General features: G+C 39.9%; 6 protein-coding genes across 11 annotated transcripts in view; 1 reads left to right on the forward strand and 5 right to left on the reverse strand.

The window, feature by feature from the left end:
* Positions 1–1,958: 1,958 nt before the first annotated feature.
* On the reverse strand, positions 1,959–18,414 carry stum (stum, mechanosensory transduction mediator homolog). The gene is made up of 3 exons (XM_084953954.1): positions 17,471–18,414; positions 3,861–7,065; positions 1,959–2,087 (listed from the first exon to the last, which is right to left on the reverse strand). The coding sequence occupies exons 1-2, from the start codon at positions 17,679–17,681 to the stop codon at positions 6,875–6,877; spliced, it is 402 nt and encodes a 133-aa protein (XP_084810080.1). The 5' UTR covers positions 17,682–18,414; the 3' UTR covers positions 1,959–2,087; positions 3,861–6,874.
* A 5,786-nt stretch (positions 18,415–24,200) lies between these two features.
* LOC146371521 (monocyte chemotactic protein 1B-like) lies at positions 24,201–25,306 on the reverse strand. The gene is made up of 3 exons (XM_084953569.1): positions 25,071–25,306; positions 24,609–24,720; positions 24,201–24,491 (listed from the first exon to the last, which is right to left on the reverse strand). The coding sequence occupies exons 1-3, from the start codon at positions 25,141–25,143 to the stop codon at positions 24,380–24,382; spliced, it is 297 nt and encodes a 98-aa protein (XP_084809695.1). The 5' UTR covers positions 25,144–25,306; the 3' UTR covers positions 24,201–24,379.
* Positions 25,307–36,434: 11,128 nt separating this feature from the next.
* On the reverse strand, positions 36,435–56,401 carry ehd3 (EH-domain containing 3). The gene is made up of 8 exons (XM_084953137.1): positions 55,115–56,401; positions 49,776–49,952; positions 49,156–49,253; positions 43,041–43,182; positions 42,806–42,905; positions 41,956–42,126; positions 40,055–40,219; positions 36,435–38,842 (listed from the first exon to the last, which is right to left on the reverse strand). Exons 1-8 carry the CDS (start codon positions 55,339–55,341, stop codon positions 38,315–38,317), a joined length of 1,608 nt encoding a protein of 535 aa, XP_084809263.1. The 5' UTR covers positions 55,342–56,401; the 3' UTR covers positions 36,435–38,314.
* Positions 56,402–60,028: 3,627 nt separating this feature from the next.
* On the reverse strand, positions 60,029–66,577 carry il20ra (interleukin 20 receptor, alpha). Of its 2 annotated transcripts, XM_084954071.1 has the most exons (8): positions 65,643–66,577; positions 64,849–64,975; positions 64,375–64,598; positions 64,119–64,294; positions 63,608–63,752; positions 63,201–63,337; positions 62,451–62,921; positions 60,029–62,285 (listed from the first exon to the last, which is right to left on the reverse strand). In XM_084954071.1, the coding sequence occupies exons 1-8, from the start codon at positions 65,689–65,691 to the stop codon at positions 62,085–62,087; spliced, it is 1,530 nt and encodes a 509-aa protein (XP_084810197.1). In that variant the 5' UTR covers positions 65,692–66,577; the 3' UTR covers positions 60,029–62,084. The 2 variants fall into 2 exon arrangements, with proteins under 2 accessions (XP_084810197.1, XP_084810195.1); XM_084954069.1 differs by having other exon boundaries at positions 60,030–62,921.
* A 220-nt stretch (positions 66,578–66,797) lies between these two features.
* On the forward strand, positions 66,798–86,397 carry med23 (mediator complex subunit 23). Of its 2 annotated transcripts, XM_084953174.1 has the most exons (31): positions 66,798–67,000; positions 67,253–67,284; positions 68,263–68,350; positions 68,433–68,557; positions 68,775–68,886; positions 69,135–69,233; positions 69,330–69,431; positions 69,522–69,591; positions 69,792–69,904; positions 69,987–70,082; positions 70,965–70,982; positions 75,012–75,218; positions 75,599–75,742; positions 75,911–76,056; positions 76,224–76,469; positions 76,550–76,692; positions 77,459–77,633; positions 78,071–78,234; positions 78,398–78,522; positions 78,645–78,850; positions 79,209–79,389; positions 79,504–79,674; positions 79,802–80,018; positions 80,235–80,344; positions 80,432–80,558; positions 80,918–81,083; positions 81,238–81,310; positions 81,397–81,611; positions 81,690–81,810; positions 81,913–82,044; positions 84,637–86,397. In XM_084953174.1, exons 1-31 carry the CDS (start codon positions 66,950–66,952, stop codon positions 84,862–84,864), a joined length of 4,203 nt encoding a protein of 1,400 aa, XP_084809300.1. In that variant the 5' UTR covers positions 66,798–66,949; the 3' UTR covers positions 84,865–86,397. The 2 variants fall into 2 exon arrangements, with proteins under 2 accessions (XP_084809300.1, XP_084809301.1); XM_084953175.1 differs by lacking the exon at positions 70,965–70,982.
* Positions 86,398–105,223: 18,826 nt separating this feature from the next.
* Positions 105,224–144,179, reverse strand: part of akap7 (A kinase (PRKA) anchor protein 7) — a 45,493-nt gene continuing 6,537 nt past the window's right edge. The window contains exons 7-12 of one of the 4 annotated variants that reach the window (XR_014802667.1): positions 142,502–142,614; positions 141,980–142,026; positions 141,406–141,506; positions 124,965–131,365; positions 113,703–113,738; positions 107,911–107,988 (exon numbers count right to left, since the gene is read on the reverse strand). Coding sequence is in view for 2 of the 4 variants with exons in the window: in XM_084952333.1 (XP_084808459.1) it covers positions 107,768–107,988; positions 113,703–113,738; positions 141,406–141,506; positions 141,980–142,026; positions 142,502–142,614 (518 nt within the window). In the remaining 2 variants the exon portion in view is untranslated. Of the gene's footprint in view, positions 107,989–113,702; positions 113,739–124,964; positions 131,366–141,405; positions 141,507–141,979; positions 142,027–142,501; positions 142,615–144,179 lie in introns of all 4 variants that reach the window. The other 3 variants (XM_084952333.1, XR_014802666.1, XM_084952334.1) reach the window with 3 other exon arrangements.

Consider the following 144,179-nt stretch of genomic DNA (forward strand, 5'->3'; position numbering starts at 1 on the left):
ACAGAGTTACTGCTATGTGAGGTAAACCTAATGAAATGGCCAGTGAGTGATTGAGCTTTACCGTGTAACACTGCAGCTGTTTATTTGCTATTGTAAGGTCGTTTTATCATTTCTATCGTAATCTCTATAAGCAGTCTATTAATGTAAAACACATCCTGAAGCAACACTGACCTTGCACCACTCAGTTAAGTGATTGTTGTTGCACTCAGTACTTTTAACAGCTACACTGAAGACAAATGTCGGGCTGATTCATCGCTTTAAGAGTCTTTATTGCGGTTGCCCGCTCCCAGCTAAACCCTACCACTGCTCTCAGTCACACATCAACGAGAAACCAAACTTCACATCCACAAGAATCAGGTCTAAGCATAAAATAGCTGATGGTGATTTAAACGTAAGCATTTGCAGTCCCTTAAGTCCTGGCTCTTGCCAAAGAAAAAACAGCACTCTATTATAACTTAAAAAATGTACAATAGCCGGCCATTAATGTTCTTCCCCGAAGGTATCTGCATTTAAAGTCTTAGTGATCAGGGAAAGTAATAGGGTATAAATGAACCTGATTTTATTAATTATTTCCTGCCTACACACTTAATAATTTTGCTCTAGTACACTGTTTTTCATTGTCATTTACTTTATTTTTATTTTTATTTGTTATAGCCTTTTTGACTTGTTATACTCTTGGGTATTTTTTAAGGGAAATAGGGCAATGATGTGGTGCATGAGAAAGCTGATGGGGTATCATGGGAAAGGCTTTATTTGGCTCAACAATTCCACCGCAACTTACAGAGTGATGCACATTTCTTCCCCTTTTAGCCTCAGGACCACTTACACAGCTGAACCACATTCTTCAGTCTCCCTCTTGAATATTGCACACTATCCACCACACAAACGCGGCACTTACGTTTGGCTGCATGTGACATGAAACAGTGAATTAATCAGCTTTAAATGTTTCTGATCTGATTGTTTCAAAATGGGAGCTCGGAGTTTCTAATGGGAGGAGCTTCCACCGACTCTCATCAACAAACAAACAATAGCTGTAATGTGACAGACAGTGTGTCTTCCAGAGTGATTAATAGTGGGAGCTGATATTTTGAGACTGTTAATTAGATACAGTGCAGGAATAATGTGCTATATCCCTTTGGCACTGATTTACACATTTAAGAGGTATGAAAACTCAAATCAAATATTCATCAGGAAGAATGAATCATTTTTAACTCGGTTTTTCTCAGGTTTTTTTAGGCTCACGCACATCATGTGACCAGCAAAAAAACACATTAGCTTTATTAGCAAGGATAAGATAATCGCCTGGTTGCAGATTTTCTATCCATTGTCATGAGTTTTTACTCAGAGTTGAGTGAATATCGCGTAGCATGGTGTTGTATTTTAACCATGACATGCTCCACAGGAAGACGTGTGTTTCACAGCCCGGGCTCATGTGCTGTGATGTTGAGTTTTGGAATTGTTTTGTATGAAGATCGATGGACATACAGTGCTGTGGCTGTTACTGTATATCCTGACATTACATGGAGAAGGCTGGTAATTTGATATTATAACAAAACTGTAAGGGAAAGGCCACAATACACTAGAAGCTAAGGCTAAAGGTAGTCTCTGATACAACATTTAAAACATGTGATAAAAAGTCCTGGGGCAGCTCAATCAAGCAGCTCACAAATTTTCCTTTATCCATATTTGGCGATTAAATCAAAGAACAATGAAAAAAAAATCCAACATCACTTTTAGAATTACTCAACAAAGTTAACACATGTAGTTTTTATTCATTATTAATATCATTATTATCCCTTATATTTCTTGTGGCTGTAAATGCTAAGTATAATTTTCGGCAAACGTAAATGTGACCAATCAGCAGCCAGCGATTAAAGATTTCCATGAAGGGCAGCCTCTCGCTTCACTGTTCATTAATGAATCCATTCATCACGTCTCGGCCTCTACACGGTGTCAGCTCAAGGTCATTACTAATGAAAAAGTCACCTTTGGAGAGGTCAAAGAGGTCAAGCTGTCCGTGCGACCCACCAGCTAGCATGAGAGCGGCTTCCCTCACACATCCTGAGGAATGCCCTGGTCTCTGCAGCCTGAGGAGGGAGGGAACACAAGGCTCTCTATCATTTGGTGTCCCTGCTATCATTTTTTAAAAGGTTTTTAAATGCCTGCATGCGATTACAAATCATTCATTTTGAACTGTTGACAGCAGTCATGATTTTACTCTTCATTTCATTCAATTTGGCAAAATTGAAAGCGGAACTTGGCAGGACCCTGGTGGGGACTACCACGAGGCACGAGGGGCAAAACTAGGCTGCTTTGAATCCTGTTGTTGTTGGAGATACTTTTGCACAGCTGTTTCTGCATCTTTTTGCCATCACAGGTGGAGGTGAGCTGAACATGCTGGGCTTGGAGATAATAAAGCGCAAATAAGAGTCAATAGAAACGAGAACAGAGCTTTGGCAACAAGATAATGGCATGTGCCTATACTGCACAAGCAAGTTTAATACAGTTAAGCAAATGTGCTGTGTTTATGCAGCACACTACTTCCAAATAGACCTATCACAGAGGTTGGCAAGGTGCATAGTGTAGTTTGCAGTGTTTTAGGTCTGCCGCACATTTAACCCAGAACTATAAACCAAGCATTATCTCTGCAGGGAGGGAGGAAAGGCAATGCTTATTTCCCCCATAGGAAAAAGCTCCAAATCTCCCCCAAAACCTACAGGATAATGCCATGGAGGAAGATGTTGAAACACTGTAAGCAGCAGCAGCAGCAGTGATGGCAGCAGCTTAACTCCTGGAAGAGTCTATGTATGCCCATACCCCCTGCATTAGAATAAGTACTGGCAGATTAGGTGCAGTACTGTGATTACGCGGTGTGTTGGATATATGTTAAAGTGGGAGGAGGGAGTCATGTGAGTGGAGCAGCAGACTTGGGTTTGTCTAACAGAACAAGCATACAGACTTTGTTTAATGTTGTTATCCATGACAAATAACTCAGAATCCACCAGTTGCCTGGAGTGTGCTTGTTCTAAATGTGTCTAACATTGCTTCATCCCACAGTCCAAAGACATGCATGTTAGCTTAAATCAGTGGTGTCCAAACCCAGGCCTCGAGGGGCGGTGTCCTGCAGGTTTTAGACGTGTCCTTGATCCATCACAGCTGATTTAAATGGCTAACTGACCTCCTCAGCATGTCTTGTAGTTCTCCAGAGGCCTGGTAATGAACTAATCATTTGATTCAGGTGTGTTTACCCAGGGTGAGATCTAAAACCTGCAGGACACTGCCCCTCGAGGCCTGGAGTTGGACAAGCCTGGCTTAAATGGTGTTTCTAAATGGGTAGGCATGGTTATCCAGGGATTTTCCTCGTCCTTCCAGCCTCCTTACCCTGAAGATGGAATGAGAACTGAGCATTCTTGCGGAGCTCTTTAATCACACACACCATGGGTAAACTCAGCTCAGTTAGTAAAGCCGTCACTAAGCTTTTAGTCATATTACATGGTGCGATACCATAGTTTCGAATCAGGTATGTCAGATTAAACATGGCTGGATTTGTATGAACATTTACTGAGCTTAGCAGACCAGGCTCCATGACAGCTCAGTCCACTGATGAGCAGGACGGTGTCACACAAATAGAAAGCAGTGAGTTGCCAAACTCTTGCTGCCAAGATTGTGAGAACGTTCCGATTTGTGTTGAAGTCCTTTAAGGGTAACTGTTTGTTTCTGGCTTACAATAACTGTGTTAAATTTAGAAAAAAAAAGCTCGCTGTTCGCTATTTCTTTGACTTGCTTCTACATCCTCCGCAGTTTTATTAACTCAGTGGGGGACTGTTGGTTGTAAAAGAAGGGAAAAAAGAGACACCTACCATCAGAAACTTTCGTGAAGGAGCAGCGTAGAGGGGGAGAAAAGAGACAAGAGACGGTTAGTGGGAACACATTTCACTGTTTTTAAGGTGATGTGTGAAGCTGACAGCACTGATGTAGTTCAAAGAAAACAGTTCAGTATGAACTATGAAACTCTTTTGAGCTACAAATAAACGCAGCAGTTTTGGAGGTAACGTAAACATCCTCACTGTTGAAACAAAATGAGTTTTTATCTTAGTTTAAAAGTTATTGTTTAACAGAATAATCAGTTATTTATCATCTCATATTTATTAAATATTATAATCAGTATTTTTTTGTATATTGTCAGCAACCATCACTCCTGTGTTCCAGAGGGTCATTGTGTTATCAAAGGGGTGGTGCTAATGGGGACTTTATAAAGGACTTTTAGTCCTTGTGCAGCAGAAGACCACATCGGCTGTCATTTCTGTCAGGTAAGAACAGAAAACTGAGACTATGGTTCACACTGGTTTGCCAAAATTGGACAACGGAAGATTTGAAAAACGTTGCCCGGTCTGATGAGTTTCAGTTTCAGATGGTCAGGTCAGAATTTGGCATGAAATTTCTCAGCTCTCAATACCATAAATCTGCATCAACCGTGTGATGCTATCATTTCAACATGGACCAAACTCTCCGAGGGTTGTTTCCAGCATGTTGTTGAATCTGCCATTATTAAGAATTAAAGCATTTCTGAAGGCAGAGCGAGATGTAGCTGGTCAGCGTTTGTTTGCAGTCGTTATCTGGAGCAGCTTTCATCTGTTGGGATGAGCAACAGTTTTCTGCTGTGCTAGTATCTTACAAGCAAACAAACCTCGGTCTTTTAACACGAAAAACTTGTTTTCGAGAGCACTCTGAGCCCGTGAAACACTGGAGCAGTGGTGGCTGACAATGATCATCTGTATGCTTAAGTAGATATTCCAGTAATAACCATAAATCATTTGTCACTTGCAACATTTCAAATTAATTCAAAGTTTGTCTGTTTTTTTTTTTTTACTTATTTTTCTTTAAAAGCAAGGACATTTGGAAGTGACCTCAAACATCTGAGTGGCAGGGTACATTACATGATCAAATGAACACATTTACAGTAACACGACCCTCATCCACTGGATCGATGGGATGAGAGATGGAGACGGGAACCAGTGAAAACCAAAAACTGAAGAAGAAACTGAGGCGGCGAGGAAGACTGGGGAGCGGGCAGCGAGTGGGAGGAATTATGTGAGAGTGAGCAGGAAGGAGAGGAAGAGAGGAAGCAAGGATATGAGAAGATCAAACAGGAACAATCACTGGATGGAGAAAAAAGGCAGATGGAAGGCGATCAGTGGGAGGGAGATAACACCACGATCATTAGATAGATGAGAAAAAAAAGAAGAGGGCGGCAGCCATGTATGTGGAGGTGGAGTTATGAAGAGAGAGAAAACTGATCATATACAGCACAGGCTCATTAGAGGGAGAGAGGGAGGAAGCTCACACAGAGACCACATTTTCAGAGGTATTAAATGCATAGAGGAAGAAAGCTGAATCAGCCCATATGAGCATGAACTCTCAAAGCTACCGCGTATTGTGGTAATGAATAACTGAATAACAACTGATCTTCTAAATAAACAGCCGGCATTATTTCAGTCCAACTGGGAAACAGTCATCTTATGCAAACCCGAATATTCAACATGCTACCAGAGAATGATTTTTACAGTAACAGTTGCAGAAGATGTGTGCCCAGAGGCCTGAAAAACAGCGGGGATCAGTGAACAAAAACACACCGGGGGGGCCGCTCACTCCCACACAAACACGCACGTTCTCGCAGGCGTGTGCGAATCAATACACTCTGGTGGCGCAGGCAGGCAGCAATTAGGCTACCTCACATAAGGACACTTACAGGGCTGTGGATAATTCAAAGGCTGCACTGAGACAATGGTGACTCTTGTGCGTGTGTGTGTGTGTGTGTGTGTGTGTGCACTTGTTCATGCATCAGTGCCTAAGGAGAGGCTGAGTTCCTGACAGAGAGGGTGGTAAAATTACCCAACCTTTTCATGTCTGTTCTCTGCATCTTTCTTTCTTTCATGTTTCTGCACGATTAATGTAAAATCCTTTGAACAACTTTGTAATCCAGAGCCACTGATTGCATCCCTTTGCAACACAGGCCTTGAAGGATAATGCTGCTATTATCCTGCTTTATTTTATTTTACTTATTTTTTTTTTCACCAATAAAAACCACAGAAAAGACCCAAACCAGCAACAAATCTCACCGAGCGCCCTGGTTTCCAGCTGATCATACAATTCTTTAAAAATGGGTCGTAATTATGTTGTTTCATTTTTCGGCTCTGCCACGTCTTGAGGATGCAATATTTAGCTTTGATATTTTCTAAGTGAAATCAAATAAGTTCTGCTTTAACAGCAGCAGGTCAGTGTTAAATAACTGAAGATAATTTACTGGAGGGCATTTAGTGCAAACAGAGTAATTTTTGGAGAACATGGGAGGGCTTTGGCTGCCGTCAGTAATGGCTGGTTTGGGCCAGACCGGTGAAACTCCCCTTTCTGTCAGTGTAAATAAATTTACTACACATTTAACCCATGAAATAACTCAATATAAGGAAAAGAAGTGTAATTTCAACAGTACGTCTGAGTTTTTTGACATGATAAAGAAATGTTTCGGTATTAAATGAAAGAAATCTGTGCTTAAATGGTAAGAACAAAATCTGTTAAATTACAGAAAAAAGTTCCAGTAGCTCATTGCCCAGATTGTCCTGTAATTTTAAACAAAAGTTTCTGTTAATCCACAGATTATCCACAGAAAAAAACACTTATGAAGATGCAGTTAAAACAGCTCAAAATTTATGCTAATTTATTTGAACCATTCAGAGGGCCAGATTGGACTCTTTACTGGTCCAATTCTGGTCCCCGGACCTTATGTTTTGCTTGCTGAAACTAACTTTAAAAGTGAATGTGACACAGGTGGACAAAAGAAAGCAACAGGGAAGATAAACGCAGACACTAGTAGCTGCTACTGACTTGCCAGGATGACCATGTCCATTCCCCAGAAGATGCTCATGATCCATCCGACCATGATAACAGCTGTGAGGATCTGAATCAGGGCTGCTGCTACGTTGAGCCAGAATACACAGCAAACACCTCGCTCTGAGATCAGCTCACTGCGAGCGCCGCACAGCACTGTGAACGCTGAGATGAAGGTGCCTGTGGGAAAAACACCACAAGTCATACTGTTACCAAAAACAATCCAAGAAGTTATTGTTTTAACAGTTCTGATGTACTTTGCTATCAAATATCTCTGTGATGTTTATAGTCCGGCATGATAAAAACCTTTGAGGAGTTTTCCATTCTGGTTAATCTCCAGCGAGACCAAAACAGACTCCGGATGAAATGAACCAGAAAGGGTTTTTTTATTGTTTCAAATAGAAACATCACACAGGTAAATTGCACTTACACAACTTAGTGCTTTGAGACAAATGCGGATATATTGAATACAATAAGCCTTCAACAAAATCATGTGGAGTAATTTGTAGACAGCTATTCAGGGCATGAGTACACTTAAAGGACCTTAAATGTACATGAATGTGCAAAAGTCTTGAGTCACCCCTAATTTTTTAACATTTTGGTTCTGAAGAGCCAGATTTTTTGTTACTTTTTAAGGGGTCTCAAGCAATAGTTCTCCAGACTTTCTGAAGGTCTTTCAAAGATTTTCTTTGGACATTGGCTGCTTTTCCACTCATTTTCAGGAAAGTCCTGAACAATCTATGCAAGAATGCCAAAACATGACACAATTGGACAGATATAAAATAGTTAATTCTGTACCAACAAGCTGATTCCCAAAGAATCAGAACTTTTCTCAGTGGAAGGCTAGCTCTCAAGAAGCTAACCTAAAGAAGGAAAACTGGAAGTATCAGTCATGGACTGACCTCCCCAGAACCCGGACCTCAACATTAGTGTGATCATCCAGGAAAACAGCTTTGAATGTCCTTCAAGAAGCCTGGAGAATTATTCCTGAAGACTTCTTAAAGAAATTACATGAAAGCTTGTCTAAGAGACTTCAGGTTGTGTTGAAGGTCGTTAGATCTGTACAAATGAGGGGTGATATAAGACTTTTGCGCAGTACTGTATTTACAAAATGTTATGCTAATAAATCAAAGAATTACAGTCTGCTACAGTAGTGAACCAGAACAACTCTCTTTATTGGTTTGAAACACACAGTCATGGTCACGGACAGTAAATGCTGCATTTCCTCTCAGCACTGCATCTGTACTTAATCCCTGAAGAGAGATAAGAAAGATTTTCTGTGACTGCAGCTGTCAGTCAGCTGTCAGTCATGACATTACTCCCCGCTGTACTGCATCAGGTCCAATATGAACAAAAGAAGAAACTTATAAGCCTTGAACTTAAATCAGTGTCATAAGAAACACTTAAAATGTGAAAAATCATCTTTTTGTTTTAGTTTCAGGACCCTTGTCCCATCCCAATTAAGAAAGCAAAATCACCGTAAACAATGATTTTGTAAAGCCGGTTTGGGTTTGTTTTTTTTCTTTGTTTTTTTTTAATTCAAGTACAACAATAGTTGTTATCTTAATATTTATTCAAACTTTCAGAAATGACAAGTGGCAGATTACTGTTAACAAAAGAAATTTGACTCACTGCTACTGTGTAGCAGTAGCAGTGAGTCAAATGATGGAGCTTAAATGTGCAGTCACCCCCTCAAAGGCCCATTCTGGGCTAAGAAAAACCAGCACTTCGTTTTATGCGTTCAGTTTTGTTTTTTTATTATTATTATAGGAGCAGTTGAGAGCTGCCCAATTTCTAAGATGTCAAAAGCACTAATAGTATTAATATAACGTAGTAAAAGTAGTAAAACACTTATTAAAACAGATTTATTTACTTGTTTACTCTCAGTACTTCGTCAGATCTCTGTATACAGTAAAGATGTGCATGGAAATAACAGCAGCTGTATAAGGTGATACAACCAGTCACACCTGGAGAGCAAAATATTTCTCTCTGCCATAACTGAAGCTAGACTAAAGAAGCTGTTCTCTATGTTTTGTTTTGGGGTGTTTTTTCTGTGTCTAAGAGAGAGAGTCAGTACTTAAGGTTTTCCCGGTGGCAGGTACCTGGCCATTGCAGCAATGTGTCTATGCCCTGGAGAAAAAGCACATATACTGGCTGTTTGTAATAGAGCTGAAACAGGATTATCTCAATGTTCAACTCTTATCTGTCTGCATTAAGTCCAGTCGCACTCCTTATCCTGCTATCTGAAAGCCTGGAGACCATCCCCTGCACAGTAAATGCTCTGTGTGAAACTGTATGCACGAGTTTGAGCATCCACGTATACAACTTCTGGGTCCACTTTTTCAATGAGTGCATAAAAACTAAAATCAAAAAATAAACCTATAAACAGAAGACAAATTCCATTCTTGTGACATTTGCAGAATATAAATGCTCAGATTAAATCATTATGCAGACTTGTGGATTTCAGACCCACAGTGTTTAAAGTAAAGATGCTGCAGATGTCATATTTTAATTAGGTCATATTTACTCACAAGTTCTTGTTGAGCTTAAAATAGCTCTTATGTGTCTGAATATGTGATAGTATAGTATTTTCTCAAAGTCACAACATCAAAGAGCCTTTTTAAGACCTAAAAAAGCCTAAATTGTTCAGACAATCAGCTGACGCTCGGGCTTGCTCTCCGCAGGCTTTTTGTAAAGACTAAATACTGTGAATATTGCATGCGACATAAGAAATGCCTGGTGGGCGTTGTGTGCATCATGGCCTTGGCCCTTCCCTTTCTGCCAGCTCCATTTCTTGTCACATTGGTGAAATTCAAATAACACAGCAAGCAGAACAGGTGGGGGGAGGGAGGAGCAGGCTCTGCCAGGCTCTGCCAGGCTGCCGGCTGTGTGTGCTTTTTTTTTCTAAGTGGAAAGGAAAGGCCAGCTCATGTATAAGTTAGTTTCTCACTTTTTTCTCTGTTTCATTTTCTTTTTTTTTTTCTCTCTCTCTCTCTCTGCTTCAAAATTTCCATCCAGTGTCAGTCTCTTTCATTAACTATGCGTTTGGAGACAGTTGTATCGTGGTGAATCTTTCAACAGAAGCACTGCAATAGTATGAGTCTGGATTGTCCGAGCACATCTGATGAATCTGAATGACATAAAATGTAATATTTACTCTCACAAGGCTTATACTTGACTGTCACAGAAAAGTAAGATAAGTAAGTATATACATTGGTGGAAAGGAAGAGATGAACCCTCATCTTTTCTTTGCTCATTTCAAAGCCTCGAGCAGAAAGAGCAACAGCGGGCTAAAATGAGAGTCCATCCAGGACCGACGTGGTCTGATCGGGAGCAGAAATTTTCAGGTCACAGAGGCCACACCCACCAGCAGATGCTCTGGCTGCCTTAGGAGCTGCCCACCTCCAGACATTAGCTGTGATTGACAGCCAGCTGGTAGCTGAATGGTTACGCATCACTTCCGTCAGAGTTTTGGCATGCACAGAAGGATTTTTATGGTCTGTTTAGTTTTACTTCTTCTGCATGACTTCCAACGTCAGCGGTCTCTGTTAGGTACTGTTCACATGTGTCACTTTCACCGGATGCATTATTAGGTACACCTTACTAGTACTAGTTTGGACCCTCTTTTACCTTCAAAACCCCTCAATTCTTCAATACTTAGGTAGGCTGTGGCATTTTCACAGGCTGTCAATCTGTCACCTGTCATCACAGCACAAATCAAGGCTGATCAGACCAAGCAGCCTTCTATTGTTCAGTTGTAGCCTTAGTTTCCTGTTCTTTTCTGACAGGAGTAGTGTGGTCTTCTGCTGCAGTCGCCATCTGTTTCCTGGTTCGACATGTTGTGCATTCAGATGTGCTCTTCTGCATACCTTGGTTGTAACAAGAGTTACTGAGTTACTGTTTACTTCCTAGCTTGAAGCAGTCTTCTCCTCTGACCTCTGGCATCAATAAGGCATTTTTGAGTCATCGCTCACATCCCAACAGAGTAGTACTGCTCACTGGATATTTTTTCTTTTTCGGGCCATTTTCTGTAAGCTCTAGAGATAGTCTCAGTAGATCAGCAGTTTCTTAAATACTCAGCCGAACTGGCACCAACAAACATGCCACATTCCGAATCATTTTAATAAACTTTATTCCCCATTCTGATGCTCACTTTGAACTTTAGCTGATTGTCTTGGTCATGTGATTGGCTGATTAAATATTTGTCTTAACAAGCAGATCCGCTTTTGAAAAAACAAAACAATTTGGAGTATTTGTTTGGCTCAGCACACCAAAACCTACAAGTTCATTCTTCGAAATTAAGAAATATTTGAATCTGAGAAAGCAGGATGATGAAGGATAACTGAATGTAAAACCAAAACAGTCAACTGAAAGATACTAAAATGCTATGAGAACTGCAGAGTTGGGCTCTTCAAATTTGTCAGTGTGTCACTTTGTCAAATATAACAACATTGATTAAATAAGTTTAAATTAAGTCAAATTATTAGGTCAAATTATCATTTTGGCATTAATGATCACTTGCCAAGTGAATATTACCATGAATCCATCTAATAAGAGGATTTTGCATAGGGAAAAAATTATATAACTTTAAATATATTTCCAAAATTATTATATGTTGGATTAATTCTTAGATCATATTAAAACCATCTAAACAGTAAATTGATCAGTGGAGAGCATTTTAGTCAGCATGTAATCAAAGAGCACAGAGCTAACTATAAGGAAAATACTTGCAGCTGGGTAAAACCTGAACAAATATATGTGCTTAACAATATATGTTGAGCTGATGCAATAAAAAAGTCAGAATAAATCTTTCAGTTTTCTGCTACAGAAATCCAACAATCCTCTAGGTGCGAAAAGCTCTTGGCTTCGTTGTATGTCGCATGTGGGATATTGTGAGTACGTACATGCGTGTTTGTGTCTATGTGTGTCAGTAGATATTACCCAGACTAATTACTATAATTACACAGAGAACTCTACAAAGCACCCACTGGTAGTGTGGGAGGTTAATGATGGAGTGTAAGAGTGTCAAGACAGCAAGAGAAGCAGACATAAAGGGAGAGAGAAAACAGGAAGGAAGAGAAAGGACCAGAAAACAACGGAGGATGTGAACTGCAAAGCTGTGTTGATTAGATGAAATGGTACTTGCATACCAACTCAAAGTAACCAGTAATCAGGTGTATCACTTAAGTATCGAGGTACTCCACCTTTAAGGCCAGTCCACCTTAAAGCTGACAGGTGGAAAGGGAAAGCTCTCCCTTTATATAGATGTGAAACTCCTCCTTCCATTGACTGTAGTTTGGAAGTCTTAGATAAAGTTTTGTTGTTGTTGTTGTTTTTTTAAATTAAATATTGAGGGAAAAGAGAGAAAGAAAGATCATCGGGTAGTTCAAATCTAAACAAAAAAAAATGCATTCAGCATTTTCTTGTGAAAAAATGTGCCTTAAAATTACAATTTGTAAAATCTCACCACTCGATCTCAGTAGATTGCAGTCAACTCTCCTGTACTGGGTTTCATGGGTAGCTGGCATACGTATTTGTTTACTCTGAAGGAGGCTGTAAAACTTTGTTGAAGGAGTTTGATACAAGTCAATAACTCACATCACAGTGATATTGAGGTGACCTGCTGAGGATATACTGAACCTCTCTGTCAGTAAGTGCTACAGTTTTTGCCACTATTAGCTGCTCTTATCCTCTTTTACCTGCTGTTAGCCTCTGTTTGCTGCTCTTATCCTCTTTTACCTCTGTTAGGTGCTCTTAGGCTCTTTTATCTTTTGTTAGCCTCCGTTAGCTGATCATAGCCTGTTTTACCTGTTGTTAGCCCCTGTTAGGTGCTCATTGCCTTTGTTTGCTGCTCTTATCCTCTTTTACGTGTTGTTAGCCTCTGTTAATTGTTATTAGCTTATGTTAGCTGCTCTTAGTCTCTTTTACTTGCTCATAGCCTCTGTTAGCTGCTCATAGCTTCTGTTAGCTGTTCTTAGCCTCTTTTATCTGTTGTTAGCTGCTTATTGCCTCTGCTGCTCTTATCCTCTTTTACCTGCAGTTCTTTTACCTGCGGTTCTCTAAAGTAGATAAAACATTGCTAGACCTGAAGAGTTAGCAAACTATCATTTAGTGTAATTAAACTGTTTATCAGAGAGTAAGTGTGCTTTTTATGACACTCAAGCTTAACATTAGCTCTTGGAATGTTAGTTTATAACCAGTGTTAGTGTAACATGACACAAAGAAACATGTTACAGTAATCGCATAATATTTTTCAGTAACACGGTAATGTAATGCATTATTGTGCTAAATTCAATAATCACATTACAGTTACAATTTATGTGGTTACTTATGTTATAAGGGTTCTTCAGTTATCTGCAGGCTGGGTGGATAGAAAGAAAACATATTAAAAAAACATTAATAAAAAAAGTCTAAACAATTAGACACAAATCAATGTATATTTCTGAGTACAATATTCTTTTTCTTTCTATCAAATAACCTCAAAAAATGGTGAACTAGGCTGACTTAATCCCTAACTAAAAGTACCATATATTTATTTATTTTGTAAATAAGAGCAGTTGTGCACTGAACACACTGTTATGTCACCCACGTGTTAGACCAGTGACAACTGATTCATTTTGTGCACTGACTTTTAGATACCACACGATTTTTAAAATAGTTGCTGCTGATTGGGTAACACTTCTAACAAAACCACCAAAGGAAAAACAAACATACCTCATAGACAGTTGCACAGTCTTTCAGTGAAATGTTTTTCAGCCTGCAGCCATTTGCAAAGCATTTTTAGGCTGAACCTGCCCCTGACTTTTAAGGAGTATCACCTCACTGGACATATTGCTTTTGTTACTCAGCGCACCTTTGCCAGTGTTGCTTTTAAACTCAAAAGTCACGGGTTATAACAAAACTATGGATAACATTCCCTCCCTGGCAGAGTAGCTAGCCACCTACTACTAAAGAACTTCAAGCAGCTTTACATGTTTTTGTGTTTGCAGCCAGTAAAGTGTTAGCAAAACAGCATGTCTTTGGCTCAATTGGCTTGCCCTGTGAACACATATTTAACATGAAACTAAGTCAAATATCCAGGTCAGCCTGTGCTTTGTCGCCCTGCTCTCTTCCTTGTCATACATCATTTGAATTTGTTGGAGGATGACACATTCTGTCTTAGCAAATATAAAATCCTCAGTTTAGAGAAAGCTAATGACAACAAGCAGCGTTCTCGGCTCTGGTGACGAGAGAGCATGTAGCTCAGTCCCTCTCCAATTGAATGACCCAAGCTGGCAAGCTAACAATCTCTAGTATCTAAATTAGACCAAGAATGAAAGCCAACCTGAGTGAAACAGCGATTATTAACATGTACCTGTTTTTAAAAAAAACATTCATCACAAACTCCAATTCTTTTGTATTCATCATTTCCTGCAAATATGATGCAACATTCTCTGTTTCTGTTGGTTTTACATGTCAAATTCAATGTATTGAATGTATTCTTTATGTGACAGAATTTAGTTTGAGTGACCACTGAATACAGAATAAAGAATGAGGAAAAGCTGCCAGATGCCAAAAATTGCTAATCGAGGGTTGTTTTTTTTTCTAGTATCAGAAAATGTAATGCAGTTGCAGAAATGGGACTGACAAAAAACCCATACACTACTGGATTATGTTTTAAATTAGTATTTTTAATGAAAACGTGTGCACTATGAGCATTAATCATGCAAATTGCTTTTGCCCAGTGCTGTAGACAAGTGAGACTGAGTGGAGTAAGAGAGGAACACTGCTAATTTTAGTGCAAGTAAACACATGAAAATTCAGACACGAGATATCAACAGAACTCAGTATCGACACACTGCAGTGTCTCTAATATTACATGCAGTCAATCTCACAGGAACACACACACTGAGAGGACTAAGTCATATATTCACTTAGGTGTTTTAAAGCTTCACACTTTCCTCTCCTCTTATGGCAAATATCGTAATGCAACCAGTGACCCGGAGTTTCTTCCACAGTAAGTGTGCGTAATTATTTACAGCTCTTGTATCAGTTTACACCGAAGCTGCTAACAGCTTGTGTGGTACTCGCCTGTAGTTTTTAACTCAGTCTCTGTTACATTGCTGGGATGATATAAGATTCTTGTTCTTAACATGTCAGCAGGCAGAGGCGGGGTTAATGCAAAGTTTAATCACGTAGGCTTGTGAGACAGAGGCTGTTTAAATCCTGAAAGTCGGCACAGAGGTGTAGTCGTTGATGTTAGAGGCTGAGGAAACAAGTCTGGCTAGATTTGAGCCTACTAGTCAATATCCACATGATATGTGAACTACCTACTATACATGAAATGGTTTGACTTTGACACCACTGTTACACAGCTCCGTGCAAAGTTTTTACACTTGATCTGTTTGTGGAGATTAAATAAATGGTATGTAACATGTTAAATATTCAGCTTAAGAAGTACTATTAGACATACTTTGTCACATTTGAAAGACTCAAGGCAGGCCGGCTGCTTTATCTCAATGCTTTTGACTCAAGGACAAGTGTGCCCCAACAATCAGACACAAAGGAGAATCTTTTGTCTTTAAACAAACCTGGAGCGGATCTTTAGGTTTCTGTAGTAATAGTGCCAGAGATGTCATACCAATAATAGTTACTACTGTGCCATGAACATGAATGTCTGGGGGGCTTTGGCTCATGTCCAAATTCAATTACACATTTCTAAATTTTATTTTGTCGTCAGGTTGAATAGATCGAGACGCTCTTTTCGGTCCCAGTCAGTTAGAGCCAAACTACACGCGCACACACACACTGCCATGCATGCATTGTGTTCATTTTAGTCAGGGTTGTCATGGCAACAGCTATTCAATGAAATGTCAATGCATTCAGGCAAACTGACACACATACACGCACACACACGCTGTAAACACACGCTCTTCGATGAAGTGCTGCCGTGCTGCTTTCCGCACATATTAGGGATCAATTTTGTGCTCCTGTCAAGAAAAGGGAAAACAGGTCAGCGGGGGTTTGCTGACCCTGTTGTAATGTTTGTGGCAGTCTCGAGGAGTCAACAATTCAACACTTAAAGAAAGGTGGCAGCAAACAGACTCCTGAATGTGAGTCAAAAGGGAGGAAAATAGGAATGAATGTGAGAAAATAGTTGGGATTTGAAGGCTATTTTTAGATGGAAGTATAACAAATAAACACGGCGAGAGTAGGGAGGAGTATGAATCCCATGAGATATGCCCACTAGATCAGAGGGGGAGGAAATGTGGGGAGGGGGAAGGCTCTCCCTTGGTTATTTGGTGAATTGAGCTCAGGTATGTTCCTTATAACTGGTGTTTTCCGCATGCCACCAAATCTTTTTCCTCATAGTGACTTTCACTTTATTGCTTTCTAAATATTCTACTTTTCCTTGAAATCAGCTCCATGTTATCATTTCTGACATTCTGCTGCGTTTGAATCAAACCACTGAACTGATGAGTAAACAGCTGTGTGTGAATGCCGGGGTGCGGACGCGTGTGACTAAATGTCTTTCAAAGCCTTGTGTAGCAGTATTAATTTGTTGACAGCAGATAAAGTAAGCCGCTCATTATATCTGTGTTTGTGCGTGCGTGTGTATCAGTCTGGCGGCGGTGGTGGGCTTTGTTATGTAGTGGCGATGAGCGTATCTGTGTGTCATTAGCTACCAGATGTTACATAATGTGACAAAGTGGAGGAATTAGATGGAGAAGGCAGAACAGAAGGCAGAAACACCCTTCCATTAGCTAATGAGCTGCAAACCCGGTCGATGTCTGCTTAGAAATACACACACAGCGAGACCACCGGCTTCATCACACACCTGAGAATGTGTGGGTGAACTGTGCACACTTTAAAGTGAGTCAGACTCAGCTCTGCTGCTTTGTTGTCATTTAAATTCATATTTTAGTTTTCTTGTTTTGGGATTTTTTGCTACAGATTTAACTAAATGTGAAATGCCTTTAAATGTATAAAATCCTTTTTTTTAAGTTTCAATATGGATAAATCTACAAGTACTATGCTGTCAGCTCCGGGAGCTTGATTCAGCTCTTTCATACACTTTTGTAGTAAGAAAAAAATAATAATTTCTAAATAACATATTAAAAGAAAAAAAAATGCAATTTGTGTCCATTTTACAAATATGATGATTATTTATGGATTTGTGTATCATGTGATTCCCATAACATGAGCTTTGTATGAAAATGACACATGTTGAGTGTGTCCTCAGTGATGATCTGTCTACCTGCTGTGATGATGTAGCTGCACGGACTTTATTAACACCTGGCAGACTGAGCCCGTGTGCTACTTACTGCAACACAATGTGTGAGTGGGGTCTTATTCTTAACACTTTTCTCACACATTTATAGAAGTAGCCAGGAAAATACAAGCAGGGAGACTATTTTTTTCACTCCTCTGAGTTTTCTGATCTAATTCATGTAGTATTTCTTTTTTCTTTTTGCCTTTACATTTGTACACCTCGTCTTGTGAGTTTGCTGACTGTTTGCACCTGAGCCCCAAACCAAATCAAAAACCAGGTGAAATTAGAGGGAATTAGAAAAGGAAAGAAGAAGAAAGTGTGATTTTATCTTACCAAGTCCAGGTATGAAGGTATTCAGAAAAAGACAGATGACCGCCAAGGGGAAAGGCATAGTGGGAATTGCAGCTCTCAAGGGGCCTTTCTTCTCCCTGACCTCCACCACCACTCCTCCACCTGCTGTAGGGCCCCCGGACATGGCTTTAGTCCCCAGATTATCATCTGTTTTGACACGCCCCTGCTCCGTTCCTCCGTCTTTCTGTGCCATCTCTCTTTTCTCTTTAGATTAAAAGCAGCTTCAGGTGAGTGGGTGAGATTTGTTTCCCCTGGATTAGGGTTTAGATGAGGGCAAAAATAAATGTAAAAAATAGTTGTATCCACAGAGGATTAGCTAAATATTCAGCAGTTCATGTCATCAGCTGGCTCTCCACTCACAGCTTATGACACATTCACTGGCAAATAAACAGGAGCAGCAACAAGCTAGAAATGTGAATTTGTGGCAAAAATGGTTAAACTGTTTATAGAAAAGCAACGCATATTTAATTTTATTTGAGATGAGATATATTTTTAAAGTCAGCTTAACAAATGTTTACACATATCCACGTCTCAGGAGAGCAACTGTCTTCAAGAACATATGAGGGAGATGTAGAGATTCGTCTGAAAAAGTAAATTTAAATCAGGGAAAAAAGTCACAAACAAAGCAGAAGTTTCAAAATCCTGCAACTGTGAGTCCTTAAAAAGCACTGTGTCCATCATCAGAAGTCAGTGACATCGTCTGTTTGTTTCCATACATGTCCAGCATGTCCTTAAGGAAGCCTCCTTAAAATATTTTCAACATCTTCAGTAAAAACCTCAAACTATGTGCTGCAATTTCTTATTTTCTTTCTTTCTCTTTTTTCTTTCTTTTTCTTTCTTTCTTCAGTAAAATCCTGCTAATCCTACACACCTCTCCAAGACAGAGAGCAGACGGCGCACACACCGACCCCCGTTTTTCTACTACGTCTCTCTCTCCCTCTCCCTGTTTTCTCTCCCTCTGCCCCCCTCCATTTAAAGGAACAGTGCCATCATTTGCTGCCTCTGAATGAAGTCGATCCATAAAGCTAATGCAAAAATTACACACTGTTGCTTAAATTAGCTTGCATGATGACCCTAAAGAAAACCTTTGCACGATTTTCCTGCAGCTTAATTCCAATCCAACTGATTACAACCCAGTCCTTTTTGTTTACATTTATTTCATGTGTTCACACATCTCCACGAGCGCTTTATGTGAGCGTCAGATAATGGTTGAGAGAAGACACACATTTACAAATGTCCCCAGTCTGTAATATAGATAATTACAACTGATGGATTGTGTAATGATTGTGTAATTGCAGCGCTCATTTTCAAAGCTACCTGCTGTTCTTTCCCGTGAATACACAGCTGGGTTTACAGCAGGTTTACAAAACCGAGGAAGAAAGGAGAAGGACGGGAAGCTGAGACAAAGCAGATGAGGGATGAAAAAAAGAAGAAAACTCAAGGGCAGTGGAGAGCGAGATCAGACGAAGAGACAATCACTGTCAGTATTTCAGCTATCATTCATGCAATAGCTGAAATACTGACATACCACCCCCCCACTCCTCCCTGACTTCCACTTAATCCCCCATATCTCACTTTTCAACTTCTCTTCCTCATCTTCTTCACCACTTCTCCAGTCTGCTCGCGCGAGCTTTATTTAAACACAGTTGCAAATCTGTGAAAGCCTGAAATTAATCTCGGTCTCAGTTTTCATCTCTCTCTCCCTCTACGTCTCTCTCTCTCATTTCTGTTTGGTTTCCTAGCAACCCAGGAAGCTGAAGGTAATTATACAAAAGATATTGATCTCTACTTTGTGGTCCCTCTCTATCCCCCTCCTATTTTTCCCATCTCTCCCACTAATTTCAGTTCAATCCCTACTTTTAATTTCCTCTCATCTCTGAATCACGGGCGGTGCTGTAACTGCCGACTCGGCTGTAGTCTTCTCTTTTGTTTTGGTTATGCAAAGCGGCATTATTATGTGTCTGACAGTCCAGGACTCTCAGAAATCTGGACCGATGAACTCAGTCATCGTTGGATTGTTGAGCCGAAGGCATGTGGTGTATGCCTATTACCATGACAACATGACAGGAAAAGTAATACAGTGTTTTAAAAAAACAAAACACATTTCACAATTTATTTACAGTGAGCCAATTGTAATCAAAAACAATTTCTCAGCGTAAGAAAAATGTAAATTTGAGCTACAACAGTTTAATATTACTGTTTGGATTCAGGTTATAATGATATTCTGGCAGTTATACTCCAGTCTCTATAAATAGCTTGATGCAGATTTGTTGGCGCATCCGTGATATGAATTTCTGGTTCCACCACATCCCAAAGGTGCTCTATTGGATTGAGATCCAATTACCAGGGAGGACATTTGAGTGCAGTAAACTCATGTTAAAGAAACCATTGTTGGATAATTTGAGATTTGCGACATGATGTGTTATCCTGCTGGAAGCAGCCATCAGAAGATGAGTACGCTGTGGTCATAAAAGGATGGATGTGGTCAGCAATACTAACCTAGTAGGCTTATTGCAGTGCAGTAGGGCCCAAAGGGTGCCAAGAAAATATCCTCAACCACCACCAGCCTGAACTTCGTGCTTTTATGTTGTTTAAACCAAATTCTGACACTTACCACCCAAATGTCACTGAAGGAATCATGAGTCATCAAACCAGACAATGCTTTTCCAGTTTTCTATTGTGACATCTGACAAAAACAAGTCATTTTCACCCAGAGAGCTGCTACTCATTGGATATTCTCTCTTTGTGAGGCCATGCTCTGCAAACCCTCCAGACGGTTGTGTTGGAAATCCCAGCAAATACTCACCAGTCCATCTGGCACCAACAACAATGCCACATCAAATAAATCACCGTTCTTCCCCATTCTTATGTTCAGTTTAAATTTTAGCAGGTCACCATGACCATGTCTGCATGCCTAAATGCATTGAATTGCTGGTATGTGATTGGCTGATTAGGTATTTACATTAACAAGGAGTTGTGGTATCTAATAAAGCAGTCAGTGACTTACACTCACACTACTGATGTAGTTTGGTTTGTTATCTTTCTTTAATTATAACAATAAATTAGCCTTCTTACAGTTATTTTGTTTCTTACATCCCTAAGCTGCATGACTCCTGTCATAGTTGAGATTGGGGAAAAACCAAACAGGGAGATGGTGAAAGCCGGTCACGGGTCATTAATCGCTACAGGAGTCGTGGTCACTTTGGCCTGTCGCTAGCTAAATCATAACACTGCATCAGCCACACAAACACTGTTTTTGAACATTTACTTTCCCATTAGTATATTGCATTCAAAATGTAAAGTAGTTTGCAATAAATAGCATTTTCCTCGCAACCAACAGGACATTATTTTACAAGTGCTCTTTATTTTTATAGCTAAAGTAGGTGTTCAGTAGCCATCTTAAAATGCCATTTTGCTTTTAAAAGTTACACCAGGAGCTCAGAAAGATGTAGCTTTCTCATTTATCACTTCTCAAATGTAGCTGTTTGAGAAGTGATAAATGACCAACCTCAGACGGGTGATTTACAGTCTAATTTCCCTGCTGAGCACGTTAATAACCTTCTAATTGAGGGTGTCTGCAAGTAATACTTAACAGTGTGTGTATAAAATCTGCTTTGGAGGATGTCAGTTGTTTGTTTGTTTGCTATCATTGGTCTCTCTTTTTTCATTTTCATGTACCTGCAGCACACCCTGGTGTGTGTGTGTGTGTGTGTGGGGGGGGGGGGGGGGGGGGGGGGGTGCATAGGCTTGCCACATGCAGTCACACCTTTGTCATGAACAAATGCTGCTTGCACATTCAGCTGTGTGGACCTTGACTTCTTTGTATGTCTGTTTTGCTGCACACACACACGCACACACACACACACACACAGAGAGAGAGTTTTGTTCTCTCAGGGCTTAATTTATGTTGATCCCATCTGTCAGGAAAAGCTGACATGACACACCAGCTATTTATACACGCCTCTGTCTTCATGTGTATTCCATGCATGTGTGCACATGCATGTGTGTGTGCTGCTGCCGCTGATGGCATCCCATTGTGTTCCTCACCTCAGACCGGATCACCACGGTGACTGTACCATTCACACATTCTTTTCTCCCACCTTTCATCTCCATCCTTCGGCTGACTCGCTGGCTTTTATGTCTCCATGTTTTCCTTCTGTTTGCACCTCTTAGTCACCCATAACGCTGCACGAATTCCTCATTCAAGTGTATCACAGTGGATTGAGTTTTCACTCAGCTTTTAATGAACAAACATTCTTTTATTGTTTGGGTGAAACAGCAGGAACGTGCTGCAAAGATAGGCACATGTGTTCAGCCCAAGGTTACCATTTTATTACTATCATACCTCAGTGCGAGTTAGACTGCACTATTTTGTGCACAGAAGGTCGGGAAACATTCTGATGAAGTCTTGGAGACAAAATAGTGAGTGACCTTTGACCTCAAACAACATTTCATTCAAAAACCCCACAGATTGCATATAAAAATCAGGTGGACCTGCAGTAAAACATACCCTTCTTGATTCATGGTTTATTTAAAATTACATGGAGCCATAATTTACAAAACGAACATGTGTTTTACTTAGGAACTTGAAACTAGCCCCTATGACCATAAACACATCTGGAAAGCATTTACTGGGGTAGCAAATCAAGTGAACAGTAGGCTCATTTTACCATGAACACTGAGGAGTTGCCTCCTGCTGGCCTTCAGAAATAATGCAGGTTTAAGACACTTCACGAGTGTCTCACTCAGCACAAACTCAAGCCTTCTTGAAGTTATAACTTTAAATACTTTATTCTAGTGTTCACAGATATGTTGTTGTAATGATTGATCGGTTGTTTGAGTTATTGTTGCTTTCCTTTCAGCTGGAGTCTGGCCACTTTCCTCTGCTGCTCACTGGATATTTTTGGATTATTATCCATAAATCATAGAAATGGTTGTGCGGGAAAATCCCATTGTTCTCAGTTGTGTCTCCCAGGCACACCTCCTCCTTTTAATGCATTTCCTTCTCATTAGTACGTGGGGATCCACCTGCCAGTCCCCTCTGAGGCCTTCCCCAGACCACAGCATCAGTTCACTGATGTTACAGGTTGTTGTGGAAAGAAGGGGATGCTGCACAGACATGACCCAGGCCCAACTTTTTGACATGTGTTGTTGCCATCAAGGTACAAAAAAAACCACTTTCTCAGTTTATAATAATATGATTATAATTATTATCCATCTATTCATTCATTCATTCTCTGCCGCTTATCCTCTTCAGGGTTTTGATTAAACCTTTAGAGAGCCTCCAAGGGTTTCTGCAATTGGAGGTTATAGATTTGCAGTTTGGGCTAGCGAGCAGGTAAATAATTAAAGTGCGCCATGCTGATAAATATCAGCCATTTTCCTGTGCTGTAACTTTGCATTTTCCTGATGTCTGGTACTTTAACTCTAATTTCACTTGTGTAAAATTCACCACTGGTGATTGCAGAACTTGAGGCTGTCTACCTCTTGCCCTACTTTCTACAGGTAGGTCAAGCTGACAGACCAGCTTCATGCAAATTTGACAGGGCATCTCCATAACTCCCTCCTTGGCCCCTTGAATGAGGATTTTATTACCATGACAAAAGCCATGTGAGGCGTGGTTTAAATATAGCACTGATTAACAAAGCTGTTCAGCCATTTATCCCCTAATACGCTGAGCTCTTGTGCTGCCGATTCATTAGTTTGGTGTTTTGAAAACCATCATCGCAATTGCAAAGAAGGAGCACTCGAGCTGGCTCGCGTCCCTTCTGTTTTTCCCTTATTAATATGTAAAATTATTCAGCAAGGTCCTTCAAAATCTAATCACGCCATCTCTCCTGACGGATCACCTGTGGCGTCAATAAGGCACGCGTTGTGAGCTTTTATGGAGCAATCAGATTGTACGCTCAGAAGGCTGCGCGCACTCATGTGAAGAAACATTAGGGCATGAAAATAAAAATCTGGGTCTGAAACTATTTAAGGAAAATCTGGCCGGTGATGTCACTGCGCTGATGTCATCTGAGGCGTCATTCTGGGGCAAAGGGAGAATTTCAGGTCATCTTGTTTTGAAAAATTACAGAGATTTGACAGAAAAGTAAGACCGTCTTGCTTTAGTTTGTAGCTGCCCAGTGTTGTTGTTGTTATTGTTTTTTAAATATCTTCTTATTGAATCGTCTTTCATTTCAGTGTTATTTAACGATAGAAACCTCTGCAGAAGCTTGTAGCTGATGCAATACTCATAACCCAGATGAGATTAAACAATTCGTTGTTCATTTAGAGAAGGAGAAATTCAGTAGCGGTTATGAAAGGTCTTTAGCCTTGCAAAAGAAATAATATAGAGAATAGAGCGACATCTGCTGGCCACAGAGATACATCACAGCCAGAAATAATATCTTATTTACAAGATTAAAAGAAAGGGTTAAAAGAAAGTTTGTAAAAATAGCAATGACAATAATAATTCTGAAATAATCTAATTGACTTTTTTTTTTACTGTGTGCATTTAGTTTTATTCTTTGTGGTTCTTTTTTCTTTTCTTTTCCTTTTTAAAATTTCCTGTGGCTTCATCAACCAGAAACCACATCACACTTTGATGCTTCACTTTTACTGGAGGCAATGCAGTGTGTATTAACCCAGCGAATGCAGGATTTCATTCTTTTAGATCAAAGTTCGGATTTCACAATAAAAGCAAACAAAAACAAGCTGTAGAATAAATTTCTTTTTATTTTTTTATTTTTTTATTTTGCATTTTCAGTATATGTTTTGCTCTACAATAGCTTATACACAGACAAAGACAAGAAAATCAATCTGAAGATTTGATGGTTTGAAAATAGATTCATACACCAAGAGATCTGCTTGGTTATACTGTTATTAAAATGTTCATTTCACACTCGGTTATGCTGATCTTGGCGTGGTGGCATTCTTCGACTGGATGGATTCAATGATTTTCTTTACCCACTGCATGGTTGGATCAGCACAGAGTTGTTTATCAGCCACCGTCTTTAAGCTAAAACAGAGACAAAAAATTAATGATACTGACAACTTGTATATATTTTTTTAAATATATCTGTAAGCATACTAGATATATACTAGTTTGCTTATTTTGAACTCTGGAGTCACTTACAGCACGCCTTCCATTGCACACCGTTTGTCTGTGTATTCAAAGCTCGTCACTCTGTTGGCCGGAAAACGTTTGTGGAGGAACTGAAAGCAGCATTTTTCTGGACCGAAGGTGCCTGAAAACATTATAGAGATATAAAGAACTATTAAAAGAAATCCAACTGGAAAATTATGTTACTATATCACCGTAAAATTGTTTTTACAGTTGGCTGTTTTGTGTGTCTGTAAACTTTTCAAAATCACAGGACTTTGATTGTTGCAATAATGTCGTGTTAAAAGGCCTCAGTTCAGTTTGTCTGTATTTTTAAGAATAACGATGTCTTTCATTTTAGCTTTTGTTCATCTCAGACTTCTTTTTTAAATCGGTTCCTTTTTTGGCCTTTCAGCAAACACGATCACGCTTAATTAAAAAGTTCAAATGACCAAATTTTGACTTTTGAAAGACAGAAAAGGAGGAGCTGCTTACTGTCAGACGTAACGAGAGACGACAAAAGAACGATGCAGGCCATCAGAATGACGGGGTTCTTCATCATCATCATCTTCTTCTTTGGTGTTGTTGTCCTGCTTGTTTGTTTGTCTCTTCAGTCTGCTTGCTCGCCTGCACAGCTCGGTGTCTGTCTTCTTTCACGCAGCCCCTCTCCCTTTTATTAAGCTGATGTCATATGCATGTGTGCGCGTGTGCACATATGTGCATGCGTCTCTGTGCAGAACATGTACAAGGTAGCAGAACAAGTTCCATTACAAAAATATATGAGTTGCAACTCCCCAACATGCAAACAAACTGCGGTTCTGTGGTCAGCAGGGGAAAGAAGAATCGGGGGAGGAGGGCAAATGATGCTGCGGTTGAAACCTGTTTCTCTGAAATTGAAAACACAACTTCTCCACCTGAGTCACCTAATGTTGCTGTATGTGTGAGCGTATCTGTACTTGAGCATATGCATAATTGTGCATTCTGCAGATGCATTGCGGTTTTAAGCTTGCCTCATTGTTACAAGATAACATAAGATGAGTTAAATAAAATAAGATAAAATTACACATATTTGGGTATAAATGTGTCAGGAAAAATGTCTTAAATAAGTTGTTTCTCGGCCTGATCAAATTTCTGGTGTATTTTTTAAGAGTGGCTCTTTCAAACTAAAAAAAAATCAGGTTTTGCAACCACAACCTGTCTGCCAGCGGCTTTGTAGCTTTTCTGACCGTAGCTACATCTATTAGAAAGCCCTTTTCTGGCTTATTCACAGCATTTATGACTAAACTGATGCTAATGCAAACTCTTGCTTTGAAATCCAAACACCGGCAGCACTTTATAATAATGCCACACTATTGAGCATTACTACAGTATTAGTAAGTGGTTAATTCATCATTTATAAAGCATTACTCCACTTAGCATGCGATTTATAAATATAGATATATTATTATGACTATGATTATGACTAAGACTGTGATTATTACTAGCAGTGATGTAGTAATAGTGATAGCTGTACATGGTGTAACCCTTACAAATGGATAAACATATCTGTATTCATAACTGGCACACTAAGGAGAAGTAATTAAGCACTTACTAACACCTTACTAATATCTTACTAATACTTAATATTGTGACATTATTATAAAGCGGCACCGGATATAAACACTGTTAGGGTGGAGATGAGTGCTGTGGGATTGAAAGGTATGCACAAGAATGGGTTTGTGATTCTAAAATGTTCCGGCTTTTGTACTCGTATCCTGTTCTTAGAAGTTGTTGATGTGTTTTAAAGGTTTTTCAGAGATAACAGGAAACGATGGGATACATATGTTGTAGTTCCTGGTCCCCACTTTACTAACCTGTAAACCACAGGAAGTCCACTGCTCTCTACTGAGATAGCAGCACAGTTTAGGCAATAAATAGCCACCGAAACTCCAAAGTAGGTCAATATCAAACAGCTGCTATGTCACATGAGATAAGATCATAATGGAGGTGGTTTTAATGTGTGAAGGAAATTTTAATATCAGTCCAGCATCAGCAAATCATATCTCTGCCAAGTCATATTACTAATTGTTTGATTTTTATCTCAATATTTGGTGATCACATGCTGATGTTATCGGTGTGTCTGAGTGTTTGTGTTTGCACAATAAAAATGTGGTTTGGGGTTTGTATTTGTACAATATGTTTAGATACTTTGTTTCTTTCAGTATGTATAGATAAAGATAAAATATTGAGAGGGAAAATCTGAATATATTTAGTATAATTTTAATGAGTTGGGTATGGAAACAAATTTTAAAAAAAGAAAAAAGAAAAAGAAAACCCCCCATGAGGCTGACTTCAGCAGAACTGCACCCTACGCTAGCTCGAACTGAAACCTGTGGTTTGAAACAGGCAGGAGTGCATTTTAATATAAATGCATACATGTGCATGTGTGAAAACCAGTAGAGTAACACATCTGCTTTGACAATAGAATTTCACTTATTTGTAACCACCACGGGGGAAATTTTACTGTCATATATCTAGTCACTGGATCAAAGTTAGAAGGCCTCAAGAGGGTTTATTGTAGATGTACATATAAAGCGTGTGACCAGTAAAAACATAAGACATAAATATAAAATGGCTTTAGATGATGTCCTGTTGTTGTAGACGAAATACAGTCATAAACATTTCAGACTTTTAATTTCAGTCTTTGATGACTCAGGAACGGTTCAAAGTCTAGTTTCTATTTTTTTGGTGACGGTGCAGAAAGGTTTTGTTCCTCAGGAAAGAACCGAAAACCTGCACAAGACATGACATGACATGATATTCGAGACCAGCGAGGTTTTAACGGAAAGTCTGAAGCGGAAAGCCCGCTTGCAGATTGGATTGAAGAGGCGGGACTTGCCAGCACCACAGGTAAGAAAATGAACACCACAGGTTGTGCTACCTTAACCTCGGAGTTTTCCCCTATGATTTGGTGACAGGAAAAGTCTCCCTGTTCAAAGTTCACCTGAGAACAGATTTAAGTGATTTAGCCGATTCAAAGTTAAAGTGTGTGACATGATGTAACGTAACGCCATTAACTTATTACCTTGTTAGGCATCTTTTAAGTTCTGTATGACAAATTTAAAGAAAACTCAGGTTGTGTCTTATTCTGATGTTTGTAAAAGTCACCTTTTTTCTGTATCTAGCATTGAAATTTCAGCTAGATTACCTAAAAACTATACCATATTTCATGAACATGATGGATGGTACACTATAAACAAATAGATTTTATGAATTTTGATAGAGTGCTAGATTGCTTTTATTTTAAAACTGAAAAAAATGTGTCAGTCTTGCAAGATGAATCCACTCTCTAGGGGATAAACAAAGAAAAGAAGAGGTTTAATGGAAGCGTCGCAAAGAATAATGCATGGATACTTATAGGAAAAGAAGAGGAATGACTGATCACAACCCAGACATGAAAAAAGATGGGTAAATGGGTAAAAGCAGAGTGAAGCAAAGCCAGTGGTTTTCTGCTGAGAAAGAAGAATATAGTAAATGACAAACACAGGGACAGATGCAGGAAATCACAACATGAGTAAGGTGCTGAGTCGCCATATTTCAGCATTTTGACAGCGATGTCAAACATCCTGCTCTGAATTATCTGTGGGTTCTCAGTTGGCCTGAGATACAAATCCACACACCAAATCCAGTCTTTACCACTACATTGCTGTATTATACACCGACACAGTCAAACACCAGCGACACACCAGGACTTAAAAACAATCCAGGACTCCTTTGGCTTCATTCAAACTGGAACATGAATTTATTTTTTTAACCAAACGAAAGCGATTGCTTAAAAAAAAATTATCTGTATTAAAAAATGTAATTAAAAAAAACAAAAACAGATGAATGTGTAGTTTCATTGTTGGTTGTGGGGGTTTTTACCTTACATTATAACTTGGCTTCAGGCAACTGCTGTTGTGATTTGACGTTATATAAATAAAACTGGATTGAATTAAATATATAAACGCCTATCTTAAAAATAAGATGTGTTGCTGACCATTAGGTGGCAGTGGGGATATGTAGAGAGGTGTTTTTTCTTTGCTCTTTTACATTTTTACGCAGCTCACAGTGCTGTCCAAAAGTCCGGATCCACCCCTCATTTCTTTTAGTGCAGTAAAAAAAAAAAAAGTTCTGTTATTTACATTATTGAAACTCATTTTAATATACTTGTCATAATTTGACGTAATGTTATTATTTTTAGTACAATATTTTTTTTTCTATGTGGATCTAGTATATTTGTAGAATTCATTTAGTTGTTTAGTAAAACAAACAATGACAATTTAAAAAATAGTGTTTTTTTAAACAGAAAATAAATGTATTCAGAAAAGTTGTACATTTATTCAAATTGTTATGTCTATAAACAGTTATAACCTGTTACTGTAATGCAATACAATAATATAATACAAATAAAAGTTTGAAAAATAAAATAATGAAAATTTAATGAAAATGAGAACTTATTTGACCCTGAAGAAGAGGTCAGAGGTGCAAAGTAATATATCTAGAAATTTTAAATCTTTATGCCGTACTTTCGATGTAAGTTATAAGCACTTTCAACCAATAAGTCATTAAGCTGGTTTTAATGACCTCAATGGATGTAATCCAGATTTAATGGATTGTTAACATGACCTCATTCTACACCTCTACAAAAGTTTTATAAGAATTAATTCAAGATTTTTTGTGAGCTATCGTGTTTACAAATAGAAAGAATGACACACATGAGCCCAGTCAAGAAGAGAAAATCTTAGATGGATTTAATGAGACGTGTGCACAGTATTGTACATTTTTGTTTCTGCATTTGTATTTTTATTGTATTTGGAAGAAGCAGATCTAACAGGTACGATGGAGCTTCTGTCAGTACTTTAGCAACTGGTCCGCTAAAAGTCCAGTCATTCAAAATAAATGGTAAATGGTAAATGGCCTGTATTTGTATAGCTTTACTAGTCCCTAAGGACCCCAAAGCGCTTTACACATCCAGTCATCCACCCATTCACACACACATTCACACACTGGTGATGGCAAGCTACATTGTAGCCACAGCCACCCTGGGGTGCACTGACAGAGGCGAGGCTGCCGGACACTGGCGCCACTGGGCCCTCTGACCACCACCATGCTGTAATTTTATTACAAACTACTGTATGATTGCCCAGTGCACATCCTGTTAAGGAAGAAAACATTTAACAATCAGCATACACCCTCTCCTCTCTGCACATCCTCTCCTCTCGTCACGGTGATCTTTGACCGCTTCAGATAACGGATGCTCATTCATCAAAGGATACGGCGTTCCCTCAGCGTAGTGGTCCTCCATGACACCGAGTCTGCCTACAGGAAGAAAAAGAAATCCCACTCTGCTTTACACTCAGACATCAAACCCACCATGAGACAATTAAAGGATAAATCAGAACTACAGTGGAGCGGCAGGGACGGCTGGTGGGAAGTGACTCTGAGGTAAATTTAGGCCTAAGCAGTGCCAGGAGACACCTCCGTGGGTCTAAAGATGGCAAGAATTTTATTTTTATCGCATTACTTAACATGTAAAAACAGTCGGCCAATACGACTTCTCACACAGTAAGTTATGATTAGAATAACTGCCTGTAAAATTAGCTGAATCAGAAACATCTGTAGGGAGCTGTGTATATCTGCCTTTAGATGATGTGTTTGAGTTTGTGGGAATACTGAAACATTACTGTGGCACAATGCATTAAATCTTGTCTGAACGTGAGAAGTGACTGCAATACTGATGATTAGCTGCGGTCCACGCCTGAATAAATAAGACCTGCTGTCAGCATGAGTCAGTCTGGTGCCTGCTGTCTCTGAAAAACATAACGTTCCCTGATATCATATCAGAGGATTCCTCATTCTGACATCTCTTATGTAACTCTGACCAAACCTTTGTTTCCACAGACAGTTTGGGTGGACACGCATCTGAAACAAGATCTCCATACAGAGAGACAGATTTAGCCACATCAATGAATTTATTACATACTTGCCATCATATTTAGCTCGTATTTGACCGCCAGAGGCATTATGATTATTAATGTCAAAGCTAAAAACGGTTTGTCCTGCTTCGCGTCAGATCAAGAAGACTCTAGTCGCACCTTGCCATTTCTATCTAAGATTCTCACAGAGAAACTTCCTGGAAGTGAATTGTTTGGGGCTGGAAATCCTGGGAAAGTTAAAAGAATGTGAAACTGATAACTAACTGATACCTGTGCCCAAGGACACTTCAACATACAGACCAGATGAGCCTGGCATTGAACCGCTGTTTGTCCACCGGAACACAAGGGCCAAAGGATTCTGAGGTCAAAGGTCAGACTTGTTCGTGAAGAGATTTTTTGGGGAAAAAAGGCATGCGTGTGGTTGTTTTCACAGGATGTCCACCCCGTCCTTGGCTTCAGTTTTAAGCCAGGGGGGAGTTCAAGGAATGGTCACCAGGATTTGGGATTATACTCTACACATACTCACACACATACAGTCATATATGCATACATGCATGCATATAACACTGAGGCTGCGTCCACACTACCCCGGATAAATTTGAAAACGGCGTTTTCGTCTGAAAACGCTCCGCGTCCACACTAGTGTTTTCAGTCATTTTCACAGCGTTGTGCGTCCACATTGAAACGGCTGAAATCGCTTACGTTCCAGTACTGCGCATGCGTGAAACGCAAGACGATTCGACCTGCCTCATTTCTGTCTGTCGTTTGTTTACTTTACGGCTCTTTGAAACCTCGCGGCAAAATGTCGAGGAAAAGCACCGAGTTTTTTAAACGGACTAACAATGAGGTGGAGTTGTTGCTGCGAGTAACACAAAAGTACAAAGTTGCAAAAGCGAGTGAGAATTAAAGAATTTGAAGAAAAGCTATCGGGAGCATGTACAGACTGATATTAATCTCTAATAGGGCTGTCACAATTGAGAGCAAACAAAACAACTGCTGTGTGATGCCCTCAGCTATCTTAGTTGACTGCATCACATGACTAAAATGTGTCATCGTTTTCAAAAAGGCTCCGTTTTCGCTATCCACACTGCAACGCGAAAACCGCGGTTTCAAATGTATCCGCTTTGGAGAGCGTTTTCAAAACGCTGCGTTTTACTTGACCGAAAACGCCGTCTCAGTGTGGACAGAAGGCCAACTGTCACGTGACGGACAAACATGACATCAAATCATTTAAAGTGTTGAGCATTGTCTGCATTTTTGATACTTTGCTTAAAGCCATTCAGAGACTTTGGTGCATCCTTATCTTTATGTTAGAGATAGGCACTGAATGCAGGCAGTACATGTGTCTAACTCTGTGATCACTACTTTAAATTCACTACCTGACAGACACGCGGCTTAAAAACAAGATTTCCTGTATTAATTAAATGAATTTAAATAAAATACTCTCAGCAATAACAAAAACGAAGTTGAACGGTTGTGTTCTGTTTTGCTGTCGTCCTTTGCTTTTCACACTTTGTGTCCATGGACACTGAACGCAATTAGCAGCCGGGTGTCACCACTCGGCCGACCCGGTGACTGCTACACCCTCTGCCACACTCACACTGCATGACTCACAAGTGGATGTGCCAACTAAAAAGGGTTGGAGAGATACAGTGGGAGATCCCTGGTGCGGTCCTTTTTATAGAAAGGTGACCTATCAAAGAATTGAAGGAAAAACCCGAAGCCCTGAACCCTAAGGGATCTGGTGATTTGTTGGTTTGGTTCACTTACAGGGAAAGGTGATGAAAGATTTCTGTTTTGGTACAAGTCTCTTCCAAGGCCTCCATCTGACCATATGGGAAACAATGACCGACGTGTTAGAGAGCGCTTCCCTCCAACAGAGTCTCAGAGACTCATTGTTAAGCAGCACCGACGCTTCCTGAGACACTTCAGTTTGTAAATTAGCATTGTTTGCCAGTGGAAACAGTGACACATCGTATCCCTGTCACAGCACTATAGTGACTCCTATTGGCTGGTCAAAGAGATGATGAATATAGCAGTGTGAACTTTCCACAAGTTGCGTCCTCTTGGTGAATCTCATGCTTGGCAGATGAAAAGAAGCAGCTACCATGAGTATGTGTCATACAGGCAGGACATGCCTGTTTCCAGACCAGCTCAGATCAGGAGTGAGAGGATATGCAAACCTTCAGAAACGAGGAGCACTTGGCCTCTGACCTCAAGAGTCGTAGGTAGCGTTTTAAAATAAGATCATTCAGAGATGAACATGGAGAACACAGGCCATTTTATTAGGTACACCTTACCAGCACTAGTTTGGACCTCCTTTTGCATTCAGAGCTGTCTTAATTATTCACATACTGACATGATAGCATCACACAGTTGCTGCAGATTTGCTGCACATCCATGATGTAAATCTCCCGTTCCACCTCATCCCAAAGGTGTCATGTTCAAGAAACCAGCTTGAGATGATGTGATCTTTGTGACATGGTGTGTTATCCTGCTGGAAGCAGCCATCAGAAGACAGGTACTCTGCAGCGCAGTTAGGCCCAAATTGAGCCATGAAAATATCATTACATAAAACCATTACACCGCTACCAGTGGCCTGAACCATTGATAGACAGCAGTGTATATTTTCCTGACTTATGTTGTCCTTGTTTTAGTGAGCCTATACGCACTGTAGCCTCAGTTTCCTGTTCTTAGCTGACAGGAGTGGCACCTGGTGTAGTCTTTATGTTATGTTATGTTATGTTATGTTATGTTATGTTATGTTATGTTATGTTATGTTATGTTATGTTATGTTATCCTTTTGCATTATTTAATACTGTATCATCTTTATATTTATTTGATATACTTTGGTTGTATTCAGACTGTATGTGCATACTGTACATGATGCATTTAGCCCTCAGTATTTATTAATAACTTTTTATTCTTGTCTTCATGAGTCAAATTCTTTTAAAGACCATTAGATGTTGGTTAGTAGAGATCTCATTAAGGCTGCAATTCTCATGTCACCATCCTCTGTAACATATGAGATAAAGAGCATCACCCCCACCCAACGCTCTTCCGGTTCGCTCGAGTGGATGAAATGAATCCTGATGTACGGCTTCCTCATGCGTGCTTCTCCACCAGATAAACATAGGCATCAATCACGCGCATCCACTGTACTCAAACACAGGCACATGTTCATACATCACCGCTGACGGATGCGCCATGTTTAGTAGAACAGGGGGATCAGCTCAGAATATGCTGTTCTTTCCTGCTAAAAAGACAAACAATGAACCAAAAACAGAGACAAACACATTTCGGCATGTTTTTGCCATTCTTGGAATACTGGATTACTTCTTCCTGCCTGTTTATGTCTATTTCTGGTTCACATCCATCAGCCAGTCGTAGTAGTCCACAATTTGCAGGAAAGAGAAAAATAGTGGACTTGAAATAGGCTACACAGATTTATTTATGTTTCTGATCACAAATTTTTGCCTGTCATATGTTATGTGTTTTTCATGATCTAGGGGTGCTTCTCACACACTAAAAATATTCACTAAAAAGAGCATATGCAGTTTGATTTGCATTATTAAACACGAAACATCCCTCTGGGTTCTTAAAGGTGATAAAATGTAAAAAATTAACGCTTACAAGACTAAGCTACACACATAATGTTAATATGAAAACATATTACGGTGAAGGATCCACGTGTGTGTGCGCGTGTGTGTGTGTGTATGTGAGCGCATGAGAAAGAAAGGGAGAGAGTGATGGAGGTCAAGGTGCAACAGACAGGAAATGGGGGACAAAAACAGAACTTCCTGTGTGCGAGAAAAGAGAGCTGCATCTTCACTTTATGTGGTATATGCATATGTGCGTGCATGTGTGCGCACGTGTGCATGTGTGTGTGTGTGTGTGTGTGTGGTATCTTTTAGGAGAAATTTAAGTCATAATACAGAGGGATGTTTTGGCTTCCTGTCAAACATAAACCGCATACATACATACACATGGAAGTCTCTAGATAATCATGTCTGTGGTCCCGTGCTTGGTTTCCTGTCACTTGGAGCTCGTCTCACGCTGTGGTCCACGTCAGATACACTTGCAAAGCAATCTGGAAATGTGCCCTCATGTGCCGCACAAAATCTTTTTAAGAATTCAGTCAGAGAAGACATTATCACCAGTTAAGCATGTGTTTGGTGTTACATAGAAGGGAAAACCTCCCTGAACTGAATCTGAGATAAGAACAAGCCCCTGGAGAAAAGAAAGACAGTTTCCATACTGTACAGTTTCTTCCACCCTATTTTTTATTGGCTGGGGGCTTAAAAAACATGCTTTTTGTACATTCATAGAATTCCTTGAATGCATTTCATAGATCAGCCTTTCAAGTTTCTGGAAAAACATATGTGAAAAAGAAACCATCTTAAAGGTTATACTTATCAGGCCATATTATTTATTCAACAAATACTGACCCTATTAATGCTTTAGAAAAGGATAAAAATGCATCATCAGCAAGTGTGAGCACGTCGATTAAAGCAGAAGTTTTGACAGTTTGATGAACTGAAGCATTCAGGCGTGTGTTAAGTCAATGCCAAGGAGGATAGACATCAGCAATGATCTTACAAGAGCAAGTGTTCATCAATCTGGGAAGGGTTATAAGGCCATTTCCAAAGAATTTCAAACCTATCATTCAACAGTGAGGAAGATTATTTACAAGTCGAGAATATTCAAGACAGATGCTAATAGTCCTAGGAGTGGATGCCCCACCCATTTCACCCCAAGACTGATTGTGCAAGACTCAAAGAAACTGCAAAAAACCCAAGAGCTTCTTCCCAGACTCTACAGGCCTCGGTTAGCATGTTACCTGTTAAAGTTCATGACAGTACAATTAGAAACACACCAAATAAGTAGGACTTATTTGGAAGAGTTAGCAGGAGAACGCTTCTTCTCTCTAAAAACATCGTGGCAACACGGCGTAGCTTTGCAAAGCTGCGTCTGAACAAACCACACGACTTCCAGACCAAAGTGACGTTGTTTTGCTATAATGAACAGCGCCACGTTTGGAGATAACCAAACACAGCATGTCAGCGCAAACACCTCACACCACCTGTCAACCACGGTGGTGGAAGTGTGATGATTTGGGGCCTTTTTTGCAGCAACTAGGATTTGGGTGCCTTGCATTTACCGAGTCAGCCATGAACTCCTCTGTAGACCAAAGTATGTCATCTGTTGGCCAGTAAACAGATCACATGTTACTGGTCCAAACTGGATCTTAACTACAGAATAGTGATCCCAAGCACAGCATCAAATTTACAACAGAATAACCGAAGGAGAAACGAATCAAGATGTTGCAATGATCCAGTCATCAACTATAAGAAACCTGTGCACAAACAAATGCCTGCAAACTGTATAAAAAGGTCTAAAATTCCCTGACAGCAACGTGAGAGACTGAGAAAGTCATATAGAAAACAATGACTTTAAGTTGTCGCTGTTAAAGGTGGTTCTACGAGCTAATGAATCATTGTTTTTCACACCCTCCTTCTGCACTTCTGCTAATGCGTTGTTGTTCCTCTGAGTTGTATTTAAATCATTTCCATACCTGATAAGGACCAGATGATTTTTTATTTCTTTATGTTCTGATACACAGAACCTTAGACCTGAATAAGGATCTACTTTTTCCCTGAAATGAAAATTCCTCTAAAAATCTACACGTGTTTGGTTACAGTTCAGTTTACTAGAATTAATCTGAGGACTTGCAAATCAGAGAAATGATGTCAGAGTCTTCTGGCTTCCAGTGTTGCAGCTATAATTGCACTAAAATAATTTATAGCCATTTTTCCAAATCTTTTCCTCAGTTTCTTGGGTGGGCGGGTGCAAAATATATACTGCACATGATTTCCTTTTTGAAAACAGAGTCAACACTTAGTTAGTTGTTACACATGAGTTTTATTACACTGTCGGCCTGTTTACATTGACAGAAAAGCAGTGAAGGACAGACTTAAGTACTGCATCACCAGCATAAAAACAGCCAAAATACCGTAACGCTAGTGTTTCCACTTAATGTGTTTACACAGGGTCTGAAAACAACTTGTGAATTTGATGAGAATCCACATCCAAGTCTCTTTTTTTTTCCCACAGTCCAATCTTGCACACCTCTGAAACTTGAGCCGTAACGGGATAACGCCTGTGCGATTTCCCAACTCGAGTTAATGGAATGCAGTAAGTCTTCTTATGTGCATTTGATTCACAGTAAAGCACGAGGGTCAGAAAACGGCCATGAGCTGGAAACATTTCGATGAAGACATGCTTAAGATTTTTGTTGCCATGTGGGAATCCAGTTTTACTTATTTGAGTTGGGTTATCTAATGATACACCCAATAAAACCTCTGTTAACAAACATGAACATGGTCCTAACATGCTATATTTATGGAGACACACTCACACACACAGGTACTGGTGTGTCAATAGAGTGATGGATCGGAAACATGGCAAAGAAGAATTACATTTATTACATGTATACAATTTCAATGTGTGACATGGAAAGTTTCCAGCAAAAACACATAGAACAATGTTAAATGTGTCAATTAGTGTCATCACAATAAAAACAAACGGTGCTTTCAGACTATTACTTTTGGTTATACTACATTATTTAGGAAGGTGAAGAATAACTGATCAGTTTTCAGTTGATAACCCACTAACATACTCCACCCTCAGTAGTTTTAATAATGTTTCTCTTATGAATATATACTGTATATACTACAAATAATAACACTGATAACATGTGGTCAGATACCATTGTACATACATACAATAACCAGGATGTGTCCACACAGAACAATAGATGCGTGTCCATTCAAAATTCAAAGTCCGACCAAAGCGGTTATTCAGAGCATGCTGGCGCGCTAGTTTCCAAACAACACCCATAATATGGTCTGTTATTATAATCTCAGTATCAGCACGTGTTAATGAGAATCATACAGGTTCCTTCGTCCAAAGCAAAAGGTCGAGCAGCACGTCACATTTAATATGAAAAGCAGGCCTGTTCCTCTTTAGGATGTCGTTTTCATTCTGTTGTCTGTATGTGTGCATTATCTCAAAGTACAAGGAATGTAAAATCTTCCGGTTTACATTTAAAAACACATAATTTAATTTGGGTTTACTTCTTAGAGTAAACTGAAATACTAATAATCATCATAATAATAAATCGGTTTGACCAAAGGTAAAGTTTTAACAGAAAAAGACTTTATTTTTGTCTTCACATTGTTGCAATATTTTTCCTTTTTCCAGTAGTTTAGTTGAACGTACATATATGTCTTTATATTCCAGTGTTTCTTCTTTTGCACATGTCTAACACCTGTCCTACTCCAACAAGTATTCTGCTTTAATTTTGTAAAGCTGAGAGCCATGGTTAGCATTCTTGAAACGCTAATAAAAGCTATTTAATTTTATAAAATTAATCTTATCTGGTTTAATCCTAATGAAGAGGTAAACTCACTTTGTTTTTTATTTTTTTGTTACTCAAAGCTTGCAGCCAGTATGCTAACAGTCTCAGTTGCGTGAAGATACATTTGAATGCATTGGCAGCTTAAATTAGGAAATTAAGACTACAGATCAGACGATGACAGCAACAGAACAGGAAGAAGATTTGAAATGAGCTCTACTTGTGTTAAATTGTTTTGTCTTTGTTCTTGTTGTTCTACAGGATGACTCCTTTTCTATTAAAGAACATTTTCTCTGGGGAAGGGGGAGGGGGCTACCTATGGGTTCTAGGGCTGAGTAGGTCATTACGGGTAATCTGAATTACATTTATTCTGCTATTTTCCTCTTGGAAGGAGGCACCAGGTGTCCAGGCAGCTCTGATGGTAGTTCATGTCCCTCAAGTTTCACCTTTATCAGATGATTGGCTAAAGCAAACTCCTCATCGTCGAGCATGCCGTCCTTATCGATATCTGCCAGCTTCCAGATCTTGCCCAGCACTGTATTGGGCAGTTTTGACTTCACCATCTCCTTCTTGGCGTTGGCTCCGGTCACCTTCCCATTGACAGGAGATAACGTGTAGAAAATCTCATCGTAAGCAGGTTTGTCGCGAGCGACGACCCACTCCGCTTCGTCGATGCCTTCGCCGGCTCCTTCGCCGTACCCGTGACCGAATGGGCCGTCCAACGTGCCGTCAAACGCACCGCCCTTCACTACTGCGTTGGGCCGCTGGGTTTCCTCTTGTCGGACCAGGACCATTAAGCTGGCGATGTCATTGGCTAACATGTCATCGACCGCCTCCAAGAGTTTAGGTTTTAGAGGCTGGAATTTGTTGAGATCCTGAGCTTGAAGTTGGTCCTGGAAAAAACACAAGTTTGTCTCAAGTTAGGTTATAATCTATATATAAACGATACCCTCAGCACAGATAAAGATCATTTTAAAATACACATCTGTAAAGAATGCTGATGTAGTCAATCAAATGTTCCAGAAGTATTCTATAAAATTACTTAAGTCACTGAAGTAACAATAAAATATGCTACAATAAAAGTTTCACTTTAGTAATATTTACAAGTACAATTAGGTAAGCATTACACAGTTCAAGTAAATAGCCTGGTACTTATATCACTACAGCACTCAAAGTGCTTTCTACTACAAGCCTCACTCACACAGATTAATCTATACCTTTTTATTTTCTACACTTTTAACATAATGGGAAGAATTTAATAAGCCCTTACTTCCTCCTTCTCCTTCTCAAACATAAAATGGTCAACATTTTATGTTTTTTCCATGTGAATTTGATGGATTTCAATGATTTTGTGTTTATTTATTTTTAGTGCATTGATACTTGTTATTTATGTGTTCAAAACAAAGATTGGATTGACAAACTGATTGATTGCATTCAAAACTACTCTGATGGATGTAATATCTTGCCCAAGGATACTTCAGGAGGAGCTGGTGATCAATCTACCGACATACTGCTTGATAGCTGCACAAGTGATGTACATGAGTTAAAGTACTCAGTTAGCACTCTACTTTCAATGGAACTCTGTTTCATCCCATTTGTAGCCACAAAATATCTTAAAGTACATAAAGGAAAATCGAGTATTGTTCCAAAGATCAAAAAAAGAAAATAGAGAAACACAAAATACAGAGTGGTATACAACGTTATGAGAAGCTTATTGAAATGTACAATATGGCCCACAACATCAGAGGCTGACAGTTCTCTGTGCAGTCAGGATTAAGATCAATCTTATATGACAATAATAATAACAACAATAAGTTAATAAAGACCAATTATCATCAGTTAAAGTCTCTGCTGAGTGTGTTGTACTTCAGTGGTTAGCTCAGGAAACGGTAAAACTCTTTTTCTCTTTGGAATTTAATTAGACTGACTGTTACTACTCTCTCTATTTCACTCCCTTGTTAGATTTTTAAAAAAACAAGACATCAGCTAAAATTGCAATTAACTAACGCTACTCATGTAACTTAAAATCAGTGAAGCCCTTGCATTCATTCCAATCATGTCAAAACCTCATTTACTAAACCTTAATCCTTTGCTTCACTGCTTACCTGCATCTTTTTCAGATTAGGAAAATCTCCAGGTGATATCTGATGTTCTCTTTCGATGCGTTTGTAGATATCTCCAAGGCTGGCGATGAGCTCTTTCTTCTTGTTCTCCTTCCCAAACACAGCGGGCATCTCTTTTTTAAGTGAGCTGATGATATAAGCGTGGACCTGCAGATTAAGAGAGTTATCGATGACTTCACATGGAAAGTATAAGCAACTGTGTTTGAATTCATTAAGCTTTTATTTGTTATTCTTGTTATAGGTGCTAATTGATGTTTATTAATTGATGGGAGCAGAAAATGCTCTTTGAGCAGGTACTAGGAGACTAAATTCTTTATAAACTTCTGTTGAAGTTATTCAAATGGTTCCACTTCAAAATCGTGTCTGTTATAACAGCGGTCCCCAACCCCCGGACCTCGGACCAGTACCGGTCCGTGAGTCATTTGGTACCGGGCCGCGAGAGTTGAGACTCAGGTATGAAATGTATGGTTTTCAGGGTTTTTCTCGGTTTTCAGCGTTATTTTGTTATCGTTTTTATTGTTAACTCGGTTTTCCTGGGTCTTTTCATGTGTGTTATGAATAACTCTTCTATTTTTCAGTAGCGGTACTAGTTTTATTTTGTTGTATTTTTCCACGACACCTTAAAGGCCGGTCCGTGAAAATATTGTCGGGCATAAACCGGTCCGTGGCGCAAAAAAGGTTGGGGACCGCTGTGTTATAATATTCCACATTATGCTATAAAGCAACATCCCAAGTATGCAGAAGTAAAGAGCTATATAAAAAAAAAGAAACTGTGGAAAAACTGAGGTTGGAGTAGGTAAAAACAGGATCAAGTGCAGCAGAGGAAGTTAATTGTTAACTTTTTATGAGTGGGAAAAAAGTCACCTATTAAATGTCATGAGATTGACTTGTTCTTTTTGTTTGTTCTTCCAAGGCCCACAAGAGACACAAAGAAAAACAGATGCAAAAATGCGTGCAAGGAAAAGAAAAACATCTCTATCTGTGATATTTAACCAGACACACAACTGAAGCACTCTAATAAATCTATGAGCTCACACAAAGTAGATAATCAGATTACTTTAAAATAAAGATTATGTGTTTTATTGTCTCGGGTTCTCCTTGTAATGATTGAATTATATTTGAGCTTCTGACAAGTGGGTAAAATGTAACACAAGCTACTGTGACAACATTAAGCTTGAGGACACTTGATATTCCATAAACCAGATTAGTCATCCACTTTACTGTTACCTTTGTCGGCATTTCTTTTAATAATTAACAAATTCTAATTCACATTTGGAGTCCACTTTTCATTACAAAAAGGTTTTTCCTGGAAAAAGTGTTTAAACAATATTCAGCAGAAACTAAACGTGCAAAAAAAAAAAAAAAAAAGAAAAAAAAAAAAAAAAGAAATCCACAAATTTGTTCAGTCACTGTGGCGATACACACATCCAGGTCTACCTCATGTCCTTGAAACTCATCACAAAACACACCAACACCCATCAGCTGTCTAACAGGAAGACTGTGCTCGACTCTCAGTGTGATAAACCTGTGTGTGTTTGACTGTGTGCACTTGTGCGTTTCCTCTGCTGTGTTTCCTCGAACTACAACAGGCAGCAGACTGTCGCCTACCTAACTTCCTGTCCATTGAGGAAATGGGAAACAATTCATTGTCATTTATCTAACTCTATTAGTTCTGCGAAACATCTCTTTCTGTCAAGGTTAACAGCTGAACAACACAGCTGAGCACAATAAATAGGAAGCACACAGATAAATCGGTGATACTGACAACTTAAACATGTCAGCATTGTGTAACAGCTCAGCACTAAATGTAGGAAATGTTGCGTAACATCGACGTTATTTGACGTCAACTGTTTCGAGCATCCTGTGTCGCAGGTGCTCCTCACCTTGGCTAGTCTTGCCCTCTTTATCAGATCATTGAGTTTTCTAAGTGCTGCATTTCTCGGTAAGGACTGAATGTCCTTAAATAAGTCCTGTTCCTCGGCCTCGAACAGCTTCCTGTTGTCAGGAATCAACAGAGGGTGGGACCAAAATGAACCGATATAGACGCGAATCACCTGTCAGTAAGGGAGACAGAACAAAAAATAAATTAATAAGTAAATAAAGTCAGAGGCAAACTGGACCATTCTTTACATAATATGCCATTAACAGTCCTTCAAATGGCCACCATTATGGATCGTAGCTCCTCAGATATTACATAAAAAACATTAAATATAAAGTCTTTAAATACTCCTACAACCAGTTAACAATTCTGCAACCTGTGAGCCCACAGGCTAGTCTGCAAACTTTGTCTGTGGGAGCCAGCTTACGTGGATATCAAATGACAAATATCTGGTTCAAAGCTCCCAGTTGCATCTGATGGTCTTTATTTTAAGAATCCAGATCAATAAAAAAATACATGTACAATTGCCAGTGGTTTTAAAATTTTATGTTAATTTTGGCTAATGCAGCCCCTCTTTTAGTCTCCGCATTGATCTGCACCAACTCAACTCAGACTAGAAAAGGAAGTCTATAATCTTGTACCTCAACCACAGATTTCACACATTTATGTGCAGATATCTATGTGGTTGCAAATATTAACAATCAAGTGCCTAATTTCATTATTTCACTCTAAAATTATTTCTTCAAAGCAATCTTTAAAAAAAAAGAATTATAATATTTTGACATAGGTGAAAGGATCAATTATAGGCTTAAAAACGTATGAACGCCATCACAGAAACCCTCAGTTTAGCGTACCTCAGGCGTGTTGACTATTTTCCCCAGTGACCACATCAGAGCACCGTACACTCTCATCAGCTGCTGAGTCTCTATCTGGTCGGCCTTGTTAAGCACAACTCTGGAGAAAAAGACAGAAGAGAGCGGTGATGATTCTTATTACAAGCTACTCACATTAATATTGCATGGATGCCCAGGTACCAATGATATGGTATTTAAAAAAAAGAAGGGTGTGAATTTAAGAATCCCACAGTACCTGATCTTGTCCTCGTGGTTCTTTAGGGCCTTTATCACCTCTGAGAACTCATCAGAGATGTCCAGTTTGTGAGCATCAAACAGTAAAATGATCCTGTCCACTCGCTCTGCAAACCACTCCAGGACAGCTGCAAAGTCATAGCCTAGAAGGGAGGAGGGGATATCAGAAGGATATCAGATAATTTGATGGGGCACTGAGTGAAGCAGATAATTGAACACATATTTTTACCTCTCAATCCTTTACCCACATCCAGTACCCACATCAAAACCACTTTAGTTATTGGTTATACTGGTGGTCAACACAACTGAAGTTACAGACTGAGAACATGCATGCAACTTTAGAGGTAAAAGTCAGCAGAGCAAGTTATGATAGGAACATCATTATGGCCTAAAAATAGTCCCAAGACAAATCCAATGGCTGCAGGTCAAAGAGGAGGCATTAAAACTTATGCCCATATTGTAGCATGTTGAGAGAAAAGAATGTCTGTTTCCTGATGAAAACAGTGCTGCCAATGTTCAAACAAAGTGGCTTTTTAAAGTTGAACAATAGGGGGAGAGCCCTCAAACTACAGACTGTTACTTCCATCTGTCATAAGATTAATAATGAATAGTTTACACTAAACAAGTGCATTGTACTCGTGGCATTCTGCAAGAAAGCTATGAATAATGCTTCCTCTGTAAAACATGTAAACATGAATTAATGAATGAGTCCAACAGCAGGTGTACACCACTGACTTCTTTGACTTTCTACCTCAGTCAAGGACGAAACACTAGCTTACCTGAAGGAATTCCACAGGATATGAGAGGAAAACAAAGAACAAAGGGTAGATCGAAGGATTAGTAAGCTCTAGTGTTCAAACAACACTGAAGGACACACAACAGACGCAGAGTCAGTCCAGTGCTGCAGTATTTAATTATGAGTGATAACACCCAGGAGAAATCCTACGAGTAAGCAATAGTTTTAGGTTAATTCAGGGATTATCAGATGGATTTTCTTTGTAAAGCTATGCACGTAAAATATGCCTTTACATATTTAAAACTACATTCAGAGGCTGTTTGCTCTGAACATAACAACATTTGATCTTCTGTACATAGCTGTGATAAGAAGCCCCCATTTCACATACTTGCTGCCCAGTAGTGGAACAGTTTACACTCCACGGTGGCTCTGAGTGTTTAACAAAACGTCCAAATATCTGAGTTCTTGTGTTAATGTTCACATAATGCTTCAATTGTTAACAAAAATGGGTATTTTAAGGAATAAATTAATCTCACTTGGCTAAAATGCATTCCCCAGTAGGACGTGAGAAAAACTTTAGCAGCAGCAAGTATGTAAAGCATTTGTTTCGGACTGCATCTGTATGAATAGAGCCGAGACGAGAAAGAGGTGTTAAGAGAGATATGGATACCTTGATATTTTTAAATTCTACTGGAATATTCTTCACCCAGTGCACTTCTCACGTGTTATGGGATTAAAGCAACACTTCAATTTTAAGCTCCGTTATCCAACTGTGAAGGGCACGGTGCTCCTAAGCGAAAAGTCAAAGTGAAATAACCTGCCTACAGTGGAGGTAAGATGCTCATGAGGTCTGACAGTGATGCTAGTGTTATGCTCTTGGACTATTAAAATGTGGAGACCAAAGGTGCCCAGGAGATTATCAAAATTACAGGAATTCATAAGAAGGACACAGACTGTACATAAAGGATGGGTGTAGCCAGTGTGGCTTGAGCCTTGGCTATTGTCATAGGGAAGCAGTAATGTTTTTATTTGTTTGCGCGCGCGCGCGCGCGTGCGTGTGCGTGTGTGTGTGTGTGTGTGTGTGTGTGTGTGTGTGTGTGTGTGAGAAATCATAAAAAGCCCAGTTTTGAAGCTTCACACGTTAGCTGTGGATTTGAGAAACCCATCACCACTTTTACTGTCTGACCAGAATTTAAACAAATAAAAATCAACATATAAAATATGTCTGTGTAGGTTCTCAGTCATCCAGGTCATGGTAGTATAAGGAGTTTGAGAAGAAAGCAACTGGACTTCTTTAAATGAACTTAAAGTTAGTCAAAGAAGTCCAGTCGCTTTCTTTTTAAGCTCCTTTGACAATTTTGTATTAACAAAAGACTTAAAAGTGTTCTATTTGTAAACAGAGAAGTCGCCCCCTGCTGACCATTACAGAGAAAGCAGATTCAACTCAACATTTTCTTTATTTTCAGACCTGCTGGCTATGTCTATCTTTTATATACAGTTTATGAGTGGCCAAAATAATTGCCATTATAATTTTTAAGTCAGCTAACTGCACAGATAATATTAATAATAATTTTATGAAACAAGGTGAACTTTTCCCAAAGCCACGTGACAAGACTGGTGAAGAATATGTAAAAGCCCACAAATTCTTCAGAGTCAAGGTATCATTTGAAGCCTTCTGCAGCTGGTTGTTGCCAAGATTTATTATCTACAATACCTCCATAAAGACATCTTCGCAGGCTGCTATAGCCTGACAACTCCTCGTCTGGAGACAGACACGCACACACAGTTGAGCACACACAGTTGAGCACACACAGTTGAGCACACACAAACACAAACACTCTTAAAAACACTGAAACACAGTAAAAGAAAAGTGACTAAGAGAAAGAATGCGACACAGAACATGTAAATGAAACATGATGATGATGATGATGATGATGATGATGGGGAACTAAATGAAAAGTTAATGAACACACAATAACAAAATAATTGCACACAGAGTCCCCAGAGAAAACACAGCTGTGCTCACTCAGCAGAGGTTAAGTTTAACTTGTATTTGTTCTTTTGTGTTGGCCACAGAGTATCCGTGTTTCACCTCACTGTGCTGTTTATTTGGTTTAACACCACGTTTTTTGGACACTTGGGCCAAAAAGGAAAAACAAGGTGAAACAGAGCCGGTGCTTGTCTGGTTCCTTTTAACAACTTCCAAACATAAATTTCATATTTGGTTAATGTTGATGAAACACTGATTTACTTCATTTCTCAACAGTAAAGCTGGAGACAACAAAAACTCTCATGACAAGCATTAAAGTTATGAATAATATCCATGCAGACCCAACCCTGATATGAAGTAATGTCCTGAACTCTGTGACCAGAACTTTTTTGCTTTTAATCAAAAGCTGAATAAGCTTCCTGATACGTCATCTTATAACAGGACTCCAAATGTCACAGTACTGGTCGTGCACAAGAACACAATAAATACTCTCTGGAGCGGGAACGTAGAAAATTACTATATTAAAACACCATTACAGACAATACTGGATATGCCAAAAGTCAATTAGTTCAGGCTTTACTTGGGATAGCAAACCAAAACAGTGCCTGTTCTCCTCGAACGGGGGGGGGGAGAAACAGGAAAATAGACAAAAGATGGAAGAAAAGAAAGCATTCGCCTTTGAAAGAAACTCAAAGAGGGTGAGTGCAGGACAGAATAAATTAAGACTTACTTTAACAAAAGAACTGGAATGGTTAATGTTAGCGGTTGGTATAGCGATGCCACCATTTAGCTTTGGGAATGCCAGCCATGCCAGACACACATCCTCCTGTGAGACAGCTCGGGAACATTCTTGAAAACTTTCCACGCAAAGTTTCTCTTCACGTCATCAGCTTTTTGCATTTTAGCACACACCATAATGGAGCTCTGACAACTACCAGTTCGCTCTTTGTTGTAAGGGCAACATTATGGGCGTGAACGAGGTAGTAATTTGAGGCGTTTAATGTTTACTTTGAACTGTTCCTTTTTCCACAGTGGAATGAATGTGCAGCATATATGTTTAATGACTTTAAAAAACAAGAGCTGAGCACAAAACTTTGTATTTATTTTGGATTTTCTCTCATTTATGGACTACACTGTTACAGCAGCGCTTGAATCCAGGGCTATAGTGCACTGTGATTCCTCCGTTATCTCTTCCTATGCTTCATCCTTCATGGCGCAATCCTGATAAAAGCTGGAGGACAGCTGTTGAAACCTCGTATTCATCTTCACATATTTTTGTTTTCTGTTTATGTTTTTCTTTCCACTCCCACACATACACACACAAACGCCAGTGTTGTACTGACCGGCGCATCTTTTCATTGCGAGGTTAGCAGACACAAGTCGCGGAAGCGAACACACTCTGAGATGGTAATCACACACTTCTGACATGTCACAATTTTGTTCCGTCTATCTTTGGTGGGACAGTTATGAAGCTTTCAATATTGCAAGTATGAAATGTAGGACCATGGTTTTAAAGCCATGAATATTTACTGAAGTCTTTAACACTCGTCGTCCTTTATCAGGAATAACTCAAAATTACACACACCTGCTTTACTGTATATGATATTAGATTAGAATAATAATGTCTTTGTCTAGATCTGACACAGAGGTCAGAAGGTTGGGGTTTTGTTTATGTCAATCTTGTCCCCAGAGAAAAGGTATCAAAGCACATTATACTCTCACCACTGCAAGACTCATACAGTGGTACCTTAAATAGTTTTACACTTCTTTGGCTGCATGCCCTTCCTACTTGGCAAACAGTTCAAGATTGAAATTCCCAATCTAGCATGTCTTGTATAATACCTACAGATGATAAATATTCATAATAGGGCTGCCACGATTAGTCGACTAGTCACGATTACGTCGACTATCAAAATCGTCGACGACTAATTTAATAGTCGACGCGTCGTTTGAAGCTTTGTAAGATCACAAAAGACGCAGGAATAAGTAGTAGGATTTAAGAGTGTAATAACGGACTGAAACAGAAGATGGCAGTACTGCATGTACAAGGATGCCAGCTGCCGTTAAACCCCGAAGAAGAAGAAGTAGCTCTGTCCCAGAATTCATAGCGCAGCCCAGCTCAGTTTACAACAATGGCGGCAGCTAGTTAGTTTTAATATTACTCTTATTATTCTTTCTGTGTCACAAAATAAACGTTTAACATATTTTCAGGCGAGAATGTAGCTGTGTAAACCTCAAATATCTGCTCAGTTTATCAAGACACCACATATTTTCAAAAGCGCTCCGACGTTTTCGGAGACATCTGTTACCCACTAGCTCGATAGCTAGCCGGGGTTCAAGGCTCACTAGAGCCCGTGAAAACACCGGACTCCCGGCAAATCGTTTTCAAACCCACCGCCGTCTTTCGCTACTCAGGTTAAACATATATAAGTCACTTAGATAACTTAAAAATGTTATTTTTTGGCTTTTTTTTTAGTATTTTATTTGTTCCTGAGTAAATCGGTTTGGCTGAGATTAAAGTTATAGTTTTTACACAGCTGAATAAACTTCAAGCAGACAACTGATTATCAGAAGTGTGAGATGCTCGAGAATATACTCCGGTGTCCCGTTATATTTTAGATAGCAAGGAGTTTATTAAACTTCACCGAAACAATCTGCAAATTTCATTAAAATTTAATAAACTATCATCTTGTCTTTATTTTTAGTTAGCACATAACTTAAACACTTAAAGCTGTAAGCTAATGATAGTTATATGAGAGCAGATGCTGCTGGTGCAATAAGCTGTACGTTTTACGTCCAATGGATGCATGATCTGATTAGTCGACTAATCGCAAAAATAATCGGTGACTAGTCGACTATCAAAATAATCGTTTGTGGCAGCCCTAATTCATAAGCATCCTCAAAATCCAATCAAATGTTTAGAAAGTTTAACCTAAAATGTATTTTATGGCATACTGTGCACCATTTGGTTACCCATGAGTCCTCTTAAATCTGCAACTTTTTGTTTACACTATATTAAAGTTGAACCTCATATAATTTTGTTTTTCTTTTTTTCATTTCCATGCGAGACTTAAGAAAACCAAAAAGTAGAAAGTGTTAAAATTCAGGCAGTGTGCACTTATGTGTGCATGTTGGAGAACAAATTCAAAGCTCATCTTTTTGTAACAGCTTCCTGTTCTTTGAAATGAATGAAGCATAATCCTCCTGATAGCAAAAGCTAAAACAAACACACGGGTCCAAAGGAAATGCTGACATTGTAGTTCAGAGTTCAGTGGGACTGGGGGGGGCTGCAGCTCAATGGATGCAGAGGATAAACACACATGCGCGCGCACATACACACACACACCATAAACAGAAGAGAATAGAAGTTTGAGCAAATGTGTTTCTTACCTCGACTGATTCTCTGCTTTTCTCCAGACAAAATCCCTGGCGTGTCGATCACGCTGATGCTTTCCAGTACAGGGTTAGGAAGCTGAGCACACACAAACCTACACACACACACAAAAAAAACCAGACATGAGATAGAGAGAAAGTTCCAGGACACAAGTTTAAAATCATCCATCAGCATGGCCTTATCTCAGTTACCCTCTCTCCTAGGTCTCTGCTGCTCTCCCTAGTTTTATCCAGCTGAATAAATATGAACAGGTAAGCGGTCGTCTTCAATGCGAACCCTCTATATCCCCACTGACAGAGATCATTTTTTCCTGTCTCCTTTCAACATTACTTGATCCTCACACTGAGGACACTACCATAAGAGCTTCTGCCAGTGTACTTTTAAGCAGAAGGATGGCTCTACAGAGACTGCTGGCTGTCTCTCACACAGCCATTAACAAAGAAAACCCTGACCAGTGAGCGGGGGGAAATTCAATCACAAAGGAATGTAGAGCTGCGGTGTGGATTCTCACTTGTGCTCCCTCAGTCTTTCCCTCTGTGCTTGAATACTTAACTCACTGTACACACCAATAAAGACCATCATCTGAAAGTGTGAGCGTGGCCATCTAATCATCTACCTGTTGAGAAATGCATTTCCAAATGCATTCAGCTTTCTGAAGGGCTTCTTGGGGTCAACCACCAAAGCATTGCCGGGGATGACTCCTTCTGTGTCGCCGTGCATCACTGCGATGAAGGAATCTGTGGTGGGTTCGGGGCCAATCCGCATGCCAGGAAAATCCTGCTCCAACAGGTAGCTGCGGGTTAGATGACAGGAAATAGCAGTTAGCAAAACAAGATGAGAGAGGAGATGTTTTCAATCACCGTGTAAGAATAAGTCAACTGTATAAAAAGGCTTTCTAAGTATGCTGAAATAATTCCTCGAAGATGAACAAAGAACAATAGTGAAAAAGGATCAACAAGATATTACAAGATTATGATCAGCATTATAAAGTATTATGAAAAGGTTATATATACACATTTGTTTTAGAATGTTTGATCCAGCATCAATCTTTAGATAAAACCTAAAATACATATTGCACCTGTAGCCTCTAATTTCAAAGTTTTGCTTCATTTTGTATGATTTTTTTTTTTTTATTCTGATTCTGCTGATAAATGAAGTTGGTCAGGATGGTAAGACGCAATTGAGAAAAAAAAAAAAAACAGAAAACATGTCTGCCTTGAATTAGACGCTGCTGGAACCAAGATTGGGGGAATTTTAGATGGATGGCTGCCACTGACCAGATCCAAAACAAGCAAAATTTAGTTTACTGGTAAACACATGGACCAATAAAGGGCTTTTGGAAAAGAGTGTTCTGATTAGGTGAGGTAAGGATGGAGGAATTCTGTCAATAAAGTGGATTTAAAAGCCTTGAAAATGCAAACAAATATTAAAGCTTCTGTTACTTCCAAGCACAGATTTCTGCATCTTTTCTGTTTTTTTTTCCCCTCACTGGTTTTAAGCGACCACAAAGCAAAAAGTGGTGTGCCTGACTGTCAGTCTTGTTACCATACAATCATGGCTTAACCGCAGACACATAGTCCAAAAACAACAAGGCAAACTCAGGTTTTGAGGCTTTTCAAAGAGTTATCAAAAAAATTAAAGGAACACTTTTTAATTAGAGCAGAGCATCAAGTCAGTTAAACTTCTAGGATTTTGATATGCTTGCAGAGAGGGTTGCTAATCTGTTTCAGCTGCTTTGATGCACTAAAGAGGGGAATCAATAAGAACACCTCCGAAACAGGAATTGTTTTCAGATGAAGGCCACTGACATTTTTCCAGAACCATAGAAAGTCCTTAACCCATCAGCAGGAATGTTATCTGCTCCTTTGTGGAAGCAACATGATGCACACTGATGTAAATGCCTCTTACAAAACAGCCAGCAACAGACTTCATGAGGGCTCTGTGCTCACTGCCCAGCACTACGGAGCCTGATGCCATAGAATACCAGAATTGGCAGGTCGACCACTGGTGCCCTGTGCTTTTTCAGAGATGAGAGCAGTTTCACATTAACCACGTGTGAAAGACATGAAATGGTTTGGAGAAGCCATGGAGAATGTCATACTGCCTTTAATATTATTGAGCATGACTGGTTTGGTGGAAGGTCAGAGATGGTCTGGTGAAGCATATCCACAAAGGGACACACAGACCTCCACAGCCTAGGCAACAGCACCCTGACTGCCATTAGGTATCAGGATGAAATCCTTGGGCCTTCTGTGAGACTCTACACTGATGCAGTGGGCCCTGGATTCCTTGTGGTGCACTACAATGTCCAGCCTCATGTGCAAAGAGTATGCAGGCAGTTCCTGGAGGATGAAGGAATTGATACCACTTACTGACCCCCATGCTCACCTGACCTAAATGGGACCTTATGTTTCAGCCCAGCGCTGCCAAGTACCACCTCAAACTGCCCAGGAGCTGCGTGATCCCCTGCTCCAGATCTAGCAGGAGATCCCCCAGGACACCAGCCATCAACTCATCAAGAGCATACATTGTCAGGCATACATATAAGCACTTGGGGGCCAAGCAAACTACTGAGTGCCATTTTAAGTTGCTGCAATTAAATTTTGGCAAAATGAATGAGACTGACAAATCATTTTTACACTTTATCGGGATGTCTATGAATTCAGACATCCATAAGATGATCATTTTAATTTCCATCAAACATTGTGACATTGTTTTGTTTTTAAACACATTACCCAGTCTATATCATTATAGAAATCCAGCATGATTTTTCCCCCATTGAGATCTGATCTCTTTTCAAAGAGTTCCCTTTTTTCCATGTTTTTGAACAGTATATTCTCACACTGTTTAGATTAGTGGTACTGCAGTTAGAGGGCGTATATTTCTCAAAAGTGTCAACCGATTCCATTAAAAATTTAAGCCAAGCTTTCAATTTCAATCTGAATCTCTACTCCAGCGCTATTATTTTTTAGAACTGGTTCACTGGAAATGAAAAGAAGAAAGTGGACAAAACCAGAAATTAACATTGAATCAATCTTCTGCTGCACAATCAGCCACTCTTTTTAAACCACTGAATATAGTGTTATTGACATTCCCATGGTCTAATTCTTGCCAGTTAGTAAGAATTTGGTTTAGAGCTTCCTCTTTGTAGAGGTCAAACAGTTAATATACAGCCTTGCCACAGGCTTGTTTAATCAATGATTATCACAGACTGCTGAAGTGAAAACGGCTTGGGAACAGGAACATTAAATTTGATGCATGGAGTGGTGTGCACAAATTTGTGAATGTGTTCTGCTGCAAAAAAAGTATCACAACTAACTCACAGCACAACTAAACTGGCCTTGTTGGCATTGCAGCTGACTTCCATTTGATATGTTTCAGATGTGAAAGGTTAAATCCTCAGCTGTGGATTCAGTGACAACACACATGTTTCAAATGAAGGCTGGTGTGTTTCTGTTGAGTTTTACACTCCCAAAAATGCAATGTGAGACCACAAAAGGAGATTTAGGCAAAGAGATTTATAGCTATAAGGGTGTGGGATGCGCGCACATTTTAACTGCTACAAGGTGTAAGGATGGTGCCCTGATATCCACAGACATACATCCACCTTGTCAGAGCTTCTCAAAGGAGCCAGTAGTGCCTGGTGGAGCCATCTCTGTGCACACATGTCTGTACAGTGAGCTCTTCTGTCTATAAAGAGGTTGTGTAATGCATGTGCACAACTACATACATATGCACTAGTATATTTGTCGTATCACACATATAATCCATGTATGTGCACTCCAGATATATACATCTGCTCCCATCATATCAGTTTTCATTTGACTGTAAGATGGAGTTAAGAAAATCCTTAACCTCAATGATGCATCTCTTGAGTTTTAAAGATCAAAGTATATTGAAATTTACCTGTGAATGAACAGATTTAGGCACATGAGGATGGCCCAGATTTACAGTTTATTATATTCTATATGGAAGGAAATTGTATATCCTGGCATTGGCTTGCTCTATGAATAGTCCCCAAACAGAAAAGGTGAGACCTAGAAAGAAAAATCAATAAATTCATCCCCAAACGGAGGGAAAGTTGAGACTGCTGAACTCTGAATAACTTCAAAGGCAGTCAGACTGTATTACCCTCCATCAGTTTCTCCTGTCTTTAATCCATTTCCTGTCTCTGTCAGGCAGATATCCTTCTAAGACTTTTCTAATTCATGCCGAGACAAATATTATTTTAGTAAACATATTCACTGTAACGGCTCGTTTAAATCCACTGGCTATACAAGTCTGAAAATAAACTTCTAGCAAAGTAGGGAATAACACTGCTGGTAGTTTGTAGCTTGGCAGACAATGCAAGCACATCAAACCCCGAGGGAGACCATGGGGCATGAAATGAAAGAGAAGCAGCAGCTCCATCCAAGTGTTACTCAGCAGTTTGTACATTCTGCATCCTACTGCTACAATGTCAGTGGCGTGGGGGTCAGGCTGCTGACCGGGATGGTGTCGCGAGTGGTGACAGAGGAAGAAGAGAGGAGAGCAGGAATCAGACACAGAGGAGGAAGAAGAGAGAGAAGGCAGAGATTGGAGCAGAGATGGTCCCATCTTACAGAAGGAAGTCACTAACAGCATCCACTCTCTGGCTTTCAAAGGCTTAACCCACTAATTGCCTACTACTCTCCACAAGTGTGTGTGTACGCACAATTGTGTGTCTATGTCAAAGGGGTGAGATGTTAGCAGTAGGACTGCAGCTCAAAAGAGGCTCGACACCCAGCTGCTAACACTTCTCACCGTCACACACTAATTTCACTGATACTCCAGGTCATGTGCTCTGACAGAACAGCAACACATCATTATGAGGTGAAGCACAAAAGCAATGATCCAGTTCAGTAATACCAGTCAAATAGCAACATATGTGCTGGTTGCACTGACTAGGAAATTCTGGGCCGATACCAATGTTTAAATAACAATTTGGTCAATTGTTTCTCAGTTTTGTTTTTTGTGTTTGTTTCTCCACTTTGGTTCCAGGGAATCAAAGAATTCCTGATTTTTAAAGACTTTTATCTCTTTAAACATTAAACCAGCATAAAACTGATGGGAGAAACAGGTTAAAAACTGAACCAATACCAATACATGGTTGATAAATCGGTGTATCAATCTCCCTATTTGTAGTTGCAACAACAACAATGTCAAAACCATATTAGGACACTGTGTGTTACATAATATAATAACACAAAATGTCTACTAAGACATGAAAATGTGGTCAATTAGAGAGTTCAAAAGGTTTAATAAAAGGAAAAAAAACACTCAAAGCACATGTTTGTATACTTTTTTTTCTCCATGCTGTAAAAAGCAGAAGTTAGGAGCGAGTCAAGACTTCCTGCACCTCAGGGCAAAACAGCTCTGCATGAGTCCTAACAGTGGGTTCCTACATGGAAGCCTCGCTGCCCACCTCTATCAGTTCACAAACTATATCAGCAACAAATAGCTGCTTATTGTTATTCCACAATAATTAAAATCAGTAATAAACAATTTACACCTACATTTCCTGAACTTTGCCTCAAGTGAACACATTTATTTGACCAATACTCATGAAGTAATGCTCATCTTTCAGTCTGACTTCATCAGGGAGAGCTCCAGAACAATGCAGTAATGCCTCCAAATGCAACAAGTCTGCGTGTGTAGGAGTCATGCCAAATAAACCCTTTATGAATCCAATAAAGCTTGAGGAGGTGTGCCTCCTCACAATGTTTTTTCTCATTGTTCTGTGTGTTTTTTTTGGTTGCTTTGTGTGCATAATTATGACCACCTCTTCCTCACGCTTGCTGTCAAACTGCTGGAAAAATCAGCTTGGGTGTGTCATGCTCTCCCTCTCTCTATCGTTCCTTCTTTTTTGGTAGCCTCTCCCTCATTTGTTTGTGCTTGTTTCTAAGGTTTTCTTTGCATGTGTGTGAGCAAACATACCGTATGAAGCTGGTCTTGCCAGTAGAATACTGTCCCACCAGTAAGACCATGGGCTTGTTGTCAAAGTCAGCATCCTCCAGTGCCGGAGAGTGGAACTCATGAAACTTGTAGCTCTCCTCCAGTGGTAGGAGCTTGGTTTTATAGAGTTTCTTCAATCCTTCACTGACTGTCTGAAAGACTTCCGGCTCCTTCTTCCTCCTATCATCGGTTCCAAGCCAGCTGAACATTGCTGCTGGTTACTTATAGTTAGACTTAGTTATGCTCCAGATAGGTAATGATAATCAAAAATGCTAATTATTGATCAGCTAGAAATCTATGCCAGCTTACTCTGTTTGTCACTGAACTGAAAGGCTACTAAATGTGTCCTCAATGTAGCTTAAAGTGAAATATTCCAAAAATATTAAATGATCTATAACGAAAAAAAGATCTAACTTATCAAAACCAAATTTACACTAAAGAAAATGTTTTAATAAGACCTGCATAAATATAGAGATATTTTGTTTGTCCTGAAAATGTATTTTAACACTCACAATACAGGACTATTAGTGTCCAATGGTTGACGTTAGTCGCTATCCTACTGCACTAAATGGGTGGTGACACTTTTTTTGATGATATATTAAGTCAATTTTGATTATTTATAGGCTTTACACTGTGGTGATATGTACAACGTAAAAACAAACAAAACAAAAACAATCCTAAAAACAAATCGCTCCGTAAATCAATCAGAATTTAAACCTGATCATTCAGGTTCATCATCTCAAGTCCATCGGTCCTCCCAGTCCAGTCCAGGCCACCTCTGCTGCAGAGCCTGTTTATGTTTACCCCCAGTCTACCTCAGTAAACAAACGCTGCCGAGAAAAGCCTAAATCATTCTGCTCTGACTCAACATCACATTACCCCTATTCAATTTCGTCCGAGGGCTAGCAAAGGAATCCCAAAAATGATGCACCGACAGGCTGTCAGGAGAGCAAGCCCCGTTATTGTTCCGCCGCTCCCGCTCTTCTGCTCAAAAACAAAAAACAACACAACAACCAGAGCAAACAATCTTCAGGGACAAAGATTTTTTTTTTTGTCGTTTTCGAGTTAGAAATAAGAGCAGACTGTCTTGCTAGCACTACCGGTTATTTTCTATAACAGCACGAGCTGAAAGTAGCAGCAGCTGATGTCCTGCAGCTCCATTTAAATGCCGAGTCGGAGGAAACCCGAGCCCGCCGGAAGTGCCCAACGGCTGGCAGCCCGACCCATCGTGGACCCGCCCAGTGATGAGAGAGCTGGAGAAGCCGGCCCGGACGACGCCATGTTGGATGAGACGAGACAGGGGAGCTACAGTTCAAACACATCGCGCCACCTAAAGGTTAATAAAATAACTTGAAATATTTGAACCTTTTCTTTCTTTCTTTCTTTCTTTCTTTCTTTTTTTCTTTCTTTCAATTATTGTACCAGAGTAACTTGTATCAGAGTAATTATAGTTTTGTATTTTCTAATTAGTTGGTATTTTATTGTTATTATTATTTTGACATTTTGTTGTTAATTTAATTTAATTCAATTTCCGATAGTTTCCACATTGGATTTCCCAGTTTCAGTTTAGGTTCCATTGTTTGAAAATGTTTCGTTTTAGTTTAGTTATTTTATTCAGTGTAAGCTTAAGTTTTTTTTAGTTATTATTGCATGGAGGACATGTCAGAGGCAAGATATAGGAAAATCAGTATGCCAGTAAGGACACAAACTCTTGGAGGCATCCAAAGTCGAGGATATTTCCTCTATATTTTTATTTTATTTTATTTGGGTTTCTAAATTCACGAAAAGAAAACCTGTAGTTTTTTATGTGTGTGTGTGTTTGGGGGGGGGGGGGGGGAATCAACTTTTTTCCACATGTAGTTTTAGTGTTTAGTTCAATTTTAGTTAACTACAATAACCTTGACTCATACACTTACAAATATTTTAAATCCTCTGCTTTGTATTTAACCTGAATACATTCAAATGCGTGCCTTTATTCTTCCAATCCAGAATCAGACATTTAATCACGGCCCATTCTTAAAGTAATTAAACGTGTAAAAAATGAACTTTCACAGCCTATAAATTAGGCAGAGAAGAAGAATTGGCACGATAAAGGTTTTCAAATCACGGCGGGTAGCAAAGGTAAAGCGAATATTTCAACATTTTATTAACATATGGGCACATACCTGACTGGTAAATGAAAGGTAGATAAAAGTATCAGCTGAGATGAGGATATTTGATATCCCAAAGCAAAACTGGAAGTTTGGATCTTGAATGATAGCGTCTGTATGCATTATATAACATTTAAGAAAGACTTTTTACCCGCTTGTGTGGTTTAAAATAATCTATATAATTAAAATATAGTAATAATTACAGTATTAATAAAGTAAAACATCATTTATCTGTCTCACAAGGGTCCTTCTCTAAATAAGTACTTATCCCAGTTTTGTTTTCAACCTTATGTCATCTACAGTTTAACCAGCAGATGTCGCTATTGTCTCTACTTTCACTTCGGAGAGGCGCTAAGCATGTATTAGGAATAGAAACAAAAGTAAAACAAAAGTATTTGATGTCGTGTCAAAAAAATGCGATATTCATATGTTGTTGTGGTTGTTGTTGTTGTTGTTGTTGTTGTTGTTTTATATATAGGTTTAGAACGGGCCTGGGAGTTTGAGGGTCCTGCGCAGTATCTTTACTTTTCCTACGAATGCGCTCTTCTGGACAGAGAGATCTTGGATGTCAGAGATATTGGATGTTGTGGGATCCAATCAAGCTACTCGTCCCTTGCCTTGCCAGTTGTCTTCACCGTCTTATGTTCCTTCTTCCCGATGTTCCTATCACTTATACAGGAACAACAACAAAGTGCACAAGTGAATGAAAGAACTTAATTTTGTTTCACCAACTTCTCAAATCAGGAAATAGAATGATAAATGTTTTGAATGATCAGGGGTGGTAAGTGTAAAGACAAGGCACTAGGTACAATCGCCACTTGCTTACTTTATCCTTTACTCTTTTAACAATAATCTTTTTATCTTCTTCAAAGCTACGTATTTTGAACATTCATCACATATTCTGACACCTGGAACAAAATTCAAGTTATAAGCATCCTAAATCTAAACCACATTACCATAAAAAAAAATGTGACTTCAGGGTAAACTTGTAATTACATAAGTTCAGTCTAACTTTGAGTTATTGTTCCTCAGTATTCTTGTCATTTTCCATCAATTGAATATTTCTTTTCTTTCTTCAAATAAAGTACACACAGGTGTCAGCAAAACCTAAACACTGAGATACACAATAAGCCAGGTTGTATTTATGTCTTTTGTGAAGTATACAGAGCTTAAAACCTCTGCAATCTCAAAAAGATAAAATGAATTGTAAAAAACAAAACAAAAATTAAAACCACGTAAAAACTGTCACAGTGGGTGGAGGAAGATGACTTGAATACGAGGACTCCAAAGAACTTAACAAACAAACTTAGTAATCAAATGACTACCCTTTAATTTAGGCTGGGTGCCAAAGTCTGTTGAACAAAGCAAGTATCCAGTGACAGAACACACAAGGGAAGGTAAACAGATATTCAAAGATCTAAAGAAAAGCATATTGTCATGAAATTATACCTGGGTAATCAGAGTGAAGTGCAGAGAAAAAATCAGAATAAACGATTATATAATGACACTATACATCAAAATAATACATTACATATCGAATTTTGTGTTTTTTATTTCTATTTTATTTTATTCCTAAAAACAATGAAAGTCATGCTGTGTAATAACACAATGGCAGTGCTAAATTTAAAAAAAAGTAATTGCTGTACTTTATTCAAACTTTATAAATATAATTTTGCAAAAGCGCTTTACTGACACTTAAACTTATCCCAGGCTGTTTTTGCAAGGCCTGCAGTGCTTGTTCGCTTGGCTCATGTATTAAAACAGAGACATCCATGCTAATTTATGAATTCAATCTTTTTATCTACATTTTATATGATATAATAATTATATATAATCAGATGGTAAAAATGGCTTTCATAAACACCAAGAATAATAAGTAATGAACAATAAATACATACATGTCTCCTTCTTTGCAAGCCACATATTCATTGCATTGAACCAAGTAATTAATTACTGGTACTATTAGCGTTACTTTTTGGAGAACAGTTCTTCACATATTCCCGTGACCCCAAAGTGCCACTGCACTCAAAAATGTTTTTGCAAAATTTACTGACAACAATGTACATGTAAGTTACACGTAAATGGCAGTTTATTCTGAGAACAGCTACTACATAATGAATATAATCAGTAAGGATATGAGTGTTTAAAAATAGTTCCCAAATGCTCTATAGACATTTAGTAAGTTCCTTGCAGACTGTTTAACGTATCTAGGAGGATTTAGGGAACAGACATCCATACGTACACAAACTTTGAGTGGGCCAGATAGAAACATTTGTCTAACCATACTTCAAAATTGTGTTATATTATGTGCATTTAAGAACAGATACTTTGGTGCCAATTCTGTCTATTTGCATAGATGCAGGCTGAAATAAAAGCTCGCACAAACCTGTTTCCTGCGTATAAACAAGCTGTCAACAGGAGGATTACAAGCTAAGTACAACAGCTTAGAACAGAAGAACAGCATGCTTGATCTCAGCATCCTTTGATTTCTGGAAGTGTTCCTGAGTCTTTGACAGTATCATGCCTTTTTTTAAAATGTGGTGCTACTACAGGGCCCAGAGATCAAAGTCATCCAATATTGATTTTTGTTCTTCTCCCTTGTGCACAGAGACTTCTCCAGATTCTCAAAAAAAAATTGATAATATTGTACTTTATTATGTACTATAGATAAAGTCTTCATAATTACACACCGAGAAACATCATTCTAAAAGTATTCCACTATTTCTAGATGTCGTTTTTTGGGCAAACCCATGCTCACCTTTTGAGAATCTTTGCCTCTGTAAGATGCTCTTTTCACACTCTATCATGTTACTGACTTGTTGTTAATGAACATAAATAGTTACAAAATGCTCTTCCAAATATTTCTTTTTAGTACCACTTACCTTTCTAGCTTTTTGCTGCCCCCCATACCCCCATCCAAACGTTGTGATGTGTTGCTGCCATCTAATTTAAAACAACCTAATAGTTTTCATGAAACAGTAAAGTGCCTCAGTTTAAATATTTGATATGCTCGCTGTGTTCGATTGTGAGTAAAATATGGGTTTATGACATTTGCATTGTACACAGTGTCCTAATGCCTTCTTAAAATACAAGGGTTTAACTGGACAACAAACTATATAAAGCTATAAAACAACAAGAATATCATGATTTTAAATAAACGGTTGCACCAAACTGAGTTCTGTAACTGCATTAACCTGAAACAACCTGTTTTAGATGTTATCAGTGTGCAGAATGGATGTTAGAAGTGGGTGTCAGAAACTAAATGTACCTGTTTCCCCTCTGTGTTGTTTTAGTAACACAAAGGTTAAGTTTGTACAAGAAGAAATAATTTATTCTCAGAAAGTCCCATCGAGCTACAAAGAGATGGTATGAGTCAGACGTTACAAATTAACATATTTTGGGCAGTTACAACTTCATGCAGGAACAGCACGGGCACAGAAAGAGGAACGGCGTTAACACAGACCACACTGATTTCCTTCAAAAAAAGTCAAAACAAAGTATAATTTATGCACAAATGTTCAGAAGTGCCAGTGAAAGCCTTTTGTGTACTTTGTAATGATCACATATTTTAACTGCTATTTTAAGCATTTTGTTGGTGTTGGAATGCAGGACTCACTGCAGCAAACAAGTCTGACAAGTTCTAAATGACAAAATGTAAAATATGTTCTGTTCAGCTCAGAACAGAAACAGCAAAAATGGAGAAGAACAAGGTAAAACCATAATGTTGTTAATACTGCAGGTGGGAATACATTTGCAAGGTTCAGAGAAGCGACAAAAGACGATATGATGGCATAATCAGATTTCACAGATTTAACCAGTTTTTTTTTTAACCCAAAGGCACAAAGGTAGTGGACACATACTGCAGATCATACAACTCATTATTAATCAAAGATGTTGTACATTAAATAAAGCAATAAAGAGTAAAGTGCCTCTTGTCATGATCATGTACAGTTACACTTCTCATTCCACTTAACATCATCATTTCCAGTTACAGAACAGATACTGCTGTTACTGGCAGTGAAAACGAGGGATTCGTTTCACAAACACAACAGCAAAAGGTGTATAGTCCACAGTATTTAAATAAAAGCAGGTTGAATGCTTTACTCGGAACAGCATGATGGACAAGCTGATAAAAAAAACAAAACTACCCACTGTAATTCAACCTTTACAAGTAAACACGGACACGTACGGTCATGCAACATCTACAATACACTGCGATCATACCCTTAAAAGTAAACACACGGGTAAAGTTTCCTATATAGGATTTTGCTGTACTTTCTATTTAAAAAAAAAAAAACAACCAAACAAACAATACATCTGATTATCTTAGAGAGATATGTCAGACACCAGTCCAGAATGAAGTGTAGTTTCTTCGTTATGTTAAGTTATGATCATATGTTGTATTATCTTCTGTCACTATCAGACAGCTACATGAGGATAAATACAGATTCAAAACAAATTACATTAAAATATACAGTGTATCTTGTAATTAAGATAAATACATATTTCCTTCAAAGTTCACCATAGTATGATTTCTTCATGTGTATATCAGTAGATTTTCAGCTATAAAGGTAACATTAAGTGAGTACTAAGTACTAAACGCTGCTTTTATCACACACTGTATGCATTTGAATAGAGCTGAGAAACTGTATACTGGCCATGTTTCCTGGATTATCTTTCAATAACAGGGTTAGTGCTTTTTACTGATGAATATCATCTACTGATCCATGGGGATCAGTCCCATTTGTTGAAAACCTTCTGCACTTCACTCCCTGTTTCCACCTTTCGTGTTCTAACTCTTTCTATTCCTCTTCGTCACTTGCTTGGCTGACAGAAACATTTTCTAGCCTCAACCTAGCTCTCGTCACATACTCCTCTTCACTCCGTCTTCTACCTCTCTCTGAAAGTAGAGGTAAGTGCAGTCCTCTTTCATGATTGACACTAAAGTCATCTACCGTGATGTCAGATTGGTCCGAGTAGGAGGCAGACATGTTTGGAATGTTCTGTGGGGCATAAGCAGAGATTAAAGGCACATTTTCACAGTTGTTTCCTTCCTCCACACCTCTGTTTGCCACTCCCTCCCTATGTGTGCTCCAGATCACTTCTCCATGCAGCTCTTCTCCCCTTTTTACTTCCTCCATTGTTTGCAGATTTAACCGAATGCTTACCAGTAAACTTTCAATCTGTCCATCCTTCTTTTTATTGAGCCCACATGTAGCTGATCTTGGAAAAGACTGTAAACCTGCAGATGACTGGCCATGTGTTTGCATGGGGGTTTGTTTGCATGTCCAAGAAGTGTTAGCCTGAGGAGCGTAAGCTCCACCAGAGTTAACGCTCTCAACTCTCCGGTCTCCATCATCTTGATTCCCTCCTCTTGCTTCCTCTTCTCCTTCAACAATGATTTGAGGAGCCATGCTGATACCCCCGTACTCAACGGACAAATCATCCAAGGGAGCCTCATGCCTCTGGGGCGAGTAGCTGGGTGGAGGATCCACAACTTGTAGAGAGTAGATGGGGTGTTCAAGGCCTGACATTGTGAATAAGTTTCCTGGTGGCTCAGGACTGATAAAGCTGATTGGGATGAGGTTGGAACTCTCAGGAGGGAACAAAATAGGAGACTTGTGAAAAGAAGGTGGGTTCTGGAAATTGGAAGGGAAGGAAAAAGGTATGAAATGTTTGATAATTTACCTTTGAAACACTACTCAAAGATATATCATTTAGGTGAAATGCAAAGCAGTAGTTTCAGTTTGCAAGTGCAATTATGTCACTGGTTCCCTAAGGTGAATTGTTAAATTCGTATTTAAACAACAACAAAAAAAAAAAAACATGCATTGCCCAGTCTAGTGAACCTACTTTAATTAAAGTTAAGTGCTGTTTAGGTATTGAATTGCAAGTATGTTTATATGCATTTCTATTACCAGTATATTTGGACTGTGTTGGTCTTTCCCAGACAGGTAGCGATGGAAAAGGTAGGCAGCTGCAATGATCATACCAATGCACAAAGCTGGAACAACAATACCCACAATCACACTCTGCAGCTGCTCAATCACAGGGTCTAGAGAAGAAAAAAAAGAAAAAGAGGGTGAAGTCAGTGAAAATATTTATTCATCCAGGGCTTGTGATGTGAAAAAAAATAATAATCTAAAATCTGAACCATTTCCTTGACCGACATATTTGGCTCACACAAGGAAGTACAATACACCTGCCGCACAAACACTAATCGCTCTCCAGCTTTGATATCATGTTTATTGACATTTTTTTCTACATTTCAAACAGGGAGCCGAATATTCTCATTTACAGACACGGTCACGCAATGGAGTTGTACCTTGAGGTGTGGTTATGCAGAGCCATGCAGAGGACTGGCAGTGGATTGGCATCGAGGGGAATTTCGACTGTGCAGAAAAGCAGTATTCCATGTTGTACTTCATCAGGCGGTATTTGTACACGCTGCCAACAACTGGGAAATGGTGCTAAAAACCAACAAGTGCACAAATTAGGCAGTGCCAGAGAGTGGGAAAGAATTTTGTAAAGAATTGCTGCACAAAAAACAAAAAGTTTATGCTTTGTGGGCGTAGGTTAGTTTGTCGTCATAGCTAAGCAGTTAAAAAAAAACTACAAAAAAATGAAGGTGTAGTAGTTGACTCAGTGCTTTACAAGGAAGTTTTCAATGTAATGTCTAGCATGTGCCTGACAATCCTGTTTTTGAAATGAAAGCAATTCAGGGCAGCAACATCAGATAGAGATTGTTTCACCTCTTCCTAGAATTTTAAAACTTTTCTTAGTATGCGGAATCAAGCTACAGTAGTCATATATATTTCTACTTGATTTATACCTACCGTTTGGTTCAGATGGGTGTTGCGAACAGAGAGGTTGTAAGTCATCTCGGGGTAGAGTGTCACCATGGAAAGCGCTGGGGTGTGGTTGTTTGATGGATACCTCATCGGTCCCTTCATAGTGATGGTGGCACTGTTGTTTTCAATTTCCACAGAAAGCAGTGGGGGCCCCAAAGTAGCTACGAAGTTGGACAAACCTCTATTGTTTAAAGTGTAAACATGTTAAATATGATGTAATGCTTTTGTTTCTTTAACTTACTGTCTATCTTTGGCTCAAATCTCCTGGGTGTGAAAGCCCATTTGGAAGAAGCCCATTTGGAAGATGCTCCCCTCTCCACAGCACGAACTTTGGCATAGTAACCCTGGTTCTCATCCCACATCTCACTGGTTAGATCACACCATGTCCGGACTATTTCTGTACAGTGCTGCACTGCCTTCCAGTTCACCCGTTTCCCCTTCTTACCTTGAATTCTGTCTCCATAGCTGGAAAAGACAAAGACCCACACATTCAGAGGTGAACTTTTGCACAGGTTGAGCAGAGTTTGCTTAAAATCACAGTCAATAAAGAAAATTAACTTAAACAAAGCAGATTGATTTTGAGGTCTTGTTGCATTTTATTTCTTTTAGCCTTGCTGGAACTTTTTTTTGTTGCCAATAAATCCCTTTGGGACTGCATCTAGGCTAGTTCTTGGGAACTATAATTTTTTATTTAAATTCTAAAACATTTACTCACATGGCATATTGCACTGTGTAGAGCATTTCATCTGCGTAATTGCCTTCTCCTGGAAACCACTGCAGCACGTTCCTCAGATTTACAGAAGAGAAGGTGACATTGATGGGGCTGGGAACAGACTGGGAGACTGAGGGGAAAGAGACAAGAGGTGAGGTGCCTGTCATCAGAATATACACTAGCTTCTAGTTGTCCTGACTGACCTTTAAACTTCCCCTGTGTTTAATGGTACTATTCAACTAGTTGTCCACATATGACCATAAGGTGTGAGCTGTCACTATGATTCACTGCCTTTCAGACTTTGTTCCACCTCACACAGTACACTTAGCTCCTTATAAATCATTTCAAGTAGGCAAACACAATAAAAGTGTTTGATTAAAGATTCTCTATGGGAAGATTATCCAGAGTATATTTTCTGTTTGCACACAGATCAAATAATGTGTTTTGTGCTTTGATCTCAGGATGAAAAACCTGAGTCTGTATAGTGAGTTTACACTTAAAGTAGAGCTAGATGGACTAATACATTTTTTGTGTTTTTGTGTTAACAAAACCACACGTGTTTGTAGCTCTAACAGCCGCTTTCTGTACTTAATGTGGAAGAACTAAATTACAATGTGTTAATTTCTTTAATGATCTCATCGTTGGCTGCATTGTTGTAGTATAAAAGTCAGTCCGCTTAAACTGAATAAACGCCATAAAACTAACTGGACAAAATGGAAACAGTGGAAACAAAGAAACCCAGCAGCCACAAAGTAACAACAAAGAAAATAGATATTAGCATTTAAATGCAGACCTACCTGTGGAGTGCAGGCTATAAAAAATGAATAATGTGAATATAGCCAACATCTTTGTACGGAGTCGTCATGTTTTCACAAAAACAAGAAAGCAAATACTTCCAATCCCCTCGGCAGGTTCCCCCCAGTTCCTCCTCATAGTACACCTGCCCGCAGTTCTCTCGATTAAAGGAAATTAAAACCACCCACTCAAGGTTTAAAGTGAAAGAATGTAGCTGAAGTCGGAAGGGCTACATGAAACTGCCAACCAATGAAACCCCGTGGATTCAGTTAAAGGAATCCCTGCGACCTGACAGGTTTCCTTGTTCCTTATGGGGAAAGGAATGTGACCTTACTCGTTTGTGAACAGTTCACCTGTGAGCCGCGCGTGGGCGTGTCGACGTCTATTGAGATAATAGGCTACAAAAATCTAAGCTTAAGTACAAGTACTTAGTAAACAATTAGATCCACTCCAATATGTGGAAAGAAAAAATACATTATACGTGACCCATTTCCAAATAAATCCGTGAACTGTGTTTAGTTTTGCGGTGGTGTGGCGTGTGGAGGCTGTTATGTGGGAACAGGTACAGTTTCCTTAAGATGTTCCTGTGGTGTTTATCCGGATAGCAGCCTGAGTAATAAGGTGCTCCATGTTATTTCCTTAGTACGTTTCCCCCCAGCTAATATCCTCTCTCTCTCTAAATACACTGTCAAATGAGATTAGATATTAAAAATTAATATTGACCCTACTGAGCTAAACCTGGGTAACCCATTTGCAAAGAGAAAGCTGTTTTGTTTAAAGTGTAAACATTTACTCTTACTCTTCTTCATCACACCACAATTATTCCACCACGAACCTCACGAAAGCTATAAACAAAACATGGAAAAAATCAATTAGCAAATATCGAGAAGAACAGCAGGTGCTCAAACATCGTCCATTGTGACATCCTGTGGCCACAGACCTGTCTTAGTGAAGGGACAGAATTTTTGAATACAGATTTTAAACACTCAAAAATGCAAGCGTTGTGATAAATATTTGGAAAAAAAAATATTATTAATGTGTAACTTTATTATTTGCAAATTACTGAGGTATGAGAATTACAATTTCTAATAATAATAATTAAGCAAAGAAACAATGGAGCGGAACTGTCCCGCTTGTGTTTCCGTTGCACGCCCGGATTGTTTTTGCCATCGCGCTTCTCATGCGGCGGCTTTCATTCTGCTTCCTTTTAGCATTTAGCTAGATGGGGTTATCGTCTGCGCTCCCGTAGAGGAGTAACGGGTTTGAATTCTGGGATGGTTCGTTGAATCATTGTCTTTTGGTTGCAAACATGGCGCTTTCGATGGAAACACAGCTTCAGAGCATCTTTGAAGATGTTGTGGTAACTTGCACCTTTGTTTACTGAGTGGCAGCCGAGCTAACATTAGTTAGCATGTCAGATAACTGTAGTAGTATTTTCTATTTACTGAAGTTACTTTGGATTGCAAATGAGCAGTCCTAAATATAACCAGATGGTGTTTTTACTTTATGTCCCCAGCTCGCTAACATGAGAATTAACAGCTATGGGTGCACCGTTAATATCACAAATCTTCAATTACGTTAATGCATTTTTATTTTCTCCTTCTTTTCTTAGAAAACTGAGATGATAGAAGAGGCCTTTGCTGGGTAAGGCTGCTCTGAATTCATGTTAATAACGCCCGATATTTGCAATTGCATTGTTATTAGCTTTAAAAGGTGTAATGTTAAGTTACTGCACACTGGTAGTGCTGCTGGATGTTTCAGCAGCAAGACCATACATACACTCACAGGCCACTTTGTTAGGTGCTGGAAACATTTCTCAGAGATTCTGGTCCACATTGACATGACAGCATCACACAGTTGCTGCAGATTTGTTGGCTGCTCCATCCATGATGTGAATCTCCTGTTTCACCACACCCCAAAAGTGTTCTGCTGGATTGAGATCTGGTGACTGTGGAGATCATTTGAGTACATTGAACTCATTGTCATGTTCGAGAAACTAGTTTGATGTAATTTGAATTTTAAGACATGCTGTGTTATCCTGCTTTGCTTCAGTTCCCTGTTCTTAGCTTACATTACCGGCATCCATTATGTTCCTCAGCTGCTGTAGTCCATCTGCCTCGGGGTTTGACATGTTGTGTTCAGAGAGGCTCTTCTGAATAGGGGGGTTGTGTTTATTGGAGTTGCTTTTTTGCTCCCAGCACCTCAAAGCAATCTGGCCATTGTCCTATGACCTCAACAAGGCATTTTCCCCCAGAGAACTGCTGCTTGCTGCCTTTTCTCTCTTTTCTGGACCATTCTCTGAAAACCCTAGAGATGTATATGTGGGGAAATTCCCAGCAGATCATCAGTTTCTGAAATAATCAGACCAACCTGTTTAGCACCTACAACCATGCCATGTTCAAAGTCACTTAAATCACATTTCTTCCCCATTCTTATGCTCAGTTTGAACTTAACTAGGTTTTCTTGACCATGTCCACATTCCTAAAGGCAGTTAGGTGATGTCGTGTGATCGATTGATTAGATAACTGCATTGAAAAGATGTGGCTAACAGAGTGGCCGGTGTGTGTATATTAAAATGTATGGAGCAAAATGAAATGCTAAAATTAAGAAGTGTGTTTTTAGGATGTTTATGGACACTCCAGAGGATGAGAGGACTAAGCTGATCAGTTGTCTTGGAGCCTTCAGACAGTACTGGGGAACCCTGCCACAGGTTTTTACACACACACATACACTCCCACTTGCTCACACCTACATGGCTGAGATTTCTCAGTTGCTCCAATGTCTTTCTGCAGGAGTCTCATGAACAGTGTGTGCAATGGATTGTGCGCTTTATACACAGTCAGCACAGCCCCAAGAGGATCTCCTTCCTCTACGACTGTCTGGCAATGGCTGTGGAGACCAGTCTTTTACCACCCAGGTACACACATACATATAGTGTGAGATTATTTGACGCCTAAAGAAGTAAAATGGGTTCAAAGAATGATTTATAATATTTCCATATATTAATTTATTATATTTAATTTATCTGTTTTATGACATCCCAATAATGAGTTGTTTTTAACTGTATTTATTATGTTTAAAGTTGTAACATGTAATCTGTTATTTGTTTATCTCATTAATCTTCGTATCTTTAGGATGGTGTGCGTGGCCTTAATAAGCTCAGACAGTTTGGAGTGGGAGAGGACACAGTTGTGGGCATTAACTTTCAAGCTGATCCGCAAGATCATCGGGGGAGTGGACTACAAGGTCTCTGACACGAAACTTCTAGCACACAGACACATCTGGATCGATTCTTCCAATTCGTTTCTTCAATTCTTCGATTGTTTGTGCTTTTTTGTTTTGATTTTCAGTGGTTTTATTTTTGTTGACTGCTGCTAAACAGGGATCTCTGGCTTTTAGAAGAATATCCTACAATGTGTCATACATTTTAAAGTCGTTTTAAGCTTTCCACGTGAGACACTTGTTCATGAATTCTTTTATACTTGTTGTGTCAGGGTGTTCGGGACCTGTTGAAAGCTGTGCTGGATAAAATTCAAACTATTCCTACCACTGTCAGCTCAGCTATAGTCCAGCAGCTTTTGGCTGCCAGAGAGGTACCCATCTTCATACCTTTAAAATGAATCATATGTCATTTTTGATGGTTTATTTGAATACTTTTTTTGGTTTACTTATATTTATGCATGTTGCAGGTGGTAGAATATATCCTGGACAGAAACGCCTGTCTCCTTCCAGCCTACTTTGCTATCACAGAAATTAGAAAACTGTATCCAGAGGGGCAGCTCTCTCACTGGGTGAGTGTTTGTGTAACATTATATGTAACACTATATAGTCTGAATTTTTATTTGTGAATTCCTTATCATGCCTGTGCATCTCATTTTCAGCTTTTGGGCAGTTTGATATCAGACTTTGTGGACAGTTTTAGACCCACCGCCCGGATCAACTCTATCTGTGGTAAGAGGAACTGGTTGCTTCTCCTTTTATGGATTCCTGGAGATTTAAATAAGCCGCTTATCATTTGAAGTGTTATTATTATTATTAATAAGACAGTCACTAGAAAGTGAATGAAAACTAAAAAGACAGTTTGTAGTTATTTATCTCATGTAGTCTGTCTGGTATGTACAATCATTTGTTGCATCCGTGTGTCCTCACAGGACGATGCAGTCTGTTGCCAGTGGTGAATAACAGCGGTGCTATCTGTAATTCCTGGAAATTAGACCCCAGCACTCTTCGCTTCCCTCTGAGAGGCATGCTGCCGTTTGACAAGGTAACAAACGCGCTGGACTTATACACCACACACACCTTTAGACGTACAGAAGTTTGATCGTGATTTGTGTGTTATCATATAGGACCTTTTTGAGCCACAGACAGGGTTGCTACGCTATGTACTAGAACAGCCTTATTCAAGAGAGATGGTGTGCAACATGTTGGGGCTCAACAAGCAGGTAAAACAACCTCATCTTCTTTTGTATTTGTCCCTTTGCCTCCATATCAAGCCCTCCAAATGCCCCCACATTTCCTGCCCCCGTTATTTTCATCTTACCATCTTTTATCTGCTCCTGCTCTTGCTGTTTCCCTTATCCTCCATGATCTTTTCTTTGCGTTGTAATTCGGCACGGGTTCTTCACTTTTCTTTGCCACCCTCCTTATATCCTTCTCCCCTCACTCCTCTCTTTTACCTTGTTTCCCTTGTAGTCCTTATAACACACCTATATAAGAACAAATGTAAAGCAACGCTGTGAGCTTGGCCCATAATGCACTGGTGTCAGTTTGCCCTGTTGGGTTCATGCAGTTTCAGCTCAGCCCAGTTCACTTAGCACAAACATCCACACAGTGTGTCAAGCTGTCATTGAATCCAGACAGTTTGGCATTATCACAAATATTTCTGTGTAGTTTCTCAGTTATCCCGGTCATGGCAATATAAGGAGCTTAAAAAGAAAAGCAACTGGACTACTTTAAGTTTCTTGAAGATGAAGCTTCTTCAAGAAACTTAAAGAAGTCCAGTCGCTTTTCTTCCGGGCTCCTTGGATTGTTAACACAAAGCTATAATCAACGCTGTATATGGATTTTTCTTTATATTTTGACTTGGAGTAAATAACCCAGAATCTGGTTTATATATCTGAATTGGCTGAGTTGAAACTAACTGTGCTGAACAGACAGTAAACAACCTAGCTACCTTAGTCACCACTTTCTTTTCTGTCTCTCCTTCCCCCGCCCCCCCTCCTCTCTCCGTTTCATCCTCTTTCTTTGTTTCTCTTCCTTTTCTCTCTCTTTTGTCCTCTGGCTGTGTGTTGTATTTGTCTGTCTCTCTGCCATGCGCTCTCTAGACTCTGAACATTGCCCAGGTATGTCCTCTTCCTGGTTGCCTGACCGACCCAACTAACCAGCTCATTGGACGCTTAGCTTTTTTTTAGGCACACTGACGACCTGAAACTGGAGAAATGAAGAAAACTTGAAGTGGAACAAAAGGGAAACATGACAGAGCTTGAGATGGACACAGCAGGGCTCCATAAATGGTAGACTGGTGTGGTTAAATAAATATTTGACAGGTGCACTGTTAGGGAGATATTAAAGATTACCAGAAAAAGCAGTTCGTTTTATGGGAAGCCAGGGAGACTTTGAGTCATTAACTGCACATGACTTGTTCAATTAACAGGTCGCTGTGTACATTTTTTAATAATGCCTGTTTGCTTTGCATCACACCTGCACACCTTATCTCTACCTTACCTTATCTTTTTTGTATCCTCCTTGATATTTTCTGTTAATATTCAGTATATATGATCTTGGCAAAAAAAAGAAGCACCTTGATTATAATTATTTAGGCTTAGTTAAATTAATGCATATGATAAATAGATGAAAAATAGGTCTGTGATTAGCCATGATTACCACTAAGCCTCTTATATTGGGGGTTGTCAGTCAGCTGAAAGCTTTCAAGCGCCAAGTTCCTCAGTAATGCTTAGTACTTGGATTTGTGCTTAGCGTGTTTCTGCATAATTCTATTTACTTATTAATGAGTACTCCTCAACTTTGCCTCATTGTGGCCCAACAGACGCAGTTGATTAACATTTTTAGTTAGCAATCCTAATGTCAGCTGAGCTAACTGACACTGATCGTACGGATACAGTCCAGACTAAGAGAGCTGCAGCTCCTCTGAGCCGCAAAAGAGCAAATTTAGTCCCAGCTAACAAGTTGACCTTAATTATTTCTGACTTTAAACCCTGCTGTTGACATTTCAAGTCCTGCTGCACTGCATGTATGGATGTAGTCTGGTGCTTGCCTGTTGTTAGCAAGGTCCTCCCGTGTCGGACCTGCTGCTGCTTTCTGTTGTGCTGACCGGGGGCAACATTGAACTATTTTGACTAAGCGGTGCTCTTGTCTTTGGTGATTAATGCAATTTGTTATTGTTATATTTGTTAGCCAAGAGCAAGCGCAGAAACATTGTGCTGTACCTACAAGTAGACAAGCAAAATATTAGGCACCTCACAGGTTAATTTATCATTCCAACTTTATTACTTTTTACATAAATAAAAGGCAGGCTGGCTATGCTTTGTTTAATTATAGTCCAGTCTGCATTTTAAGTTGATAGCTCTTAAATAATGTTACTGCACTGTGATAGCAAACTGGATTTTAATGCAGCTTGTCCCTTCCACTCATTCAGTTGCATTAGTCAAAAATGATAAAGTGGCTCTAATTTGTATTGCTTACATTCACCTTAATCCTTTCCAGTAAAAGCTGTAAGGTGACTCTGAAAGGTCAAATAAACTGCAACTTTAGAAAACACCAGGTTTAGCACACAAAACACAAGCTAGGTTAAATAAAACACAGTGGAAATAGGGAAAAAAACAGGTTAGTGCGATGGCTAGCACAGTTGCCTCAAAGCAAGAAGGTCCTGGGTTTGAACCCCCATCATGCCGGCGCTGATCTACGTAGACCTTGCTTGTTCTCCCCGTGTTTGTGTGGGTTATGTCGGGGTTCCTCCCACAGACTTAGTGAGGTTAGGTCAATTACTGTATATAAACTGTCCATAGATGTGAATGGTTTGTGACCTGTCCTGGGTGTAGGGTCTCTCACCCCATGACCCTGAGTTGGATAAGTGGAAGAAAATGGACGGATGGATGAAAATAGAGAAAAATACTGTAAAAGCACACAAAAAACAACTGAAATAGAACAAAATCTCACAACACTTTGCAAAAAAAGAAGAAACACAATGAAAGTGTCTTTGGGGGACTCGATAATGTGACGGAAGAGCCGTGGAAATGACAGGCTAATAGCAAACATGTATCTACAGTATTATACAAACCACGTTATTAAAACACACATTACCTGCAACCTTTTCTCCTCAGCTTCTTGTAAGTAGGTCTCAGTGCAGTTGTTTGCATGTTTTGGTTTTTGTCTCCCCAAAAAACACTTCTGTTGTGTTGTATACATTTGTGTGTGTGATTTCTTTTATGTTTGTTTGTTTTGTTTTTTCTGTTTCCATTATGATTTGTGTGCTTCTGCGGCGTGTTTTCTTAAGTTGCAATACGTTTGACCTCTCTGAGCCACCGTAAAGCTGGCTCATAAACCAAAAAGTTCTTTTCAGGTTTGAGATGGACTGGATTTTTGTTACAGGTCAAAATAATTAAATAAGGGGGTGGCCCGTGAGGACCGCAGTGCTTTATTGCATTTGCATAGTTTGTGGTTATTGTCAGCAGGTCAGTGGAACATTTTAATTCCGGGCACCCAGGCGTTATGTTAATAAATAAGATGCTACCTGAGTTTATCTTCCTGAAAATGCAATTTCATTACATTGTGCTGGTGCATGATGGGTTAGAATTTAAAAAAGAAAAGGAAAAAAAAAGGTTCCCATTAGTCAGGCTGTTGATCAGTTACAGTATAAACTAGCTGCTGGTTATATTGCTGGTTTTTAAATATATCACTGGGTGATCTGTGTACATGATTTATTTGTAGACAACAGATATGCCTGTGGATCTCTCTCTTACTCTTTTTCTTCTATCTGTTTGTTGCCCTTTTCTCTCTCATTCTGTGAGCATGTGTGTGTTTGGCTGCGGTGGAAGAGAAGCTGTGCTGAAGGCCAAAGCAAAGAAAAATCGGATGGTCATTTTCACAGCTACTCTTCTTCCTCCCACTCACACCTTTGTCCCTTCCCAGACCTGTTAGTCTGCATGTGGGAATGTGTTGCAGTGGCTGGTTTGCTGTTTTATGCTGTGCCTTTTAGTGCTGTACCTGACTTGTTCGTGCTGTGCTGTTCAGTCCCTTGTGTCTAAGTGTAAGAAGGGCTCTGTTAAGAGGCCTGACATGAATGTCAAAGCCTGCGCTGCAGAGATCCTCACTCCTTCTGCTCTAATTTTGCCTTTTTACATGTAGAAGATGGAACAAATGTGAAGGCCATATGTCAGGAAAGTGTGCAGCATTTTTTATGAAATCATAGTTCTTTTTAAATTAAATAACAGACCCAGCGACATGAAATATCAGCTACCTCATACAGTAGAACAGGGGCTGTGTGGATTGTAAGTGAAGCCTGTAATATTATTGTTATTAGTATTATTATTATTATTATTAACCCTTATTAGATGGAAAAATAAAAAAAATTAAAAACCCTCTCATTACCACTAATCCTCCATTTCTTTTCCTTTTTTTTCTTTTTACCCCACCTGTCTTTTAAATAGATGCATTTTTTTTAATTCTTCATGATAGAGCATGGGTTATACTGGATATACTGGAGCCAGTACAGATTTTGAAGTGTTAAAAATTCTAGTATGGATGTCCTGGCCAATATTCTTTCTATATGTTTGCTCAGACTATAATATATTTATATTAAAAAGGAAAATTAAGGGTTTATTTGTCAAACTAGTTAGCTTTAGCTTCTATCCGTTTCTGAATCTTCTGATATAACAGCTACTTCTTAGCTTGTGAACCTTGTGACTGTTTCACATATGGAATGAAACCCCTTATTTTAAATCTTTTGTATGTATTAGAGTTATAAAAGATTTCACAGAAGACCAAAACACATCTTCTTTTCTGTATAGTAACACAAGCTGAGGATTACCAGAATATTAAGGGATATGGGTAAACACTGGAATATGGCTACAGTCCATTGTGACAACACAAGAAGGAGATGCTGTCCTGCACACAGTGATCTTTTTAACAGTATCTGGAATAACTGTCAACAAAAATGTTTGAATGTGAAGTATTTTATTAAAGATGTTATTTTTATTCTCTCCTATGTCTATCTTTCTGTCTTTCTTCCTTCAATCCGACCTTCCTTTCCTCTCTTCTTAACCCCTCTTCTTTTTGTCTCCTTTGGCTTTTTTCCTCCCTTCTTCTCACCGTTTTCTTTATCCTGTAACACACCTCCCCTCCTCCCCTCCCAGCATAAGCAGCGTTGCCCGGTGCTGGAAGAGCAGCTGGTGGACCTGGTGGTGTACGCCATGGAGCGCTCTGAGACTGAGGAACACTTTGACGCCGATATCGGAGGAACTAGTCAGCTGCTGTGGCAGCACCTCTCCTCCCAGCTCATCTTCTTTGTGTTGTTTCAGTTTGCAAGTTTCCCTCACATGGTGCTGTCGCTACACCAAAAGGTATGAGGAGTTGACTGCAGTCACGCTGATAGAAAAAGAAAAACATTTACAGCATGTTTACAGTCAGTTAGGGCATGAGTGTAATACATGTGTTTACAGTGAACTGGGGAAGCCTCTTGGATGAGAGGTGAAACATCTTCTCAAACTTTAAGAAGCTCAGTTGCCTTTTTCAAGCTTTTGAGACGTGTTTAAATGTATGCAGTGGATCCCAAATAAAGAATTATATATTTAGTTGTAGCACGTGTCATAACATTTATTAAATACAGAGCATGTTTAACAACATGTTACTAACAAGGAAAAAATTAAATGAAGCAGATTAAATTCTGTGTATATGTGTTTTAATGATTTATTTTCTCTTTTCCCTTATTTGTTCTCATCAGCTTGCAGGTAGAGGTCTCATTAAAGGGAGAGATCATCTAATGTGGGTCCTGCTTCAGTTCATATCAGGAAGCATTCAGAAGAACGCCTTAGCTGACTTCCTGCCTGTCATGAAGCTTTTTGACCTGCTTTACCCAGAAAAAGAGGTACAAGTTATTGCAACTTGTACTGTCCCATTTTTATCTTGTTTTTGTCTTGTTTTTTATTAGATCTATGTTTTAAATATTCATCATTCTAATATTTTACTGGGGTGGTACAATAGACTAATATTGCTTGTGGTATGAGTGTCACCATCGCTTTCTGTTCCTCTTCAGTGCATTCCAGTTCCTGACATTAACAAACCCCAGTCGACCCATTCGTTCGCTATGACCTGCATCTGGATCCATTTGAACCGCAAAGCTCAGAACGACAACTCCAAACTGCAGATACCCATACCGCACTCTCTGAAGCTGCACCATGAGTATGTCTTTCACAAAGATATGCATTTAGCAATATTAAATACCTCAAAAGTCATAATTTTCCCTAAACAGGGCATACCTGGTTAATTGCTAATGTCTTCCAGAATTCATAAAATGATAAACGTCCTCTGTGGCTCTCTGTCCACTGCTTTTCCCCTTCTTTCTTTAGATTTCTTCAGCAGTCGCTGCGTAACAAGACCCTGGGCATGTCCGACTATAAGATCGCCCTGCTGTGTAACGCCTACAGCACCAACTCGGAGTGCTTCACTCTGCCAATGGGCGTCCTGGTTGAGACCATCTATGGAAATGGATCCATGAGGATCAACCTTCCCGGCACCAACTGTATGGCTTCGGGATCGGTTACTCCGCTGCCCATGAATCTGCTGGATTCGCTCACTGTGCATGCAAAGATGAGGTAAATAAGTAAAACACAGAGAATGTTTTAATTAATTTCTTCTACTTCAAATCCCTGATCGCCTGCCCTCCGGTCTCCAGTCTGATCCACAGTATTGCCACGCGTGTCATCAAATTGGCCCATGCCAAGTCCAGCATTGCTCTTGCCCCTGCATTGGTAGAGACGTACAGCAGATTGTTGGTCTACATGGAAATTGAGTCCCTGGGCATCAAGGGATTCATCAGTGAGTCTATTTTTAAAACTCACTTAAAGTTTGCACTATGTTGAATTGTACTTACACTTAAAACACTTAAAACTAAGTGTTTTATCCTATTGTAAAGTGTCCTTGGGTGACTTGAAAGGCGCTCATAAATAAAATCTATTATTATTATTATGTATGAAATATTATCTTATTTGAGGAGGAGCTAATTGTGCTTCTTAACGACTAATAGTTGTTTGGGATTGTCACGTCATACTTCTGTAGAGATAGCTAGATGCTAGATTCTGAAGTACTGCAAACATAGCATATGGACACCTGCACTCCTTTAGGTCAACTTCCAACTCCCAAGTTGAACCGTTGTAAAAATGTAAAGAGAAGAATATACAGATATTTGTAAAAGTAAAAAGTTGCCTGAAAAATAAATGCTCAGGTAAAGTACAGATACATGAAAATTCTACTTAAGTAAAGGTTGAAGTATTTGTACTTCATTATTCAGCTCATTCCCAGCTCTGCAAATAGCCGACATAAAGCCGTCTGGATGTGTCAGGCTTCAGAATAGTGTTATTAATCTCTATATTTATAGTATCATGAACATTTTAATGACATTTACTGAGGAAGCAGGTTTATTTACATGATACTGTTTCATTATGGGGTTTTGCAGTACTATCGATATATTGAGCTAGTAAAATTTGCAAGTGTTACAGTTTACTGGGACACAGTTACATTGTTATTTATTCTCTTTGGGGCTGCAGAAACGTTTTAAATAATGAGAAACACTCTGTCTGTCCAGGTCAGTTGTTGCCCAACGTGTTCAAGTCTCACGCGTGGGGAATCCTTCACACGTTACTGGAGATGTTCAGTTACAGGATGCATCACATCCAGCCACACTACAGAGTCCAGCTGCTGAGTCACCTGCACAGCTTGGCTGCTGTGCCACAGACCAACCAGAACCAGCTACATCTGTGGTAATGTAGAAGCATGTGTCGCATATAGCTAGTTCCTGCTAATATTAGAAATTTAAAGCAAAATTACACATTTTGTTGCTTTTTGAAGTCGAAAGATTAAATCAAAACAAATATTAAAATGCAGCTTGAGTGTTGTGTGCTCTTTTAATGCACTTTATTGCCTTTGAACTTAAAATTCGTGATGTTCCTACCATGAAGTGAAAATGATCTGAAACTTGAAAGTTATTCTTTTAAGTCCTTCTGTTTGAAATAGTTATTTGCTTAATTCTAATTATTTACTCAGGTAAACTAACTGTGGAAGACAGAAAAGTCCCACACAACATGTTCTCATGTTGTCCAACTCAACTGAGAAACAAATTAAGCACAAAAAAATGTTCATCAGGATTATGATGTAGTGAAAAAGAGTCATCATTCCTCTTTCTGTCTTTGTCCTGAAGTGTTGAGAGCACAGCTCTGCGCCTGATCACAGCTTTGGGGAGCTCGGAGGTGCAGCCGCAGTTCACCCGCTTCCTCAATGACCCAAAGACAGTTTTGTCAGCCGAATCCGAGGAGCTGAATCGCGCCCTGATCCTCACTCTGGCCAGAGCCACACACGTCACCGGTACTCACTCAGTTTTTGAAGCCTCATTTGCAGTGTTGTTTTTTTTTTTTTTTTGCTGCCCGCTTCATTTTAGTCATTGTTTTGCTTTTTGCTTCACTTCTAATCATCGTGTTTGACTGAAATCCATCTCGTGTTATTTGTCACCTGCTTTCTGTATGTGCAGATTTCTTCACAGGGTCTGACTCCATCCAGGGCACTTGGTGTAAGGACATCCTGCAGACAATCATGAGTTTTACGCCTCATAACTGGGCCTCACACACGCTATCCTGCTTCCCTGCACCACTACAGGTGCAGATATTATGTTATGCAAAATATTCAAGTAATAATTGTGGCTTATTGTTGTTTTTCTCTGTCAAATAAAACGTCTGAATCTTGCTGTAGTGACTCCTGGACCTCTGTTTTTGCTTCAGGCGTTTTTCAAGCAGAACAACGTTCCTCAGGAGTCGCGCTTCAATCTGAAGAAGAACGTCGAGGAGGAGTACAGGAAGTGGAAGTCGATGGCCAATGAGAATGACATCATCACCCACTTCTCCATGCAGGGCTCACCTCCACTGTTCCTCTGTCTGCTGTGGAAGATGCTGCTGGAGATGGACCATATAAACCAAATAGGCTTTAGGTTTGTTATACATGTATATAAAAAGTAGACCGCAGCGGGGAAAAAAGAAATACTTAATTAAATAATCCAAAGCTGTGATCAACGAGAATATTACTTGTTTATGTTTCCAGGTTACACTCACTATTAAAGACACTGCTGAGTGTATTTTAATGAACCCTGTGTTAATGATGCATCTCATCACTGTTGTTGAGGCATTTTAAATTTAACATTTTACATCAATTAACCAGGAAGGCGGGGGTGGGTCCTACATAGCATCTGTGACTAATTGATCCCGAGGGAGAAAGCTGCCTTATTGTGGGATGATGAGCTAACTGCTGTTTTTTGTGGGGGGTTTTCCATTTCTTTTTTGGTCCCTCAGAGTCTTGGAACGTATTGGAGCACGTGCACTGGTGGCTCACGTGCGCACATTTGCCGACTTCCTCGTCTATGAGTTCTCAACGTCAGCTGGCGGGCAGCAGCTTAACAAGTGCATTGAAATACTCAATGACATGGTCTGGAAATACAACATAGTCACGCTGGATAGACTCATTCTGTGCCTGGTGAGGACAGACGGAGAACTACAGGATTATATACTGTAACAAAGACATCATTGATTCTACACTTTTTCTTTGCCCATGCTGCTATACGATAAGGGTCCATGTCTCTGCCTTCAGGCGATGCGTAGCCACGAGGGAAACGAGGCTCAGGTTTGCTACTTCATAATCCAGCTGCTGCTGCTGAAGCCCAATGACTTCAGAAACCGAGTCAACGATTTTGTCAAGGAGAATGCTCCCGAGCACTGGCTGCAGAACGACTGGCACAGCAAACACATGAACTACCACAAGGTATACGTGCGACAGAACATGTTCCGTTAAAAGTTAGATAGTTCCACAACTGTGAGACATCTCAAAAAGTCAAGTTAAATGTAGAAATTAAATTAAATCTGTTTTAAAATGACCGTTTTTCTTCCAGAAATACCCAGAGAAGTTGTACTTTGAGGGTCTCGCAGACCAAGTCAACCCTCCCATGCAGCTCCAGCCTCAGTACCTGCCAATCTACTTTGGGAATGTGTGTCTGCGCTTTCTGCCTGTTTTTGACATTGTCATCCACCGCTTCCTGGAGCTCCTTCCTGTCTCCAAGTCTCTGGAGACACTGCTGGATCATCTGGGAGGGCTGTACAAGTTCCACGGTGAGTAGGGCTACGAGGAGGACTGTGCGGGTCCAAGATGAGGGGGGTTGGATTCCAGGCAGCTCATTCAGTAGGAGAAATGTTTCATCACTCATCTAAGTAACTTCTCCAGTCATCCACTTATCAGAATCAGCTTTTTGGGATAAAAAAAAAAAAAAGGGAAGGTGAACTTTGCCATTATTTGGGGATTTGTATTTACCGCTGCGTTTTTTGCAGATCGCCCTGTGACCTACCTGTACAACACCCTTCACTACTATGAGAGACACCTGAGAGACAGAACCAACCTCAAGAGAAAACTGGTTCATGCCATCATGTCTTCACTGAAGGTAAACAGAGAAGACACATTCATTAATTCGTGTATCTGAATAGCTAATGCGCAATTATTGATATCAGTGTAACGTTTTATTTTGCAGGACAACCGTACTCCAGGCTGGTGTCTCAGCGAAACCTATCTGAGGTTTGGCATGAACGCCCGTGAAGAAAACGTGTGGATCCCTGATGACACCTACTACTGCAAGCTGATTGGACGCCTTGTGGACAATATCCTTCATTAATCTATCACTCTTAACAACAAAAGACCAATGTCTGGTCATGAAAAGTCATTGGTCTTTGGCTGCTGGAAAGTATATTTACCTTACCGCTGTGAGTTAGTCTCCCTTAATAGCTTTAAAGAGGGATTGTATTTATTAATCCATCTAAGCTCATTTTATTGCAGCCTCGGGGGTTGTTAAAGTAGAAAAGAGTTATTAAAAACAAGATAAAATCAGTTGGATGGGGTTCGTGTGCTCCACGAAAACAATATGCGGTTAATTAAAAGTGGAACAAGTAAAACATCCGTGCTTCCATGAAGGCTGTTTTCTCCTCTGGTGATTGTTTATCCTCCTTAGCTTTTACCTCACCCATGGCGGGAAAGTCACCGGGTCCTTTTCCCAACTGTGACTGGAGGTTCAACGAGTTCCCCAACCCTGCGGCCCACGCCCTGCACGTCACCTGTGTGGAGCTGATGGCTTTGGCCGTGCCAGGAAAAGATGTGGGAAACGCTTTGCTTAATGTTGTGTTGAAAAGGTGCGGTAAGCAAGCCATGTGCAATCACTGTAAAGTTGATGGGTCTCATTAGGCTTAAATGCCATCCTTTTGGAATTAATAGTGTTCTGTAGTGTATGCAGAATATTTTAATGATCACTAAAATTACCTATCATCTTCTCCTTTCACCTTTTAGTCAGCCTCTGGTTCCCAGAGAGAACATCACTGCCTGGATGAATGCCATTGGACTTGTGATCACTGCACTTCCAGTAAGAAAAATATTCTGACTTTCAGCTTTCACGATAAACTGATGTTCAGATTTTTCCGCCGTGACGACCTGTGATCTCCTCTTCAGGAACCATACTGGATCGTTCTCCACGACCGCATCGTTTCTGTGATCAGCTCTCCGGCATTGACATCGGAGACAGAGTGGACAGGCTATCCCTTTGCCTTGCTGGACTTCACCGCCTGCCACCAGAGCTACAGTGAAATGAACTGCAGCTACGTGCTAGCATTAGCACACGCCGTGTGGCATCACTCATCCATCGGACAGCTGTCTCTGATCCCCAAGTGAGGCGCTCTCCTTGTTTCTATCCTGTAAGGCTGTTTCTTTTTGCTCTCCTCATGTCTTTATGTGTCTGTGCGTAGATTCCTGTCAGAGACTCTGAAGCCAATCGTCAAGACAGAGTTCCAGCTGCTGTACGTGTATCACCTGGTGGGGCCGTTCCTTCAGCGCTTCCAGCAAGAGAGGACGCGTTGCATGTTGGAGGTACACTTCAGACGTTCTCTTTATCTTACATCAAAGATATCATTTAGTTTTGTCTTTCTCCTGGTGGATTTTTGTACATTTTGTTCTGTGTTGCTATTTCAGATTGGTGTTGCCTTCTATGAGATGCTGCAGGCAGTTGACAAACACTGTCAGCATCTCAGCTACATGGACCCGATCTGCGATTTCCTGTATCACATTAAATACATGTACACTGGAGACAGCGTGAAGGAGCAGGTGAGCTTTTGACGTCTCCTTGGAGCATAGCAGTGTCACAACAACAATCCAATCCAGTTTTATTTATAGGGCATTTTTTATACATGCAAATTTGACAAAGTGCTGTACAAAGCACCAAAACACCCACACACAATCAGTGAAACAATAAAAAAACAACAACAATAAAAATAATAATATATTGAAGGTAAGAACACACCACTGTCATTGTGAGTTAAAAGCCAGATGAGTTTTTTAAAAATGAGGAGATCATCCTAAAATATGGGCAGGGAGATCATTCCATAATTAAGAGATGATAACTGAAAAAATGGTCCATGTACCTCAGCGATCTTGAGCGAACATATGCGGTCAGCAGCTCAGACACGTACACGGGTGGTCATCCAGGAAAGGTTTTAAAAGCAAATAATAAAATCTTAAAACAAACGGGGAGCCAGCGGAAGGAGGCCAGGATGGGCGAGCACTGGTTAATACAAGCTGTGGCATTTTGGACCAACTGCATGCGACCAACGGAAGCTTTGATTTATTGTGAACTCACTAATAGTGGATACAGGAACAGGAAAGTTCCTGTCATTTAATTGTTTATCTGTTATTGCCAGTGTGGGGAAACAGTCTTTATCAATAGGAAACGCTGTGAAAATTATGAAAATACAGTTGAAAGTTAAAAATCTTTGCACTCCTTCACATTTTCTAAAGTTGTCCAGTGAGCCGGATTAGCGTCATCATCAGGGGATTCTGTCCCCGAGGCCTTATGTTTGACACCACTGCACTAGAACCATATTAATATTATTTATGAGCCCTAAATATTACCCTCTAAATACAGTGCAGTTATCAGCATTGCCGTGTTTAATTGCACTGCAGAGGCGTGCATACAGCGTTGTTTGTCTGTAAATATCATGCTTGCTAACGGAAATTTCCCTGCAGGTTTGAATAAGAGGCCTGACTGAGGCAAGGGTTACCCTGTTTTCTGCTTTTTTTTATCCACCGGATACTACTGCAGCTTAGATTGTGCACAAAATTGACCTATTATGTTGCAGATGAAAGCTTCCAGAAGACGGAACTACTGCAGAAATTCAAATAAATCCAAACAGAAAGTCTCTAAATATTAATTTTGTTTGGGGAAATGATGATATGCCAGTAGAACTGTGTAATTATGTGCACAGAGATTAAAAAGTGTGCTACCATTTGAATAATAGATACCCTAAAATCTACAGTAAGAAGATGATGAAACCATCATCATGTAAAACAGGGAAAACCAACTGACAAGAAATCTGTGGCTTTTACACACATTCTGAGTGCGTGCTGCTCCTCAAAACACAGTTGCTGTTTTTTTTATTTTTTTTATCTCCATTTATCCACTCATTCATTTTTTTGTTGCTTACTTGGATCTGAGTCACATGGGCAGCCATCTCAACACAGATGCCCAGACCTCTCTCTTTTTGCAATGTTTCCAAGCCACCTGTCAGATGTAATCTCTCCTTCATGTCCTGGGTCTTCTTTGGAGCCTCCCTCTGGTGGGACATGCCAGAAATATCTCACCTGATCAGATGCCCGAACCTCAATCTTCCTCCTCTTGATGTGGAGGAGTAGCGGCTCTACTTTGAGTCCCTCACAATCTCTAAGACTGAGCTCAGACACCGTTTGGATGGAGTTCATTTCTGGTGCTTATATCTGCAATCGTATTCTTTTGGTCAGTTCTCACAGACATAGGTCAGGGTAGGACCGTAGATGTACAGCTTCACAACAGCAGGTAGCCTCTGCATGGATGTCAACACTGCACAAGTCTGTTCCCCTCTCTTGTGAACAAGACCCATCCATCCAGGGGTTGCAAGGGACCTGGAGCCTATCCTGTGTCAGTGTGAAAGAGAGGATACACTCTGGACAGGTCATCAGTCTGTCACCAGACTAACAGACAGACAACCATTTGAACTCACATTCACCTGTGGGTAATTTAGAAACACCGTTTAAGCCAGGCTACCTCGAGAGAAACCTTGCAGATTCCATGCAGAAAGGCTGTCATGGATTCGAACCCAGTACCTTCTCTCTATAAACACCAAGATCCCAGAGATACTTAAACGCCTCCATTTGGAGCAACAGCTTACTCCTGATCAGGAGTGGCCACTCCACTCTTGACCAATTGAGAATCCCGGCCTAAGGCTCAGAGGTACGAATTTTCATTTTCAAGTGTTCACTCTCAGCTGCAAACCTCACCAGCGTGACCTGGAGGTTACCGCTTAAAGAAATTCATCATCTTCAAAAAGTAGAGAGGTGATCCTGAGACTTCATCTCTTGGCTGGTTTTCATCACTTTTTTGCAGTTTTAGTTTGAGCTTAGGTGCAATTCCAGAGGCGTGCCCGACTTTATAAGAGCAGATTTGTTCCAAGCCACCACAGGACACAATATGCTGTGTTTTTGGTGCAGTAATTCTAAAGAAGCAAATGTGATAAATACCGATGTGATGCTTAACTGGTACTTACAAAGCACCTCTCTGACACAACCTAATTGCCTTTCTTGTTTAGTTCCTGCTTTTAGCTCTGTCTACATCAGTGTATTCACTTCTCATCCTTTATCCTTCCACCTTTTTTGTGCTTTGTCTAGGTGGAGAAAATCATCATGACTCTGCGTCCTGCCATGAAGCTGCGTCTGCGCTTCATCACGCACAGCAGCAAGATAGAGACATCATCCTCAGCTGCCAGCGCTGCCTCCGCTTCCTCCACCTCTTCCTCCTCCGCCACCCCTCAGCCCCCTCCGTCCACACTCTCATCCTCCACCGCTGCCGCCTCGCCCTCCCCCTCCTCCTCACAGCACACACACCCACCTATGTAGGTGGCCTTGCCAAACACAAACGCACAGTAGCGATCATAACTATGAACTTACATTTTGTTCGTTTTCTTCTTATTTGGATATTTTGTATCTCGTGTGTTTATAAACAAGGCCTCCTGTAAGAATTTTGTGCAAATTATTTTCAAAATCTCAGCTTATGACAAAGTTAAAACAAAGAATTTTTTTTTCTTCTTATGTTTTTCTGTCCAGGAAACTCCATAGACTGAGTTTGACAAAATATTTAAGCCTTAACATAACAGACAAAATGGGTCACAAGAAAACAGAAGATTTTTTGTGGCGTAATTTTATCGTATTTTTTTTGTAGACATTTTTTATGTTGTACATTATTACTTCATTTAAAAACGGAGGCAAGTTTTTAAAATAATGGGTCTTTGTAACAAAAACTGTGTATTTCTTTATTTAGACTGTATCCTCATGGTCTCAAACCAGTGATCTTTCATGTGTTCATGTGTCAACCACTTCACCTACACATGGATCCACTATGTTACTGTAAATATAATAACCATGCATATTAAGGTTTTTCTAAGAATTATTCAGTCAAACTGTTTTTTGTTGCTCCTCTCATGTTTTTCATTTGTTCCGGGGCAGGCTAGAAATACCAGACTGATTCTGACAGGTCAGCTCACCCCTTACTCTTACTGTGGACAAACACCTGTTTAGTAGGTGAGTCACACCCACGTAGATGAGCACAACCCAAAGCACTCAATACAGGTTCTGTCTGATGCAATATAGTAACAACCAGCAGGGGGAGCCCAGCATTTACAGTTGACATCAGTCACTTTCCTCACAGATGGAATTAATGAAGGATGGAGGGAGTCATACATTAGGAACCTTACCTTGCCCCTTTTGATTGGTTCCCTTTCTCTATGCCAGAGGATATGAAAAAAGCACATAAACAGGTATCCATTAAGTTTGGTAGAAAGTCGCACTCTGAGCCAGTAACACTTTGTATTCTGGCAGAGAGCTGGATCTGGGAATTTTGCCATTTGACAGTTGGCAGTAAAGCTAATGGTTAGACATAGACTTCATTCCAAATCCTTGGGGTATATTGTTGGGTCAGTAAATCAAATTATAATTAAATTGGTGCCTTTGGATGTTGGGCAGTGGCGAGGGTAACTACATAGTTTTACCAACTATTTTTGCTTCCCACTGGAGAAGCTGAACTACAGCAAAGCTGATCAATGGAAACATGTAGTTTAGATTCCTAAAGCTGCTTAGAGGAAGTAGTTAAACATTAGTTTACATCATTTATTCAAAATATCACAGAAAACTACCAACAAATGATATTTCCTTTTATGTCACATTGTAGTTTTAGTATGTGTTTATGTAAATCATCATGGAAATGTATCCAACTGCAAAATTGAGTCAGAAGTAGTGAAGTCTTATTCTCTAATGTCAGTGTTCATCTCTGATTATTATCCCAAATTTGCTGTTATATGGCACGTGGATAAACTGTAAACATCGTTCCACTCAAGAACAAATGTAATATACTAAAATAAAAAAGGTCACACTGGTGCTGTAAAGTGTAACATATTACAAAAGCATCTTAAAGGAGTGTGTTACTGCACTTGTGTGTTGAAAGTCATAATGCTCTTTGACTCACAATCTGGAATGATGTTAATCGTGGTCATCAGCAGCAAAAAAAGCACACTTGGACCAAATGCAGTTCCTCAAATGGCCACTTGAGGTTGGCTTCAAAACAACCCAACAAATGACTGACGCCCTGTCTGCAAGGCTTCACTTTTGCAAACGAGACGACTCTAAAAGCTGATTCTTTGTAGTGAACAAGAAGAGCTGAATCTTCAGATGGTCCTGCTCAGCTGGCAGAGGCGGGACTTTATTTTGATGGTCCCCCATACAGCCAATCATATGCAAAGACAGACAAGGATCATACCATTGTATGTAAGAAGGAAGGGGAGAGACACTCTGAAAACAGCGAGTATAGTGCACAGGCAAAGGTACACAACAACATTGTGAGCCTGCAAAGATGTCTAAGAACCGCTCACCTGTCCGTGCAGCTGGAGGAAAGCTGGCCCTCTCTCTTCCATCTGCCACCCACTAACCCTGGAAAAGTGTCTTGTTTTGAGTACTTCTGCTGTAGCATCCACTGTCTTGCCAAAAACTGCAGGTATACCACCTTAAACTATAATGACCTCACTTATGAACAGGTAAGTGTCGATGACAAGCTGGGTAGAATGGTAGCCAGTCCTATTTTCCATTGTGGAGGACAATAGGGTTCAAACTATCGGCCAGGCTTTAAACTCCATGTAAATTCTCCACAGTGGTGGTAAATGTTTATGAAAACACTGATTTAAAAGTTGCTTATCAACATACAAACCATTAGGCTACAATAGAAGGCCTAGAACCGAAGAGCCATTTGGGCTGGCTCTTTGGAAAGAACCAGACCTCTCATCACTACATCCACTAAATCAAGTCACCAAACTGGATTTCTTGACTGTGTTTATGCCGTTGGTGCCTTTTGGAGCATTTTAATGCAGCTCTTTAATAATCACTATGGCAGTACAAATAAACAAACAGCTCATCCAAGAAGTGTAGTGTTGTTTTTGTATGAACTTAGCGCTAATTAGCAGGTTTCCAGAGACGTGGGAAGAGCCGAACAGGTCTGCACAGCTGAGAAAAATCATACCAAAATGAGCATAATATTTGAACAGCACAGCATTAATTAAACCTCTGCTCATGAAGTACACACACAGGTGAGCAAATTCATTATGAAACCATAAATAAGAAATATGTCAGTTTTGCGAAGAAATCCCTTTACACACAACTCCCAAGAATATGCATTAAGCCTAACATGTCCCAGTACACATAATATTTTAATATGTTCATGCATAATATGTTCATTCATGCAGCTGGAGTCAAATTTATTTCAATCATATTAATGTAAAACTGCTCCTTAACATTAATGCTAAACTCCTTGAAGGCAGCTCATAATAAGTCAGTCAATAAGTACGATCCAAATCCAAATGTATCTTCGAACTCGGAGTCTTAGGAGATATATTTCCTCATGAGGGGCACTAACGTTGCACGTGTTAAAAGTATCTGTGGATATACTGATCGGGAAGAGGTGTGTGAGTGTCCTTTGTGTCAGGGTGAACCGTGAGGAAGTTTTTAATTGACGCTAGCTGGAGAATGATCACTCGCATAAGGCCAGGGATACTGGTAAATTTTAGGATGGAGCTGATCGCCCTCTCATCACTTCTGTTTGAAATATGTATAGATTTTAAATGTTCAGCATCTGTTACATCACATTACCCCCACCATGAAATCCTTGACCTTGCTGTCACTGTAAAAGTGGTATTTATAGTCAGCACACACACACCAAAGGTGAACGCTGGTGTAAAGTTGCACTTTAACCTTGAACGCCATCAATCATAAAGATGTTGTCAGCAGGTAGGAGCCAGTAACTGCACAAAGGTCAGTCTGGTCCGTTTTCTCTCACACTTTGCTGATTCACTTCCTCACCAGTGCTTACCTTAGAAAGTCTTGACACAGGCTGCAGTCTCACCCTGAGCCCTTCGTGCTCACTTTGAAGGCTGTCCTTTTGCCCACACGTAGAGTATTTGAATCCTGATTTAAAAAAACAGTGTTTACACAGATCGATAATCAATCACTCCTGATTATCCACTCTCAATTATATTACATTGTCAGTAGGTCAGCTGTAACTAAATTACATGAAGATTGTGCAAGCTCTTTGTTAATTACATTAGAGACTTGAGCATCTCTTGTGATTTCCATTGTGGTGACAGCGCAGTCTTATTCATCTTCCTTGTGGCTTTAGAGAAGAATGTCTTTGTGTTGAGCAACACTGATTTGGCTTTTGGAGACATGCGGCTTGATGTCATTGTTCCTCTTTATGAAAGTTTCGTGTGTACCAGGTCAGCCGTGACCTAATCACATCACCATTGGTGCCATGCACTCCGGGTGTTTAATCCCATTCTCCTTTCTGTATGTATGAGTCATCCCATGCTCTCCCTATAAGGCCCTTGCTGAGATGTAGGTCAGCGTATGTGCTGCTGGGCCCGTGGCTTACCCATTAAACTCTGGCCCTAAACACAATGTGGCAACACACAGGCCTGTAGATGTACTTTGGGAGGGGTGATATCACAGTGTAGTCAAGTAAAGCTGTCATTACATATGTGTCTCAGCTCTTGCAGTGTTACGTGGGAAGCCAAGGTTTAAATATAGCATGGCAGCATATAACGCCTATGCGCTGGGCCAGTCTACAGCTTCATGTGTCATCCTGTATCAATTCTGGATCCACGTATTACCTCGGTTTGATTCCTTTAACCGTTACTGAATCTTCTCACGCTAGAAGTTTATTATTATTGTTATTAATAAATAAAATAACATGAAAATCAAAATAAGGACTCGTATTTGTCACCTATATCTCACCACTGGGTGAATTACGATGGAATCAGTGTTTCCCAAAAAATTAACCCAAATGATCTTAGCGGCCCTCTCAGTTTGCATCTCATGACACAGTAGTATTGATTGCCCTGATATTTAGTACACACATTCATGTTCCCTCATGGGATAATTGTAACAATGGGTGAATTTATTTTGTGTCATTATCAGGTAAAAATGTACATTTGTCTAGCTATTATACTATAGACTTTGCTGCAGCCTACTTATTTGTGTTTAGCACTGATCAGCATGCCAAAATAAAATAATGAACATAGTAAGAGAGTGTATATAATGCTGGATGTAGCCACCATCACATCACCCATTGGTTAGAGACATCCTGTGTTAAAGGATGTAACGTACACTCACAGCGTGGTCTGACACAAGCGCTTACCTCAAAAACATCTTTTATTTCTAAATGTTCCTTTTAAACTGGATCAGAACTGCTTTTAGTCTACCATTTCTCAATTATGGTTAGTTACTGTTTCACCTGGCCTTCACTGTTAAATTACCATTGAAACACTTTATTGTCTACTTTTAGCTACTCCTCCATTTAACACCAGTTATCTATTAATTTCACCCATTTCTCCACTGTGTTTAACTAACCTTTTTGTAGCTAATCATTCAACCACACATTTATCAAATTTACAAACATGTAATTCCTAATTTTATTTTGGCATTTTTTTAAATTTATTTATGAAATAAATTCCTTATTTCTTAGTGCTAGCAAGGTTCAAGGTTCTTTATTTGTCACATGCATAGTTATACAAGTATAACACACAGTGAAATGTAGCCTGACACGCTCCTCGACATGTGCAAAAATGGGGGGGGTAGAGGAAGAACATTATATATATATATATATATATATATATATATATATATATATATAGTATATACATTGGGTGAATGTGCAGTAGTAGCAGCACCATTTCTACAGTTTATCCATTTCTTTCAGTGAAATGTCAACCACAACATTCTGATTATTAAGTTCATGTTAGTTTATGTGAAATTGTGAATGGTCTAGGTGAACATCAAAATTTGCTGCCTACATTATTGTGCTGTATCTTTTTAAATATAATTCAATTTCAGCTCATTAAATGTTTATTTATATAGTGCAAAATCACAACAACAGTTGCCCGTATTAGAGAGAAATCCCAACAATCAAACAAATCCTATGAGGCCCATGCAAGCTTAACTCTTCAGTCTAATCAAAATAGAAGAGAAAGTCATGGATTTCCTAAAATGTTTATTCAAAAAACATACACAACACAGGCTATCGGCTATAAAATGCTAATGCTACCCAGTTATATGCAAAGTGTTAAGGCCAAAGTGTGACCCCGACCAGCTGCTGGGACACAAACTTCAAGACAAGAGCAGCAAAGGTAGGTCAGAGTGATGAGTATTATCACAAACTAACCAGCTGCTATTACCAGTTTTAATTCACTTAATTAAATGCATAATGGATTTAATAATTAAATGCATTTATATAAATATGTAACCGTACATGTAATTAATTTCAAGTTGAATTTCTGTTATTACTGCAGCCCACCTGCAATACTTTTGCCCATACTTTGGGAATCAGTTTGACTAAGTTGACTAAAAAGTTTTTACCGCTGAAAGTTGCTCCACACACTTCACAAAGTATCTTATTGTTCCTGAACCAAAGTGCAAAATGTGTCCACACTCCTCCCAAACGTTGATATATTTGTCACATTTATAATAAGCATGGGAGCTAGTTTTGTCTTGTAAGAAGTTCCTCCTTCCTTTTTAGCGCCATCATTTGCTAAAACGTTTCGGTTGTTGTTTCTCATTGAACTACTTGGTTTGACTCTTAAAGGGTTATGAAAGATTTCCCTGTACAAAGAAGTTTCATCACAGTCTTGTTTTTGTTTCCTTGCCCTTCAGTCAGAAATATGAAAACACAACCGTCCGCGCGGCCTTGTATTGTCAACGCTCAAGTCTTTGCGTTTCGATTACTCTTTAATGGGAAGCTCTGAGCTAAACACACACACGCAGACACAAACGCAGAGCACTCCAGTCGCTCACGTACAGTTGCCATGGTAACCGGATGTATCTGGGGACGCGAGTATGCTCGTCGCTTACTTGCCTCTCTGACCTGAACGGCGTACACGAGTGGGTGATGATCTCTTAACCCAATCGCCGTGAATCTCCTCTGAAAATTGTATTTTTCTGACAAGGAGCAAAGAGTTCGGGGAGAGGAGGAGACGGGAGCCGAGGGGTGAGAAGAACAGAGAGGAGTGGTAGACTGACAGAAGCAGCAGTGAAAGGTGTTGATTGTTGTTTTTTGGCACAATGTCAGAAATCACACCTGTTACACGAGAAGGACTCAGATCGGAGTAGAAATCAATGTGCTGTTTATCTTAAAATGAAAAAGAAAAGTGTGTGGTTAGAGTACCCACAGTAGGGAGAGTAACGAGGCCAGAGAGGAAGCAATTATTCCTGACCGCACAGTAATTAGGATTATCGTGGAGGACAATGACATATGGACGAGGAGAATGAGAGCAGCGTCCGGTTTAAATGAAAAATCACGTCATTTTTTGGGCGGGCGATTATGAAAAATAGCCGTGGAGCCTCAATTTCGACTTTAGCGAGATAACTTTTTAATTGCAGGGCTGTATTACTTATAGTAAATACTTATTAGGGGTCATTAATTTTTGTTTGCCTTTAAAAAAACCTCACCTGTTCGATTTTATTGGTCTTGAACAGATAAACAATGAATATAGAAAAAGCAGAGACATAAACCTTCCCAGCTATATGCAAGCTGAAACTGCTCGGCTGATTGCTGATTGCCACTCGTGTGTCACCAGATAATTAGAGGTACTGTTTTCCAACATTTGCACAGGCACAGATGGCCCCTGAAAAAAAACTGCCCTTTTAACTGTTAGAAATCTGAGGAATGAATATTGAAGACCAGACAATCACTAACATTGTTAAGGCTTATTTTTATACTGAACTGACGCAATGACCGGTGCCTTAATCATCACACTTCACATTTCTGGGCACTCACTGCTGACCAGAAAAAGAAAGTCTATTTCAAATGCTAAATACTTAGTGGGGGCTCACTTTGAAAAAAAAAAAGTACCAGTGACGAATTTCGGTGACTGTAAACCATTTAAATTCACTTTGATGGAGTCCCACTTGCACAGCAGCATGTGTATTTGCGGAGGACACCAGATGGTAATCGGTGTAAGCGTAAAGCGAGTGGACAGTATTCTCATCTTCATCATTCCCGATTAAAGAAACAGACAAACACTTTCATCCTCCTCAGTTTTCTACTGTTGCTAGGTGAAAGCTTCCCAAGGACAAACTGAACATTTTGGACAATAGGAAGCAGCAACATTGTGCTGAAGAAATGGTGATAATTGGAAAGACTGAATCTCCGGAAAATTTGTATTAAAATGCACCGTGGCATGCCATTTTAGCTCACTGGATAAAGAAGGGTACCCTTATGATATTAGGCTAATGCAAAGACCGAAGTTTGAATGGGCCCTGAAGGCATTTACTGCATGGTGTTTCTCCCAGCTTTCCTGTCTTCTCTTCTCACTGTGGTCTCACAATAAAGGCTAACAAACATTTGAGAAGTGTGGCTCTTTTGTCCACATGTCATTAAAAAAAAAAAAATCCTTTTAAAAGCCTTTTGAGGGTTATGGCCAAGTGGCAGCCTTTGAGCTAACATTGACCTGCACTTCCTCAGATGTCCACTTGAGGCACAATCCAAAAGCAAGTTAGCACCTTCAGACTCTCATGCTAAAATGCTGAACTTTACAGTGAACAGAAAACAGCCGCAGTCTCTGTTCTTACTTGTCTTTGAGCTGAAGATGTTTTAACTGGAGTGTTTACATTTTCCGGGCTTAAATTTAGTGGAGTGATTTCCTCGACAAACATTTTAGCCAGTACAAGCAGCTGTAGCCATTAGCAGTCTATTAGGCTTTACCTCCTCTTATTTGAGGATGCTTTTTTAACTGAATTGGATGTCTCGACTGTTTTTATGGTATTCCTGGAGCACTTTTAATGTCATTATCTGAAGTAAAAATCAATTGTTATTAGTGCTGTCACCATTAATCTCGTTAAAATAACGCCATGCGGTTAATGCCACAACCGCATTAACGTGCCAAATCTCCAATAGTGATTTAACGCGGATCGCCCCGTGCGTGGGGCTGCATGGCACCAATGCGTCAGCGCGGTTAGCTCGTTAACGCGTTAGCGCCATGCAGCCCCTGGTACGGGGCGATCCGCGTTAGCTTGCTAACGGAGATTTAATGCGGTTAATGCGGTTATGGCATTAACGTAATTTTAACAAGATTAACGCTGACAGCACTAATTGTTATAACAAAGACTACATTCATCTTTTATATGAAATTTAAGTTCAAGACTTAAGAATGTCAGTGAATGTCATTTGTAACAGCGTGGACACTGGGAAACATGGATGATCTGATATCGTCGTGTTGGTGTTGTTCCTGGAACAACATTGCAAGTGACCAATCACATTGTTGTGACGTTATTCGTTGGCGCGCCAAGCCATTTGTGCATTTATGAAATTCCAATGTTGCAAGGACAATATCAATTCTGCTTAGTGTTTATTAAAGGGTTAGGGTCAGGGTCCGTTGATCGGCGGACAGAGGCGGTTTCTCACAGCTTAAGTACAGTTTTTTGTTTTACTGCGGTTTTTCCCGAAGTCGCAAAAGTATGACGTCACAACATTCTGATTGGTCACTTGCAATGTTGATCCTGGAACAACATTTACTATGTTGATCTGGGAACAACACCAACACAACGATATCAGATCGTGCGGGAAACACTCTGGCCGTCTGTGGCTCCAGAAGTTTGTCAGCTGATTGGATTATTTTTGTGTTTGGGCACATTTGTCTGTCTTGATCTCATCTAAGCTTATAAAAGCTGCTTTTGTAAGTCAGCAACTTTTGAGGGAGAGTGGAAAGATTAATATTTCTGCTCTAATCTGTCATGCCTGCATGAAATAAACCGAATTAAATTCAAAATATAAGCAAAAACCACAAGTTATATCACATATATTGCTTTGTCTTGTAAGATCTGCTGCTGATTCTCACATCGCCTCACGCCAGGTCACTCACAGTCATGCCTGGTCAGTCACAAACAAGCACGCAGTGTTCACAAATTAATTTGCTGGTGACATTTCTCTGTGGTGTAAATTAGAGTCGTTATTAGCGCAGAGTCAAAACAATCTTTACTTGAGGCTGGAGGGACATAAACAAGGCTGCCAGATACTCTATGTGAAAGTGAACCGTCAATAAATCCTTTCTGTCACCTTCCTCTTTCTAATCACCTCACACAAAGATGCAATGACCAAACGCACACACACACATTTTTAACTCTGTAAGGTCCAAATGAGACAATAAAATACTGCTGCCTTCACTGGCTGCAGGAACTTTTCCACTGGATTCATGCAACATGATCTGTTTCACAACATTTTCTTGTGTTTTTTTTAGAAGCCCGGACTTTCATGGTTGTCATCACCTATACATTTTTTTCAAAACCTCATACAAGTGTCAGACCATGCCATCAGATGTTTACTCGATGGCAGCAAAAATTTATGAACGTCTATAAAACTTACTTACTTTGTAGACATGGTCACACACCAACTTAATTAAATGTATTATTTTATTTTTGTAGATTGTATCTGATTCAATGAGAAGTCTGTGTGTTTAGCTTCAACAAACTGCTGCCTTAAAAATAAAAAATCAAGTAAATTAAATTAAGTAGAAATTTTTATCATTGATTTTTAGTATGTTCCTATGTCGGATTTAATTACCCAGACTCTGACAGATATCTTTATGGGAACTTTATTTTGATTAATTTATTTAGAAAAGACTATAACTGATATAATTTGCCCAAACGTGCACTTCCAACAAGGCAGGGCTGAATCAGTGACTGATTAATGTTTTATCCTAGGTCTCTCTTTGCTCTGTGCTGTCTATGTCTGCCCTCACCCCACCACATATTAGTGGAAGATGTTACCCTTCCCTAAGCCTAGTTTCTTCCTGTTAAAACAGTTCTTTCTTGCCACTGTCATTAAGTGTTCAATCAGAGGGGGTCATCTAATTGTTGGAACTTTCTCAATATTATTGTAGAGTCTTTACTTTACAGTGAAAAGTATGTTGTTGTGAATTGATGCTGTATATAAATAAAATGTAATTTAATTTAATTTAACAGAGTGTCCCTGACATAACCAGAAATGTCAAACATATGCTTACAGTACGCTATATGAGATTATAAAAGAGTAAATACTGGGCTTAATTTCATCAGAGAGACAGAATCATTTCAGTAGATGCGCATAGATAAAATTTGTCTGTAATATTAATATAAATAACTGACTGGCCATATATGTAACGGCTTTAAAGGTGTCATGTGCATGTAATCAGAAACCAATTAAAATCACAGATTTTTTTCAAATGAATCCACAGAAAGCAAATAACCATCACTGGCATGTCTTGGTACACATAAAATGCAATTGTCTGAAGTGGCTCTTACCACCTTTAACATCTTTTAAAAAATTATTCTCAGGCTTATTAAAAATCACACAGCTATTTTGACCCTGTCAGTATGCACAGTCCTTTTTCTATGGAACTGCTAAATTCATATGACAGGCCTCAAAAAGCCTTTTCCCTGCTGCTGTATGAAAAAGTTCAGTTCATTAAAATGAATGTTGTTTGTTCACTCTGACCCAGTGGTGTGCTTTTTTATCCTCGTGTGTCTATGTATGATGTACTGCAGATAGCCATCGTGTGTTTGTGTTGATTCGTTCCATCTGTGGTGAATGATGAGCCCACTGCTCGGATGCTTTGATGAAAAAAAGAAAAGAAAAAAGAAAAACATCGCACCAGCTGTGATGTGTCATCACTAAACCTGAGTGAAACCTGGTCAGGGAAAAACAGAGGAAATGGCATGATTATCTGAGAAGATGACCTCAGGATTAAAGTTTACACGCACCCGTGTGATGAGTTATAGTCACATCTGTGCTGTGACGGGAAAACCAGAAAGTATAAATCAAACAGAGCTGAGAACACAGATATGAAATATGGCTACATATGAAAAACATGACTGAAGGTGAGTCACAACTGAGCTGAATATAAAAACCATCGCAGAGGCTAACGGGTGAATTACTGTTTGTTTTGTTGCTAAAATTTAAAGCACAACTGCAATCTGGGAAACGTGTTTGCATTTGACCCACCTGACAGCAGGTGTTTATCACGACAAATTAACAGAAAATGGCTTTTGAGGCAATGTAGAAAGAGTTTTTACAGTTTGACAAGCACAGTCCATTGTTTCCAAAGCTGTGCAGCATGTAGGTTGACAGAGTAGTTCATCACAGCTGCCATTTGCGGGTGAACAGTTTCACAGTGTTACAAATACCTGTTCCACAATGTTGTAGTATCACAATAATACTGTACTATTGCAAAATGAGAAATAAAAAAAATCAGCCTTTTAGTTTACATTATGAAAATGTAATAAAACAACTATCTGCAGAATGAATGATGCGTAACCTGAGCTGTCCTAACACAAATGAGTTTAACATTTACACATTTAGACAGCTTACCCTTAATATAAGGAAACACAGCTGTTGTAAATCAAAGAAACTTGTTGGAACAGCTCGTCAGATTCGCTGTTTTACTTTGTCGAAGTAGGCGGGGTGTTTTTGCTGAAATTGGGGTTCAGCATGTTAGCGCGGGGACAGTCTGCAGACGGCATGTCTACCTGCAGAGAGCATCTGTGGTTGATGGAGGCAGTGTACAAACCGGTCTGCAGGCTACTCCTTCTTGTGCTGTTCTTGGTTCTTCAGAAAAGGGTAAAGTTATACAATTTATTATTTATAATATAATGATGCTGAACTTTGGGTGGTGGGGCCCCCTGTGAATTTTTGCTTAAGTCCTCGACAGACTCTAGAACCATGAGTGTTTCTGCTTACCCTTGGCCACTTCTAGCTTAGCTTCTAGCATTGCCCAACATTGCTTATGTACTTTAGGAAATTCTATATATAGACAGAGAAAATGGGCTAGAGAATCAAAAGAAGGTAAAATCTTTTTCAGTTTACTTATATTTACATTTTTAATTAATATTTACTATTCATATATAGAGTGATGGGCTATTTCTAAAACCACTTATTACCCACAATATAATGAATTTGCATTTTGTTGCCTTGTAGCGATACATTTTATCTTTCAGTCTAGTTCAGTAGATGCAGCCACAATCATGTGGAAGACTGCTGGCTTGATAGTTGTCAATCAACACCCTCCAGATGGAGAGTAAGCCACAGAGAATCATTACTTAAAAGGCTGGCTGTGCACAGAGAGCTGTATCGAAGCAGATCAATGGAAAGTTGGCTGGAAAAAGAAAGTTTGGTATAAAAAGATGAAAATACAACAGGAATGACCAAAACCTTGAGAGGATTGACAAGAAAAGCAAATTCAAGAACTTTGAAAGCTTCACCAGGAGTAGTTTCTGGGGGCTACACCTGTCACATTCCTGTCACACATAATATCGAACCACTCCTGAACCACAGACAGTGTCAGAGGTGTCTTACCTGAGCTAAGGAGAAAGAGAACCAAGCTGTTGCTTAGTGGTTCAAAGTCCTATTTTCAGATCAAAGTATATTTTGTATCCAGTGTAAAGTTTCTGCAGTCTGTGATGATTTGGGGTGGCTTGTTTTATTAAATCCAAAGTCAATGCATCCGTCTACCAGGAGATTTTAGAGTGTTTCGTGCTTCCATCTGCTGAAAAGCTTTATAGAGATGCTGACTTCCTTTACCATGAGGACAGTGCCAAAATTACTACCAAATGATTTGTTGACCCACGGAGAATCTACAGAGTATTGTTACAAGGAAGAAAATACAGACGAGCTGAAGGCTATCAAAGCAATTCTGGCTTCAATAACACAGCAGGGCCACGAGCTGATTGCCTCCACACCACACTGTACGGAAGCAGTAATTCATTCAAAAGGACCACCAACAATGTGTTGAATATATAACTAAACATGTTTCTGTATTTTGAACTCATTTTTGATTGCTTTTAGGAAATCTTTAATAATTTGAGGTGCTTGAGGTAAGCGCTAATCATCAGCATTAAACCAAAAGAGGTTTGAAATATTTCATTTATGTGCAATCAGTTCAGACTTGTTTACCCTTTTAATTTTAATTATTTAAAAAAGACTTAAAGTGCCTCATAATGGCTCATAGAAAATAATAATCATCACTAAGAAAGCATTTTATAGTTTTATGCATTGTGTTGAAGATTAAATAGCAAAAGAATGAGAGTAGCACAGGATACCATGACGTATTTATATTTATTAATTTAAGAAAATCGGTTTGTTCTATTATATCTGTAACAAAAATGCATGCCAGTATTTCTTTAGCCAAAGCTGATCTTTCTCACTTAGTGTCTAACTGCTGGAGGGTTTGTTAAGTACATAATCCAGAACTTCCACCATCCGTCAGGCTCTAATCGTTGTATTACAAACATATCACACACAAATGTGCTGCTGTTCGAAGACAGGCCTGCAATTTGTACTTGTCCTGGTGTTTGACAGATACAGTGTCACTGTCTCTAACAGATCCTGTGGATCCATATGTGGGTAAGTGCAGGAGGGTTAGCTTGTTCATATTCCAGTCATGTTTGTGTCACCTTGCAGCTGAGGCTCTTCACCACAAATAATTGCTCTCTGTTCCTCCTCCTAATCCCTCTGAACCTCATTTTCTTAAAATTAATACTGCGATAATTGTCCGCTTTCCACCCACAGCCTCAGTGACACAGCTTTTTATGTTCAGATTTTATCATTGTTATTACAGTATTTCACAGAGTGTGTATATCTGGCACTTCCAGGCTGTTCATTGAAGTAGGAAGTGAAGGGAGAATTAAACAGGATCCACAAGATGATTATGGAAAGATGGCTTGAAAATGCACATGCACTTTGTTTTAAAAACACACTGTCTGAATGTGTTCAGGAAGGCAGATGGTGCCATGACCCGAGACTGAAATAGAAAGAAAAAAAAGAAGAAGGCTATTTTGTCTTTCAGAGCAAGCAGAGAACAACCCTGTGGGCTTCAGAGAGTGTGCACACAACATGTATACACAACACAGAAACAGCACATTACAGTTAATGGACACTGGCCACATTTCTTTTATTGAATTATTTTTTTAAAAGCTCAAAATAATAACATTTATAGGTCGGGACTGTGAACCCCAACCAAACCCAATCTGAAAATGGCTTAATTATCAAAGTGTCCAACAAAAAAAAAACTCCCAAAAAACTAAATGCTGGATCCTGCACTTCCCAGAGTGCTCACAGCACAACCATATTAGACCACATCTGCCTGGTGAAAGCCACAAATATTTCAAACTCTGTATCTCAAGTTTGTGACTCATACTTTCTCATAAGTCTCATGCCAAAGCTGTGATTTGTAATTCATGGCACTCCCTCAGATGCCAGAGAAAAGCTCAGTAATCCTCAGTGAACAGTAAAGTGATCTTCATGTTTAACTCTGCAGAAGATTTGATAAAATGATAGATCTACCTTAGAGTTGTTTTAATTCAATCCAATTCCAGTTCTATTCTATTCAATTTTATTTATATAGCGCCAAATAATAACAGCAGTCACCTCAAGGTGCTCTATATATTTTTTAAGATAAAGACGCTACAATAATACAGAGAAAACCTAAACAATCAGACAACCCCATTTGAACAAGCATTTGGCAACAGCAGGAAGGGAAAACTCCCTTTTAACAGGAAGAAACCAGAACTAGGCTCAGGGAGGGGTCGATATCTGCCATGGCCTGTTGGGGGTGATGAGAGAAAGAAAGGATTAAAACACACTTTAGAAGAGAAGAGCTAATGATTAAATGCATGGATGTGTATAAACCCATAGTGAATGAAAAAAGATGAGTGAAGAATAAACACTCAGTGCATCATCTGGTCGTTAAGTCTGACCACATTAGCCGTCCAAACGTCGCTTCAGGTCCCAATGTCAAATGAACTCTGCGGCATCACTGAGAGTTAAAAACTGTCTAAATTCTTCCATCTGCAATAAAATGATCAGTGTGGAGGCTCTACCAGGTGTAACAATTAAGTTTAACATGCAGGCATCCATGAAAACAGAACTTATGAAGTTAAACGGAGGTTAGCAGGGATTTAGCTCGCTAGTTTCCATCTAAAGATGAGATACCATGTTCTGATTGAGGGATTTCTGAAAAATTAAAAGGTACAGCTCTGCTATCACTTCTGACATAAATGAAGACAGAAAACTAAACAGCAGCGATGTTTGTAGGGTTACTGAAGTTGGGCTAACTGGTATATAGTGATGTGCTACGTGGTGGCTAACTACACAGCTATGGTTAGTATAATATAAACACATTAGCACAGTGAAGCTGGAGGATGAACGCTAACTTTTTTCCACTCAATAAAAGTTAGCAATCGCATGGCAAGATGCTGTTAATGGACCAAACTGAGATAATCCATCCACAATCAAGGTTAGTCATTAATATATTGCTGCATGGGCTGGACTGTCGTTACATCATAAGGTTTTTTTTAAAAGAACTGAGCTTTAAAACATGCTGCTGACGAAGTGTGGTAATACAAGCTGAGCGAGATCAACAGTGATCACTTCCTTTTGGGGGGGGGGGGGGGGGGGGGTGTTCAGATTAAATAATACAAGATACAAAGCATTAAAACATCTTAAAAACATAACAGCCTTAATAAAAGCAGAGTAGTTTGGACCCAAAAGCAGGGTTCATACGTCATCATTTAACAACTGGATTAGAAGCCCCCGGCAGCTTAGGCCTATTGCAGCATAACTAAGGGAGGATTGAGCGTCACATGATCCAGACCTAACTATTTGCTTGATTAAAAAGGAAGGTTTAAAATCCTATTTTCTATTTACACTGTGAAAAGATGGAACAAGTGCATGCTGGAGCTCACATTGTGCAGAAAGCCAGAAGAAACTCTTGCTATGCTCTTCAAGGTTAAATGGACTGAAGGAACAGCCCAGGTGGTCACAGGGTTCATGAATATGCAGGAGCAAGTTCTATGAATGATTTCTGTTTCTGATGAGCCACAGCAGGTACGAAGTCCTACTTCTAACACTTTGCAGTAGATGCTATCATTGACCTTGTGATGAGCTGACATTTTGACATTTTGCAGCAGTGAAGTCACACTATGAAACGTTAGCACTGACAACCCAGAAAGTCAGGAAGAGTAGTGCCCTTTACTCTCCTATTTGATGGGACTGCAGAAGAACAAGCTTTCACATTTACCCCGATGAGAAACTCTGAGAGGGCCGTAAATGGGTGACAGCCGAAGACAAGATTTCAAGAGTGCAACTTTAAGATTGCTACACTGATTATTTCAGTCACACTGGATGGTGATAGAAACATGCCCTCCATCCACCCTCAGCCTCACAGTCACACTTGGCTTTGTGAGTGCTAGTGAATCACACCGAGTGTGCTGCCATCACTGTACTATATCGCATACAGGTCGGCCGATGACTGAATCATGGAATCGGTTGTGTTGCATTACTCTGTGTGATTCAGCAAATTCGCACATTATGAGGGAAGCTGTGAAGTAAAAGAGCTCGGAGGGTTTCCGCCGATAACACCCTGGTGACCCCGTTTTACAGAACTCTTACGGACATTTTCCATTTATTTAAAGATGATGTAAAAAAGAAAAAAGAAAAAAGGAAAGCTCAGAAAAAAAGACTTTAACAGTGTGTACTTTACTTATGTGTATGTGCTGGTTGCCTGCCTTCCTAGAGATGGAGGGTCATTAATGTAAAATGGTAAATGGACTGCATTTGTATAGCGCTTTACTCAGTCCCTAAGGACCCCAAAGCACTTTACACTACATTCAGTCATTCACCCACTGGCAATGGCAAGCTACGTTGTAGCCACAGCCACCCTGGGGCGCACTGACAGAGGCGAGGCTGCCGGACACTGGCGCCACCGGGCCCTCTGACCACCACCAGTAGGCAAACATGGGGTTAGTATCTTGCCCAAGGATACTTGGCATGCAGCCAGGAGGCAGCCTGGGATCGAACCACTGACCTTCTGATTAGTGGCTGACCTGCGCTGCCACCTGAGCTACAGCCACCACCAAGCAACAAGCAATAAGGTTATTATAATTTCATTATGAATGTTATTTTGATTGAGTGCTGGAACCGAGCTCTGAATCATTTCCAAGTCACGTATTGACCGTTGTTTTGTTTCTTGATGGCTCCAAAACTCAGTGTCTGGCTATCTGCCTCCTACTGGTCAGTAAGCAATTAAGCAATTATCTACAGAGAGCACACACAACCACATCCATACGGTTCATTGCCTCACCTTTAAAGCTACATGAGGGGTTTCTTTGGCCTTGCTTTCCCATGAAGCTAGAGAAAAGAAATACAGTTGTCAAATCCTTCATGTCTAATACAGTACTGTGCAAAAGTCTTGAACCATCTCTCATTTCTTTATATTTTGTTTCAAAGGAGCCTGAGTTTCGTGTAACTTTTAAAGTGGTCTTGAGCATTAGTTCTTCAGGCTTTAAGAAGGTCTTTAAAAGTTTTTCTTTGGACATTTTCTGCTTTTTCACTCATTTTGGTGATTCCCAAAGAGCTTTTAGCCGAAAAGCTGGCACATTTCAGCATGGTGTGCAGGTTGTCTCTAAAAAAATTGAGGAAACTGGACAAGTGGAGGACAAAAGATGAAGTGGCAGTCCTAAAAAACATCATCAACAAAAACAATCCACAGTAGATGAACACATACCTAAAAGTTATTTTCTTTAGAAATAGGAAGACTCTGATGTGAGGACTTGAGAGATTGAATGAATCAGGTGAGTCAAGATTAAGAACGAGTGGGGTGTGGCTATTTCCGAGTGACAGGTGGGTTTCTTGTTAAACAATTGGTAGCCAAAGAATTTGATCTTGTTAATTTATAAATCAATGGGCACCATTAGACTGGCTAGATTTATTCTGCTTCGTAAAAATATAACTGGAGAGAGAGAAATCAGCCTTGCACAGAGATTTAGTTGAACAGGTTCAAGTAGAACAGACTCATGTTTGAAAGCCACCAAAGTCACTCTAAAGTTTCAAGGTGTAAGTTGACATCTAACAGGTGAGAAACTGTACATTCAGACATAAATGGAAAAAATAACAGGGGGCAACTTAAAAACAGCTTGTCACTAAAATAACAGCAAAAATATGTACTTCAGTGCACTATTAGAACATCAGTTTGAAGATTCCCATCACTTTACTGTTGTTTCTAAACAAATACCAGTTGAATTTACCTGTTTGAGTTGATGTGAAGTACATGTTTTCCATTATAAGCTTGAATACGGATGTTTGAAGTGCTGCGACTACAATAACCAACTATAAGTGAAAGATTTGTAGCCTATAAGCCTATTTTATGTGGGACGCCGAGTCCTCTCTGCCATTACATGAAAGACCTTAGTTACCATTATTGAATGCATAGTAATACAATAAAAGGAGTTAGTGTAGAGAGTCATGCCCACATTGTCCTAGAGCTTCATGTACATCAGCTTTGAGGTGGTTATATTTGTAAACAGAGCCTTTTCTCTCTATTTCAATCCTTCCTCGGTTTCAGCTGAGGCAAAATAAAAATCGTGTGTGGGTGTGCTTGGGGTGTGAAGGGCCTGTGAATGGTAAATGCATAATGGTAAATGTTATTTTCAAAAGATGAGATGTGCACAATTTAGCAGTGATGCTTGGAAAGCTGATAAAAATAGAAACATTGCTTTAAAAGGATTTTACATTCTTAAGAATCCTGATTCAAATGTTTTGCTTAATGGTGACTGGTTGCTTTTTGGATAATGGATTTTGGTTTTGCAAGAGCAAATTGTGGTGATTCAACAGACACAATTTCTGCTCCAAAATGTTTCTGGGAAAAACTGGGACCTTTTACCGCCAGGACACCATATTATCTATCTATCTATAGGTTTCAGTCATGCAATGCAATAAATTATTCTTCTGGGGAACCTTTAGTGTTTGCATTAATGTTACTTAGGCAAGTACCATAAATCTAAATGGTGAAGCAGATCAAATATGACCCTGTAGGGCAATAGCATGTTTGACAACAGCAAGACCATGTAACCTGCTACTTTGCAAAAGGCTGCTGAGTAAAACTTGAGGAACATGAAACTAGAGCCCAGGGTGTTCACCCAGCCTCTAAACTCCTCAGATCAAAATCCCAGTGACCGTCAGCGGGATGCACTGGAACTCAGCAGCCTACAGTTGCCCAAACCCAGAGTTTCAATTGCAAATGCACTGGTGGCCTGGATGGAGGCAACCTGTCTCCAAATAATCGCAGACTGCCTCAGGCTGACTGCAATCACTCTCAGGTAGATTAGCAACATGCTGCAATCAATCCGAGTAAGTGTGGGACAGTGAGTGCAACTCATCCGCATCTCCACTCAGCTGGTTTGCAACTGGTTGCCAAGCGCCTATGTCATTTTGCAGTTAAGTGACCATACTGCAGAAACTAAATCACAATTTGTGCAGGAATTTCTATTTTTGATCCATGAAGTTCAGGCTTTACTCTGAAAGCAAATAGTTAATTTGGGAAGTTTTGTTTAAATTTTGTTTGTTAGATGGCAACAATTTGCCTAAAGTTTCCACTAAAGTTGTTTTGAAGATGGCAACTGACTGAGTGGTTCCAGACCCATCTTTGACTCATCTTCAAAGGCAACAAGACTTCAAAGACTGCAGTAATTTTGAATGTGCTGAGGTCTCCCACCACTGTGACTCCAGCATATACAATTGTATCAAAGCAGTCCCTTTAAAATGCTCGCCACTGTTAAAATAATTTTCTTACTGTAATCTTAATGTAGTAAAACACACACACGTGCACCCAGACTGAAATAAGGAGACGGGGATAAGAGGATATTAGTTCCGAATCTCATATCCTGTTTTATTGTTCAAATATGGCAGAACAAGATATACAACACAGTACAAACAACACACCCACTCAGTCGGACATACACGTGGAAACATGGAAAGGCAAACAGAGAAGACATATTTGTACGCTTGTTCACACACGCACACACACGCAAGTCTGAGTTTCCATGATTGATACAGACAAGAATTTCTCAGGGGAACCGCTGATCAAACGTCCCACAGACAAACACATCCACGCTTTCACAGACACATGAACAGGCCAACAGGACAACTTGTGTATTAAAGGGGATTTTAAGGAGATTAAGGACCTGGTGACAACAAAAAAAAGCGAAAAGAAAATGTTCAAAGTCCACCGTAAGACAGCTACCCCCCTCCTCCTCCTCCCATCCGTCTGTGTAATTGACCGTTTAAGTAGGTTCCACAGAGATGAGAGTGCATTTTCCAGCTCACACCTGTTCTCACTGCAGGGAAATTAAACCTCAAACAGCTGAAAATCAAAGTCACTTTCTTTTTTCTTACAATGGAAGTAACACATTTTCTGTTTTATGGTGGACTTTTTAATTTTTTAAAAACATTTAACTCAAGAATCCAACCCTTTAGCCTCAGGCTGATGTTTAAGAGACTTTGGCAAATCCCCGAACCTACCCCACACGCGGGGTAAAAAACATCCTTCAAGAAAACAAGAATCGCACGAGTTTGTTTTAGTGACTGAAGGCCACTTTGATCTGAACAGTATAAACCTGCTCTGTAAAATCCGAAACCAGTTTTTAAAAACATAAATTACAAAAATCTTGTGCTTTGTACCCCTTTGAAATACAAACTAAAATCCAGCGTCTTCATTTTTTTTTTTTGTTTTTACATTAAATCGTGTAAATCAGCTGTAAGACAAAGCAGCTAAACAGATTAAATAATCACTGTTCTAGCTGTTTCCTGCAGTAATATCTAATTTAACACTGGTGAGTACGTATTTCTGAATAACAGTGGATGGATTTCATGAGCACAACGCTATAAGGGCCTATGTCATTAAGCTTACATTAAAAAAAAAAAGATGGAAGACAGCAAAATTAGGAGCTGTGGGGTTCTCAGCTGTGAGGAGCTGTTGTGTGACTCTCAATCACTGCTTGCCTTTAACAGCTCTTCCATGTACAGTACTACAGAATCAGATGCTTCTCAGCATCAGCATACTGATACACCCCAAAACAAAAACACTGAGCCTCAAACAAACGGACTCTAGCCTGTGTCACAGACTTAATAATTGACCAACGTGCTGCGTGCTGCTCTTTAAAAATGCATTTCATAGAGAATCAAACAAAAAAAAGAAAAATCACACTGATGTATTAGAGAGGAAGGTGAGTTCTGAAATAAATACTTGAGTCTAACAGTAATAACAGCTTGTCAAGGATTTAATCATGAAGGTTTTGGCATTAACGGAGATACGTTTTTGGCAACTCATAGTGTAATGTTACGCTGAAGCACATCATTTTATTTTGTAGCATCCCCAATCCACCAAAGTTAGTGTTTTTATTTATTTTTAGTGGAGGTCGATTTATAGGATTTTGCTCAAAAGCATCACTTAAGTTTCCAAAGTGAATCTATCTCAACTCCATGATTGTCTCGGTGCTGCCTCGGTAGTACACACTCTGGTAATGCAACTGTAATATATGACACTTAAAGCAAAGCTGTGGGGTGGGGGCAGGTTATGTCAGTTTCTGTACCAGATGTGAAGAAGATAAAATAACATGCTAGAAATTTAAATAAGATCTATTTAAGTGGACTGCCAAATGCAACAGAAGCTTGCACAGATTCAAGTCCAGCATACTGACGCGTGTCTCACACTTAAGTTTGAAGAATCCAGCCAGTCACATGGCCTCTTCAGCCACAAAGATGAACAAATGATTTTCTGTCTATGAAGGCAGAAGACGTTTAAAGGATGGTGAAAGACTCTTCACCTGAAACCGTTTCAGAAAAAGGCTTTTTTTTTTCATTATCAGGAGGGAAATAAAGGACATTTCAAGTTCATTTTAAAAGGTAAACTAAACTATAAACAAAACTTAATTTTTCTTATTCTAAAAGGGCAGTTTTGCAGTGACGGGTCACAGTGAAGCCTTAAATACGGATGAGTGTCTCTACAGGAGTGCTTCACATCTGTGTTCTGGGTTTGACGTGCCAACATGTACCCCTCCCCCACAGATCAGTGCAGAAGGAGGGGCCAAACTCTTGCTGTTAGATGTAGGACAGCAGAGTTGGTGCGGTAAGTCAACAGGTTAAACAGGCTGGCCTGTTAGGACGGTCACCTGGCGTTAATTTCAAGCTACATTACCTATTTAACTAGCACTGTGTCGAGCTAGGTCAGGTGGGCGGGTGGCTAGCGTGGCTGGCTAGCTGGGTTAGCTGGTCAGCAAAGCGGGCTGACTGGTTGGCTGGTTCAAGCTTTGTGCCCAGGTCTTACTGACTCTTCTCATGTCTAACCAAGCCTGGCTGATGGTGTCCGGACTGCTGGTTTTTCAGTCTCTGCGCTTCGGTCGGGTGAGGTCACTTCCTGTTCACTGTGATGGAGTTGGCTGTAGTGTTCGTCTTTGTAGCAGTTTCCTCTGTATTTCCAGGGGGCTTCAGTGCAGCAGCATTAGGACCGCCCCCATTCTGAAGTGTTTCCTGTTTGTACTGTTGCAAGGCGCGGTTGACGGCGTCCTCGACCAGTCGCTTGCTGACCCTCAGAAGCTCCGCCTCGTCTGGCTCAGACCGGCGACGCCCACCTGGGTAGCAAAAGCACAAGTATATGAGCACGTCATGTCCATTAACAGCGAGTTGAAAAAAGTAATCAATCAACTTTGCCAATAAAAGAGTTTGTCAGCAAGATTGTGGGGAAACAAAAACAAAGAAAATCACATAATTGATCAAAATCAACAAATCTTAGAAGATCAGTGGAATTGTGCCAAAGGAGGAAGCCATCCAGCCATGGGCCAGATTCAAATTACTTACTTTAAAATTGTAAAAAAAAAAAAAAGGGTACTGGACATAGCAAAACATTTTACATAAATATTGCCTCAAGGTTGAGAGTCTGGTCAGTAACGACCCCTCCTTCCCTTAGTTAGCTCCAGTTGCTAGGCAAAGTGTGTACCACTTGCAGTTGCCGAGTTGCTGCTGGAGTTGGTGACAACAATGATGCAGCACATGGGGGACGCTAGTGAGTAAAACTAGTGAGTAAAACTTGCTTCTTACCAGTGCAACCAATATGTTTCAACACATTGACTTTAAGTTGAAAGTCAAACGTTGCCACGTTTCTGGCTTGCATATCAATTTTGCAAGTTTGACTACTGCTGAGTAAGTTGTTGGCGAGTATTTTCAGATAAGCTGGCATCTGCCATTCAATCTATGATGCAGCACTAGGTGCAGCACACTCTTTGCTACCAATTACACCTGGCAACTCCAAGCAACCTCCAGCAACCACTTGCCAACTGGTTGCGGAACACGTATGTTTCCCTAGCAACTGGATGTTGCCATAGGGTCAATGACTGATCTGTAAGCCTGTGTGACTGAGGTCTAAATTCGTTTGAGCCCATATTACGCGTAGTTTTAAAATGTAATAAAGGCAAATTTTGTATAACTGGCACCTTCAATGTTAAAGGCGACCTATTATATTTTCACACACTGTTATAATGATGGGTGCTCCTATTAAACACAAACCAGTGCACAAACATCTGAATGATGTCAGTGGTAGGAGATTTCCACAGTATTGTCATCAACCTGAATGCAAAGCTACGCTACACAGTCCAAGAATAAAAACATGGGAGTGATAACAAGGATGCCAATGAAACTCTAAACCCGATTTATACCACCATCGTCAACTGTCAGACTATAAATGCCCCCTTGTGCCTGTAAAAGGGCATGTTAGAGCAACATCAGTACTCAACAAAAAAATATCCAAACCCATCATGAAACTGCTGATTGTTCTCTGTGTTTGTGGCTCCAGCTGAGCTTCCACTTCACCATATGTGTCAGGAATTAGTCAGTTTTTCAGCTATAGTGACATTTAACGCGACGGTAAATTTGATTGCAGCACTAAGCTGCTTCCTGTGGTGTCTGAGTGCCTTTCTGATGAAAGCACGGCCCGTTTCATTCTTTTTCTAATATGCTCAAAATGAAAACAGAAAATAACCATTAATCTGACAATAATTAATTGTGTGCATTCTCCACTCATCACAGACTGAACACGGCGACAACAGATTGATGTCCCAATAGGAAAGGAGTGATCGTTGCAGAGATGATAGTCACAGAAGATGTAAACAGCTGATATTAATTTCCTTTTTGGTTTGAACACCAAAGCAAATCATTTAAGTTTAGTTCAGCTACAGACAAAATGGCAGACAGAAAGATGGCAACGCCAGTCAGAAGAATCGCCGAGATGGTCAGTCAGTCAATAATTCATGTAGAAAGAGAGCAAAGCAGGCATGCAGGCTGTCGGATGGACAGGCAGGAGCAAGCCATTCAGAAAGAGAGTAATAGAAAAATCATTCAGCCATCCAGTCTGTCTGGCGCACACAAACACACAGACACGTACGCACAAACACTATATAACCGCATTAGCTTTTGATTACCAAGGCCAAGCACAAGATTCGCACACTAACCCTCTTTACCACAGAATCCCACTGGGCCCATAGGTTTGTTTCATTTGAAATCAGCGTCGTGCTCTATTATTCATTATACAGCGAGACATACCGCAGGAGACGACGATGATAATTTTGCTGAGGTCAGAACCAGCTGAGAGCATGATGCGTAATTTATTGTCATCTGTTGTTTTCATCTGACAGAGGTGTCTCAAACCAGCCATGTGTCACATTCTGTTCTTATGTTTTTTGTTTTTTTTTAATATTAACCTACAAGATGGTGAAATTAAATTAAAGCAAGTTCTGATGCTGTGTTAATTGTTCAGTCATCTGCTGTTAGACTGTTACATAAGTGACAATCCACACACATAATGAGTCATTTTATATGAAAATCCTTCTGTGCAGACTACTAAATTAGCATACCTATGAATAATAAATACAACAAGGTGCCACCGACCTTGCTGTGCCCTCTGTTAATATGCAAATATCAGCGAAGTGCATCTGCTGACCTCTGTGCAGAATATAATACAGTGGCGTCAGTCACCAAAGACCGACTGTGAGCTGAAATCTATTATCCAGACCACTGGAATAAGTCACTGTTGCGAGTATATCACCTCTGCCACGGTCTGATGACACGAGCACTGTGCGACTGTGGATTTATGCTGTTTATGCCAAGCGTCCAGCCTGCTAACAGCATGCCAAACAGAAAACAGGAGTGCTTCTCACTCATCTATTTAACTTCCCCATGTGCTCGAATCAGCTTTTCCATCTATTGTTTTTGAACATGTTGTTCTGTTTTAGCAACTTGAGGTTTATCGAGTTGTGATTTCTACAAAACGCTGCTGCTGTTGTACTGAGATGTTATTTGATTACCTGCCTGCTTGTCTTTTTGAGTGAGTCATACCTCTGATTGATGTTTGTTTTTCTATCTACCCCTTAGTTTTAGTGACTGAATTCACTGAATATGCCTTTCTCAGTAAAACTGCAGGCACATTTCTAAGTAGCGCAGAGTGGCGCTCCTAGCACTAATGATCGCAATCGTTTAAATCATGTGACGGTCACCCTGTTTAGTCTTTGCTCCACTCTTAGAACTCCCTCACAGTCAGCGCCACAAACCGTCCGCTCATTACTGATGACCGGTTTCTGATTCATGAGATAAACAGCAACTGGGCCAATACTTATTTATTTATTTTTTAAGCAGGGAGCATATTCTGCACTTTACTTAGGCAACCTCCTAGTGGGCGACAGTCTGAAGTAAAACAAACATTAAGATGTTTGCAGTCCTCTCTGCTGTCAGAAACCGTTTAGTCAACATTTAAAATGTAGTAAAACTGCAGTAAATGTAGTTAAATTAAACTGTGCCTAACAACAGTAAAGCTGTAATTTGGTCAAACTAATCTCTGCTTTCTTTATTTAATTAAACTGTTTAACAGCCCCCTAAGACTGTTTGAGGTCTCCCTGTTTTTGTCACATTCTTTTCAGCCAGGTTTCAACACCCTGTTCATCTGTAGACTACTTCTGTTTTCTTACCCTTCCCAATTGAAGTGCATAATCTTAGCTATAGTAGTTATTACAGGACAAACAAAAGTTTGAGTCAGCCAAGAGAGACCAAAAACATTAGGTGTAGATTGTACCTCATATCAGACACTGACGGCATGTTTCTACAACTGTTTGGACCCGATCTGTCTCAGAGTTTTTTCCCATCCGTGCAAGACTGTCAGTCCACTGTTAACCTCAGCTGTCAATGCCGGGTGACGTCTACCTTTATTTACTCTGGAGGAGGCCGTAAACCTTTGTGAAAGCAGTCCAGTACGGGTGAGTGAGTCAGAGAATCCTACTTCACATTGATGGCAGCCAGGCTGAGGAGAATTGTTGAGGGTATGCTGAGAGTAAACGCAGTAGTTTTTGTTGCTATTAGCTGTTGTTAACATCTGTTAGCTGCTGTTTGTCAGCATTAATTAAACTTTCTTTGATATGGCCTAACACATTACTGGACTGGAGCTGATTGATTACATTCTCACATTGTATGAGAAGGTATTCAAAGTGTTTATCAGATACTTGAGCCTAACATTAGCCTACATACATAATGTTCTCCTCCACCTTTGGGGTACTACATATTTGACTGGTCTGTAGCCACATGTGTAAAACACCAATAGTTGGAAGGGAGATGTCCTTCCCAGACTCTGTATTCAAATATGGCGGATGGTTTGTTGGAAGATGCACACTTAGACTGAGTACAATATTCAACCCAATATTGATGAGTGTACATTTAAAAAGTGCTTCTTCAACATTCTTTTCAAAAATTATATTTTTTGCTTTGAGAGAAACTGACTTGCTGGGAAAAATGAGGAGCTTTAGAAAGCACATTGCTTTCGAACAACTTTAAATTGCCCGACCCCAATGGAGACTGCTGGCTCAAACTTAGTTGAGTAATGATTAATATTTATAAAGGTTGCATATAGTGCTGGCTCCAAATTAACAGTAAAAGATGTTGTTGGCGTGGCTGGATTATTTTTTTAAACATTCAACAAAGACATCCATGTACAGCTGAAAACTGTACGTTAATTGTGTTTTGTTATTTATGTTTTGTTAAATTTTATGTTGGTATTTGAGGGTTTGTATAAGAATGCATTAGAGCTGGCATATTTCAATATGTTTGGTCTAATCATCATTTTATGAATTGAGAAATAGCCCAGTCAGTGATGGTTACAGCCGGAACAAACTGGGTGAAACCTCGCCTCTCATCAAAACAAAAGAATCATATCACGGTGGGAACTGTGTTATTTACTGCAAAGGACAAGACGACTACAAGAGATATTCCTCTACAGGGAAGGTTCTATATGGAGCATATTTGCCTTAATTAATTGAGGCCAATATGGCTTGGGCCTCAGTCCCGCAGGCCTAGCGGCAAGTCTGCGCAACTTCCAGTAGCTACGGGTGTTCCCTGACTATTTGGCAAGTGGTTGCTGTAGGTTGCTGACAGTCGCACTGAAACCTCCTTGTGACTGTGTTGGTCAACAGCAGATCAATAAGGTGCAACTTTTACTCCGTGAAGTCTCCAATTCCCCTTTGTGTTGCACATTTTCCAAGTTTCATTACTACTTAGCAAGTACCAGCTGGTTGCAGAAGGATTTGTAGGCCTACATCAATGGGATTAGGCAGGTTTTCATTCAGTGGCTGGTTCTACAGTTGAATTGCAGTTTGTACACATGCTGAACCCATTACATGTCCACTAGTTTCTAAAGGTCTCAACCCAATTTAAGTAATTTATTTGCATATAGATTGAAAATAAAACACATGAAGAAGGAATGTCTGTAATAAAATATGTGTAAGTAAATATCAAAGTAAGAAAGGTAAACCTAATATGTAAACAAGGATTATGATTTAGAGTGCAGGATGAATTATTTTACTCAAATGAGGGGGATGCAACTGAAACAAATACATAAAACCCAGCAGCACGATTAATGGACAGCCTACTTAATCACTTCCTGCCCAGATGCTCTAAATAGGACAGAGGCTGCTTCTGCTTCCACCATTTACGCTAACTTAATAAAGAGGAATGAGATTGTATGTGATTGGATTACAACAATATTAGTAAAAATACTGAGAATGATCAGAGAGACGATTTGGATACAGAAAAGCAACGAGATGGTATCATCTTTTGTAATCAATAAACTGGAGATTATTCCAAGGCCAGAAGTAATCACACCATTAATCAGCCTGAATTTGATTGTTGTGAAGGTATATGGGAAATGATGGCTTTAGGGTCATTGCAGTTGTAGCTTGTAATCAGATGCAGATCACATTTTGAATGAACCCTCCCAACTCTGATTGTACACATATGACGGGAGGAGGACACGTACTTGAGCGTTTAGCACGGACTGGAGCCTGAACCAAATCTGCAACACAAGCACAAACATCAAATATTAAGTAAGCACAAACAAACAAAGCAGACATATTCTGGCATCTCAGGGATTGCACACACTCTCTAAACAGCACCGTTATAAGAGCCTCTTTGTGTGTTACCACGGGGGAGATACTTTCAGTGCTAGACAGCAGTGATTTTAAACATTAGGTTTGGACCCCGGGGCTACATGAAGCCTAAAAAGGATGCAGAAATACTGTGAAGGCAAAACTGTTAACCAAAGCCACTGAGTCATACTACCAAAATACTGCATTAGGTTGGACAGAAGGATGGAGAAGGAAAGCAGGGCACAATACCGTGGGCAAGTTTTCTTCTTTTAAAAGTGGCTTTTAAAAGAAATCTGTTGCATACCAGAAGCTTTTATTTTGAGCCCGCACTTCAGAAAATAAAACACTGGACAAGATACGATGACATAAGAGTGAACAAAAACCGTGACTTAGCGCTTCTTGAGTTCCTTCCGTTGCATTGAACACCCAGAAAATATCGCTTTCAATGCCAACCTTACGTAAGGCGGTTTCGTCTCGCTTGTCAAAGGTCTCTTCTGTGTCTGTATCTGTTAATGTGACTGCGTGTTTCTATCTGCCTATTCAATCTTGACCTGTCGAAGTGACGGCCTTTATGATGGCAGTAAAGCCATCCTCTGTACCTGTTTCTCACACACACACACACACACACACTAGCAGAGAAACAGATAAGCTTTTCAAACTGCGGATAAACGGACTCCACAGCAACGAGGCTGACAGACACATGAATCTCACTCGCTCAACTTATCTCTCTCTCCCCCTCACACACACACACACACACACACACACTCACCCACTCTCAGTGCTCCCACAATTTCTCAAAGTGCCAGCACTCCTCGTATCCTCTCCTCTCGCTGCCACTCTGCTTTTACCTTCTCTAACCTCGCTCTCTCTTTATTCAAACATTTGTTCCTCTTGCTCTCCCTCTCTTTACCTTTTTTTTTGCTGTGTAGTCATGGTGACAGTGATGAGAACCAGACACACACTTTTAACAACAAAAGGGGGTTGTACCGACTTTCCATCTGTTTTTGTTGTCAAGTTTAACTCTCTATAGCCTCTAAGTATCATCTTCTCCCAAACCAGTTCGTCTTTACCCATTTGGCTTCTTTGCCTCTTTCTTACGTTCCACTTCCTCACTTTTTGGCCTTTTTCAAGTCTCTAAAACAGCTTCTTTGGTCTTAGACTGAAAGAAAAAAAAAAAGTATAGAAAAAAGTTGCAAGCGCTCTGCACTGAGGTCTCATCATCAAGGAGTGATCCTAACCCTAATCATACGCTAATGTAATTTTTGTTCTGGTCTCTAAAACAGAGGGGCAGAGGTTCGTTCGTTGGTTTTCTACTTCGATCCAGGCTAATGTATCTGAACTATCATGACTAATACATATTTTAGTGTAACTTTACTGACTTGACTTGATTTTATCCACATCCAAACTAGAATTACAGCATTACAGTTAAAATTATTACATTACAGCCTTACAGTTGTGTCCCTCCCATAATCAGTCAAGGTGTAGTGTAGACTTTAAAACTCATTTTATTAGTAATTCAGTTTCTTATCTTTCCCTGAGTCACTGAATAATAGGGGTGGGGGAAGAAAATCGATACTGTGTAGTATCGTGATATTTTGTTTGCTAATAATGTATCGATACAGGGACAGCAGAAATCGATATTTTGTTACAAAAAAGTTTTTGTGGACTGGAACTCTGACTTCAGAGCATGTTGATCAGCTCCTTTTTCTGAGCAAGAATCCTGACATTCCTTCACTGTCCAACTGTGTTTAACTTTTTTTATGGCAGCAATAAACATGACAGTTTACTTATTTTAATTTAAGACATGTTTTATTTTAATTAAGTTTAAAACTTTTTTATTTAATGTAAAATTATATTTTGTTTTAATTTAATTTCAAATTCTTCAGTTGCTGAAGGGGCTGCATAGTTTTCACAAATTGAATAGTTCAGAATAGCTATAATTGTACCAGATGGTTGCATTCAGTTAAGTTGGACTAGACTGTAATACAAACCGTTCAGTTTGTCAACATTAAAACTGACTGAAATGAGAGAAAGACTGAGTGTGAGACTTTGTTATTAGATAAAATGAATATTGATAAAGTTTACCTTTATGTACAGAATCTGAATACCGCAAAATATTTTAAAAAATTGCAATAATATCGTATCGTGGGATGTATAGTGATTCTCACCTCTACTGAATAATGGTCCAAACAAGGGGTTTTGCAAATCCTTTTGATATTACAGAAAAGCTGACCCTTGATCTTTTACAGCCACAATCTTATCAGTTCATCCTTGGCTTTAGCAGATAGATGGAGACTCCTTTCAAGAATTACTGTGATGACATATTCACAAGAATGGGCTTGGCACTGTCACCATTGACAAACAAAATCTAAGACGTTTATTACTAAGTTTATTGTTATATCTGTTGCCGAGTCCATGTGAAAAGTTGTGTAAAATGTAATTAGTTCCCTCAATGTGTTTAGGACATGTGACGAGGTACATAAAGACATATGAAATCACTATTCTGCTACTGCTGCTGCTGGTTCAGATCCACAGAAACTCAACCAAATGAATATGCATTCAATCAAGAGCAACAGAAATTGTCTTATTAAATAAAACACAATTCTAATCTTAACATGTGGAGTGGTTTTCAATAACTCGGAGGTTTTCTATTAAGTTTTCTAAATAAAAAGGTCACTCTGCCACAGTCACAGCATGTCAGTGTACCGATGTTAACATATAGTTTAAAGCATCAGAGCTGCTGGGTGTTCTTGATATGTTCTCCTTTAACTTTGTTCCTCTCTGATGTGCTCCTGCTGTCTCGGTCTCTAATATCTTCCAGGTCTCATAGTTGCTCCGAGAGGCAAAGGTTGAAAGGTTCTTGCTGTTCTTGGTGTGCAGACGCTATGTTTAGGATTTTGACCATACACTGTCAGCTTTGAGTCTGTACAACGTCAAGTGGCAGTGTGTGTCTGCTCGAAGTCACCACTCCACTGTAATATATGTTGCTCTTTGAAGGGACCGTTAAACACCATTACTGCAAATTCTCTTACACAACCTCCCCTACTTATTCATCTTGGTTTTAACAGCCTCTTCTTCAAGAGAACCATTTGCAGGATTCTGTTGAAACCTGGACAATTTCACTTGAAAATATCACCTCTTGGATGGATGGATATTCTACTGAGCCCAAACCGGAAATTAAACGGACCAGATAACGGCAGCTACTGATGATGCAAAACCGTGCACAGGAACTAGCTGTAGTATCTAAAATGATCCTTAATAATCGCATTAAATTGAATCTAATTTACTGGATTGTGTTTGCTAACTATCTAAAAATTTGCTGTCATAAATACACTCTTTTTACTTTGAATGAGCTGATCATTTTTGAAAGCTCTCGCAGGGGTTTGAATAGAACATCAATGCAGCATATCTGCAGAAGGAGGATGAAAGGAATGGGTAAATAAAAAGGAAGAGAGGAACGTGTTCGGGCCCTAGAGGAAGGCTTGCTGTATCATGAGTGCGTGCTTTGACCTCAGCATCCACAAACAACTGGGAAAACAGAAGAATTTCGTAGTAGTCTAATAATGTAGAAGAGACTGAATGTAAAAGCTTCTTCTTCAGTACGTGACTTTAGGAAGCAGAAGGTAACAATATCTGCGCAATACGATGGAGCTGGAAATGAGAAAAAGCAGGGGGAAAAAAAATGAACTCGGTGCATTTGAGGACAAATACGAAGAGAGAAAGCTGAGGTTGAAAAAGAAGAGGCCGGCGGGGTTTTGTAGGCTGTGGAGGGGTGGGTTGGGGTACAGAGCACTGACAGTTTGCAGAGAAATATACCAGAAAGTTTTCCATACTTGATTCTGACTGCAGCAGAGTGCAGCACATTTATGCCTGATTCTCAGCAGCCCATATCCTGGTATACACTTTATGAGGATGAGCTGTCCATGGATCGTTTATTATTAAGCACCAGGTTTGATTATTAGCCTCTCAAAAAGCAAACAAATGCGCTCCCTAAAAACATGCTGCAAAACAAACAGGACACAGTATTAATCTGCCTGATTAAACATTTGCTTATCTGCATTAATTCAGATCAATAAACCCGCCAGAAATGGCTTTGAAAAGAAAATTCAAAGTTTTATCACCGAGGAAAATTCTGCAGCTGTAACGTGGCTTAATTTTCCACTACTTTGTGAATCTTGCAACACAAGAAACTAATTACGTTTCTGACCATCTCTTCGCCGTGCCAGAGCAATGGGATACAGCAGGGTGTTGGTGCCCAGATGTGTGCAACTCAACCAGCGCAGTGAAGACAATTTTAATGGCTCAAATAAAATGAGGATGATGAAGAAGACACAAGGAGGGACCCACTAATCTGCTCTCATATCATTCTTAATACAAAATAATGACATAAAAAAAACCCAATGGTGATACATAAAGTGTGATCAGAATTTTTTTTGTTAATTTCAAGTTTCTCTCAATAAACTTGAAAAGAGGGAAGCTTCCTGATTTCCACGCCGCTCAGCAAACTGAGCTAATGAACTAAAAATGGACACGGATGGTAGCGAGCCAAAGCCATGCTGACTGCACAATTACACACGGAAACAAAGTGCTGCGGACTCATAGATGGCACCAATAATCACCAATAATAACAACAGATTTAGGAAAGTGGGGTAGCATTACTCTGTGGCACTATAACTGAAAATATTTCAACAACTTACGCTGTAGTTCCAATTTTTTCAAACATTTTGAAAACATGGCAGCTTTAATACTGTAGCAGTCCAATAATACTTGAACAAAGTACGTTTTCAATTTTTTTAGGCAGCAGTGGTTCCAACAATTACCGTAGCTTTTTTTAGAAAGATGATTATCACAAACTCAGTGAGAGGAAATCAGTTAAATGAACATCATGCAGGAAGAAAGGCTGATTAATATGTGAAAGTTTGACTGAATAAGTAAATGTAAATACTGCAGCGATAAAACCAAAGTGTCCATCTTCTACTTGTGTTGAGCCATTTTTATCTGGTCCAAAAATATAAATCCGACTGATGAGCTGCAAGAAATGTCAGCAGATGCAGTGAGCAATGATATCTAGCCCAAAAGACCAGCGCTGCCTTCATTGAGCCATGTGACCGACAATGAATGAAGATAACAGTTTCAGCGTTGCTTTCATTAACTTAAGAAAAAAAAAAGTGGCACATGATCTTTTAAGATTCGGCCTGTGGGTTTGACACTGGAAGCAGACATTAAAGCTGCGGAGCCGGGCATGTGCGGCGTCTGTGAACTCAGTTTGACTGTGCATCAAACAGCCCGGTCTTTTAGTGTGAATAGAAAACAAGCACGAAAAAAAAAAATCCCACTGCATTTTGATTTGATATGTTTCGGTCTTTTACTCTGGTGTGACAGAACAACACATCGTAGTCTGTTTGCTCATTTCCACACCTCACCAGTAAGCAGTGATAGTAAACTGGTTTATTTTCATTACTTACACATAGAACTGTATCTAATTTGGCTTTAATGTGTGCTGGAGATCTTTATAACGGCTGGAGACAGTCTGGTCCGGTTCTAAAACAAATTGAGCTTAAACAGAGTCTGCACAAACACAGACGCTGGCTGCAATCCTGTCACAATCAAGCACTGATGGGGAAAAAGCACTGAAGAAGTGAACATCACGTATTGATTGCACCTTAAAAAAGGAGACAGTGGGTTGTCTTCATGTAACAAAAGCTTAGTCCCCAGGCCCCCCAGGCCATTCTTTGGGCCATGTGTGGTGTAATTTAAACCCAAATGTGACTCACTCCTTAGTATCAGGACATGAGGAAAAGGCAGACAGCACTCAGAAATGGCCTTTTCTGCTCAGTGACCTGGGCTGTCAGGTCCACTCTTATAAAAACACACTTACAGGTCATGAAAGAATGGGAATATTTCAGTGTTAGTAATACAGAGAAAGGTTTTTGAGTGCTTTGGCATTAGCAGAACTTCTGATCTGATTACTAATCCAATGTGGTTTGATCAAAGACAAACATAAAACTTCTTCAATTTAGGAGAGGAAACTTTAAATGTGGGTTTTATAAATAAAAACACACAAAATCCAGTTAATCACACAGACTGATTTCCTTTACAAAAATAAAAAGGCTGTTTGGTGTGAACCATGCAAAAAAAACCAAAAAACTTAAGACTGTTGACAATCTTCTTTAGAGTTGGCATCTGGCTTGGATCACATAAAAAGCAAGACATGTAATGATGAAAAGTTAGAAACAAAACCAAATAAAACCCCCAAACCCATGGGTAACACCAAAACGTGCACAGATCAACAAATTCCTAAAGTCGTGTTCATGTGTCTATCATAAGGAAAACACTGAATGGTGTTAGAGGAAGGCTGGTTCCCAAAAACCAAATCTGCAGCATATTTTAAGATTGTGAAAGATGATTTCAGTGCTCCACAAAACTCTTGGAGTAGCGTTTTATGTGGACACACGAGACAAAAGTCGAACGTCTGCGGTTGAAGACAGACGTCAAAGCAGACCAACACAAACATCCTACCCCAGCTGCGAGGCATGGTGGAAGGAGCATGGTGATTTTGGGCTGCTTTGAAAGGTGACTGTTGCTCCTAAAGGAGATGTTACTAAATTCGAGAGTTTCCCTACATTTTCACTTACCGAGTGTGTCTGATCAATTACAGCTGTCTGTATGTTGTTAGTTCAGTCAGATTGTTTTCGTCTATAAACACCTGAGCCCATCTGATGGGTAATCATTTCAGAAATCCTTTCATTTCCTGATGTTTCCATACAACAAGGACGAGTGAAACCACAGAGGCGCCAGAATAAAAGAAGAAATCTTAGCACAGAGGAGTGGCTGGGAGAAAAGAGGTGAAATGAGCAGCGCTGTATCCATCTCTTCCCTTTCTCTGTTTCTCTTTGTTGTCGACTTGCTTCCCCTCTTCCGCACGTGGTCCCTGCTGACTTCATCAGCACATCTCACAAATACAAACACAGAGCTGGATATCTAACACTTCTGTGATGTCACAGTTGTGCAAACCCATGCGACAGGAAAAGATGTCTGATCAAGGTCATTTCTGCTCTTTAGTTACAGATCATGCAGGTGAAAAGCTAACACAGATATCCATATAGAGGCTGTGTGACTGTTGATAGCTTGTCCCAAGCATGCTGTGTGAGGAATAAAGTTTACCTTTACCAGACTGTTAGAAGAAGAAAATAATCTAAGATATGGGTACAAATTAACTGCACTGAAAGGACATGAGTGTTGCTCCTGTCCTTTCCATGTCAGAAAGAAAGCTGGTTTAAGTAAGTTTGAATGCGGCATGGTTGTTGGCACCAACAACAGCTGCACAACAGTTTCTGAGTATTTTAGAAACTGTTGATATTTCCCCACACAACCATCTCTAGAGTTTACAGATAATTTTCTGAAAAACAGAAAGGATCCAATGAGCAGCAGGTTGTCTGGGTGAAAATGGCTTGTTGATGTCAAGAAGTCAGAGGAGAATGGCCAGATTGTGTTGAGCTGAGGCAACAGTGAAGCTGTTTGCACACTGAAAACGATGACTAGTGATCATACAAAGTGAATGACATTCCCTGACTTCAGTGGACTATAGGTGAAAAAACACTGGCAACACAGAGTGAGTGGACCTGAGATAAATTTTTCTGAACTATCAGGTGAGAGATTAAAGCGACTACCAATGAGAGCCCAGGATACTGTTGACTGATGTGTGACTTCGTAGTCGAGGGTCAATACTAGTCAACTGGAGCCTGGAAACTCTGCAAGCAACCAGCTGTCAGCTTCAAACAATGCAAAACAACCTAACTGCATCTGTGTTTAACGCCGCAAATCAAATAACCACCTGTTACGACCAAGCTATAGAAGAGCACACATAAATGCATAACACATTGAATGTTGAAGCAGATAAGCTACAGCAACAGAAGACCAGACTGGATGGCACTCCGGTCAATTAACAACAGGAAACTGAGGGTATAATTCACACAGGCTCACCAGAACTGGACAACAGATGATTGGAAATATGTTGCCTGATTTGAGGAGTCTTAATTTCTGCTGTAACATTTAGATACTGGCGTCCGAATTGGGTGTAAACAACGTGAAAGAACAGATGCATCCCACGTTGTATCAACAGCTGAGGATAGTGGTGGCGGTGTAATGGTGTGGGACATGGTTTCTTGTAACACTTTGAGCCGAGCATCATTTAAACACCACAGCATACCTGATTATTGTTGCTGATCAAGTCAAGGATTGGGTTTCGATTACATTTTTTACATTAATACTCAACTAAATAACAACTGTAAGAACACATCTAGCTCTCATACGGCATTTTAATGAGTATGACAAAAAATGGCTATTATTCATAAAGTTATAGTCATATAAAGAAATTAATTCAACTGTTTCAATTTTCTAAGTTTCACCAGCAGTGACAGCCAACACCACCGTGTGACACCCTGTCTTGTTGGTCAGTGTTTTATTCACACACAGATACACAGCAGGAACACAAGTACGCATGTGTCTTGTTGCGCTCACGAGGGGCAACTGTCACCACATCACAGGGGTAGCATCTGACCTACAGAACACACGCACACACACACACGTTTGTTGGCTCCCTCTACTTGCCTCTGTCTTTGTCTCAATATTCCCACTTCTCTTAAAGCCCAATCCCTCCTTTCTCCCTCATTAGTTTTCATTCCCTGCACCGCTCTTTCCTTTTCTCTATCCTTCTCTCTCTCCACACAGAAGTAGGGCACAGTGGCTCGACTGTTTATAGCAATGCAGCTGCAAGCGGGGAAAAGAGCAAAGAGACACATCGGGGAGGAAACAGAGAGAAGGAGGGGAGAACACACTCAGCCCAGTTTAATATTTCTGCCCTTACGAAAAAAGAAAACACACACACACACACACACACACACACACACACACACACACACACACACACACACACACACACACACACACACACACACACACACACACCTTCTGCAGACGAGCCATTTCAGCTGGTGTCAAAGTCTGTCTTTATGACCTCATGATCAGCACGCTCAAGATCTCATGTAAGGCCTGCACACACAAACATACCCTTAACTGACCATAAATCAGTGGACGATTTTATTACTTTGTATCTCTGTTTAATTATTAATCTAACTGACAGGTCGTAGAAGGCATCATCTACCTTCTACGTAAGCGCAGCCTCACACAGAGACTAGTTTTTCTATTAGTATCTACATTAGATCAATTTCAATTTACCGACTCTCATTTCATTAGTGGGACTGAGACAAACAAGTAACAAATCCAATTTTACCGAAGAGAAAAGAGAAACCCTCACACTGACTGAAACCCTCCTTTAACTAGAGCAAATCTATATGTGGCAGCATGTGTGCATTCAGTTTAAGACAAGAGATGTATTTAACACTACTCTTTAATGTTGCGTTAAATGTTGTGACATGCTATGACCCTCCACAACAGATTGTGTGTGTGTTTTGATAATATTGGAGGAAGAGAGTAATAATTGTAATTCTTGTCCTATGACATGCAGCAGCACCAAAAACTACGCTGCACATTCATGCAAAACCCAAATTAACTAACAATACAGCTGCTGCAGAACAATGAGAGGGAAGGCTGCAATCAAACCACAAACTGCTCCCATAATTATCCTCTGGAGCTCATTTAATTTCATGTAAGTTGATGAAGAGCAGCCTCTTTTTGTCGCTGTCACTTAGTGGAAAATTTGTCCCCTGACTTTAACTATTTATTCATTTGAATTTTCCTTTAACCGACCGCAGATATTGTGCAACGACCCCGTGCATTAGATAACAGTGGTGCTCGAAAAACAAAAAACCATCTTCCAGAAGACGCGTTAACTGGCTAATCCATGGCACATGACGATTAAACGAATGCAGAATGATAACCCAAGAGGCATTTACAAGTTATTTTAGAGCCGCCCCTCCCTCCACTCGAAAAGCGTTTTGCTAATTGTTCCCCTCAGTCGGATATTTGACCTTCACTGCGCAGCGTGACTTGCAGAGCTTGACTGTGAGATGAGCGTTTTCGTATTTGTCTGCTAAAAGGTCGAAACTTTCTTTGTGCCCAACTTGAATCTGAGTTTTAAGACGTGCACGTATGACAATGACATTGTGGCAAAGCAACAAATCGGAGCCAATTATGCCCAAAATTGTAGCTCGGCCAGCTGACACGCTGACCGCAGACCGAGAGTTTCAGTGAAACAGCAGGCATCGAGTTTAAAACAATCAAATAAAAACCATAGAGTAATGAAATATTTTAGAACAGCTGTGAAGGGGGATGAGTAGATCTAACTTCAAGGAGCATTATTGAAAAAGTGCGTCAGTGTGACATGATCTTTAGCTTACAGTCCATTATGTTAAAGCAAAGCAGCAAAAGTTAATAAAAGAACATACTCATAGGTATTATAATTTATACGATTAAAGAAGAAATATAAACTTATAGGCAAGCACAAAAGCAAAAAGCTCCTTTGCTTATTTATTTAATAACTTTATATTTATGAAAGACCACTGCTATGTAATATAATAGAGGTGGAGTAGTAAGTAGTAGTCACAGTTTAGCCCCGTTTTGTTTGGCTCGTGTGCAAAATAATGCACATGCACAAGAAATTAAGGACCTGCTTATCAGAAGCAGCAACACCGAAAACAAACAGCCAAACAAACAATAAAAAAAAAAACACTAATGCAAAGCTACAGAGCAGCTTTCTACAGACACGTTTTGCACTACCTATTCACAAAGTGTTTCATCTGAAGCTGTCACTGCTTTGTGGCTCTGCTCGGCCACTGATTAATTACACACTGATGACACAGAATTACACAGCTAAAATAGGACCACTCGTCTACAAACGCTCAAACATACACAACACTAATCTGCACACAAATGCTGTGACATGGTGCTGCTCTCTCACAGACACTCCTTGTCCATGTGTAGGTCACACACCGACATGTATGTAGCTGTGCGCACACACTCAGCTGACACAAAGCACTGCGCACACACACACACAGACATATACGATGTGCAGTATCTTCCTACACTGCACACATGCAGTCTTTTCCAAAAAAGCAGCACCGCTGAGTATCAATCCGATTGGTTTCTCCAACAACACACACCCACGCATGGAAACAGGAGCAGGAGGCACTTACTGATTTTCTCCTCGGCTTGGGAGAAAGGGAAGCAGCACAGTTGACCCATGGCGCCTCCTTCCCTCTCCTCCTGTTCCCCTCGCCCTGCTGTTACCCCTCTTTTTCCTCAGCCCCTTGTTCTAAGCCTGACGGATGGAGGGAGAGCCCCGCTTCTCCTCCCGTCTTGCTCTCTGTGTCACTTGTTCTCCTCCCCTCTCAAAGGGCAGACAAACCCAGTGAGGATGAAAGCAACCAAACAAGAAAAACCCCCAAAAAACCCTCCCTCTCCGTCCGTGCAGCCCGAAGAAGACAGAGAAAGACAGCAGACGCTGGAAAAAAATGAACAAGTGATTCCTTGCTCTTGCTCTACTTTGCACTAACACAGGGAGGAGGGGGGGTGTATCAGAGAGAGGGAGAGAGATAGGGAAAGAGGGAGGAGAGAGAAAGAGAAGAGAATGGGAGAGCTGGACGGTGCATGTGTAGGAGACAAAAAGACAGAACAAATAAAGAGTGATTTTGGTTTGAAGTGAGCAAAGCAGGGGAGGGGCGTGCATGAGTAAGATAAAGAGTGCATGTGTGTGAAACTAGATGAGGACAGAGGAGGAGGGCTGCACGTATGAGCAGGCTTCAGTGAGAGGACACTGAGCAAGCCTTCGGATGTGGAAAAGGGAGCAGTGCGTATGAGGAGACGGCGGACATCGCTCTGTGTTTGTGTGTGTGTGTGTGTGTGGAGGGGTCGGGTGCCTACAAGCTCCGCCTCCTCTTGTCACTGTAGCTTGAATAATGATTGTTGAACAGCTGGCAGCTGCAGCCTGCTACTGGGTTTATCTGTGTAATTTATGAGGTCTGGAATGGAATTAGGACGTGGTGAAATAAAGAGGATAACATACATTACAGATAAAAAAAAAGTAAAAATTCTGGACTCAAGTGTGGATTATGACTAAAACAATAGTCAGGGCTAAACACCGACATCCCAAGATGAGGGTCAAGGAAAGGCACATAAGGAGATTATCATCAGCTTCCTATATATATCCACTCTCTTATTGTGAAGGTTGCAGTCGTTCAGATGTAATGACTAGTAATTCAGTGTGGCATTTACATCCTGGATCTCAATGAGCCTGACTGGGGGTGCTGAACTGTTAATGTCAATGTCAATAAGTGATTTTCAAATGCTAAACAAAAAATGGTTTGGAAAAAAGCTTGTCATGGTTTCTCAATTTTTGCAGGTAAATATTTGCTTTATTTTGTTTGTTGTCTGGTGACAGTTGTCTTAATTTTTTTGTTATTATTTGTAAAATCAGGTAAATGCGCTCTAGACGACATAGACTACCCCTTATTATTAGAGATGCAATCGATTATTATCCAACCTGGATATAAATTTAATTGGAAATAAGCATGTCAATTACTGGAAATACAGTTAGCAGATAGGGCTGGGCCATACTGGCAGGCATGTCTGACAGCGAGAGCAGTGTTAGCGCCTAAAAACTAAAAAGCACAGTTCTTTGTAAATGATGCAAGAAAACTGATCCTGCTAACAGTGGAAACAACAAACGTTTCACCATTTGAGGTTAAAGCACATCACCGAGTACAGCCAGACCGAATCCACATGAGGAAGACTAGGGCTAGACCCAAGACACAAAATATTTTCTAATTTTATATTTTATTACACAATACTGTGTAGTTCCTGAAGAGTTACAAGAATGATCTACATTTCTGTTAAACTGGTGTGTCAGGCAGTCAAAATTTCAAAGGAAACCACTTCTTAGACTACTTTTGTGCTCACATGTAGGGCTGGGTTTCTAGAATCAATTCGATTCCGATTCACAAGGTCCCGATTCGATTCAATTCAATTAGATCTGAATCTGGTAAATTTTGCCTAAGACAGTCAGAAATATTATAATTCTGATCATTTATCAGTACTGACACTTGTGAGACTTCATCAGAGGTGTAAGCATCACAGCAGATGCCTTCGTATCAAAGTAACTGAGGATAAAACACATAAAAACATGAAGGAGATTTTCCTGGCCTGGCTTTTTATAGCAGATAACCTTAAAAATATTCTGCAGTAGAACAAAAACGGAAGAAAACATGACTCAGCATATGAACATTACCTGATGCTGCTGAAGTGAAGTTACAGAGGTTTTATTAGAGACGCTGCTAAGCATTTTGCAATTTGTCATAATTTTAAAAAGTCTGAATTTCTGTGCATTTCCATGCTATTATGGTTAAGACTTTTGGCCTTTCAGACACTTATTAATATTTATATTCCTTATAAATGGTAAAAACATCATTTTTACATTACTATGTATATATTTCCTGTTTCTTCTGTACTGAAAAATGTATTGAACTGAGGTGCATGCAGATTTATGTGCCGTGACATCTGTTAGGAGTGATAAGTGAAAAGTATCGTCTGTGAATTGACTGGTTTCTTGTGCTTATCTTTAACGAGCACATCTCTTGGTCTTGGCTTAATCCAGCTCAGTGATGTCAGCAGGTTTTTCAATATTTATAAAAAGAAAGCTGCTCGACAGCGATGATGTAATGTGCATTATGGTGCCTAAAAATGCAGATGTTCCTGCTTCTCTCTCAGGTGAGCGTGAGGTCTTACATTCAAAGGCACTGACCTCAAAGAAGGATCGCAGATGGAGCTCGGTGTAACAGGCATTGCAACTATTCCAGCAAAGGAAAGAAAATGTTTTGCTTCATCCATCTGTGAAAATGGATTATGATAATGGCCAACAGAGTCAAAACAGACCATCAGATTGTGCCTGTTTTAATGAAGTTGTTCTCAGGGCACAAAACACAAAATATGATCCCTGTAACACTTTCTCTGTGGAAACTCACACCTAAATCAAAACGGTGGGCTGCTGAAGAAATTATATCCACGTATGTATATCCCACTTTCTAGCTCTGCAAGCCAACATGCAATCTGCAAAAAGTAGAGAAGCAAGGATCAATTTTACATGAGGATGGTGATGAGAACTGGGCCTCCAGGTATAAGGCAGAGACCAAACAGCTGTAATCAAGGTAAGATTACAACCAGGAGCATGAGTATCACGCTGCATGATCTGTGCTGTGTGCCAGTACGTGTGTTATGTATCTTTTAAGCCTTGCCAACACAATCCTTGTTCACCACCAGCTTCACCTGCCAGATTTTCCTCCCTACAACTTCACCCTATACTCCAAAATGAAATTAAAGTTAAAGAGTTGTTTTTTTTTTAAATAAGGAGACAGATTCAGCGTGCACTGCAGACCCAGAAACCATCCAGAGGTGCACAAGGAGTCTATTTTCAGGGGTACATAAGACAAATTTAAATAAGGTGAGTGAGGAGCCTCATTCTCCCTAAACTTAAGGTCTCAACTGGATGGGTCAAACACCAATACCTCCCCTTGCATGTTTTCAAGTTTCAATACCACTCTGTGGTTAGTTAGTAAGTGTTTGAAATCACGTGCGCACCTTCCATGGAAACTACAGGTGACCATGAAAATCTATAAACATTTTTCTCCAGCAACCGGAGGCTGCCAGGGCCTCACCAACTGCTCTGTCGGTCTGCACGGCTGTGGCTTCCATATTCAAAGAATTTTTGATTTTGTTTTTCAGTCTTATGTCAATGTAACTTACATCAATATGGAAAAAAACCCAACAAAAGCAAAGTCAAATTACAGGCAAACAAGTGTTAAGCTAAAATTTCTAGCCGTCTTTGTTGGAAGCACTTTGCTGCTACGCAGACGACTGTGTGAAACAATGAGGATTCAAGAAGGAGAGTGATTACACACACGACACATAAAAACATAAGGGTGCATTCAAGTGTCCTCAACAACTCCCTTCAGAAGCTCTGCGGATTGGCCCTTGAGTAATAAATTACTCTCCACCAGTTCCAGGGATGCGCTTTTCTAGCTGCAAGTGTTCATGTGGGTCTGCTTAAAAGCACACCTCTACCCTCCAGCATTAATGGTGGATTACACACAAGGGCTAAGGGTAAGGGGAGATGTGTTAAAGGAAACGCACACACACACACACACACACACACACACACACACACACACACACACACACACACACACACACATATATATGTAAACCATGTGCATTGTGGAGCTTTATAAGCTGAGCTCAGCTGCGTAAGTAGACAGTGGAGCCCTTCCTCTATCGGAAGAATTCAGCTCACAGCTGCCACGTTTCACACAAACACACTCGCAGCTGTGAGGAGGTGTTCTCATTGATTTGCCTTGATTTCTATTGAGTATCAGTTACACCATAACAATACAGTATGTGTACACGCAACGCTTGGTATTGATTTTGGGCTTTTTAATGTCAGATGTTCAGGGTTAGCCACAGGGTTACTTATGCAAACAAAAAGCGATGTGAGGATGTTTTATCCCAGAAGAACACATTTATTCTCCGCATGTTAAACCATAAAAACAGTTGGGGAAAAATTAACACAGCAGTTATTGGTGGCATCTTAAGTACTCTTCTGTTTAAGCCTCACAGTGCACACACAGCGATAGCTAAAAAAAAGAAAAGAAAAAGACACAGTGTGGACTTTGTTTAGCTGATCTGAACTCATGGTGCCTCAGCACTTTGTCACAAGACAGGTTATGCACACAAAGCAAACAAGACAACTGCATACTTTAGATAACCGAGCTCTATTGAGAGCCTGTTGTTATCAATGCTATGTGATTATCTATACACGTGCCCACAACAGTTATGTAAGACTGTGTAACACACCTGGCATTTCAATAAAATCAACCAATACTTATTTATGTAGCATTGCTATAAATATTTGTCACATAATTTGGCATTTCAAATACGTAAATCAAACCAACACCTCTGAACAAACTGAAAGTTATCTTATTGCTGCTAAGGTAAACTAAAGCAACAGGAAGGTAAATTATAAATCATCTTTCACTGCAAAGAAGATGAGATCTATTCAGCACAGAGGTGCAGATTTACCATAAAAACTCAAAGTACTTATCAACCTAAAAAGGAAAAAAAGATTACTCATCTGCATTGCACATTTCAGCCAAGACTGAACACAAAACCAAATGGGCTTTTTAGTGGATAATGTGGTCTTTCCACAGTCCCGACAGATGAGGTTTTTCTAATTGTCTGTTTTATTTAGACAGAAAACACCACATAAATTCACTTTACTTTGGCTGCTATAATGTAGCCTGTTTGCTCGTCTAAAGTAGCACATCCCTCTCCCACACACGGGCCTTGTTATGATGTTCAATTGTTTGTTGTGTTGAATCAATTTGGCGAAACTAATGTAAAGTAGCATTTTTCACGTGCTCGCTCCATCAGCGTTCACTCACGCTGCAATAAACAAACTGTCCATTGAGCTGGGATCTGTATTTACTCATTCACAGGCTGGTGGAGCTTCTTTCACTCAATCATACAATACTACTATGTGAAACCCTCAGGCTGTTTGCAAATGTCATTTTGGTAATGTTTTTTCCCCCCAAAGTAACATGTAGTAACATGATTCTGGCAATTGGATATGCATCAGAAAGACATAAATTATGGTAAGTATTATGGTAATATCTAGGTAAGTAACAAAATTCTCTTTTGTATTTTAATCTTGAATATTTCACAAGTACACATGCATATGAAGAGATCAGCAGCCTGGTGTTGTTGGATTGAATCAAACATCATGTCCCAGAGGTGTTCTATTGCATTTAGGTCAGGTGAGCAACAGTGGTATCAATTCCTTCATTCTCCAGGAACTACCTACATATTCTTGCCAAATAAAGCCGGACATTGTAGAGCACCAAGATGAAGCCAGGTCTGACAGAAGGCCCAAGGATTTCATCCTGATACCTAATGACAGGCAGGGTGTCGTTGCCTAGGCTGTGGAGGAATGTGCGTCCCTACATGGACATGCTTCACCAGACCATCACTGACCCACCACCAAACCGGTCATGCTGAACGATGTTACAGTCTCCAAACGCTTTCTCGTCTGTCACATGTGCTCAGCGTGAACCTCCTCTCATTTGTGAAAAGCACAGGACGCCAGTGGTCGACCTGCCAGGTCTGGTATTCTGTGGCAAACGGGCTTGACACAGCCAGGCTCACTAGAGGACATTCAGACATCAGTCCACCCTCATGAAGTCTGTTTCTGATTGCCTGGTCAGAGAGATTCCCACCAGTGTCCTGCTGGAGATCATTTTGTAGTTCTAGCAGTGCTCATCCTGTTCCTCCTTGCACAAAGGAGCAGATACTGGTCCTGTTGATGGGTTAAAAACTTTTCACAGCCTTGTCCAGTTCTCCTCAACTAACTGCCTGTGTTCTGGCACTTCTCCATGCTCTTGAGACTCCATGCTTCTGGAGTAATGATGTGTCATCCTGGAGGAGATTGACTACCTGTACAGCCTCTGCAGGGTCCTGGGATCACCTCATGCTACCAGTAGTGACACTGACCCTAGCCAAATGCAAAACAGGTGAAAAACAGTCAGAAAAGATGAGAAAGGAAAAAAAATTATCAGTGGCCTCCACCATTAAACCAATTCTGTTCCTGTTTCTCCAACTTGATTAAGTAGATTTGTATCTGACACATTTAATTGACTTGATGCTAAACTCTGATTAAAAAGCATTCTTTTAATTTTTTTTTTTAAAAGCCACTACCCAGTTGTCCATCTTCTGCCAGTCCCTCTTGTCATTGCAGTGTCTCCTTAGCTCGGCCGAGCCTCCTCCACCTCGCCTTTTAAATCAAGCTTCAATTCGGTTGTCTGTTTAATGTCATCTTCACTCACATCTCCAATTTTCTCTCACCATCTGTCTGGCCAACCTATCTGCCCTTTCCATCCGCATGATCTATTTAATTCTACTGATTGTGCAAGCCCGTTCCTCTCTCCTCTGCCTTTCCATTCTCTTCCCACACTCATTTATCGTTCTCGATTAATCTCCCTTATTTCTTGCTCTCTCCTTTTCAATCTCTTTCTGCTGTGCTTCCATCCTCCCATCTTTTCGGCCGGATTATTTGATTCCTTTCTCCTTCTCTATTCTCATCTCCTTTATCTTGCTCCAACACACCTGCTATCCTCTTAGCGTTCACTACTGCAAATTGTCAGGTGCTTATAGTTTGCTGCGCTCCCTACAGATTCAGATGTCGACCTGAGATAACATACCTGTGTGCCGCGCATAAGCTTTACCGTTCTTTTTTTAACATCTGAAAAATTCCTGGCTGGGCCTGCTTGATGCTGGAGCCTTGCTATCTGGTATAATGTGTAATTCCAGGATCATACTACATAATATTTTTTTCAAGATGTCAGATACAGCAGTGAGAGTCAAGAAACTGCTACTTGGCCATGAGACAAGACTAGACCCTAATCATTCATACGACAGCTTGGCATTTTCATAGTGTGCATGAAGGACAAAGGTGATTGTGAAGGGGGTGTTAATCATTGCAGCACTGTCAACGTCCGCGCTCTTCCTCGTCAACATATTCTCATGGTATTCGTTGGGACTATGACACACTGCAGAATTTGTCAGACTAGCTGAGAAAATGATGTTGTTCCCAGATGATGGACAATTGTCTTATAGTTTACTTCTAGTAGTAACACAGCATGCAATAAAACAAGCATCTGTTTTACTGTTCTGCGATCACTGGACTAATATTGTGTAATCTGACTGTGTACAATGCCTGATTGAAATCGGGCTGAACTCTCCTTCAAGGTCAACCTCAGTAGTCCCTATGGTTCAGCTTCAGCATTGCTTGTTCGCTGCCTTTAAACTTCCTCTTTGATTAATAGTTGTTTTTCTCCAGTGTGTCAAACTGGTGATCCTTTAACTGGATTTTTATTTCAGGGGAACTTGAAGAGAGGTAAATCTGGCGAGTCGATGGTATTCTTCTAGGTTCTCACATCAAGGTTTACATGCTTCAAGACATTTTCATCCTAGGGAACAAATTCACAGAGTACAACTTAAATTGTGGCACAACTTGGTGTCGCTGGATTGACTGCGATTGAACTGTGGACCTCAACTGAAACATGCTGGGTCAAAGCCAGAGACCCACTTTGCCACACAAAAATCAGGTCAGCTTGAAGGAGAAGTTTCACACCAATAGTTTGCTTACTCAGGTCCGAATCTGTTGATAAGTTTGGAAACTTGTAGCTTTTCCCCGTGACTTGGTTTCTTTTTCACAGAGAAAAATCCAAGTGACCTCCACGCGAACCTAAAGGCGTCACTACAAACAATGTGTGAATGTTCAATCGGCTTATTGGCCAGATGTGTCTGAGGCGGGAGCAACAAAAATAAATAGAGGAAGAAGATGCTAAGTTCTGTACTATTAAGAAGTATACTGTGTATACTTAAATTATAGTGTACTATAGTCCCTTGCCACATCCCAGAATACACAGCACACATGGCTACGGAAAGTTTTTCTTAGCTCAGTCTTGCAACAAACCCCTGGTAGCTGTTTCAGATTAAGGTTGGATCACCTTGGAGTACATGGTCTTGGTGCTGTTCTTTTGGTGAGCACCTGAGTGTTCACATCTGCTCAAATGAACCAGAGCTCAATTTCAAAGGGACTAAAAACTGCAGGTGTGAAAGGATCCTAAAGTGTGCTCTACAAATGTTCATGTAAATAGTTATAAAAAGATTTCCAGGTTGCGATTTAAAAGTGGCTCTGAAAGCAGTGAAAGGTGCACAAGAAGAAAAAAAACTTGAAGGAGAAACTGCCCAAGACATTTATGATTACATGAAAATTGTTTACATTTTTATTTTTGTACAATTATGTTTTCCTCCCTTGTAAGCACATCCAGAGTTACTTAAGTATAAATTATGCTGGTCACACCAAAATTAGCAATACCTCTGTTTTATGAGATGGCGCTATATAGCACTAAATCGAAGGCCTTACACAGATGCTCCAGTATAACAGACACTCATATCTTCCCTTCTTACAAGGAATTACAGAGGAGGAGGCGGGTACAGGAAGAGAGGTAGTCTATATTAAATTAAATCAATTATTAGAAACAGAGCCAGGCGGATGTGCCAATATTACCACACGGGAAGACTTAAGCATTAACAGTGAGAGCTTTTAGTATAATTAAGGCTCGTTTGGTTTTACTGTTTTATTTCCCTAGCGTACCCATAATTGTTGTGCTTCCAGCCGAATGAGGACACTGATCACTGCTTTTAAAGCATAAAAATGCATCTTGTAACAAAAGATGAGAAAGAAGGGGAGAAAATCTAAATTATCTGCTTAGTGCCATCAAACAATGAACCACTACCGAAGTAATTCCAAAAAAAGAATTTTTCCATGGTCCCTGCAGTCGATTGTTTGGCATGTGTTTTTCAACAAATGCAAGGCAGATGAGATTCAGCGGACCTACCCGTCCTTGTGGCTTCTACAAACCAGAGGAGTAAAAAAAAAAATTAATAATCCATCCAATGAAACTCTTAAATGTTCAAAACATCAGCGGTCCCTGAATGCCGTTAAACTCTTTACAGCTCAATTTTCATCCTTTAAATATTGTAAACCCCTGATTCAATATTTCGCCAGAGAGAAATTAGCCCACTTACACTCAAATTAACAAAACTGCGTCATCAGTCTGTGTAGCTGCTGAGCGGAAAACGAGCACTGCCAAAGAGTTACTTCATAGAAGAAGAAAAACATGCAGCACAGTCTGTACAGAAGTGAGTAACCTTATCTTAACAAAATACCAAAGGGTCAGAGAGCAACAAAGCACCTTCTTGAGTCCATGTGCACGCAGTCCCACAGTGCTGCTGAGCACTTCTAGTCTGTGCATGCCTGTTAATAAGCATTTACACCCATTTATTTGGGTGTCTGTACATAAAGCTGTAGGTGTGAATACTGTAAATACCAAAAGGTCCCAAGTTGACCTAGACCTATTATTCTACCTCCACAGACACAGACTGGAAATAATACACTGACCATCTCCTATGTAAGGCTGCTTTTATTATAGGCTCGACTTCCCTTGGCTGTAACTACATACTAATGGGAAACTGTTCTACCTCTAGGGGGGGATTTAAAAAAAAAATCAGGATAAGTATAACAGTTTAAATGTTCCAGGCACATTTTGTAGTGACATCACGAGTGATGAGGACACTTTTCAACACACGCACACAGACTTCTTTCATTGTTTTGACTCCGTGGCTTAAATTTATGTCACATTCCAACAGGCCACCGAGTGGAAAGAGAACAAGAAGAGACTCAAGTGTTTTTTGGCGTCTTCGTGCTGAACTTTTAGCGCCTGTCCAAACAAAAGTGCACAAACAGCTTTTCCATTTATTCTCTGGCCGCCACAGAACAAAATAAGTCAGAAAAACATGTCTGATTTTTGTAAAATCAGACCTTTTGTTTTATATTACATCTGCAACACAAACTCTACATAGTATCTTTTTAACTATTTCCTGTATTGATTGATGAAATTATTTTTTCATGTGCAGGTGAGTTGAAAGCAAATAACATAGTTTTTCTTATTTTTAACTATGTGGCGTGAGCCTCACTGTTTGCACTTCACTTTGCTGTATATATTAGGCACTATCGGCTTCTTTGGCAACACTGCAAACACAAACCAGTTGCTCCCTGTTGCATGAAATCCCTGCTTGCTTCAGGACCTGTACTATTAAACTGTAACCGCCACGCCAAACTGATCTCTACCAAAAACATAAAAGTATACAACTTAAGAACATTACAACAGGCAACAAAAATCCCCCCCCCCCCCTTCACTCTTTGTTCTTGCACTCTGTACAGTCTTGCTTCCTCAAACATAAAAATATGCCCTTTTAGATTACATTCAATGAGCTCTGTAGTGGATTATGTTGTAGTGTGGATTATGGGATTAAGATATACAAATACAGACTCTGACCACTGTGCCCCACCAGAAAAAAAAAACACAGAATGAGAGCCTGAATAATTCTGGATTTTATGTTTTTTACCAATCAATTTATAACTTGAATGTGTTAGGGTTTTTCTGGATTTTTAGTTGATATTCTGTCTTTCCATTAAAATTAAACCGAGACTGATCATCTCTTTGTAAATGAGCAAACTTTCAAATTCAGCAGGAGATCAAATAATCATTTCCCCTGCTGTATGTATTAGTCAGATGCTTCGCTGACCCTCGACATGATCCCGTGAGAAACACGGATGTAGAGGAGAACAAGCCCGACCAGTTCATCGGACGCTATAATCAATAGCAATAGACACCAAACTACTGCTATCACCTGCAACGCATTATGATATTTTATGCAATATTTTGTAAGCAACTCAAGTACGAGGCCTTAATGAAAACTAACAGTATGCGATAAAGCTCCACTTTAAATTAGCCACGTTTTTAGCGATTTCCCATTTGAAATACGGTTGAAGTGCCAAGTCTATTCCCGCTGCATCGTCGTCTCCGTTGAGCCATAAGACAGCAGCAGGTGTGCTGGCTGAATAATTGCTCTCCTACAGAGAGAGTGATGACACACGCTGCTCATCATGTATTCTTTTCTTTAAAGATTTCAAGTGTTCGTGCGGATGCCGGTCACTCTTAAACCACAGGTGTTTGGGAAGATGAATAGTTTGTTTTTCTTAACTGCTTCAATTCTGCCATTGTTGTTCACTGGTATAAGTAGATCCATCGTACACAACATTTCTGCTCTTAATGCTGCTGTTGTAGCATAGCTGGCAGCAAGATGAAAAAAAAAAAGTATTGGTTTGTTGGTGTGTTTGAGTGGTTTGTGGGAAAATGAAGAAACTCTGTTTCTAAACATAAAAAAAACCAGAGTGTTCTTTGGAGGGCATCCATCCATCCTGGTTTGCTACAGAATAAAATCAAACACTATCGATGGCTCAGAGGAGAGGACTTTTGCGGTACAGACTCTCATCTTGCTCTCAGTGTTGCAACAAGTAGCCCAGTTATTGCAATCTAAAAATATGCTCAGGTCTCATGTCAGATTTCTGTCTCGTGTTGGTGAAGCTGTGATTATGGTCAGCATTGTTCTGTCTGCACGTAAGATTCCAATGAGTGAATTCTGAGTCATAAAGTGGGTTTTCCTCCATGAGTTAGGGTGTTTAGTTAGGTGACGACGTTAACAGCTGTCACAAATATACAACACATTAAAAAGAATACTGACAGACACCAGTGCTACCCCTCAGTCCCCTGATAGCTTCACCTATGGTATCAATTTGAAAATCCTAGGTGACTTCCTTCTTCAGTTATCGCATTTACAACATTTTCAGAAAACCTCAGAACTTGTTTTTGACATCTAGGTAAGTGAGATTTGAACTCGTCAGAGATTTTTAGTAGATGCACCTATGGCATCAATTTGAAAACCCTAAGTTCCCTTGTTCTTAAGTTACTGTGTTCACAAAGTTGGGTTCAAAAAACCAGAGAAGGCCGAGCATGGTGGTCAGCATTTGGCGTCTTGGTCGCAATTTACTCCTCCCTCACCTCCATCAGCACTGGCTTTATCTTTATGTGGCTTTTACAGTTTGTGTATTAAGTGTTTAGTGTTGTGTATTAGTCCTGATGGACTAAAAGTAGTTTAGGGCAGAAGCTTGAATCTGCCAGCCCGCTCTGAGGTTGGTTCATGGTCTTCTTCTGCGTGTTTTAGCCGGGGCTCCCATCTCTTTTTGTTGCTGTTGTTTGTAGGTCACTATTTTCATTATTAAAGGCTTGTTGAATGGCAGCAGTGAGACCGCGAGACTTTGCACAGTACAAAACATCACTACAGCTTCAGCTGAGTTATTGTAGTTCTTAGTTTGTACGAGGACGATTTTGTTTTTCTCTTAAAGTTTACATAGTCTCGGTTTAAAGCTTACGTAACCTCTAAGCTTGAGGGACTCATCCACTTAAATCCTGCCTTTCCTAGCACTTTGCTCACACACAGCGAGCAGTATCACATCATATTTAAACTCTCCTCACTGTAACATTCAGTGTGCAGGCTGCATGGTAACATCAGAGCAATGGATGCAATATTTTCCCCCCATTTTCATACATTTTAAATAAGCGCTGTTTTGGAAAAACACTTGACAAAAAAACACAAGCTTTTTGATGATGTGAAGTGTGAGGTAAACACCCCCCTCCCCTCGACCGTTTCTCACTCCCACACACACACACACACACACACACACACACACACAGTCGCTCTTTGTCTCTCACAGACAGCCCAGTGATCCACAAAACATTGTGACAGCCTAGTTACACTGACAGCTCTCTCACTCACACACACACTCACGCATACACAGCAATTACCGCAGATACTTGACAGCGAGACTTAGGAAGTGCTTGTGTGTGTGAGACTGAGGTATACACAACTCCTGTTAACTCCATGGTAACTAAGGGTAGGACAAATTTTGGTGTGACGACATATCGGAGTGCTTTTTCTTGTGAAAGCTTTCTGCAAAATACCCTAACTAAAGTTTATTCCACTTTTCAGAGCCAAACTTTATTACAGACTCATGACTGAGACCGAGTTATAAAAATATATAAATATTTCTACTGAAGTAAATATTGTAAAGGAAAGGGCTACTGGTAACAACATTATGAATAGAATAATTATGGAGCTGCTTTGAAGCCAAGAGAAATGAGATATTCAGTGGATCCTTTCATCTGAAACACGAAGATGAAATCCACCATGAATCTTCCTTCAGTACTTCAGACCTGTTTTACTTGATGGCATCTGGTTCGGACCCCAAATTTTGATGCTTTTATCTGCTTTTTAATGACTGTTTAGGTTTTCTGCTACACTTAAAACATGAATGTAACGTCTGGGTGAAACCAAGGCAAAGGGGCTGATTTGCGTGGTTGCAAAAAGACTTCTGTACCTATAGAAGTCGGGAAAACGGCTTCTGTAAACACCTGATGAGTTAATGGGCTCAGTCACTCATTAGTTAGTCGGATCATTTTTTAAGATTTTGTAAATTCTGGTAATACTGTGTTAAGAAAGGATTATTTCGGGTTTGCAACAATCACAAAATAAGAACTTGTGATTGACAAGTTGTTAGCCAAAGAGCATGTGGTTTCACACTCAGACCTGCCTCTTCTCATCGCATCAGGTTTTCGTGAAAACATCTAAGGCTACGTTCACACTGCAGGTCTTAATGCTCAATTCCGATTTTTTGATCAAATCCGATTTTTTTTGTCTGCTTGTTCACACTACAAATAAAATGCGACAGCAAACGCGCTCTAGTGTGAACGCTCAAAGCGGCCCGCATGCGCAAAAGAAGACGTCACACACAACGCGCTCTGTTTAGACCCAGAGCAAACAGTATTGTTTGACTGATGGCCCTTAATATAAAGACTTCGGACTTCACGTTTCCCAATCTTTGCTTTAAGTTATTTTGTTATTTACATAATAATGTAAATAACCTAATAATTATCCTTATTGCTATTTTAGAGAGGAACGGTGCTTCAAAGAATAGGCCAAGCAGATTTCTGTCAGAATCTGCAGATTATGAGGTACAAATAAAATGTTCACGTTTCTTCAACGTTGTCCTCCCAACAGTTTCACCGGATGGCCAGGAAGCGTTCGCGATGTCTTATCGGGCGCTTCTCCGGCGCTGATAATTGGCGTCTGTCTTGTGTCAGTGACGTAAAAGACGAATTTAATGCGACATGACCATCAAACAGCAGTCGCTTTCTGAAACATTGGATATGTATCGGATTCAGTACCACATACGAAAGTGACCCAGATCGGATTTGAAAATATCAGATTTGTGCCGTTCACACTGTCATACCATGATCGGATATGGGTCGCATAGGGTCAAAAAAATCGGATTTGATGCGCTTTTGCCTGCAGTGTGAACGTAGCCTAAAAGCTTCAAAACAGGACTTCACAAACAAGTGGGTGACACCAAGGTGGTTTATGTTCTTACCCAGCACTCAAACCATATTTTATACTGCAAGCTGCATCCAACATTTGCTAATTTAATCAACTCAATTTGAAAAGAGGGTCATCAGTCATTAAATTCAGCACTTCATTCATCTTTTCCTCCAGCTTTCTTGGGGTACCTTTCACATTTACTCACAGATATTATGAAGCATCACAGGGCGTTAAATACTGTGATACCACTGGTGTGGCTCCTCGGTGAATCCTACTCATAATAGAAAAACATGTGGCCAATGCACAGAAACAAGTCACTCAGTGTTTCCATCCCACTGTGAAACTAACTGAATATTTATTTGGTTTTTTAATTATCACACAAGTGATTTTCATTGAACCACAGACCACATTAATTAGGTCAGCAGAGTTTCTCAAGTTAAGACTTCTTTGTTGGCAGATTGAAACACTAATCAGTCACAGCTTAAAACTACATGATGGATGTTTTATGAAAAGCACCATAAATGACCCTGAGAGAAGCATTTGTGCTTCTAATCTAAGTACAGCATGTTGCTTTGTTGGTATTTCAGAGCCGAGGGGCACATTTTCATTTTGTTTCTAAAAGCAGATTAAATTATTACAATAATTTAACATCTTTTTTTTCCCCGTTTTTTAATAACAAAATGTCTCCAATCTCATCTCATCATGTGAGGACAATCAGTCTATTGTTTTTCAATGACGGATGACAAGAAGTGGCCGCTCACAAACTAATCACGGCAATTTGTTTTATCCCAGACAGACGAAACTGATGGAAGTAATCCTTTAAAAGACACGTTTTCCTCTAAACACAATTCCCTGTCGACTCCCGGTAGCTGCTAGACAAGAAGAGCACAAACGTACTGACAGTCTGGCAGCGTCCCAAGTCGACAGTGCCGTCTCAAATCATATCTGGCTACAGAGTAATAAACAGCACGACATCAATGACAAAGGAGCTGAACGGGCACAAGAATTATTCTACTCGATTCACATCAAACCGAACTAAAAGCATGAGCCATACCCCTTCATGTTTCGCACACACTCACATTTTTTACATGTTCCACTCACAGTAATGAAACTGCTTAAGTTTTTAAAGCAGAAACCTTTCAGTACTTCTTACATTTAGAGGAAATTTGAGTCATTATTCTCTACCGCCGCCAAGTTTTCAAAGACCCGGCAGGCGTTAATACACAGCTGGGTGGTAATGGCTAAAATGGAAATTAGCTCTCTTGTGTAACACTGCTGTGTTTGATTAGACCACTGTGCCTCTCTTTTAAGTTCTGCTAAGTACTTGAAGTTTGATGGTGTTACACAAATCCCCTTAGAATAAAAAAGAAAACTCCTGATCAAACCACCACCAACAACAGCAAGTAGCAAGAAAATGAAAAAACTGCAGTCATACTGGCAGATAAAATCAGCAAAACCACCAAATCCTCATTCTAATGAATAACAAAACTGAGCTCCAGTTCACTTATCAAATTACAAAAATATTAAGCCAAACTGTTGTTGCTGTGAGCACATTTTACCAAAAGCTATGAAAACCAAATTGTTGAGACTCTCATGTGAGCTGACAGCACCCTCCGGTGGTTCAGTTTTGCCTCTGACACAACAAAACAAGCATCAAAAATAACTGTGTGATTTTGAGCATTTACTAACCGAGCTGTAGTGACGTTTCAGTGTGGTAATATCCATCTTGCTGCTTCTTCTTCAACATAGAACAAAGATCCACCCGCTCCACCGTCTGATCTCCAAAAAATCTGTGGTGATGACACGAAAAACAGTCACAATGACAGAAGATAAAGACGCAGCGAGCACTGAGGCCTCCAGCAGATAATAAAGGCAGATGTCAGTCATATAGCCGCTTGATGGCAAAGAGCAGCGGGGGTGACAGCCAAATTTAAGCCTTTTTCACACGCAGCAGGTGGGAGAGAGAGGATGAGCACTCGTAAGCTGGGAATTCAAAGGATTATTACCTGCACTATTCTCATGCTGGAGTGATCAGATGTCAAATGTATTTTGCACCAGGGAGATGGCTTTAAATACATGGTACACTAGGCTTCTGTGTAAATTTGCATCTTAAAAACCACAAAAACTGAGTCAAAACAGAGATGCCATAATGTTCAAGCACCATGTCATCTATAGCAGCTGTGTGAGTCTTACAAGAAGTCCAAACTTATAATGTGCTGTGCAGATTATGAATTTTTCATTGTATGAGAAACAAAGTACCTACTTGTCAGTGTAGTTGGAGTAAAGGGCCGGGTCCACACGCTTTATACCCTGAGGGAGACAAAGGAGAAAGGAAGTCGTATTAGTCACAGGTTGCGATAAACAAATTGAAATTTCTGCACGCACACAAACGCACTGACAGGAAGAAGACAAGTACGCTGCCCGGCAGGCACCGGGAAGGATGAGGTAAGATAAAGTGTCAGAGGGAACGAGATAGATGCTATAATTCTTCTTCCCTCATCATCCACCCTCAACCATCTTTCATATCTTCTTTATTTATCTCCTCTCTCTTCTTGGTGTTTGGCCCTTAACCTTTACAGTAGTCATCACAAACTCTAAAGTGATATAAATTCAAATTTCTTCTTAGTTATTAATTCTAATGCCCATTATCAGTTTCTGCTGGAGCCACAATGTGACATTTACCTACAGCTGAAACATTTTAACAGCTGCTGAGGGGAAGGGGAGGGAGAAGCACCAGTGCAGATGGTGTAGTTAAAGGCAGCTTTTTATTAAAAACAACACAAACCTGAGATCGGAGTTTTGAAGCTCTGGACAGCTTCATAATGGTGAGGTGGGGTTCAAACCCTCGGCAGTCTCCTTGCAGAAGCCCCTGCTCCTCAAAACGGCTCCGCAACAACTCTGCAACAGACGTGCGCACATTTATTTTTAATATAAACCTTCTCCCAGTGGGTCATTCAATTAAATACTGAAAATAAGCACATCAAAAAATTCAGCACATTTTCACAGCAAACCAAAACAAGCACATTTAATAAACTAAAAGGAAGGATGATAACTGATATAATGATACACATAAATATAGAGAACATGACATGGATTCAAATGCACAATAACGTGACTCCATTTCTTCCGCTCAAGCATCTCGACTCCCTATTATAGATTTTTTTTACTGCTATAACAGAGCACACAAATGGAGCGGCCACAGATGGCTGAGAATGTGTGTCAGATGATGGGGGAAAAAGCTTTTAGCCAAAATATCATTTAGCTACTGAGATAAAGATAGATAAATGAACAAAGGCGTAAACACACAGACAAGCCTGCAAGGACAAATATACAGACAAACAGTGTTTAGAGTCAGACTACAGAGGTATTTTTAGATGAGGAGCTCTACAGGGAGAGAAAGGTTAGTATATAATCAATACCAGTGGTGGAAAGTACAGACAAGATGACGAGAGGGCCTGACTTCCTGTCTTATATTTCCTTTTCTTATAGCACTTCCCATAAGGAATTTTGATTTGTAAATCTTCTGTCCCTACAGAGTAATTTTCTGCAAAAACAACAACCGGAGCCGTTCTTTATGAATGCTGCTTGTTAAACTTCCAACTTTTCTAAATGCTTCATAAGCAGGGCCTTAAAAGAAGCTTCAGTCTACGTGAAAACTTTAATGTTTCAACATGAACTTTGTTTGCGGTACTAATGTTACTACTAATGAGGAAAGCCTTACAAACTCAGAGATTCACAGGGGGTGGGGGGGCATTAAAATATTCCATCCATCCCATAAAATGTAACTCTACACCTTTAACTTGTTTAATATGCAAAGATCTATGACTCTGATATCAGCCCTTTTGCATTATCCTTCCACTTGCCTGTAACTCGTCCCCCAGAGTCCTCCACACTTTCAAATTTTCCAGCTTGTTTTGATAACCACATGAGAAAAGCCCTGTTCATTAATGTCTTAACCAGGAGGTCCTGGAACAGGTCGTGGTGCTGCTGAAAATTCAATACAGCCATCCAAGCAAAGCTTTTACATACATTAACATTAGTGCAGTAAAAGCTTCCCAGCCAAAGAAACATCAGCATTTCCTTTGAAACTTAATTGTCACTTTCTCTCCTCTCTCTGCGTTTCTGTTTCGCCCGGAGGAGCACAGGAGACGTACACGATGAAGCAGAGAGCGGAGGAAAGAGCGAAACACCAGCACGGACGTAACATCATCCAAACAGCATCACAACACAGCGATTCTGCGATACGTGGCACGCTGCTTTGACAGATCATGGCATCCATGCAACCAAAAGATTAAAAAAAACTGCATAAAAGGTGTGAAATATGAATTTATTCCCTGCATTTTGGTCTCAGTGTGCATCAATACCATTTAATTTCAATGCAAGTGTTATCAGCTCTCCAGTTAGCATTCCCCACTGTCCGCCATTTAGTATTACCTGGTAATGTTCTCTGCTTCAAACAGCTT

The sequence above is a fragment of the Perissodus microlepis genome, chromosome 15 (assembly GCF_051167445.1).
Source record: "Perissodus microlepis isolate ML-2025 ecotype Zambia chromosome 15, ASM5116744v1, whole genome shotgun sequence".
NCBI classification, from domain to species: domain Eukaryota; kingdom Metazoa; phylum Chordata; class Actinopteri; order Cichliformes; family Cichlidae; genus Perissodus; species Perissodus microlepis.

What these genes read in the sequence shown, in the direction of transcription:
- stum (XM_084953954.1), bottom strand. Translation starts at nt 17,681, where the DNA reads ATGGCACAGAAAGACGGAGGAACGGAGCAGGGGCGTGTCAAAACAGAT. An exon ending in TACCTTCATACCTGGACTTG is followed by an intron (nt 7,066 to 17,470) that starts GTAAGATAAAAT and finishes TTTTTCCCACAG; the next exon opens with GCACCTTCATCTCAGCGTTC.
- LOC146371521 (XM_084953569.1), bottom strand. Translation starts at nt 25,143, where the DNA reads ATGATGATGATGAAGAACCCCGTCATTCTGATGGCCTGCATCGTTCTT. An exon ending in GTCTCTCGTTACGTCTGACA is followed by an intron (nt 24,721 to 25,070) that starts GTAAGCAGCTCC and finishes TAATGTTTTCAG; the next exon opens with GCACCTTCGGTCCAGAAAAA. An exon ending in TGTGCAATGGAAGGCGTGCT is followed by an intron (nt 24,492 to 24,608) that starts GTAAGTGACTCC and finishes TCTCTGTTTTAG; the next exon opens with CTTAAAGACGGTGGCTGATA.
- ehd3 (XM_084953137.1), bottom strand. Translation starts at nt 55,341, where the DNA reads ATGTTCAGCTGGCTTGGAACCGATGATAGGAGGAAGAAGGAGCCGGAA. An exon ending in GGCAAGACCAGCTTCATACG is followed by an intron (nt 49,953 to 55,114) that starts GTATGTTTGCTC and finishes TCTAACCCGCAG; the next exon opens with CTACCTGTTGGAGCAGGATT. An exon ending in CTAATCTGAAAAAGATGCAG is followed by an intron (nt 38,843 to 40,054) that starts GTAAGCAGTGAA and finishes TGTTTTTTCCAG; the next exon opens with GACCAACTTCAAGCTCAGGA.
- il20ra (XM_084954069.1), bottom strand. Translation starts at nt 65,691, where the DNA reads ATGTTGGCTATATTCACATTATTCATTTTTTATAGCCTGCACTCCACA. An exon ending in ATTTGAGCCAAAGATAGACA is followed by an intron (nt 64,295 to 64,374) that starts GTAAGTTAAAGA and finishes CCAACTTCGTAG; the next exon opens with CTACTTTGGGGCCCCCACTG. An exon ending in ACACCCATCTGAACCAAACG is followed by an intron (nt 63,753 to 64,118) that starts GTAGGTATAAAT and finishes GTTGGTTTTTAG; the next exon opens with CACCATTTCCCAGTTGTTGG.
- med23 (XM_084953174.1), top strand. Translation starts at nt 66,950, where the DNA reads ATGGCGCTTTCGATGGAAACACAGCTTCAGAGCATCTTTGAAGATGTT. An exon ending in CCGGATCAACTCTATCTGTG is followed by an intron (nt 69,592 to 69,791) that starts GTAAGAGGAACT and finishes GTGTCCTCACAG; the next exon opens with GACGATGCAGTCTGTTGCCA. An exon ending in GGACGCGTTGCATGTTGGAG is followed by an intron (nt 81,811 to 81,912) that starts GTACACTTCAGA and finishes TTGCTATTTCAG; the next exon opens with ATTGGTGTTGCCTTCTATGA.